This window comes from Dermacentor variabilis, chromosome 8 (genome assembly GCF_050947875.1).
Source record: "Dermacentor variabilis isolate Ectoservices chromosome 8, ASM5094787v1, whole genome shotgun sequence".
NCBI classification, from domain to species: domain Eukaryota; kingdom Metazoa; phylum Arthropoda; class Arachnida; order Ixodida; family Ixodidae; genus Dermacentor; species Dermacentor variabilis.
This window is the reverse complement of record NC_134575.1, coordinates 88,853,441-88,997,619: the sequence shown is the minus strand read 5'-3', so window position 1 is coordinate 88,997,619 and position 144,179 is coordinate 88,853,441. Positions and strand designations below refer to the sequence as shown.

The 144,179-nt window shown below is 46.2% G+C and overlaps 2 protein-coding genes and 1 long non-coding RNA gene across 4 annotated transcripts in view; all 3 read right to left on the bottom strand.

Annotated features, from left to right (window-relative positions):
• Positions 1-23,830, bottom strand: part of LOC142590392 (manganese-dependent ADP-ribose/CDP-alcohol diphosphatase-like) — a 24,705-nt gene extending 875 nt beyond the window's left edge. The window contains exons 1-7 of one of the 2 annotated variants that reach the window (XM_075702477.1): positions 23,649-23,830; positions 19,621-20,209; positions 18,744-18,806; positions 15,612-15,747; positions 8,760-9,037; positions 6,575-6,855; positions 1-1,443 (exon numbers count right to left, since the gene is read on the bottom strand). The exon at positions 1-1,443 is cut by the window's left edge and continues 875 nt beyond it. In XM_075702477.1, the coding sequence (XP_075558592.1) occupies positions 1,064-1,443; positions 6,575-6,855; positions 8,760-9,037; positions 15,612-15,747; positions 18,744-18,748 (1,080 nt within the window). In that variant the 5' untranslated portion in view covers positions 18,749-18,806; positions 19,621-20,209; positions 23,649-23,830 and the 3' untranslated portion in view covers positions 1-1,063. The remainder of the gene's footprint in view (positions 1,444-6,574; positions 6,856-8,759; positions 9,038-15,611; positions 15,748-18,743; positions 18,807-19,620; positions 20,210-23,648) is intronic. The other variant, XM_075702476.1, reaches the window with a different exon arrangement.
• Positions 23,831-31,783: 7,953 nt separating this feature from the next.
• On the bottom strand, positions 31,784-33,190 carry LOC142591167 (uncharacterized). Its single transcript, XR_012830372.1, has 3 exons — positions 32,927-33,190; positions 32,735-32,853; positions 31,784-31,895 (listed from the first exon to the last, which is right to left on the bottom strand). It is a non-coding gene; the product is annotated as an uncharacterized LOC142591167 (long non-coding RNA).
• Positions 33,191-38,786: 5,596 nt separating this feature from the next.
• Positions 38,787-132,104, bottom strand: LOC142590391 (uncharacterized). The gene is made up of 16 exons (XM_075702475.1): positions 131,537-132,104; positions 114,923-115,160; positions 111,906-112,060; positions 110,979-111,160; positions 104,998-105,192; positions 94,747-94,837; positions 90,172-90,328; positions 79,392-79,655; positions 78,824-78,870; positions 76,323-76,428; positions 70,453-70,665; positions 68,683-68,848; positions 66,166-66,281; positions 54,090-54,257; positions 53,277-53,369; positions 38,787-50,498 (listed from the first exon to the last, which is right to left on the bottom strand). Exons 1-16 carry the CDS (start codon positions 131,614-131,616, stop codon positions 50,385-50,387), a joined length of 2,385 nt encoding a protein of 794 aa, XP_075558590.1. The 5' UTR covers positions 131,617-132,104; the 3' UTR covers positions 38,787-50,384.
• Between the last annotated feature and the right edge of the window lie 12,075 nt (positions 132,105-144,179).

The window sequence follows — 144,179 nt, the reverse complement described above, 5'->3', positions numbered from 1 at the left end:
ACAGCTAATTAGGATTAAGTTAGCTAACCTGTGAAAAAACTAATATAGTCTAGAATGAAAAACTAAAATAAGGGACTGTGTTATTATGATGAAGTTAGTTAAAAAATATGGCAAGATAATCCACGACTAGTGCTACAGAAGCAATTTCGAGCTAACACAACCGGGTTAAACAAACAAGTAAAAAGAAAATATACCAGAATGTACTTAAGGGCAAGAAATATTTCTCATAAATATGTGTCGTACATTCCCAGTTCCAAGGTCTTTGCAATGAATGTCGTCTATGCTAAACATCCCAGAATTGTGGTGGTAATACTACGACCATACTAAAAATGGGCTGAGAGAAGTCGAGGAATGTTGAATCGATCGGTTGTAGTACTGAAGTGACCCATCAACGACTGTGTTGATTTTGATTTCTTGAGAACATACAGGCTTGCAAGTAGTGGCATAGGGATACTAAGAAGGCATGTGCAACGTACCACATTCAATGAATGATGAATATGAACGTGCACAGCAAGCTTACGTGTGAACTCTCTACAGAATGCTTCCAACTAGTTATAAGCATACACATAGATAGAATACTGCCACTGCCTTGCATCATTCAGAACCTTACGATTGCACGGATGCTCAGGGTATGTTTCCTTGGGAGGAAAACTAAAAAGAAAAAAATGGGCAGAAGGTGATAAACGATAATGAACCCAATTGGCTAAAATGAACATAAGAAAGTAGCTCTTCTCCTTCCTGCACGATACAGTACTGGCTGTAAGGGGGACAGGTATGCTTATTTACTTGGCTTTCTAGAAAAATGAAACATGGATGAAAACTGTGCAGCCAGGACACAAGAAAATTTTTGTACAAAGAAGAGGAAGGTGAAGCTAGCACCGGCTCCCTTAAACACTACAGGTGAAAGTCTTGCACAAAGAGCATGGTTGCTAGTCAATGAAAGCCCTGCCTCACCCTTCCTCAACCATACGATTTCTTGAGAGTCCCTCGTGGCAAGCCAAGCTGATTTAATATACAAGTGCCCAAGCCAACAGCTCTGCAGAGAGGCACACTGACGCAGACTTCACACCGCGACACGAACAGCGAGTGGAGACGCAACAGCAGGCGCAGCCAGAAGTTCTTCCTCTGCATCGACCTCAGCCGCAGGTTGGGGGGAACGGATCGCGAGGGTTCGGCTTTCCTCACGACCAGAGCCAACGACTTCTATCCGGTCAGAAAAGACAGACACCGTTGAGAAAGCTACACTTTCGGGTTCGGTCTCTATGATCCCCGCCAGCGCCATGTAGTGGGTGCCGCGGGCGTCTGTGGCATAGCCACAGCGGTGGGTGTGCCCGCACAGGTAGAGCGCCACGCACGGGTGCGCCTCAAACAGGTCCATCACATCCCTGTAGTTCCACAGGAGGCAGTCGGCATTGGCGCTTGCGGGCGAGATGGCCAGATGGCCTGGATGGACAATGACAGCAAATAGGTACACTGAACTTCCGTTAATTCAATCTTGACAGAACTGGCAAAATGGAACGAATTAATTACCTGGCAGGCAAAATCAAATGAAGTGGTATTGTAAAATGACTGAACAAGCCACTGCCTCATCAGCTAGTATCTGCCCAATTCTAACATGCCCCAGAATCAAATGTGCCTGCAGTTTTTCATGGTTTCATAGTACTACTATGTGCACCCAAATAAAATGTGCACCAGATCTAATGACGGTAAAAAAAAATGTAGCTTGCTTGCAATCTGGAAATCATAAATAAGATGAAAACCGAAGGGTTCGCCTTCACAGAATGGAGGTTTGTTCACAATTGATGTCTGTCGTCATCCATCTCGAACAGCTTTTTATCACTGTATATGGACTACAACACGTTGTCCTCCATGCCGTTTACTGTGTTTGGTTCTGCATTTCTTGAGAGACTTCACGACCATCCCAAACAAGATGGTGGCATACACTAGACATTAACAACTTTACTCACTTGTCCTGCAATGCACGCAAGTCTTTTAACTGCCAGAAACATGTGGCACAGCTCTGTTGCTGCTACTTAATGGGGGATGCGGGACTGAAGAGTCAACTTTTGAAGTGCAGCACCAATTTTGATAAAAATTTCAGGGATGGTTCATCTTCTTGTCGTTAGAAGATGTTCTAAATTTCAGCACCCTAGCATGAATAGAAAACAGAAAATTATAGCTATCACACTGAACCACCAGGTATGTCAGCTTAGGAAAACTATCATTTAAAAAATAACGAAGATATACTAATTGTCTGTAATCACATACTTTCTAGACAGTTCATAGTGGAGGATAAGGCTAGTCGGAAATTTTTTGTCTCTGTAAAAATGTCATCACTCTAAAAACAAAGTTCATTTTTTGTTTTTGCCATTATGTGTGTGATTGTGTGTGTGTGTGTGTCAAACATCTGATCATTATTTTTGTTGTAAAATATTTAGAGATCTAAAAAGTATCTCATCTTGTTTCTGACAAAATTTCATTCTAGAAACCACCTTGTAAGCAGCTTTTGGCAAAGCAGTTTGGAAATTATAGTTTTCCAGAAATGTTTTGTTTGGCCAAAAAGTGCAAACAGGGCTAAATGAGCTCAATGATTTCAAAACACGCTATATTATCCCAAGACCAAAAATAATTTAAAATCATTAATAAAAGTGCCTTGCTTCATAGGTTTGATGCTCCTCTTCAATTCGAACCTGCTCTGTGGCAATTACTACAAGTCATCTTTGCTATTTTTTTAGCTTTAGAGCAGCACAGCACCACTGTCTGTGTTTGTAGACAAGGGTGTTGCAGCCAGGGTGTTGCAGCCAGAATTATGCCTTTATGTTTTTCTTTTTACTTTGGGGTCTGCTGTACTGTGGATGGAAGGTCTCCCACAATTGAAAAGCACAAAAAAGAAACATCCTAACGTGGGCATTCACTTCGCGTTTGGTTTCTTGCCTACTCTGCAGTCGCATATTGAATACAGTGTTCATGGGTGCTTTCGATGGTGAGCGGACACTGCCGTCTTAAGAAGAGAACTAATTTTCTTCTATTCTATGGCACAGATTTCAACCAAACTTGGCAATGAGCTTCTTTATACGTCTAGGAATGCAAAACAAATAAAATTCGAAAATGCATTTTTGTGGTAAAAATCGTGATTTTTGCCCCCATACCCCTTTAAGCATGTAAGGTGAAAGTACTCCTGTAATATATCAAAACCTATAGATTACAAAAGTGTGAGCACACATGAAAACATCATGTCAATCTACAATCTACAGGATGTCCCAGGTAATGTAAGGCAAATTGTTAAAAAAAAAAAAACAAAGCTGGTACAATACAGTAGAACCTCGTTGAGGCAATCCAGTTTCGTACAGTTTCCCTGCACCAACATTTGCGATCGAGAATGCAAAAATACAAAAAAAACAATACATTTGGTATTTCCAGGAAACACAATCTTTTGGCATACACATTCAGTATCAGTTGAACACACTTATAACAATATTCAAATGCCACAAAAATTTCATTGTTATGACTGATAACTGTTAAAACCTGGTTGTAAAAAAAATCAAAATAGGGGGATGGCAGACCTGATCTTAGCAAACTATAATGGCAGGGAGGCCAGTGCCCCTCCCCACCACCTTCCTCCATTCGGCTGCCGATTGTGCTCACTCGTTTAACCGCTTCCTTGGCGCTCCCTGATTATGTGTAACAAGCCACAGCTGTTGGCGTTAAAGAACGGCACTGTTATAACTGCAAAGAGGGGTCACAGGTGGCAAGCCATATGCGAGCACCGTCAAGGCAGCGTATTGATGGGCCCAAAAGGGGCCTATTAAAAAATGCGAGGAGGTTGCTGCAGCAACCTGTCAGCTTGAGAAATCCAGAACAAATGCTGAGGTGAGATCACCACAAGTGTCTCGCCACGTACGTCACACTGCATTGTACGAGAAAGGCCTATGTCCGTCAGCCCTGCCAACGTCCTTCTGCAAGGTATGCAGGTGCTCCACGTAGTGCAGCGGAAGGTTCCTCATGAAAATGAACCCCGGAGGGGGACTGAATCATGTGCTGGGCCTCCTGTGAGGACAACGTTGAGGCAGCCTGCCCTATCGCGTCATCGCTGCCACCGTCACCGTCGCTATCTGATGCAAGCACGTTTGCGACGATCGCCTCATTGTTTAGACGCCATTAGTTTCCAAATCTATAGCCGTGCACTTTCTTTTCACCGGCAACGTCGTGCATTGCCGATTATCAGCGGGCGGCTCAGTCACTTTCCGTTTAGGCAGCGAGTCAAAAGAGGCTGAGAAACAACGTCGCCAGGAACGATTTCGATCCAACCAGAAAAGACGAACACAAGCGATTACGCTGTTTGCAGAACAGCACTGAATGAGGAGCCAGTGAGCAAGATGCAAGCAGCACAGTTGGCGCGGTCCATTCGTGTTTCGGGGAGTGGTGCGGAGTAGAGATATGGATGCAGCCCATTCGTGTTTGGAGGGGTGGAGGAGTGACGGGAGAGAGGCGCACAAAGAAGGCTGGAAAATGAGCGCACGGCAACCGTTCGAGCAGCGGGTCATCGTGCAGCGGCTCAAATTTCTCGTTTTCTTTCTTCCTTTTCAAGGATTTTGCATTTCACGACCTTTCAGCTCGGACAACGAGCAGCCAGACTTCATCGTTATAACCGATAATGCGGCATCGGGGCATTGCAGTATGCGGGTTATTTCACCATGCAAAACATACAAAAGTTGACGGTGCAGCAGCTTCTCATTGTTATAACGGATATATTGTTAAAACTGGTATCGTTATAAGCGGGTTCGACTGTATTGCCAAACTGTGATCATATGATACAATTTCTCGCCACTAGATCCCGTATGAACAAGAAAAGGCGCGAGACCCACACGGCTGAGAGCAGTAGGCACACAAAGGGCAGCTTCTCTGCAGTACTTGCTTACTCGTGTCAAGTGAAAAATGCCGCCATTTGCTCGGTTTCCTGTTTCGGTACCAGCAAATCTCTTCGCGGGTTGTTGCTCATCGCATTCACAGCTATCGCCACTAAACCCACTGCGATAATCATCTTCACCTGTCTGTTCTACAGCGCATGCGAAGCGTACCACACACTTTAATAGGCAGTAAGCCAAACACACCACTGTTCCCTGCTGCAGGAGGCGCAAAGCGTCATATTTCGCTCTGACAACATCGTGGCATCGTAATCTGGCGTTTCGCACCAGCGTGATTTCGTTTCAGTTCCCCATTGCCATCTTAAAATGACAATACACATCAGGCACCATTCACGCTCCACCAGCTACACGCGCATCAGCACCTCATGCTGCGATTCTTGCCAAGTGGGCTTGTCATTCCACCAAATTGCTTCGCCAGAAACAGCTGCTGACCCAGGCCTAACACAAGGAGCGGGAATGTAAGCTTTCCAGTTGCAAAAACGAAAATGTGCGTCTAGGGCCGCTTGGGCCCCACCAGATTGCCATGTGTCGGCATCTCGTGCTGCAACAATTCGTGCAACACTTTGCATTACCTAGATGTCAACTAAAGTTGAGTATATCTTTTTATTGGCTTCGAATTGCATGTTTTCTCGGTTAGCATGTTCTATCACATTTTTCCAAAACATATTAACGATGTTCTACTGCAGACAACTACGAGGCCTGCGGTATTTGTTCATCTGCCTTCTTTGGCCATCAAGATAACTTTTGCATCATTTAGTCAGCTAATAAAGAGAATATTAATGAAACAAACTTCTAATATTTGAATTCAGGGCACGGTTTCTGATGGGGAAGGTTACTGTACAACAAAATAAATGATACAGTGCATTTCATCGTACTATGTCCTGCAAATTATTTTTTCCACACTTCACTTGTGGCATGCAAAATCTGAAAAGTTGCATGTGATTGCATGCCACCACACCAGCAGCCCCAAAAGTGATTTTAATGACCTAACTTCACTAATCCCCTGAAAGTGGCAAGCTGTTCATGTTAGCGTTCGCTGATAGCGAACTGCATGTTCCGCATGCCGTTCGCAGCCTACGTAATGACCAGGCGGTTGCCAAGCAGTATTAGTTCCTTCAAATTCTGTTTGGTACCACATGTGTAATGGCGTGCTAATTATGCGGCACTTTTCGCATTTCGTGCATTGTGAAAACTGCCAAGTGGCATGCTATGACAGTTTTCCTACTAGAAGCACACAAAAATTATGCAGGTGGTGGAAGAGGACGGATGTTCGGAACAAAGTAGGTCTTGTAATCGTATATTGTGCCAGTCCTTTTTAAGAGCTTGGGCTAAAGTTAGCCGGGACATCCTGCATAAGTGTGAATGTTACTTATGATTGCTGGTAAGAATTTACTAGAGAATGTCCTGTTATTATTACATGGGCCTTACCACCACATGTAGTAATTGACGAGCATTCACGTATTTGTACAGTCAAACCTCCTTAGAAAAAAGTCGCATATGACATAAAGATGCAGTCATTTTATCCGGCATTCATTATAAGCATATATTCTTTACATGCCGATATCGGCGAGACGTATTTTTACACTGCTGCGTTTCCGTTATGTTATATCCATGTTCGACTTAAACAGAAGGGCATTGGCCATACTCACCAAAGACAATGACCACGTCGCCTGCAGCGTCCGACTCCGTCAACTCCGCACTGAGCCATTGCAATTGTGCCTCGCTCAGTGCTCCGTTAGAGTCGACGAACCTCTTGTCCAGTCCCACCAGTGCATCCGGCCACTCCCACGCCTGCGAGTCCGACGTGCCATGCACCCTGCTCAGCAGCTCCGCTGCCTGCTGCCACCGCGGCTCCGACGGATCCCGGCCCAGTACACTCTCCTCAAAGCAGTCCAGGGAAATGAGCTTCACGCCTGGCACGGGGCTGAAGCTGCAGGCAGAAACGAGGCCAAAGATGCGAAAAGTGAAAGTTCTTGCTCACCGAAGCTCGCATGGCAACGCACAATTGAGCACAAAGTGCGCAGGAGCAACAGCTTCGTCACGTCCTCGGACGATGAAAATTGCTTGCCATAAGGCGAAATCAACCATGCAAGGCCCACTTTCTTGTAAAGCCCTCACTTTCCACTTTGGAGTATACCACACACACACACACACACACACACAAAAGCGAAGTTTATTGACAGCAACCAAAAAAGCAACAAAGAACACTGAAATAGCTTTCCTAGTACGTGCTCACTAGTCGTACATTCATGGGATTCCGTGCAACAGACATGTTGCAGTATTGGATGCCAGTAGGTAGCCACACGACTGAGTCACAAGATGCGCACCCCGTCCAGTGGAACCTTTTGAGGGCCATACATTACTACATGTAATTTTCTATGGAATACAATGTTACTGTAGTACAGTGCAATCTACTTATAACAATATCAAGAAGAATGAAAAATCCGTTCGTTATAACTGATCATCACTATATCTGGACTGCCATTTAAAAAAAAAAAAAAAAAAAAAGCTGCTGAACGTATTTTTGTAGCTCCGAAAGCGAATTTTCCACCTATGATAAAAAAAGTGATGTTGTAGAAAGAAGGCTGTGAAAAATGAAACGTTTATTTATGTCTCTAAACAGCGCGTCAAGCATTAGGCGCGCTGAAATAGTCAGAAATCCGCACATGCTTTCCCACACTGGCGGGATGCCCTGTGTGGTAATGGCGGCAGATACAAACTCGCGTAGGCTAACTTTTCGCCCCTTCTCGGTTAAGGGGAACTTGGCAAAGCAAATTTCTCGATTATTCTGCATAGAAAACGCCACCCAAAAAGCAGAATTTCCATCGTTATATTCGACATGTGGTGAATAAAATATCATTATATGTTTTTTTTTTTCTCATAGCCCTAATGCATAAGTCGATGCTCTGAAGTCAACCCACCATCATAACCGATATATTGTTATATGCAGTATCCTTATAAGTTTAAACTTAGAAACCTTCACGCATTTCGCTCTGGTAGCATTGCACTACTAGATAGCTTGCCACCCCATCTACAGCACAGCCACTGCGTCACGTTCTCCTTCGTGGCAAAAGCGGCATTCAGTTCCTGCTGACAACGTTTGTGGCATTGTGTAAGAAAGGCTTTCTTTCATCTACCTCAATATGTCCGACGTAGAGATGGGCAAAATGTCTCGAAGATGATTATACACAACGCAGTCTTTGCAACAAGATGTATTTGTACTGTCATTGATGTCATTGATGTAAAGGTTGCATAAATGCACACCCTTTGAAATCGGATTCCGAGAGAGCTGTCAGTGCTGCAATTTGGACAGGCATGAACTCTCTAGCTCAAAGTAATTGCAGGAGCAGGAAATGTGTCATGAAAGATATATTTCTGACAGTGCCCCCAAGATATGCAAAGCCGGAAGCGCGTGGCAGCATGCAAGGCCAGAACTGAGAACAGTGCCCGGGTCGATGCGCACAGGCTTTCCAAATTATCCGATATAAAGGTAAATCTCAATATAACAAAGTTGGTAAAATCAGCACTTTACTTTGCTAAAGCAAAGTTTCCATCTATTGAAATTCGACTTTTTAAGCCAATAGGTACAGTCGCCAATGAATTTTTCTTACGCAAAAGGGGCTGCAAAAATTTTCCAAATTATTGGGATATCGGAAAAATCAAATCTGAATGAGAACAGTTTCGTTTGCAGAACTTAAGAGTCAAAAACTTGCAGAAATCACAGCTGCGAAAAATGCAGTTCCAAATTCCTGTGCGTAAAACAGGCTTTTACCTAACTTGCCCAGTGGTTCAAACCTGGCCACAATCCAAATGGCCTGCCAACCGGCACCTCACCTGTAGTAAAAGACCGGGTCGTCCGTGGCCGGAGGCGTCCAGTTGGGCAGCAGGCGTGGGCAAACGTAGCGTCGCACCAGGTCGCGCCGGGTGCAGTTGTAGAGCTCGTGGTTGCCCAGCGTGTGGTAGGTGGGTAGCGACCCGTCGTTGGCCAGGGTGGCCAGGACACGGTCCAAGCCACGCCCGCAGCCCGCATTGTGGTAGTCTATCAGGTCGCCCAGCTGAAGCACCAGGCTCAAGCCTGGCACGCGGCTCCAGTGGGCATACGCGCGCTCCACCTGCCCCACACGTCACGACACAAATGATGTCAAGTGACCGACGCAAGACAAATGATCAGCACCAAGTAGAGGTTAATTATTCCATGTGCACTGCACAACAAGAAGAGTGACAAAATAAGGCTGCTTTTAGACAGCTTGGCAAAAGCTCTCACCCCTTGCAACTTGGGACAGGGATCAGCATTAGAGCACTAACAGATCGCTTAATACTTCACATGGCAAACTACATGCAATTCACTCACGAGCAAGATATATCATTTAAGACTGCAACAAGAAACTTGATGTATAAAAATTGAAGGTGTATTCTACTAGTACTAACACGTAGGGCAGAAATTTTGAGGATAACAAAGAAGCTTGAGAAGCAGTCAATACCATCCAATGAGTAACGTAATGGAAAACAATAGCTGTAACGCTGTGAAACAGCAAGGAAATGTTGTGGATAAAGGAGCCAAATGGGGATAGCTGATATCTAGTTGGCCTTAAGAGGAGGAGTTGGGCAGACTATGTACAGTAAAACTTTGTTAAACCGTACTTGCTTAAACAGTAGTTTCATTTTAAAAGTAGTGAAGTCAAACCCCCGACTCAGCGGCCATTCAACATAATGTCTGTTGTATCCACATAAACCGCACCAGCTTATTGCATACGCATTGGTTAATACGTAGTGTTTCCAATTTTCATCGCGCAAACACGGCGGTGCGTCGTCTCCATCAGGCAGCCTGGCAGAACAACAAGCCTCAGAGATCAGAACAATGGCTTCCAAGTTCCCTGTGCGTTTGCGCGTGAAGCCACACCAACATCAAGATCATTTTGGCGCCATGCCAGAGCGCTGTGGCGTCGTGCAAGCGAGGACTCACATCATGCCGAAGCTCGAATAAAAAAGATGCTGGGTGCTCAGCATAGAAGAAAAATTAGACATTGTTCGTGCTAGTGAACGTTATACGAAAAAGTCGGCGCTAGCACGCTACATGGGTCTACTGTTGACTACGGTGTGTGGAATTTGGAATACGAAGCAGTTGCTTAACAGCGCTGCTGCGATTGCGAAGAGATGTTGGCTACAAGGTTCAACTTTTTGCCATCGTTGCCTCTGTTGTTGCTGAAGTGTCACCTAGCGACAGTGATAAGGATGACACGGAAAGCAACAGCACGGGTGATTCAGGCCCTACAGTGGCAGAAGCTGCGCGTTATGTCAGCCTCATGAATGCAATCGTCGCGACGAGAACAGCACCCCACAATGAAAAAGTGCCCAGCGACTTCTGCAATGGTACCACGCCTGTGCACGGAGAATATGCAATGCCAACGAGGAATCTGCCATGCGAGTGCTTGCCAAGAAGAGGGGGCTGGCTGAAAAGGTGGCTCACAGCTTCAGCAAGTTTGAGGCCGCTGTCGTCGCTGCTAGGCCATGGTGGCACCAAACAAAAATACCACTTTTGTCGCACAAAGTAAATAAATAGAGCATGTTTCTTTCCCCTTTCATCGCACTCTCTTTGAGTTCCGTTTTTGACAGGTAAGTGGGCGATCTCATGCTATTTCGGTTAAGGAGTACTACCATTTAGTACATACTTTTTCCAGGCTCCGGCCAACTACGGTTTAACGAGGCTTCACTGTAATGTGCACAGGAGATAACCGATGGTCTAATGATACGATAAAATTTGCAGGCATGAGATGGATTCAGCTTGCGCAATACGGAAGTAACTGAAGACTGCTGGGAGAAGCCTTTGTCTTGCAGTGGAAATCAGCAAGACTCGCCAGCGATGACAGATGCAAGTCAATTGCTTGATGCACATTCTGGAGCAGACAGCACTCCTACTTAGAGGGGCATTGTAACTTAGCTTCAGAATTAGAGTGAGTGCAGTGCCTTCCTATTCATCATTTATAATTTCTGCAGTCAGCCATGGTATCATGTAAGTGGGAGGGAATTTACAGTAAACAACGAAAAACAAGGACATGATTTCAAGTTTCACACAAACACTCAAACTGTGGATTCCTTTGAAAACATAACCAAGCACAGTGAATACAACTCAAAAGCAAATCAGTACGAAAAAACAATATAAGTCATGAATACAAAAAGTGCACAGTAAGGTAACATATAAAGGTTAAATTGTGAGATGGTCGAGAAGCAGCTGTTTGAACTTCAAAGGGTTACGCATGCGCAATGGTTCGAGTCACACACCAGGACGAATTTTTCTTCAACTGCAAGGCTTTCCTTTTGAAAAACCCATATGGGTTTCCTTTGAGGCGTTTGATACGAACGGGTGGATGTCCGATTTCCTTTTATTAAGAGAACAAAGTGCCGCATCGACAGCTGGCGAAGAACAGTTGTGAAACATGTCAGAAAGTGGCATTTACTAGGTTGCATTTTTTTATAAAGTTTTTAATATGACTTAAATTCTTAGGGCACTTCCTGCACTTCTATTGGACGATCGGGCTGTCATGCTGGGTCACTACCCTTTCTCCCGCCAACTTGAATCACGGTGTGTTACATAGTTCATGGTCAAAAGGGTAGCCGATCAGGCCGCTATGCTTAGGGAATCGGGTTCGAAACCAACCACCGGACCAACTTTGTTCGGTGGGTACACGCAGTCGTCAATCAACCTCTCTGACGCCAACTTGGGTCGCAAGTATGTGTCACAAGGTGTGTGTCGCTCTTCAATGAACCTGTATGACGCCAACTTGGGTCACCGAGTTTGTGCCACTCTTCGACGAACCCCTCCGATGTCAATTTGAGCCACTGGGCATGGGCCTCTGGATATGGCCCCATTTTTCAATGACAAAAAAAAATCCTTTAAAAATTTTCCGGTGTTCAGCGGAATCACACCTGCGTCACATACATTTAGACAATGTCACGTGAATATGTATATTGGCAACCATGCCACGTGCGGGCTTTGTGGCAGTGCCAGTTGACGGCACAGCATGCCCAGAGAAGAAACGCGAGGGGCTCCAGGCTGCATAGACACCTGGTGTACGAAGCGTTTCAGCGGTGGCTATACGAAGCGTTGCTACATAGCTTCAACGCTAGTCGCACTAACTTCGACATTCATCGTGAGGTGGGTTCTGCAGTTCGTTTTCTTTTTCCTGCGTTAGCGTAGGGATTAGCTAAAGTTTCGAGGTTGACTGCAGTCGTCAACCAATTTTTCAGACATGGTTGCGATTCTGCCACAAGCCCCCACAAGTATATAAGCGATAACCGCAATTTTAGACACCACAGAGCGAGCCATTCGATCTCTCGGATTACACTTGTACAGCGGCGCAAGAAATCTGGCATCACTATGACCAGAATGAGCAAAATTGTTGTTTTGCTACACTGCCAGTGCCTCCGCAAAACCAGAGGTTTAGTCCTTCAGCTTCTTAGTTCGTAGCCTAGTCAATCCAGTAGTCAGCGGCCAAGCCAAGGGGACAAGCAAAGCCAAGCTGGGGAAGGCAAGCTGCACGTTTCATGCATCCCATTTCTAGCTTAACGTACCTAATATAAATAGCAACAGAGTCTCTGGGGACTTTGTCTTTTTTTTTCTTTTACAAGTTTTTGTCAGTCAGAGTCACTAGCCACCTCCACTCTTGCCATCTGTGCTGATGCAGGCCCAGTGAAAAATTTACCCAAGCTCTGAGTGCACTTTCCCGCGTCTATAGGGACAGCATGACAATGGCTGAAATACGTTGACGTGGTCATATGTAAACATATGTGAATATGTAAACATATTCACATCCCACAACCTGAAACACCGCATTCACAAGCCAGTTGCAAAATAAAGATTTTTTTTTTCGTGGTAAATTCATTGTGGGTTTATGGACTTCCGATTATTTGAGGTTTCATGCAATGCAGTCGCCGACGGATTTTTCGGACATGCTCGATTATTCGGTCTGCTTCGCGGCACCGCCATTCTCCTCGTAGACCATAATGTATAATAACTGCCGAAAATTTGAACACCTTGCAACCTGTCGTCTGATTTTTCGGACACTCCTTGAGCCAATTCGATTGAGAACACCATGCACTGACTCTGACCGGTGCATGGTTCGACTTGCTGAACGCCATTTTTGCTTTGAACGGAGCCTCCTTGCTGCTCCACGAAGTAGCGCCACTGCAAATCCCTGCTCATCATCATCGTTTCTGCCTGGTTCGATAGAGTGGCTACAGCAGTTGCGGTCTCAGCTTAGTAAGCCATGTCAAGACAATCCAGCAGCTGACTTGCTTTTTTCTTTGTGCCCGACACTGCGAGTAGGCCACGTTTTTCACATTTGTGCGACTGGTGTCGGCAGGATGGCGTGGTGATGTTGGCTTTGTATGCTGTGTCGAGGTTGCAGTGATTTAACGCGGCATACGGAAACATCCCGTCAAGTGTCTAATGGTGCCGACAGTTCCCATGCAGACTGCGCTGGGGAATGCCAGCAAGCAGGTGCCGGGAAGCCTAGGATTTGTCGCCTTCCAATGTGCTCCCTACTGACGCCAAAAATGTTCTGCCGTGACCTGCGCAGTGGTTGCATTGCGATTCTGGACACCGTCTCACAGGTGCTGATACTGCTGTACTGACATGCGCAGGAACTCGACGACGGCGAGATCATTCGTCAGGTTTCTGCTGCACCACCGGATGATGACTCAGACTCGGAAGATGACGCATCATGGGCTACGCTGCCATCGCATGCGGAGCATGTTCAAGCAGTGACTGTGCTTGCAGCCATCTATAGTGACCGTACGACCCTCTCCAAGATTCAAGCTTATCTGAATGCGCGTAAACGGAACAGCGTGCAACGGCACATTCACGATTTCTCAAGCTTACTGCCGAGCCTGGATAAGTGCGTGGAAATAAAGGATTTCTTTTTTTTCCTTCTTAATCTGTTTAATCTTGACACCTGTTTATTCGGACATTTCAGCAGGCCCTGTGAGGTCCGAATGAATGGTCGGCGACTGTACCTGCAAGGTCTGAGGAATCTGTTGGCTACTGTACGTCATCTCATATTGGCGTGCATACTTGAGCTCTGTTCCTTGGGCACCCTAACTGAAGCCTCGCCTTATATTTGAATAAATATGGTACTTCCAATCTGGCTTGTGCTGCAATATAGCTCCTCTGCTACAACAATAGTTTTAGGCGTGAAGCTCACATTTATGCACTTGGCAGAACTCACCGTAAGACATGCACTGAGCATGCCTTGCAGCGGTCTGTAACTGAAGCTGCTAACATGAGAAATCAGTTAACAGCAAAATTTAACAGGCTAACCAGCCCAAGAAACAAAGTATGCAAAAGCCCAGTAGCCATGTAAGTGCTTCCAGAGAATGCTTTACAAGCTTTCTTTTTTAGTGGTTTCATTCTTCAATGTCAGAAACAAAATAAGAAGAAAACAGACGTGAGCCTCATATGTTTTCCAGACACCCCAAACAAAGACTAGAGAACAACGAGTGCCTGTTTGCAGGAAGCCACAGCGAGTGGTGCATGCTCGCCTGGCACGTGCGACAATCAACAACGCACTTCTGCAAAAGGAGTTTGATATCCCTTATCAGTGTTGTTTTTGGCACGCTCACAGTCACGCCATGTGGGGAGCTAGGAGGACAGCTGCGTTCTGTTATCACACCTCTTTCAGCGGCAGCAAAAGGAAACTGGGCGATCGCAGACACACCCACGAACACGATACGAGAGGCAGCAGTGTGTGCAAACAGCCATGACGCTCGGCCAATAAAACAGATAACAAGGTGTGCAGTTTGGCCTGGTGTTCGGTGTGAATTGGCTCAAATGCCAGAAGCATCCTGGCCACAAGTCACCCGGGTAGAGTTTCAATATGGACAATTTGGCTGGTTGTCACGGTGGTCCAGGCAATGAGGAACAAATTTCGGCGCTTTAAGCAGCAAAACCACGATCTGATTTTGAAGCATGCCCTAATGGGTGGGTGGGTGGATGGGTGAGTGAGGAGGGGGGCCTCCGGATTAATTCTGTTTACCTGGGGTTCTAGAACATGCACCTAAATATAAGTACACGAGCATTTTTGCAATTCACCCACATCCAGTTCGACCGTCATGGCAAAGATTGATCCCACTACATTGACTGATCCCACCTCTTTCTACAAGGAATTCAAGGAGCACATTTATTTTCAAGGAGTTTCAAAGGCCCTTGAATCTCATTCTCCAAATTCAAGGGTTTACAAGTATTTCAAGGTGATGTGCGAGGCTTTGCTATAAACTTCACATTTACGTATCTGCATCTAACCCCCCTTTCGTTGTTTAGTGCATGGTTTATTTTCCAAGGCAACCATAGACACTGCAAGAGACTGTGGATTATCTTTTTTTTTTTATGCATCGCATATTCTGCCTAACTCCACTGGTCCCTCTTCACCAGCGTATGATTTAAAGTCAATGCCGCTTTCTTCCCATTTCTATGCCTATTATATTTCATTCCATAGCTTAGTGTTCTGTCCTTAGCTTTAATTCAGGTACGTTATTCTCCAAGCTTCAGCTTTATACTTGTAAAATACTTCACGTCGCTTTATTTTTAGCGATAGTGATTAGCTGCTGCTAGCAACTTGGGTGAACCTGCCAAAAAGTGATCAAACCAATTCTGAACCAATAGAGCCAGCCAAAAAATAAAAGGTGCAATACCTGGTTCAGGGCATTCCTGTAGTAGCGTATGAGCGACGGATCATAGCCTGCTGGCTTGTCATCGCAGTCTGCATACTGGACGTCAGTCAAGACGCCAAAGGTCAGGAGAGGCTTCTCACTTGATGCAGCAACGTTACTGCAACAGAGTTGTTAGAGAGTTTTAGGTAGTCCACTCCCTACAAAAATACCGGGTTACTGTAAGCGTGGACGGCAGTAATGATGCTGGAAAAAAAATTCGTAGCAACTAACCAAATGAAGATATTGCTGACGTCTATATCAAGAACAGCGCAACAATTCTTGCAACAAATGAAGATACACTAAAGTTTGTATGAAAAACATAATGCAATAATTCTTGCAAAGTAACCCTATTAGCAATAATATTTAAGAAGCAGCATTCCAACTCTATCCGTCATTTAGCCTCTGAAGAAGTTTGAGCAAGGAGCCAAGTCTAGCCCAATATGTGGATCTTTTTTTTGTAATTTTTTGCAGTTTTAAATTTTCACACACAATACTAGAAACAGAACTTAGTGTAGTGAGAAAAAAATTTTTTTTCAGTATGCTGCTCTCTTTGGTGCTTTCCTCAATATTCAGAACTGAAGGGTGCAAAATAAAAAAGTAGTTCTGTTTAAGACAAGTGATATGTCAGTATGGGGTTACTTCCTTGAACACTGAGTGCAGAATGACTTGGCAGACTCATAATGCAGCTATTAGCTCAATAAGTTAAAAAATCTTTCAGAGCTGCCTTCTAACACAGCAGGGAATTAATTGAACATGGTACCTGTCTGATAGCCTATCCTATCGTGGCATTCTATGCAATCCACAAGGGAAAGAAATGTTTTTATCCTTTCACATGTGCTTGGAGCGATCATGTCTTGTTATCACATTACCTTTCGTATGAAAGAGTTAAGGTGAAGCACCTGCCCTCAGCCAGAGCTGCAATGTAAGTCTGGGCTCCATTACAACAACGGCCAGACAAATATTCAACCAGATTTATTTAGATGGCAGAAAAATTGAAATGCGGGCGAGTTGGAACCTATTCATTCTTGAACAGCGCACATAAAAAGAAAACACGAGAAAAAATACAGGACGAGCGGCGATACATAATAAGTGCGCTGATTGTTCCTTTGGAGTACTGTATAGGATTCCTTGCACACGTGGTAGTGTCTACATCGGACAGACTGGTCAGTATGCAATCAGGCTATGCGAACATGCCGATTCCTTAGAGGGAGTGGTGTTTTCGCATCTTGCCAGCCATTGTCACAATTGCAGCTGCCTGCCTTCGTTTGAGGATACCTCAATCATCACGAAACACCATGATCAGCGCACACATGAAATTGCCGAAGCATATAAAATAGTGAAGAACAAGAACATGCACATAAGTCAGTCATCAGTTTCCCTATCAAGCGAAGAGATCATATTCATTGATTGCTCGCAAATATGTGATTATTTTTTACACGTCATGCACAATCACTGTCCATATAATCTTTTTCTTCTAATAAAAACTTGCGGTTGTTAGATCAGCGCTGGTCCTATATTTTTTATGTGCACTGCCCAAGAATGGTTATTTAGACAGCTGGGTTTAACGTCCTCAAACTGAACAGCAAGTAATGAGTAATGCCATAGTGGTGGGCTGCAGACTAATGTGACAACCTGGGGTTCAACATGCACCCGAGTTTAAGCAGGCAAGTATTTTTGCACTCCATTCCCATTGTAACAGCAATACAAAAAGTGCTAAAAATGTTCAAGCCCATTTCGCTTGCAATAATGTACAATCACATGCCTATTCTATTAGCATCGCATTTAACTGAAACATACTACCAAACTGTCTTCTGTCCCAACACTGATATAACGTCTTTGTTCCAATGTTGAGGCAATTTCTAGAGATGTCACTATTCTTTCAGGGAAGCTGCTCAGGGGAGTTTCACAATGACTCTCGTGTGGCGGCACCGGTGCGGTCGGTGTCAAATGTCAACGAAACAATGGCCAGCAACGTCGCAGCTCCGAAGCAGCCAAATGACTACGGCATCTATGAGAACGCGCAACCAGACGCCGGCGTCGGTGGAGGGCTTTAACCAAGCCACCAATGCAACTTTCCCAGGCTATTGAAATGCGTAGCCCGACGTTTACATTGATACAGCACAGTAGTGCAATTGGAGAGAATTGCCCTGTATCCAATAAAGTGCTTGCAAAGTATCAGGTAGATTTTGTGCTGCGGCAAACCAGACTGCTAGGACTTCCAAAGGCTGCGAGCACCCCCTTACAGAGCTTCACTGTCTTAGACATACGAGTTGCTCAGATTGGCCTACTTTTGCAAAGTAGTTCACCTCTCCCTCCCTCGGTAATATATGAATATGGAATACGCTTTCTTATGCTTTGAAGGCAAACTAAAAACGGCAGCAAGAAGCAGCACAATAATTACGATAACTATAAGATGGCGAGATAAAACTAAGAGATGTCCCTCAGTGAGCAATCTCATGAAAGGAGGACAAGTGCCAAAGGAACAGCCAAGGCATTAAGTGCTATGTATATTGTGGCAATTTACATCAGATAAATTTTCCCCGAGTTAGTACTTGGCAAGAATTAAAAATTACATTATGGGGTTTTAGGTGCCAAAACCACTTTCTGATTACGAGGCACACCCCAGTGGAGGACTCTGGAAATTTCAACCACCTGGTGTTCCTTAAGGTGCACCTAAATCTAAGTGCACAGGAGTTTTCATATTTCGCCCCCATCGAAATGCGGCCGCCATGGCCGGGTTTCGATCCCGCGACCTCGTGCTCAGCAGCCCAACACCATAGCCACTGAGCAACCACGGCGGGTAGCAAGAATAAATGAGCAATGTTTTTCATGTGGAACTTACGCAGTTATCAGCACAGATTAAATGCACAAACCTATTTTTTTTTTTCTTTCAAGCATGAATATTCTGCACGCAGGTTACGTGCCTGACTCATATTAATTGACAACAGGGAGATAGTTTTTATAGAAGATAACAATTTGTCACATAGAAGTTTTGCCTTTACAAAAAGTGTTGTAAAATAATTCAGAGACATGCAATCTCTCCCCCTTACACCATTTATAAGCGTGCTAAAAAAATGAAAATGAACTGTAGCCAAGTGCTCCAGGTTTGCTCACCTCATCGTGAATCTTACACTCTGGACTGATGGCAGGAGTCCAAGGAAGCGTAGAATGTAGGCCCTAGAAAACAATTGAGCCACTATATTACAAATGTCAGGCTCTTATTACTGCCACCCCTAGTACAGTTAAAGAGAACCTTGGAACAAACTCCTTAAAAGAACAAGACAGCAATATCTGCACACAGCAAAACTGCTTTCACAGAAATTCCGAAATGAGTGTGGGACTAATTAGGAGCCCCAATGCAAGAGCGCTGCTGACACAGCAAGAATTCAAAGATACCTGACATGGCAAGCACGTGAATGAATACTAAGCTGTTTTTAAAGTACAGCTGCACTGAACTGCAGGCAAGAATAGCATACTAAGCAATTTGAACAAAGTACGGTAACAACAACAAAGCCAAAACGCACAGCTTTGTAATTCGTCCCAATTGAAGTACTGGTACTAAGTGAAATAATAATTAAAGGTTAACCCATAAATGGACAATACATCAACAACGTGGACACTCACAAATGCATTTTTGAACAGTTGCTAAAATTGCCATCTCATTCCTTAAAAAGCTTTGTTTCAAGGTCCCTTTAAGAAAGGGAATCAGAAGGTAGCTCTGGTCCTCTGCAGAGTAAATACAGTCAAACCTCGTTATAATGAAGCCGCGTACAACACCATAACCTTGTTATATCCGATATATGGTTATAAGCATATACTTACTACATGCTTTAACTTGCAAGTGGCATTTTAGATTTGCTTCACTATATCCAATATTTCGGTGTATTCGTGTTCATTATATCGAGGTCTTAAGAGGGCAGTTGGAAAAGGGGGTTGTCAAAAGGTGGCAGCATCTGCCAGGCATGCCAGATGCCACCAGACACATATTTACCTTTCTCAACAAGCCTCCAATGTCTTCTGGCCCATGCCCCACACATTACTAGGCTATCTACCCCTTGCCTCAAACTAGGACACCCAAGCAAACACTCCTCAGCTCCACCACTGAGAGCACTTATCCTTTCTCACTTCTGAAACATGTCCGCCAGGGACGAGACAAGATTGCAGGAGGAGGCAGTGTTATCGGGCAGCTGGAAGAAGTGAAGGAGAGGGGAACCACATCCTCTTTGTTCCACCGATACTGCTCTAGCCAACAGCTGCTGTCCGAGGACGTCTTGACGGGTTCGGCGAGCAGACGTGCCGCTCTCCTCGGCTCATCGGTTGCATCACGCATCTTGGGATGTTGCTGCGTGACGAACACGTGACGGAGGTGTGATGCCGTGTGTGCAGCTAGAGCCCTACGAATCGTGGGCTCGACGACGATAGGGGGGAGGCGAGAGCTTCTAAAAATGAACAACCAGCTGCAGCCTCAAGAGATAGGCAATGGCCGCGGAGCATCCATTTTTCTTGGCAGAAGTGTGATGCAATGAGATGATCTGCTGAAACTTTTGTTGTGTGCTCGGGAGGGAGAAGGTGCTGGTACTCTGGAAATGCCAAAAAAAGAAAAGTTCCCACCTGGGCTATGACAGGAGTTTTCGTTCCTCTCGTGCTATGGAGCACAGAAAGCTGAGCATGACTGCGCACAGAAAGCGTAGCAGGCAACGCTCTTCATGCAACTCAAGCCGCAACCACACAACGCTTATCTTACTCAGCATCTGCAGCTGGTTTTAGGCACAGCACACACTACAATACTAATCAAGAAGATTTATTAGCATAAATAATTGCTTTGTAAAAACAAGTGAAATTCGAGTGAGCTTGCACAATTGTGTGAAGAGACTTGGGACAAAAGACAAAGCTGCAGTCAGATTTTCACTGAGCCAAGTCGCATCACGTAGCTGCATAAACATAGAAACAGTTTTTAACAAAAAGATATCTTGTAACTAAGTAAGCATTTACAACTATGAAGCAGTGTTTGCAACTTGGCAAAGAAGTTGCTAAATTTCGCGAAGCTTTTAGTCTCCTTAATGACAACCTTGCTCTTTTGAAGTTATGGCAACCTTTTTGGCGACTCTTCAACGGTGCGTGTAGCCGGCAAATTGCCCCGATAGAAAAGACTGACCGAGTGCGATGACTCATGTCCATTTTAGCCACAGGGGATACATGCGCCTCCCTTTGCTGCTACTTCTGAAGACATGGCAAGTAGCTTATTAGCGAGCCACATGAATGCATCAAAGCTGCTTTTCTAGGCAAAGCACAATCTCGAGAAGCGATACCGTTTTGAAAGACCAAGCGTTGTTTCGCCTTATCACTCTCCGACCGCTGCCTTGCCCCCGCAAGAGGTTAAGTAGAGCTACAGGCTAAAAAATGTCACAGACGACGCCTAGGAACAATTAAAACATTGCAAAGACATTTCTGAGCAAGTCTTCATCATCGTCACTTAGCGACGCTTCACAAAAAAATAGAGTGTTTTTGGCTGCGACCTGGCAACTTAGTCTGAAAAAGCTTCTCTTGCCTTTGCACTTCAGACTCACTGCAGGTGCCAGTATGAACTACAGCTTATAAACACAACAAAGAAAAGCAATCCACTGTTCCTTCAACGCACAAAAAATATTGCTGCAATGTTAACTGGTGCAAGCTTTCAGTTGGTGTCACCAGATAGCAGAGTCTTAGTCTTTCCTCACTTGCTTCAGATGCGAGTTTACTTTGGTGCCGGGCCAGTGCCTAATCTAAAGAACAGTAGCGTACTATACGACTGCTTTTCTAATTGGCTTCAATAGACGCCAAGAACCTGGATTGAAACCCTACACCAAGAACATGAACTCAGTCTCCAAATTTACTGACTGCATTGGTAAGAAGAAGTGTAGATTAGCATTAGCATAATAGCAGGTAGTAACATTAATGAAATTTTGCCAGGCCTACCTACAAGCAAAACAGTGCATCCAATATTTTCAAGCTATACATGAAACCAGCTGCATATGCTTTACACACTTCAGCACAGCTTGAAACCATTACAGTTGTAAGAAGCACGCAATGAAGCTCAAGAATATATTTTATTGTGCATACACAGGAAGGCGGGCACACTAAATGCAAGACGCTTCATTCCTAATTCATTCACACAGCATCTGCGAGTCAGGAATCAAAAGTTTATTCCCACCTTTTGCTTCGCACCCAAAATGGCGCACTGCCTTTCGCATGCATGCGCAAACCATGAACTTACCTGCTGTGTGAATCAGTGGCAATTGCTGTACGTTAATGCCCCCAAAAAATCCTCAAGCAATGGCATGTATGCTAGTTTGCAACAAAAAATGGCTATGCGGATTCAAGAATTAAATGTGCTCAGAAGCGTTTTATTAGTTTCAGGTATTTTTCTAAACATATAGGTCAAGGCCATCTAAATGCGAAGCAAATTTTTTTTTTCTATTTCTGGCCTTGTCATACCACATGGTTAGCCAGTGATTGAGCATGCAAACACAAAGGCCTGGTTTTGCATAATGGACGCAGCATGACAATACAAAACACGTGCACGGAAACTTCCATTGTCAGCGACCATGGAAACTCATGACAGCATGACGCACTCAGCAAAACATACATGCAGAATGGCTTGCACATGAAGGTTAAATATGGCTTTGCTATCGATTGGCTAAGTCAAATGATGACTGTGAATGCCTAATATGTACAGTCATGGACAAATGAAATACAAACAAGTCATGGATAACTATAGAACACATTTTTCGTTCCCACTTTTACTATTACATGTAATATCAGCATGATTTCAGTTTGTATGCTTAATGTCAGGTGTATAAGTTCCCTGATGGCCAGATAATTGTAGCAATTCAAGATCATGCTCTCTAGTTATTGCCTGCAAAAGTTGTCCTAGTTCTTAATTTTTTTGTTTGCATTTCATTTTTCCAATACTGTACAAGCCTTCTCTAGCAGAAAATTACCTTACAGAAGACAATGAGTGCAAACAGCTAGCTGCTCCTTGCAGGGTTACGACATCCTCGGCTGCACTTCATTTTAAGCTGAATGCCAATGTGACTCAATGTGTGGAGAGCAATTAAGCCCCAAAAAGAACCAGTGCACTAAGAACAGACGAATCGTCTCGTTTTCCCCAGCAAAGTATTTGTGTCACATTATCACCATACCATTTCTTTTTTCTCTTGTGTCTAATAAGCTTTGTAGACTCTCATCTCACCATTCCTTTCTTTTCTTTTAATACATAATTAGTCAAAGTTATTAGCATTTGCTACGGCACAAACAGAAAATTAACAGCTATCTAGAGCTGTGCTTAGTAAGCTGTGCTTTAAGCTCGTGTTGTGTTACAAAAAATCAAGATATCGCAAGATCTGCTGCTGTGCGACGCACCCTTTGACAAAAACTCCTGTGTTCCCTCACACGTTAGCACAGTCCGCTAACTGCGCTTTTCATCGCGACTGGTCCGGACACCGCGGGTAATTAGCTATGAACTTTATCAAAGCCGCATCTCCCGAATCAAAACGAGCCGCACCGGCAGCCATTCACCGTTTCCGCTACGCTGCCAAGGCGCCTAGTAACAAGAGCGTGTGTGTTTATTAATAACCTCTTTATCCGAAGACACATACATGCCAGCGAAACATCACGATACGAGTCAGAACGGGCCAGCAGCAAGTTCAAGGTCACACGTGCCGAAGCGGCGCGCAGTAGTCGAGCCGGTTATTATATATGCTAATTGCACGAGGCATCCTTGCCTTCTTTGGCCCCGGGCCAAAGAGATCCCGCGCGATGCCGGATCGAACCACACAAACCAGCACTTTAACTAGTACAACGGGAACTCGACTAAAAAAAAAAAATGCAGCTGCAATCATCAGACAACACGAATGGGTTTACACGGCCTCACGGCGTGCCACGGCGTCACGCAAATCAGATAAGAATCGAGAACACAGTAGTCATGCCCTGGTGCGCGACGAATGAATGAACAGCGTCCAGCAGCGGCCGGCAACTCACCTCAGCCTCGATGAGCTTGCGTGACGAAGGGCTTGCGCGAATTTTTTTTCGTGCGCTGCGGCGGGGTGGCTGAGCACTCGGCCACGACAAGGAGACTCTTGTCACCGTTCTTCAAATATTCGTGTCAGCTTCTATCTGATCAGCGCCAATGCCCCCGTCGCTATCTCTCTCCCCGCTGACCTCGCCGCATAGCCCGACGGGATTACAGTCGATCGAAACCGTTACCTCCTCTCGACCAGTTTTGGTTTCGGTTCGTCCGTTGAACAAGGAACCGAAATTACGGTCGTCTGTTGGATCCGACAGCAACAGTTTAGCCTCTAGAGCAGCGTTTCGCAGCAAGGAACCAAAGGCTGTACAAGTGACAACCGAAGCTATGGTTCAAAATGGAATTAAAACGTTCACCGAGCGCCAAAAAAATTCTAAAGTACTCAATGCGAACAGGATACGTGCCGCTGAAGAAGGGTCTGCACCCTTACACACGCGAACACACAAAAAATAATTTGGAATTTAGCTTGTCTTGGAACAATAACCCTATATATTGCATGTGTTTTTGTGCGCACTGATTTACTGTCATATGCATCGTTTTTCAATATGACAAATGAAGTAAGAAAAGGGCGGAAGCAGATAGAATTGCGAGGTTTTTCCCAAGTTTCTTTGATATGCGAGCAGTTTTCTTTGAACCTTCGCGTGTTCTTGTATATATCACATTTAAGTTGAGTATGTATTCTTCTTAAATTTCATTCATTATTTTGTTTGAGAATTGTTGGTGCCAGCTGCCTGGTATGTCCAGCCCCCCTTTTGGTGGTCCGGCTATTCGCAAGCACTAACATGCTTTGGTGGACACGAAATGCAATGAACACTCAATAACGATACTAAAGCATTATTATTGATGAGAATACACGTGTACTTCTGATCTGTAATTATTTCTTGAATGCACAAAATCTCATTTCATCCATTAAATGCAATTTGCAAGACACGTACCCAGTTTGTCCTTGTACACTATATATAAATCACTTTCATTGCCCCGAACGAAATGTTTTCGACCTTAATTCTGTGTGTATACAATCACGAGCATTTGCAAACGAAGGAAATGCTGAACACCGTTTATCTTGAGCAATACCAGGTATCTACAGTGTATATGGTGGAAATTTGCTGCTGCCATCGGCCCAGCAGAGAGTGGTGCTAGACCAAGAAGAACGCGGCCTTGACGTCAGAGTAGTGCTGCGCAGTCGGCTCACAAAAGCGATCGATATTTTCAAGCGAAGCTTGTATTGGCTCATAAACGGTGGTGTCGTGGTCACGCGAAAACCCAGTTGCTCCCAGGTGGTTGGTGATGGTAAACTTTATCGAAAGGAGGCCGGGGAAAGGGCGATGTGGCTGAGGGATCGGGCTCAAGTAAGGCCCTGGGCTGCTTGGCCTTCTCCGCCCAGTGCACCAGTTCAAGCTGTCGGTCGACGTCCCCGGACCTGAGCCAGGCTGTCCAGTCAGTCTCGCTGCTGACGGGGGGATGAGAAAACGGGAGCGAGGTCCATTCCCAGATTATGTGTGTGAGTGTACCTGTTCGTGAACAGAGCCTACATAGGTCGCTTTCCTTGACCCTTATGATTTTGTTAACGTAGTTTGGGTGTGGGTATGCGTTTGTCTGGAGTCGCCTAAACGCGACCGCTTGCGTTTTATGAGTTGCTTGGCAGGTGGTAGGAGCGCGCGACCCCTCAAGCGATGCCTATAGGCTATTTCGTTATAAGTCTCGCAGGGTTCCTCGTGTCTCTCCTCCTCGTTCACACCATCCGCCTCACCGGACGAGGATCGGCTCACGAGATCTCGAGCCAAACTGTGAGCCGACGCGCTGCCGGGCACAGCCTCGTGAGCGGGGGTCCACGCGAGGGTTTTCCAGCCGCATAGGGGGCGCCGTGTGAGCACACGGTACTAACACGGTACGCCTGTACGGAAATTCTACCGCGGACGAAATTGCCAATAGCCTGCTTGCTTTCGCTGATGACGGTATATTCGCTTCCGCATGCAAATCGCGGTTTCCTCCGCTTCCAGTGCTCGGCCAGCCGTGATTATTGTGTGTTCTATCAATCGTCCGTTATTGTGATCCGCTACCACCGCGGTCATGAGGTCGCCGCGAGGGTGTCTCGCTGCGTCTGTGTAAACCACTCCATCTTGCGAGCCGCATAGCGTCGCCAAATGGCTTCACTACGGGCCTGCCGGTGGCCCTTATGGAACTCGGGGTCCATATGTTGCCGGGTAGGTGCGGGAATAAATATACCCCCTGACCTTTCGAGGAATCGTCAAGTGTATACTTTGCAACCTCGTGGATGCATGGCCTCGAGACTGAGCTTCCGGAGGGCTGTGCGGCCAGCCGGGGTAGCGAGAGACGACGGACTTGGGCTGTGTGATGAGCGTCTAAGAGCTCCTCGATCGTGTTGTGCATGCCTAAGGCCTCTAGCCTTGCGGTGGCCGCGTGGTCCGGAAGGCCCAGGGCTGCCCTTGTGGTTCTTCTGATCATTGTGTTTAATTTAGCTAAGTCTGTGGCTCATTCGCCGGGTGGTTAATCGGTACCACGGCATGGGCGAGCTTCTTCGACTTGTGCAGGCATACATAACCAGCAGAATCATGTACTCGACACCATATGTCAAACTCGCAGCCGCAGTTGCTCCCAGAGCACAGCAGCTGCGGGAAAGGGCGATTTAGTGAGAGAAAAAAAAATTTTTGCGCCAGCGTCCGGCGCTCACCTCTGGTCGGTCAGCTACCGGTTCTCACCCTACACGTCTCTGACGTGCTGGATAAGCACCGGCAGGAGAATGTTAGTTGCATGGAGTGGTGGAGTGAGCCAGGTCGTCCATGACCATGGCTGGATGTTAGTGGGAATGGTGGAGAGGGCTGACTGCAGTTTGCGTCGAGTGTGAGGGCAATGCCATAGGCAATGCTCTAGGCACCGATATTCCATGCAGTTCGGGCATTTTGGTTGCCCAGGTAGGCCTTGAATATAGTGACGGAAAAAGAGGAGTCACTATTGAGTTTGTTTGAAGTCTTCGGAGAATAGCGCTGTCTTCTCGCGAGAGGTTAGCAGGAGAGGTAATAAAGGCGATAGCATTGGCGTGAAGTTCCTTTAGAAGTGATGTGCGCTCCTTGTGCAAAGTCTTTTGGTGAGTCATTAGCAAGGATTCCAGCTGCATAGGCGCGCTCACGCCAGGCGCGCAACCAATGAGAGCCGTTTCGCTTCCGCCAGTGAGGGAAAGGGTGTCGCGCGCGCTGCGCCGCCTTTGTTTCCGTTCAGTTCAGCCATAGGTTCAGCCTCGGGAAAACGGATGGGACGACCACGTGTTGTGCGTTCACCCGAGGAACTGGCAGCCTTCGACGAGCGGCGGTGAGAACTCGCCCGTGAACGGGCTCGCCGGTCCAGTCGTTAGAGCCACGCGAGCCCAGGCAATCCGACAGTAACGAGAAGATGTCGAGCTGAGGGAGCGGGAGGCCGAATCAGTCCAATACGTACGGCACCGGTACCTTGGGCGGGGGGGGGGGAGTATTCTACAAGAGTCCACCTAGTAGGCTGTGCATTTCGGCCGCTGCTGATTGGCTAGGGCCACTCGTCTCCTCTTCGCTCGTACAGCTGCATCCAATCAGCAGCGGCGGAAAGACAGTCCACTAGGTGGACTCTTACAGAATACCCCCCTGTGGTTACTTAATCGTGACGAAGGTCAGATGCACGCAGGACAAGCTTCGCTTACCCCTATCTTCCGGTATTGAAGGCGAGGACTTACGGAGCAGTCATCTGTCGGAAGCGCCTCCTTTGCGTAGCATGAGGGATCACGCGGCGCGCTCCTCATAGGTTTCGCTTACGGCGCTCAATAAAAACACCACGCGGCAGCCATCCTGGACATTTATGTAAGTACTCTCAATACGAGGGAAGTTCTTGACTGTCGATATAATAATCTTGTGCAAACTGAAAGCACATAATCGTTTACAGACGTTATCTCTTTACCGAATACGTACAGTGAACGCCACTGCGCGCGGTCGCCGCCATGGAGTCTCCCGAACCGGCTTCTTGCGTGAACCGTAGGTAAACACTGAGAGTAAACTATGTGAAATATGTTCTTGTAGTGGACTGTCTGTATAACCGAATGGAGCATAACAGAATGAAGCCTCAATGCAGTTATCACACGGGTTCGCCGCGACCGACTGCGCGTCTGTATGCATGTCCGCCACAATATGGTTTGCTTTCGCTATGAACGCGTTTTCGCACCGTGCCGTGAGCTTTAGGCCGCAGCAGATGAGCATTTAACTGTATACTAGCAACCATTGTTGCGTGGACGCTATCAGAACTGTTAAAAAATGTTTTCGTTATAGAGACTTCGACGCCTACGGCGACTGCGATGTGCCGTCGCGACAGACAGACAGACAGACAGACAGACAGACAGACAGACAGACAGACAGACAGACAGACAGACAGACAGACAGACAGACAGACAGACAGACAGACAGACAGACAGACAGACAGACAGACAGACAGACAGACAGACAGACAGACAAGAAACTTTAATTGGTCCTAAGGGACTACGTACGTTGTCGTAGTCGAGGGCCGCACCCGCGCCGGGGGCGGAAGACCGTGATCTTCAGCCCTGTCGCAGGCCCTTTGGACAGCCCGAAGCTGGACTTGAAGGTCGTCGCTCTTGGCGGATTCATCCTAGTCTTCTTGCCTGTTGAAAGGCGAGTGGCGCAACGCAGAACATTGCCACAGCATGTGGTTCAAGGTGGATCATTCCTCGCCGCAGTCTGGGCAGCGGGGATCCACACCCGTAGTGTAGTGGCTCAGCCTTGAGCGAGACGGAAAGGAGCCCGTCTGCAGCATTCTCAGCACCGAGGCCTGGGGTCTGCCTAGCTTCGGGTGAGGAGCCGGAAACTGCCTGCGTCCCAGCTGGTTGTCAGCAGTGATCTCGTGGAAAGTAAGCAGCGGGTCCGTGGTTCGGTCGATTCCCTGCGAAGCCAGGCCCCTCGGACCGGCGCGGTTGATGAGACCTCTGCCGCCGCTACGATCCAATCTTTTTTGTCTTTTAAATTCTTGGACATTTCAATATCATTTGTCAAGGTGCGTCGCACTGTATGTTTATCGGACTTCTCAGCGTGCGATCTCCCTCTGCTTCTTTTTCGTAATCCAGTGCATTAATTCATAACACAAACATGACCATATGCCATGCCTTATTTAATTGTGCGTGTTACCGCTCCATTTCAGTTCCAGTGAACTTGCCAGTATCTAGCATCAACAAGTTCATAGACCAAACCGTAGTGACATTAGCCCGGCAGCGGGCGCGGGCGAGCGTCTCAGTGCGCGTTTTCTGCTACTCACCGAACATCGCGCAGTCCCGGCGCCGTAACAGAAATCTTCCTCGCGTCTGTGCTTGCTGCATACCCAAGTTGCAACCGATGGCTATCTGCTGGTTTTAAAGGGACCCTGAAACGCTTTTGACGATTTTCTACAAACGTACTGAGTCGTTAGAGTAGGTCCTTCTGATAATTAATTGACACATCTAAGTGCCCCGCGTAAAGCGTGTAATTTATTATAAGGTTTTAAACATGCACATCGCTGCCGATCGCAGCACACTGTTCGGTGGAATTTTAAGCCGCCCCTACCCATATGACCGAAATCACCCAAACGACGTCAGTGGGGCGAGCTATCCGATTGGCTGACAAGGGCGGGTGATCGATAATTTTTCCAACTTTATGGTAAACAAATGATCTTCGTAATAGTTGGAATGTTAGTTAATTTGTTTTTATGAAAAGCAAGTAACATAAAGAGAATGCACAAGAATAATTTTTCGGTACACTTAAGCACTTCCGGCACACAGCAAGTGTCGTCTGCTTGCGTTACAACGTACTCCATTTTGACGAGAGCTCCGCGGTCAGGGTCGGTCTCAAGTCTTTTCGCGAGCACTATGATTCGACTTTGCTACCTTGTGAACTGCAAACGTAGCGACTGGCAATATGTCAAGCTGCGACATCGTGTCCCTCTGCAAGGCAGCGTACGAGCGAACTGGCTGCTGCGCATCGGACTGCTGCTATCCGATCGGCGCCAGGATTTGCGCGTTTGTGGCCGTCACTTTACACCGGAAGATTACTAACGCAATAGCGTTTCGCGAGTCCGGTATTTTAGGGCAAACGCAAGCGGACAGAGTCTGGCCGCTTGACTGTGCCGTAACGGGATGAGCCATGAGATGAGCAGCAGAGCAAATGTGAATGGTCTGCACGGTGCAGCCACCTGGTGGCACAGAGCTCAACCATACAGAGTAGCAGCAACGAACTGTGTGCTGCTGGTGTGTATATTTCGCAGGAGTGTAATCATCAACACGTTGTTTTTATAAATGTTTAAAATGGTTTACACTTGGTTAGAGCAATATTAGCGCTTTGTTTGGCTGGTTAAGCGCTGTGCCAACAAGTGTATAGACCGTGCAGACCGATCAGGCCGCTCAAGTACGTCTACGCTAAAGTTCCTTCATCAGCTTGAGTTTATGCCTCCAGTCATTTGCCGAAATGACCAGCTTGCCTGTGGTTACAGGACTACAAGACACGTTCGGCGCTACGACAGAATGCTCGCAACGCACGCTGCTTCGATAGCTCTCGCTTGGGGTCGACCGCCAAGCGGCTAGCGGAGAGGTCTCGCGCGGGCGGGGGCGGGCTCCAAAACAACCGGAAGTGGACGATGTGACGTCGCATCGTGACGCTGAACCAGTGAAGGCGGAGCTTAGCCCCGCTCTCTCGGCGAAAGAGTTGAGGAGGAAAAGCATGGCTAGGGAGGAGGGTAACTTCTAATCGCTTGTAGCTCCATTAATACGTAACGCTTCACTTAAACTGTGGTGCGAATGTTCTACTTAAGCTGTACCCTACGCGTCTACAAAATTTGTCCGAACCGTTTCAGGGGCCCTTTAAGGCTGACACCGGGCTCCGTTCCGTACGTCCGGCACTGCGGCACCAAGCAGTAGCCTACCATGCTGCACGCCTCCAAAGGCATGCAGCCACTACCTATTATAGTACTTTCAAATGTTGTCAAGCAGACACCCAAGGCTGTAAAGCCTCACCGCTTAATCAGAGACGCAGCGCGCGCTGGTGAGACTTTAAACTTTCGTTTTCAGCTCGCTTCGGCGCTTCCGAAGCAGCCGACGCGGCCGCTGTGTACACGTAATCCCTCATGCTACGTCACGCCGACGGTGTCGCCAGCTTTCCCAGTGGTGTAGCTCGGCCCCAATGGAAAGGATTGGTCACTTTTTAAATGTTCTTTTTTGCGCAGCGGAGGTAATAAATAGGATTTGTGTGAACACAAATAAGTATGCGTGGACGCAAATCCTGAAGAAGCAGTCCTATAGACAACAACGGCACCGCCTAGCTGCGCTGTCGCGCCTAGTGTCCCTGTATATGCTCCCGCAGGGAGCATATAGTTGCGCATAGGTCCGCCGTTGTGTTCCAGCTCCGCAGTGAAGCAACTCCTCGCGCGCGCAGGAGGCAAATAGGCCGCGCGGTGTTCCATTTGCTTTCTTCTCTACTGGTCGCGAGCTACATGCGGCAATTGTTCGCAAGCGCTGGGCAAGATGGCACTTCTTAATGCAGGCTACGCTCGAACGAATGGCGTAGCCGGAGGGTTGCCAATTTCCCTAAATTCCTTTTTTTTTTACATACACGCCCATTACAGGCACACGCACAAATGTACATATATAGGAGTAGCGCCCACCTCGATCCCTCGAAATAAATTCCTGACTACGGCCGTGGCTCGAACAGCTGAAAAGTTCGCATGCATATGAAGTTTTCTTGGGGAGGCCGGAAGGCAAGAAATGTTTTAAAGGGTGTTAAAAGAAAACTTCACACACGTGTGGTGCGCAATTATGTGAGCACATTTGGGCTGCCGAAACCAGACGAATAATGATCGTCGGCAAGAGACATATCATGCATTCAGTTATGTCAGTGACCGTTGAGCTGCTGCACGTTTTTCGATATATGCGGTACAGATACGTAGATTTAAATGCATTTAAAATGTTCACATGCGCACATTTTATGCAAAACTTTACTTTTACGATTCGTACCGCAAGCTTAACAGCTGCTTAATAGCAGCAAATCTGGAAGTGGAAAAAGATTCAAGATGCACGAGCGTCTATATATCAAATTTATTTCGTACAAGGGAATAGATGAGCAATGGCATGGTGGCAGCAGGGCATAAGTGCTGGTCTTTGGAGCCTTGGGGGGCAGAATTCAAATCCACTGGAAAGGCAACAAGTTATTAAGAGTAACAGCAGGTTATTTTTGTTGCACTATTTCACATAAAAATGGTAAACCTGCAAAGTAATTATTCACACTTTGCAGACTGTAATTTGACAACACATTTTTTGAGAGCAGCATTCCGGGCAAGTTGGTAACCCGGCCATTACTGAAGTATTATTGCGCAACAAAAAAGACACGGACGTTAATTAAGTAGAAGCGCTTCTTCTCTTACGTCCGTGTCCTTTTAATTTTGTTGCGCAATAATACTTGAGTAACACACTTTTATTTATCTCTTCATACTACTCAGGTTAATTTACTATAACATAGCTCTTATTAAACGTACAAATATAATTTCACAGTCCTCACGTCGACTAAGGCTGATCGAACAAGCAACATATTGTGGAAGCTATCACACTGCAGCTGTCTCATCAGCGGGAGCACACGATGTTTTCGCTTACTACAAAACAATGAACACCAGTACATCAATCGGCCTTACACGAAAAATCAAAGCGCCGACAAAAAAAAAAAAGCAGTAAAGAAAATCTGCAGGGTGCAGCGGGCAAATTGTACCTGCTAGTATTTACTCTGTTTTGAACACACTATTCTGGAGCCGCATAGTCACAATCGTACAAGCAACATTCTTGGCGCGACACAGACGTGTCTTCCTTTTTTGTACCGCGTCTGTGTCGCGCTGCACATATACACAAAAAATTGCACAAGTGAGCAGCCTCTCATGCCAGGCGTACGCATTTCAGCGTGTACAGGAGTGTTACTCGAGGTATACGCTGCTTTATAGTGTAAACAAGCCGAACTCATCTCTGTAAACAAGGCGAACGCACCTCGCATATCCTGGTCCTTCTCGGAGCAGGTCGGTTTCGTCCGTCCGCACGGCACCGCGTAAAAAGCTTTGCCACCTTCCGTGCGATTTGTGCAGTTTGGTGCGCTGCAACCCGTCATACTGGAATACAATAATGTCAAAATGATGTGCTTCGTAGCACTTCACCAAAGCTTTATATCGTCGAATATCGTACCTACAACCCAGAGCCGATCGTTGCTACGCACGCTCGACGGTCCGCTGATTGCAATTTCATTGGCACTGACGGAAACCAGCCGGCGCCGCATACGTAAAGTTGGCTTCGCAGCGTCGCAGTTGATCATTTTTCACCACATGATAGCGCTCGGCGAATAGCGGTGCGAGCGGCGCCGGAAAAATTATGCGCAACTCTGCTCCCTGTGGGAGCATAAACAGGAACACTAGTCGTGCCTAATGCTCTTAGTCGGATGGATGTTATGAGCATCCCCTTTGGAACGGGCCGGTGGGTTGCGCCACCAAGCTCTTGCTATTATACTGTTTAATTTCCTACCCAGGTTAAACAATAAAAAAGAAAGAAAAAGCACCATGAACTACCACGCCCAAATTTTCTGATCGTCTATTGCGAACTGTGCTTTTGTACGTCTCCGTTTTTTGTTGTTTCTCTACTTTTCTTCCACCAATCCTCCAATCGCCTCTTACTATTGTATTGTATGCCTATTGCATACATGTTTATTTTTCCCCTGCTCCTGCTGAACCCAAGGGCTTCAAGGAGGCCAGTGGTGCCTAAATCGACCGCTGGGTAGACCGCTTCACATTCTAATAAAACATGCTCCATAGTTTCCCTAGCTTTACTGCAGCAAGCACATGCTTCTTCTTCCTTCTTATATATCGCTTCATAGGTGCGTGTTATAAGGTATCCCGATCTCGCTTCGAAAAGTAATGAGCTTCCCTTTGAGTTATCATAAATTATTTCTTTCCTGATTTCGTTTTTTCCTCTTAATAGTTACTCGTGGCAGGTTTCTTTTCCATTGCTGCCACCCATGAGATTATTTCAGCCTCTCCGACTTTCTGCTTGACCTTCTTTGTTGCTGTGTTGCCCACCCTACAGGTCGCACTGGCGTGAGAGCGCCGCATGTGGGGTAAAATTCAACTAGCGGGTGTACATCTCTCCCATCTCTCGTTCACACCACCTTGATTGCTTCTTGCACTGCGCGTTTGGGCACATTTCGTACCGTGCGCAGTGTGTGCCTGTGTCAACGTTTTATTCCAAGGACGACGTACACGCTTCTATTCACCTTTAAGGTCGGTGCGCTTGACGATTATTTTCATGGCTGCAATGCAGCGTCTGCTTAGCCATGTAAGTGATGCAGAGCAGGTAATCGGAAACGATATCACATGTGCCGGCAGAAAAATTGTCGGCACATACGACGAATGTTAGCTAAGGTCATTTTTGCAGTTTCCCACAAAATGTTTGCTATAAAATCCGTGTTGTCTCTGTTGGCGACAATGCACTTCCATCGACACTGTGCGGAAATATACAAAATATGTCGCTGCATAGCACAAATACGGCATATGCACACAACTTTAACTAGTACGTCTCCTACAATATAGAATAGAGGCAGCAGCGTAAATAACTTGGCAATTTTTTAATGGTGGTCAAGAGACGGAAGTTGAAAGCGTTAGTGATCTGCTTCAGCAATGCCGGCACAACTAAGACCAGTAACTTGATCAATCGGTGCAGTGGTGACGCAGGAATGAACTTTGGTCATGTTCAGTGCAACGTGCACATATTCAATTTCTCAGCACGCGTGAACTCCGGCCACTGCTAGCGCATGCAACAGAAGTGGTTTCCATTCTTGGGCAGCGCACACACAAACGACACACGAGAAAGAAGACAGGACAAGCGCTGGTCTAACAAGTGAAAGTTTTTATTTGAATAAAATGACTATACACCCAGCAATCATGAAATTCATGTGGATTACATGTAAAAACTGTCGTACACTCACGAGTGACCAATGAACGAGATCGCTTCATTTGCCAGTTGTTTACTTACTTTCTTCAATGCACCGCATTAATCCATGTCTGTCGTGTGCTTTTTTCGTACCATTTTTTTGTGAATCAGCAGAATTTCACTGGTGGCATCAACCCTTTCGTGTTTACATTGCTGTTGTGGCAGTTAACAACACAATAGTAATTTCCAGTCATCCGAAGAGGCGCCGTCGCAGACAAGAGACGTTTCGTGAGCTAAGCGCGGGCGCCACCTTGAAGGGAAGCGGTGGAAACGTACACCCGTGGGAGGCGAAATCTTTCAGCCAGGGGAGAAATGAACGCTGGCGTCTAGGATGAAACTTGGTGTGCGGGCGTCTACGCCGATCCTGATGGTTCGTGGAAAGAGGTGACAGCCGCAGAGATGAAGTTCATTGGCCATGCTGATCTATCATCAAGCTACTATGGCCACATCTCTACCGGAGCAGTGTTTCCTTGTGTCATTACTCCCAAATAACGTTGAGAACACAAGGCTTTCGGTGGATGAAAGGATGTAAAGTGCAATCAGGAAAAGCTGTGAAATTGGGTTACGAGTTGTGAGCGCTTGCTGACCCCAAGAAAGGCATGCTACATCAAGGAATATTTTGAGTACTACATGGGCAAGCACGAGAAACCAAGTACTAATGGCTTAGCGTTTGACGTTATAAAGCTGTGAGAGCCATATCTGGACTAGGCGTACCATATATATATATATGGACAATCTTTATCTGTCCACAGCTCTGTTCCTGCATTTTCTGAATAGGTGTACGCTGGCTTGTGGTACAAGAAGGAAGGATCTCCATGGATTTCCGAAAGATGAAAGGCAGCAGCTGGGAGAAAAAGGCTGAAAGAGGAAACGTTCCTTGGTTGAGAGAAAGTGGCATTTTGTACCTGCAATGGCAGGAGCGGTGAACATGACGAACGCCATTCATGCAGCCAACAACCACGTGCTCACAAAGCGACGAGTGAAAAAAAAAAGATGGGAAGTGGCAGGAAATACCAGTCAAAAAGCCAAAGCTCGTTGGTGACTACAATGCTGGTCTCTCGGTGTTGACAAGTCCGATGAAATGATTGCATCATATAATATGCGCTCATCACTCAATTGACAATGCCTGAGCTGCATCATTCTCAAAGCGCATTGCAAACAACATGCCGGAGCACCTGAGCTACTAAGACCATCAAACTTCGACCAGCTGGCTTTTCGTATGGAACTCGTCCAGCAACTTCAGCATCTAGAGAGGCCATATCTGTTCGCACACCTACTCAGACAAATTAAGTACATCAAGCACAAGCCATATATATTGGAGAAGCGGAGAAGATGCAAAAAGTGCTGCGAGGACAAGAAACGTTAACGTGGCCATAAAACAACTGTCATCTGTAAAACCAGCAAAGTGCGTTTATGCTTCACCAACCTTAGGGATTTATTTTATTTTTTCCCATCATGAAGCTTTATGGCTCTAGATCTTTTTGCTACTGTTAGACATTGTAATGTGAAGATTTATTTCTGTAAGCATACCATACGGTGTTTTGGTGGCGTGTTATGTTTTGTATTTGAGATTTTTGTTTCGAGCTGCTATTTACCATAATTTCCTAAAAAACCTATGGTTCTACAGCTCATTTATTTCTCTCTTCACTGATCTCCATTGTATTATTGTGTTTGACGAATCTGTAGAGGGAGAAATATAACTGTGGCACTTGATGGAACAAGGTTGTTCCCACTAGGCAGAAAAAAAATTGTAACTCGTACGCTTTATGAGCAAGACAATTCAAGCTATCTTCTTTTATTGCAATATCAATTATATGGACACTTCAGGCGCATTTCTGCCATCGGTGTCGCCGTGAGGTTCTGTATAAAGTCAAAGTGCGGTAAAATCATTGCCGCGTGCCATATGCGCAATCGCAATTGGTGCTTTGCCTTTAGAACGAAACTGCGACTTTTGGTAGTCAGTTGATTTGCACGCATATTGTGTATTTCAATTTTATTTATTTTCTCCATTTATGTTATGAGCACCACATCGGAAATGTTCTATAAAATTTTTAACAAGTCCCATTCTTCATAAATATTACTCGTTACACCCTAATATTTGTTTTTAAGAAGCAAGATCTTTGGCAAGCACATTTATTTATGTTTGTATTGATACATAGCGTGTCCCTGTAACCATACTTATTACAAGAAATAATTATGAAAACATACAAAAAGTGGCACATTTTCGTACGGCAACAAAATAACTAGTTAAGTGTGATTAAGCTTAAAAATATTGATGTCTCCAAGTATCAAATTGCCTCTCGAAAAAATCAATACTACAAGTACACTTTCACTAATTATGCCTGCAGACCTGCCAAATGTAAAACATACTATAGCTGAAGCATGAAAATACTAAAATTTGGTAAAAAATACTAAAAGCTGTTTTCTACGCACGATGCGCACTGTTCATTAAAAAACATGAGCTGAATTTCCTGTGTAGAGACGCTGCAAAAAGGCACGCTGCTCTATATTACCAGCAAAAAAGATCTGTGACCAAAAGACCGAAATTTTCATATTTATCCAAGAAATGTTTTGTAATGGTGGCAAAAATTTCACTTTCCGTTTTACTCGTGGTGCTGCTGCCAGGAGGTTGGAATAATCGAGTGGGTCCAAAAAGCCATATGTGAAAATTCGCTTGAGTATATTTGCATTCTGTTGAAATCAATTTTGCCCTAAACAGGATATGAATGAAAATTAAAATTATTGGCATCAATACAATTGTAATCGATCTCTGGAAATTGGGCATCTTATAATAAGACTGCAAAAGTTGGTAGGTATGCATGCTCATGGACATCAACACATAAAGGTCACATTTCCTGTGCAAGTGCACGACAAAATGACAGCAGCAACATTGCACCTCTTGTCTCCCAATTTGGAGCTTGCCTGCAGAAGCGGCATTACAATTTGCTTGGATAGTGCACAAGCTAACAGCCAAGTACTTTAGTAAAAATCGGCATATCCCACACACGTGGGAATCAGTTGTAAGTGAACCTTTCTTTGGTGTTTATTGAAATGTGTTCCCCTTTTGCTTTCGCGACGATGAGCAAAACGAGAACGAGATGAAAGCAGGAGCCAACGTTTCGACAAGTGGACTTGCTTCTTTCAGACAAGTCCACCTGACGCTACGGTGGCTCTCGCTTCTTGATCTCATTTTGCTCATCCTCTTGTATTTCCATCTCCTGCATTCCCCATGTCTTTGCTTCCATGTAACTCGACGCTACTTGCATGCTCCGGTTCCATTTTGTTCACCTAACTTTTGTCCACCGTAGGCTGGTTCTGTTACAGACCTGTTTGCCTTTTGGCAGTTCTGCTTGTCAATTTGGCCACCCACTTGTTCTAGTGGTTTGGCCAACAATGTTCATGTACCAAATGCTACATGCCCAGTCAGTGGCACAATTAGGTTGTCTAGTCAGGCATATATCCAGCGGCATGTACCCAGTGGCTTAAGTTGCATGACCGGCAAGATAGCCACAGCAAGCAACACAAAGACAGATGAAGGTGCAAAGGACATAATAGTGCAAACTGACTGATGCATAGAAATCTACAAGTTGGCCTACATATGTTCAAATGCTTACAGAAGCATACAAGCTCACACGTATGTACAAATGCATGCATAAGCATACGAACTTGCATATGTGAGCCATGTTTAGAGATTAGGATTCTGGGTGAAGTGATGATACAATCTTGTGCAAATTATTCAAAGCGTTATAAGACAGAGGCAATGGCAATATTAGCAATGCAGCTCATTCTTCACTAGTGAATCCAGGTTTTTATCGTTGCGATTCCTCGCCAAGATGCACCTGTAACCTGTTTCCGTGTTATAGAGTGTGCATATGTTCTTGGTTACAGGTGATGAATTAATTGTGAGCAGCAATTGTCCTTGCATTGATCAATGTGATCACCTTAATTGTGCTTTCTTTGCCACATGTGGACCAACATGCACAGCCAAAAGCTTTGCTCAAATGGTAGTCATGCTTAATACTACTACAATGTTCATGCATTTGCATATTGTGAAAAAGTGCACCAGTATCAGCAAAAACAATCTTTATTAATCCTTTCAACATCAACATCAGTTATGGCTCTGCAACTGCACTGAGACTTAAATTAAGGAAGAACTGCACAACACACACACACACAAATAAAGAAATAACTCCTGCTGAAGAAAAGTATAAAAATCAGGTCAACAAAAAACAACCATACAAGCACTTGTGCGTGTTTTTGATGTATCTTAAAATAAATTAAGACGCTTTATGACAACTCACACCTTACCCACTCTCAAGTAACAACTATTCACAGCAGACGAAACAAACTGGATGGTCACTCCTCAAAATTGTGAAAGGCATTTATGAGAGACAGTGGAAAACATGAAAAAGAAGTAATGCAGATCATTTTGCTAAAAAATGCCGCATGCAGCAGAAGTGTAGTGTGTTTTACACAAAGAAACCTAGAGGCACGCTGATGCAAGGCAGTGTATATCCTCTCTTAAAGTAGCCCAAGCCGACCAGTTAAAATTAAACCCTTTAGAAGCTACAATTTAGGTATTACACCCTTTGGAGTACTTCACCCAAGTATAACTGAATCATTATACCATTCCAAACCAGGAATAACACCCTTTTACACCTAAAATATGTCACTCCAGACACTCTTTAGGGTGCAAGTTTTTCCCTTAACACTACCTTATTCTTGCTGGTGTTTCTTTCCTCTGACACTGTGTGCTAAACACACCCAGCCACAAAAGTTTATGGACTAAGGGATCTCAGAAAACGTTCAACTGCCAAGCAGCCTGTAGCAGTAGCCACTAAAACTGTATACGACAATGTTAGCATATTCTAGTGGAAGCCTAAAATGCAAATACCAGGCTGCGGAGATGTCCAGCTTTTTCTCAGATTTCATGGTCTGTAACATTTTGTGGCCGTGTGTACTCCCCTATATCGTAAGCTATGGATTCGCAGTGTTCCTGACAAGGCAGTACTACCTGGTACACAGCGTTGCGGTACAAAATTACACCCTAGAGGGTGCACACATTTTGAAGCGAGTGTGATGCACGCATCAACGTAAGCCCAAGCAAACTGGAGATGAACAAAATTCCCTTCCAGAGAATTTAATTAGTGCGCGCTGTGCTGAAAAACATCTCTGGGAGTTGTGCGCCACGGATGGCCTACCACCAAACAAACTTTTAAGGTGTGCCCAATAACCGACCGTCGGGATAAAAATAAAGGATATTATGCTATGTCACCATGTTTTTGAGAGAACAGCACCTGGACACATGCTGCCTGCCAGCCCAATCATACCACTTCACTTTTTGACTAGTCCACTGGTCGGAGAATGTTTGCATAGCTATTCCTCTGTAGAGCAATGCTGTGAACATTGTCAAGCAGAGATACAAAAAAGGCTTGCGTGTCGTCCCTCACAGATGCATTAACTTTACTGCTACTGTCAGACACTGTCATCATTACGAGCGTCTTTTTTTAAAAAGGTATGGCGTTATAACAAGAGACATAGCGTGTAATTATGTTTGACCCTGTCGCATGTCAACTGAACTAAACACTTGCCTATCGCACACTTCTGTTTGTAGAAAAGTTTCACCCTCTTTTGTTGGCAATTGCCAAGTCACGGTCACTGTTATTTGCTTGATGTTGGACAATGCCGCAAGCCTCCAAAGCGGCAGGCACTGCTGCGAAATGGAAAACAGCAGCCTCGTTAGATGAGAGCTGCTTTGCGTGCTACAGGTTCGTTTCGCTCCTGTACTCCATCAAAAGACACTAGAGAACTAGTCAATTGTCTCACTACATTACTGAAAGGCTGAAGGGTGGTACATTACACAAGTAATGAAAAGGACATGCCAGCTACATGCAAGTGCTCACGTTTGTCTTAATGCAGGCAATTTCCAAGAAAACAGTGCAGAAACTACGACACGAAGAAAATATGCGATGTGAGAGTCTTAATACAACCTTTCAGGCAGCTGTGGAGAAGTTGCACTCGTTTTATACTTGCTCACACAACCATGGCAGTGCTCTATCATCAGTGATGCCCACTACTACTACACGCACTCGACAAAGCACAACTATTCACAGAACTGCTGTTTTATGTGTGCATCATTTAAACTGGGTTAGTATAGAAGAGAAGCACTGGCTTGAGGCAGACAACTGCCTCGATTGCAACTTGCACTACACTTTGAAAGCCATGAGCAGCGTGAACAAGATGTAGAGAAATCGCAAGACAAGGAAGCAGGAAAGAAACACTTGAGTACAGTCATTAACGTTGCATTTGCATTTCTAACTCCACTGTCCACTCTATGCTACCTTTTGATAACGTTGCCATGACTCTTGCTACCTCTCTACTAATATATTGACTAGAGTTACTTTCGCATTTACAATCCAAGACATTCTGGTTCCAGCCTAACTAGCTGCATTTGTGTCAAGATGTGTGTCAATAAAATGAACTAGTATATTTTTAAAAGTCTTTTTCTTCGTTATTAAAATATCTGAAACAGCTGTATGGATGCCTTCATTCGTCAGCAGTTTCTACTGCACAAGCTCTGTGCGTGTCTCTGAAACTGGTAGTTAAGGATGGTAAGGCCACTTGCGATTGTAATGGTCTCTGCTTCTCAGAAAGGCTGCTCAGAGAACTGCCACTGCGACATTCTCTCGACAGTTGACAACGGCAACATGTCACTTCGAGCTGATGGCTTTTTTTTTGCTGTCGATGACCCCCAGACACACGCACACAAAACCCTACTCTGATGTGTGCACTATATAAGTGTGCACCTATAAGTGCAATCTCTGGGCACTGGGCAAAATTTTTCAAATGTGCATTCGAAAACTGCAGCAGCTTGCAGTGCTTCAATCAAATAAGACATCTGCTTCAAATGAGATACACTCAATCAATGCAGCATATAGCCTTTTTTTGAATGATAGTAAATGATAGGACAGACAGTGCATCGAAGTAGTGAGTGCAGTTGATAAGATTTCGAGAACCGTTCTATTATGCAGTACATGCATGAAAAAAAAAAAATAATGTGTACTAAACTGAGCACTTCGTTCCTGATGTCACAAGACCACAGTGCATATTGAAATGGAGCACCGAACAGACAAAGCATAACTGCGAGAAAAGGCTACTGCATATTAAGAGGTCCGCCACAGTGGCAGACAACTGATATCTGAATTTCATTTTACGCTTTCAACACCCACAGATCCAGAGAGGCCGCACAGGTGATTCTCGCTATACACAACTGGCAACTGGAAGGCACTCCTATTTCTCGTCCGCTAGCCCAGAAGAACAGAGCACTCTTGTAGATTTGACAACTTTGTTGACCTTTACATGACAACAGAAAACTCCCCACGTTTACAGAAAAGCTAAGTATGCCACATAAACACAAAGACAGATGTCTAGATCGTGCAGTTTTGCAAAAAGATCATTGGAAGGATATCTTGGCACCAAAATGCGCTGCCCCTATGGTGATTAAACCAGGGAAGGGGGGGGGGGGAATATTCTGTTAGTGACCACCCAGTGGATATGACCAACTTGTCTGCTGCTGAAGTTCTGGTTGGCTCGGCAGGGGTAAACATCGGAAGGAGACAGGTGCCCCCAGCAAATCGGCACTTTGGCAGCAGACGAAGTGGTCCACTGTACTTCATCTCACGGCTACCTTGCAGCCCTACCAAAGGTACGAGGCGTACACAGGCAATATCCTTGCGCGGTAGTGTATAGTCCCGGGCGTGACTGGCTGATTATTGGCTGTACTAGAGAGTTATTTTTGCTCGCTACATCATATGGTACAGCGATACGCGACATGTTATTGCCTTTGCGCAGACCTGTCGTATACCAAGAATTACTGCGGCAGTTCATGCCGGTAACCACAATAGCCACGCTAACCGTGATCAACTATAGCAATATGGCGGCGCCCTTACAGCGCAGACTACCCACTTCGATCTGAATTCATGCTTGTGACTGGCCCTCCGCCCTGTCAACAAGAAACAAGGGGCGAAACCTGTCGTTGCTAAGTCTCATCTCAAGCTGAGGTCAAAGCATTAGGTGTTTTGCCGTAATTACTGCGACTGGCTGTTTGTTTTCACACTACTAGGACTACAGAGATGGTGCCGAACTGTATAACTGGTATGATTTCTAGTTAGCAGATGACGTCGCACCACTAACACTGGTGATGCTTTGACGATGCGGAATGCTATAAAGGCCTAACTGTTCACTGCACCATTAATTTACTACCCCACTCTAGCATGCTAAGTGATGACGGTAGTGAGCGAACTCCAAGCAGACGCCGAGCAGACGCTGTGCTGCAGGTGAACATTTATGAGGGCGTTCACCCTTACTACTTGCTAAGGAGGCTGCAACGTAACTGCAGGGAAGGCGTAAAGCTGAAGCGAAGTCCCGCTGTCGCATCCATGTAAACGGAGCTTACGGTTATGGCATCAAAACATTTTCTCGTCAACCCACCAACCATGAAGCATGTACCAACACGATGATAAGCAGATGCTGAACAGATGACGTAGTGCAGGTGAGCACATCTCAAGGGGCATTCGTTCTTTCTACTGGATAAGAATTCGCATAAGCTTCCACAGTGCTGCGAGGAACTACTGAAGACAGAGTATAGGTGGACACTTACAGAATAAGCCCCCCCCCCCCCCCAATTTAACAATGATGGCCAATACAAGGACCTGTATGCTGTCTTTCTGGCTTCTTGTGTCAGCTTTCTTGAAGCTAATTTGCCGTTAAAAATTTACTGTGCAGTGACAGTTAGCCTCCTTTGCTTCCAGCTGCTACTAATGGATAATTTCTGCAACAGTACAGAGGGAAAGAAATTGCACAAAATGTATCGCATACAAAAAATTATCTGTTGATATAAGATGTACTAGCACACACTTTAACATTTATATTCCTTTGATGAAAATTAAGCAACTGAATACGTTAGCTGCAAACCGAAAATATTAAAACTGCGTAGAGCAATGTTGGAATCCAGGCGTTCAACTAAACAGAACGTCAAAGAGCCAATAACACGAGCCACAATTAACTTACTCAATGAAGGCGTGCTAACCAACAGATTGAACTGTGTAGTGGTGATGGTTCCAACACTGACTGAACAATTATAGCAACCTTGGCAAGAAAGTGCGGTCCACCTAACGAGATGCAAAGAAGGCCAGCCTCGGTAATTTTGGTACCATTAACGGGAGCCTCAACATGCACTCATACTGACTTTCCCACCTCATGCTCATACACATAGGTTCAGTTGGCCCGAGTGATTTCACTCAATGCATTCTAAAGTAATGCTGTGTGTACTGCAGAGTGAGAGATTGTGCACATTACGTACGTACATCAATGAGGTTCAAGACAGCAGACGTGGCAGAGTATAACAGCTTAAAATGCCGCACCAGCATATGAACACGCAAGCTTTCACACCTGCCTGAGCTTGGCTTTTCTTACAATCATCCATCGTGCATGCTTGGAAATGAGAGTATCATTGCGAGGATGACATGTGCATGAGAACCACATACTGTTCAACATGACGCTCTAAACATGGCATCATAAATGCTAGCAGAATATGAGGCACGACCTGTTAAAATGTCATTCAGAAGTATATGTTAGAGAACCAAGTTGAGGAAATGTAACATGATTGAAATAAGAAAAAAAGAAAGTGCAGAGATGCAATACAAATATGTTGTCATACCTAAAATATAGTTTATGCGCAACTTGAAGTGTGATTGCATGTCCCTGTCATAACATTGAAAACTTTGTTTTCTTGCTGAAGTTGATTGAATTCTTTCAGTTGCCAACAAATTATACAAGCTGAAAATTCAGTACTGCCCTTTTTTGCATTTTAGGATTATACAGACAGCAGCTGAACATTTTTTTGTTTGTTTTACCATACTCTACAAAATATTTTGGGTATAGGAACAAAATCGACTATTTGGTGTGTGGCATGCTTGAAAAACAGCGCCACTATATAAATTTATCCCATATAAGCCATTACTGTGAAAAGCGAACGAATATATTTTCTCTTTCCCTGACCAGACGGCAGTTATGCAGGCTACTGCCAAGACTTCTAGCTTCCACGTTCTTTTTTGATACACTTTGAAGATATATTCACCAATTTTGGCACCCAACTAACCAGGTCTAGCCCTATTATTATGTTGAATAGTCTTTGTCTTCGCTGTACAATTGTGGATGCAGCACATGAAAGTTGTGCAAACTCTTGGTATGCGAACCGTGCACAATCTGTGGCCACCAATACAATCTTGTGTATGGCAAACTCATTTTAACACCAGTGTTGACTGTTTCTACGGCATTATTGCGATGTAGTAGGTATTTGGGTGAGATGCTGGCTCCTGAGGTATGCTTGTTTTTTAGCACTTTCTGATGATCACATCGATCAAGCCAATTTAAAAAGGGGTTAAAAAAAAAGGCATGTCGAGGAAGAGGGTGGGGGGGGGGGGGGGGCATACAATGTATGAGGCACATCAGTGAAATTCTGGAACCACTGGACAGTGAGCCAGTGCTTTGAGTGTTTCCTTTTGTGCTATCTGCCCATTGAACACACACATACACTATATCTTTGCTAAACTGAACAGGCACTTTCTTATACTCTCATTTCAATACACGTTCGATGGATCTTTCTTGCCCACCAGACACGCATTAGCATACAAGTTATGAACAAGCAGAACAGAAGGAGTGACATCTTCAAACGCGCACACGCACTAGAAGCCGGAATGCCCTAAGCACCGCTACATGGCTCGATCTCGCAAGAGGCTGCCTTACAGCTTTCTTAGTGAGCAATTTGCACTACTTTCAAATAAGGCAAGAAGCAAGGCTACTTGGTGAGAAATAGTGACTGCGAGTACAAGTGGCAACAGAAATAGATTAGCTTGTGCAAGTGACCGCCAATATAATCGGCAAAATTGCGATATAGTGAAGACATGGTGACAGCAAAGAGTGCCAAGCTGTTCCATTTTCTTGCGCTTGAGAATAGCTTGATAGACAGTTGCGGCTTGCCAACAATGCCACATACCTGCCCAACCTTTGAAATTTCGAATTTGTAAAACTAATGCAGACATAACATGGGGGAGGGGGGGGATAATAGTAGCATATTTAACATTTTTCCCCGAGTACACAGCTTCCGTGGGATACACACATGCACATGGTTTACCGTTAGATGCAAAACACCAGCAGCAGCCAACTTGGAATGGCAGACACCAACAAGCAGAGCACAGTTTTCTAGATTACAGCGACTTGGAAAATACATGAGAGCTGGCAGGTATATGGTGTGGTCGTTCAGCATATAAGCACGAGGTGGATAGATCGTGATCGATTCATGATCGATTGAACACCGTTGTAGAAAAGTGCCAACGTCCCCCCCCCCCCAGACTGAAAACGTCGAACAATCGCAACACCCTCGCTATCAGCCTACTCCCACACACCGCAGCATAATTTTGTCACTCTGATCCCTTGCGCTAATCTTCCTGTGGCCACTGTACCCTGACTTTGTGCGATTTTGTGTGCGACGGCTTTGAGCAACAAAACGGGCCGACATGCAAACAGATCAGTCGTTCACATCACTCATTGACTGGAAGCGTTGTGAGCAACTAGCCAATAGAGCATAGCTAGAACAAGATGGGCATCAGTGATACCACTGGTTGTCGCACGAAATGAGCAAACGACCAAATTTTGATACGTGCGAGCATAAAAACTCACAGCAAGACTTTCAGAAACACTTTATGATGCTCTGTACAGTAAAAAAAAAAAGATCAACCTTTCGGCGCGTATTCACTGCCGTCATACCAGCAAGATATCGCTCAAGGTCATCGCTCGTATGGGGGCTCGACTTGCAGGCAACGAGTGGACGCTACAGCTACCTCCGTTGTGTTACTTGTTGCTGTAGTGCACAAGATCACTTACATGGAGTTTAGAGAAAACATGAGAAAGGCGGGAGATGGAAATTCAAGACGATGAGCAAAACGAGAACAAGGTGTAAGCCAGAGCCGGCTCCGACTGTCACCTTGTTCTCGTTTTGCTTGTCTTGCATATGGGGGTTTATACTTTACAGAAATGTCCCAATGAGTAAGAATGCCACCCGAGAGAACGCACGCGCAACACAACACAAGACTCTTAAGAGACTGTTCCAAGAGAGGGAAGTTCTCCAAAAATCAAGGTTCTGTAAATACTGAACTGTGAATAAATGGTTTCAGGTTCTCTGCTCATGCTCTTTATGTATGCATCTGCCATCTTTAGTCTGTGTGGTTTACCTAAAAGAACAAAGAACAGTTAACTGATACAAGTTTCTAGCACTGGCAAAGTTACTGTGCCTCAATGGTGCAACAAAAACGATGCAGCAGTAGGTCAAAGCTGAGGGAACAATGGCCTCCCGAATCTTGAACGATATGGCAGCGTCATACAATCTACGCAAATGTTAGTAAGAAAGAACAAGCTCGCATAGCACCAGCAGTATTAACCCAAGCTACAGGAACTCTGAATATAGGATTTTTTTTACTTTTATTTTTCTAGTTCATGGCACTTTAAAATGGGGCTTCTAGCCCTATTTTTTAGACGTAGTGACAGCACTTTGGTATGGAAGCTTCAATAGGGAGCACAACACTGCAGCATACACATGGCTGCTATTTAAATAAATAAATTAAAGGAAGAAGATATTCATAGTTGGTACTACTATTGGTGTGGCCAATTACAGGTACAAGAATTCCATTCAAGTGACCAGCACAAATATGAAAAAAGCTAGCTCGACATGAGTAACTGGAATGCTAACAAGCATCTGCTGCACCAAACAGAAAACAGCCCTGTTCACTGTAACCAATGCCACGGCTTTCAAAACATGGAGCTAAGATTTTTCACTTTGATCCCCATTAGGGCTGTCTCTTCATGTACCAATGCTACTAAATTAGTGCACATATTTAAAGACACAAGGCCCATGAAAACTTGATACCCTTTCCACTGCCCCTTGCACACACCCATGCCTTGGAGATGATAGAAAGCCATGTCGGGAATGGCCACCAAGATTCAGTACCTGCTGTTGGATCTACTTGGCCGCATTTGTGCCCACAAGGCAAGCTAAAGATTATTTCATCTGGTCAACTTGGAGAAGGCTTTCTTTGCCCTGCAGCCAAGAATTTGTTTTCCATTAGTTAATTTGGAGCAGGTACGCAATTTTGCAGCGGTTGTTTCGAACAGACCAGCTTTACGATGGATTGCACCTCTCGTTCTGTTGCTGAAGCACAAAAATTACACCAGTTCTGCAGTGTGCAAGCAACGCTTCTGCAGGCCACAGGTGCAACATGTTCTTCTGTTGAAGGTTCGTATCTGTGAAATTCGAGTGTGACCCAAGCACTTGCTTGCAGGCAGTCACGTGCAGCTTGGCCTCCGAGATCAACGTTCTCCCAATCTCAAAGGCCAAACTGTGCGTGACTTCTCTGTTGCCTGCTATGTGGTTGCGCAGGTAATGAAGTTACCTTGGCAGGTGCAGCGGTTAAGCAGCTAACAGTAGCCGATGCAGTGCACCTGCAACATGTAATGCTGCAGGCAAAGCGAGAGTCTGAAAACTGTTGGGGTGTTGCCGAGGCGACACTTTTTTAACAGCATCGCGCTCGGCGGCGTATCTCGCCGCGTTTCAATTATACGCTATGGTTGCTGTCTTGCTTCTGCTGTAACCATTCTACCCACCTAAACTTCTTGCAATGTATCTGACATGTTCACTTTTGCTGCTTGAACAAATCGGTGCAGGCTGCACATAAAAATGATCAAGCGATGAATGTAAGCAGCAAAATTTGGCTTGATATTCCTAGTTAGGCATAGAAGCAAAGTTAGGCTTGGTGCTTGACAGAGCTAATATATTTTTTGATTGGGTTTTGAGGCTCACCGGGCAAGAAATGACAATGCCATAACAGCTAGAAGAAGTTCCTATGTACAAAGATTTGTGCAAAACGTGCCTGCTTGTTTCAGAACACAAACAGAAAAAAAAAAAAAAAAAACTCTCTTAGTGTGCTGTTCCAGCTGTCCTCCTGGCAGCCCAATGACATACCACAAGTTAATGTGAACAGTTCTGTGACCTGCTGTGGCAGTTTCAGGGCTTGCACCCTAAAAGTTATGACACAAACAAACACACAAACAAACACACAAACAAAAGGCCCACATTTCTTGTTCAAGCATTCCGTGCCACAAGAAGCACTCTTAAATGTCACCTTTGTGAGCGCAGACAAACTTTGTGCACCTCAGCAACAACCTAGCTTGGCCACGTGCTGGCTTTTAGGAAAACAAGATATGGCATCGCTTTCAAACCTATGCTTTAAAAATAGAGAAGACATCTTCTAGTTAAAGCACAACCATAACAAATGCATATGGAAAGAGTTGCCTAAAATAACTGTCACAGCAGCTCTCTGCTCACTTACCAGCATAAAAATTTCAAAGTAGAGAGTAATGAACAACAGGCACTGCCGTGTATAATTTTGAAAAAGAAATCTTCAAGCTCCCAGTTCTTATTCAGTTGAAAAATGTGTTGATGCCAATAAGCCCAGTAATTATGTCATACCAGAAGTAAAAAATAGAAGCCCATGTGCCTTGAACTAAACAAAAGTGAAGAGCCTTTGCATTTTGGGTTCGCCAAAGCCTGCCCACACCTGCACACTCAGAAGTGGCCACAAAACAGGCGCACTGGTTTCCATGGGTACGAAGACTCTTGCATCCATCAAAAGGGTATTGTGCGCCTTCTGTTGCAAATGGCACATGACACCTGGCTCCTAGCCCAACATCTGTACAAATCTTCGGCTGTTCACAGCAATGAACTTAAATACAAACTTAAAAATGCTTGAACATAAAAAATCATTGAACTTAAAAATACTTGCTTTAAAAATGGAAGAAGTAGAAGAAAAATGGGCACACAGAAATTTTTGAAAGAAAGAAAATATGCCACTTTTTAGCAACACTGAGGAATTGTGCAAAAGCGGTGTCACCATACCCGACGAGAGCTGCTAAATGCCCATTAAGACTCCACAGTGCTCACACCCCCGCCTCGCTTACGGTAAAGTAGTCACGCACCCACCACACAAAACAAGCTGCAAAACATCAAGCTGCGCAGTGCAACTTGTTCTGCAAGATAGTCAGATCTACAAAAATTCTGGGCCAGTGCTAGCACATCTTGTCAATTCTAAATGCCATGCACAGCTTACAGCTACGCGACGGTTCCAGAAGAAACACTGCAGGACAGGCAGCGTTCCAGACCGCAGTGTACGTCTGCAGAGTGGGCCTGCAGCTCGCAACAGTGTTCGTCGTCTGCTGCTGCCAGGAGCGCGACGGCACAAGTCTCCGAGGCCCTCGCCGTCGACTGCGAGGCAGGTGCTTTCGCACAGGTGGCACTTGGTGAGGAAGGGGAGCACCGAGTGCTGCTGCATGGCACACGGGGCTTCACGCCAATGCTTTTGATTTTACATTAAGTATGTCACGCACCATTGCACGCATCGTCTGGTGAGTGGCGCACGATAGTCAGAGGCAAAGTAACGCCGCCAACCACCACGAACACAATGGTGCAGAGAGTCTAGAAGGCACCGCTGCACCACAGTCAGCGAAGGATGCGAAGCTTGGTGCCACCTGCGGCTTGGGTGCCGGTGCCGGCACCTCACGACACAGGTTCCCCGTGGATGCGCACCCGATACAGGCACGTGTACTCCAAGTTGCCGTGGTTACTCAGTATCTTCATCTCCACGTACTCGTACACGGCTGCCTCTGGATCCTAAACGTGTGGAGGTCAGATAGACAGGGAACAATCAGGAAGACCGAGGGGCTCGATTTTCTTAGAAGGAAAACGGCGCAAGGAAACCGGACCAGAAAGAGACACAGACCAGTTTTTTTGGGCTGCTTTTGTTCTAGATATCACGTACCAAACTAGCCCAACACTCTTGAAGCTCGATTTATTGTTAGAAACAATCGAATCAAACCAACAGGCAGTGATGACAAGAAAAGTATAGGGGAAATTAAGTGCACTATTAAATATGCGATGTAGAAATAATGAAAAGTGGAAGAAAAGAGGATTTGCAGCAGGTGTGAGCCAAACCCACAACATCTGCATGAAATGTGTGCCATGCTCTATCAATCAAGCTATGGTAGTATAATTTCCCGTCAACTTTCCTCAGAAGCTCAGCTAAGGAAGCAGTGGGCCTCTTCGATTTTCCACTTCTGGCTACTTGTGGGCTGCCAGCCAGAGCATCGTCATTTTTCCTGGGTGGCTCCACCCACCGCGCCGCGCACTTCTACTGGGCGTTTGTTTTACTCGGGCTGGACGGTTCTGGCTACTCGCGATTCTGGCAACCTGTGGGTTGCCACAACCAGCCAGGATGATTTTTGTCTGGTCGCACTCTGGATGTTCTCTGATTAGCAGACGACTAAAAGAAGCAGTGAGTACTCGCCGCCATCTTTGGTGGACTTGGCAGATTGAAATGCGGGCGCTTGAGGACTTTACCTCGCTCAGCCAACTGGCTACGGTCATCTTTGTATTTCCTTACTTCTAGAGTTACCTCTTTAGATTCTAATGCATCGTTCCGCATTGCAAGGCGGTGTGATACGAGCGACGGTGAACCATTGAAGCTTTTGTGTGGGTGTGTGTGTATCCCGTGAAGGCTTCTTCCAGGCCATGCACAGCACGTCGTGCTCTCATGCGTGCATGTTATCTGCATCGTGTCCCGCGCAAGTTGCGAACACTCATTCACACAGGTTGCAGTGCATTTCCAGTTCATCTTTCTCTGGTGGTGTTCCTTTTCGCATATCTCACGTATATACGCAGTGATATCTCCTTTTTCTGCAGTTAGCCAAGGTGTCGCAGTTAGCCACAGCTTAGCCAGAGTTTACCTCGTCTCATGTTTGCATGGCAGTTCGAAACCAATGTATTCTAACTAGGCCGTCGATGTTAAGAATGCACTGGTTGAGTAATAGGCACACATACATTAGCTTATTGCTCTCATGATCGTGACTGATATTGCTTTTCAAGCGAAACTTTTCGCTGGACAGAGGTGGCATGCATTTTCAAGTGCCAGCTGCATTCCCGGCTTCTTAGGGTCAGAAGAGAAGTACCATCAGACAAAACAAATTTTCTGAAATCGAAGCCCGAGCAGGTTGGCACACAATTTTGCGCGTGTAAGACGTATCAAACATCCTGCTTTTTCATGTCTTGTCAAGTGGCGACACGATGCCAATTGATCAATGTTGCGCAGTGGACGACGTGATCGCTGCGAGCAGGCATCATCGAGCAATCGTTTTCGGGGATACAATCACTTACGTGTGATTTCACATCTTGGCATCGGACGTGTCGAAGGCTGTCTGTTGTGGTGTGCAAAGTGAGGCTGGCCCGGTGCACGTCCTGTGCCGAGTCGCATGAAATCTCGCGAAAGTGATCGTATCCCTGAATGAAACTACATATTTTAACGCGACAGCGTTAAGCAGCTAGTGTCGCAGAAAAGCCGGTGTCGTCGGCGTCGGTGGCGTTGGCTGTGAGCGATAAATCCCAGCAGGCACTTCATGAATAAAAAACAACTTGCAAGATGGGCTGGGTGGGAATCGAACCAGGGTCTCCGGAGTGTGAGACGGAGACGTTACCACTGAGCCACGAGTTCGATGCTTCAAAGCGGTACAAAAGCGCCTCTAGTGACCGCGGTGTTGCCTTAGAAACGAGCTGTTTCTAAGGCTCAGGCGTGCGTCGCTTGCTCAGGCGCACATTTCGTTGTCGCGCCGAACGCTGCGTTGCTCGACGCTCACCGCGTCCGATGCGGGGCGCATAGTCGCTGCGCTGTAGCCCAGTCTTACACCCCTTGGCGGGTCGACGGGAACGCTGTCGCGTTCCACTCTTGAAGGCGAAGCTTAAGCGTCCTCCAATTTTTTTTCAAGCTGGCAATGCATAAATGGGCCGACCATGCGCACCGGGCCTTGCCGGGCACCGGCCTCGCTGTGTGCACCGGCCTCGCCGGGCACCAACATGCTGGCAGTGCGTTTACATTCATCCCATGGCCAGCTGTCCCGGCGTTTGATTTTGTAACTTTGGGCAGCTTCAGGTTGGCTTGGCATCCCAGCACACGTGACTTTTTGTGAGGACTGGAACTAGCTGGCTGCCAGAACTCCAAAAATCGAAGAGGCCCAGTGCAAGAAGCGTCAGTTAGCACAAGATGTTTATTCACTATTTATTTCGTTCAAGATCTCTCTCGTGGAGTGCAATTCAGCTAAAGGGATACTAAACAAGTTGACATAATTAGTGGATTACTTCAAGACTGCTTCGGCATTTATTTTGCTGCAAAGAAGTTCATTGCAAAATGGCAAAAGAGGATGATTGCAAAAGAGGTCGACTGAGATGATTGCAAAAGACCTTGACTCTGGCTATAAATGATGAGTGCCCTTGAGAGGAAGGGCACCTGCGCGTTTGTTTGAAATATCAGCTGTTTTCGCACCATGCAGCCGTTTGATACTAAGCAGACAGGACTGACTCTTGTGGGGATCGCAGTAGAGACATCGCTGCCTTCAGGCTCACCTGAACGATGAAGTGCTGGAGTGCGTCACCGTCTGCGTCGTACGCATAGCTGCCCAGCAGTCGACCTGGTGAGTCTGTTTCAGAGTCGAGACCCTGGAAGGTACGCAAATGTTCTCTATTAATTCTGAAATCAAGCTAAAGAACTTGAGTAAAGATACTGCAGGCCAAATTTCTGTGGTCAAAGGTCATCACCCCGAACCTGTGAACACAGCATACATAATGGTTGATGCGTCCACACAATGCATCTTAAAATGGCCCTTCTGATATCAGCACTGCACAGATAGACCTGACTGAAAGACCACAATTCCCAATGCAGTAATGCAGCTCAATACTTGCAATAAAAATGGAACATTCAATGCTTTCAAGGAGTAGACAAAAGGGAAATGATAAACAAAAAAAGTTAGGCAACTAGAAAGCCTCTAGCTGTCTATAAAAGAAGCGCTTTCATAGTTCCATCCAAGATTGCTTAGAGGTAAAACGTTGTTTTTTTTACCCAACATTTGGAACCACATTGATCAGGGCCAGTCGCAAACAACAGCAAGACCACTGCTTAGCGGTGGTGCTTTGTTAAGAAGCTAGCTGCATGTGTGCAAAGTGCACGTTTTGAATCTGGTAAGTTTGATATTACCGCTGCACGCTCAAACATATTCAGCATGCAAAGTTTAAAATGCGTGCCCCCGCTACAAAGTTTAGGCAGGAGTTTAAGGCAGGCAGTAATTCGACATGTCCTCGTTTCCAATGACAAAGTTCAACGGCAAGCAGGCAAGCCCACGTGAACCAGGGAACTCGTGGGCGACTGATCTGGCAACGCACCCACATCTGGAAGTCCTTTGGAGCACTGCTGGTGTGGCCAGAGCTGACCAGCGACCGGGGGATGTGCTCAACGCTGAAGGCCGTCACCTTGATGCGCTGGGCAAGCTTCACCACCAGATGTCCCTGGGAGCCCCGGAAGGCCCAGCACTCCCCGGGGTGCATGCCGGGCTGCAGACGGGCAAAGGCGTGCATCAGAAGAAGGGATTGATAACTGCCGAAAAGTGTGAACACTTGAATGATGAAAGAAATGAGAATGCTGCCACCTTCAGACTGGTTCATTCCTTTCAAAATGAAAGCATATATTTTGAACTAGTATATGCAAGTAGCAGAAAACAGTGCACGAAATAAAACTAAAACATGTGTCATGCCCCTGTTTAGGCTATGGGATTAATCCATGCCATGTTCAGAAAGTTCCAATTACTTACTAGACAAATGAAGCTAGCAACCAATCCCAGTCTTCTGTAATGCTCTAATCGTGGTCTGCTAATTAGCCCAACCATTTGTGCTAGGAGAGCACGGTTTGACAAGTCACTAACAAGTGGTGTTGGGTGCAGACCTACAACGCGAGCGCTTGGACAAGAGAAAGGAAGAACTATGGCACTGGTCATACATAGGGCAAACAGGCTGGTAGAGCACTACACCTTGCTCAAGGAAACCAACTGTTTTTACCTTGTGCTTCACTGCTGTGAATGCGGGTGTGAACCAATTTTATCAGACGCCTAGGCTGTCATTAAGCCCAGCAATCAACTAACCCGAGAGATAGTGGAAGCTTTCCTAATCCAGAGTAACAGCAACAAATGCATTAGCCAACTATCTCTGATCATGGTTCAAGAGAGATGTGAATCTACATTAAAATTTCGGGGTTTCACCACGAAGATCACACACAGTAGAACCTTGTTAGTACGTTTTGGAAAAAATGAGAAAAAAATATCCACCTCCATTCCACCCTATGAGAGAAGACGTACAGCGAAGCTGTTGCTGACATTACATACCACCACCAGAAGCAACCTATGTCGCAGCAGCATGCACATGACCGGAAGTGCAGCATGCATCCTCATTCTTCTAGACCCTTTGCCAAGTGCAAGTGCATTACTGAACTAAACGAATGTTTAAAAGTAAAATGTGTCAGCAGAGTACGACTTACACACAAGCTTCAGACGTGATAGCTTCAGATTGCTATTCGAATAGGTGGCAGAGCAGTTACACAACGACAGCATATGGCTTCTGAGATCTGAAGATCTTGCAGGCCAACTAAAACTGCAAAATATGTGTGCTGCTTAGCATACACTACACTATAGCGTCTACCAAGTTGACATTTCCAAATTCCCAGAGTTTTCCAGGTTTTCCCTGAGTGTCTTTGCAATATTCCCTGGGTGACGCAGGACTATGTTTTACGTCAAGACGGGCTGAAACCATGTCACCCGATGCTGTCACTCTCTTGTAAGCACATGAAATAAATTTACAAGGAGATGCATACACAAGCAAACATTTTTGAATATGAGCTATTTCTATCAACAGGTAGTAAGCTCAGTAGTATAAAGCCCGAACTTTGTCACAATTGACATTCTCTATCAGCTCGCAAGTCAAACCTCAACTGTCCTGACATACTTTCAGCCCGTGCACAACGCCTCACTGTTGTGTTTCACCTCTTTAAAGAGATTATTTTGGTTTGGATGAGGGACCCCTGCATCTCAGCATCGGCCAACGCTGTTTTTTGAGCTCAAGCTTCAAAATGGCGGCAGCACATTTTCTTTCCAGTTCATTCCTCAATGTGTAGGTCCTTTCTGTTCTCGTCCTCCTTCCGCCGCTTGTTCGCCCCACGGACCATTTTAAGCATCTTGGTCAGTTGTACAGTCAATGTCCGTGCCTAGGGACCGGGAAAACATAAGAAAAATCGGCCAGTTGGAAAGAATGAGTGCATGTCTTTTACTGCCCTTAAGGGCTCAAACCGCCGCAGGCACATTCGGAAAAGCTCTGAAGGCTTGTCGGTACACGTATTAGGCATATAGGCACTTGTACTGTGACCGGAGATAACGGGTGCACACGTGTATAATTAAGGAATACATACTGTGTCCTGTGGCAACAGTCGCTTCCCACGCTTGTTATGCTTCACTGCAATACTTTTGCGTACACTTCACCAAGTAACTTCTGTACAGAGGCGAAGCTCACTTTCGGCAATTGGCATAATGTAATGCCCCAAACTTTCTGAGCTTCAAAGCCAATTGTGAGGACCACAAAGGCGTAATCAGTGCCATTGCCGACAGCGGAGAATTCTTTCAAGGAAAAACACAGCACCTAATGGCAAGAAGCTTAACAGACAGTTTTAGTTTAGCGTACGCTAAACCATTGCATACGCTAAAAATCGTGGGTCGTCAATGCGCATGCACAGAATGCTAAACGACCCATAGCGTATAGCGTATGCATGCTATTCCTCAGATTTAGCGCGAGCGTCTTTGCGTGGTTTGCATGAAACACGGCGGCAGCCCCGGCTGCCCGCTTTGAATTGAATTTGGTGTTGCTTTTGTAAAATGCACTTCGTTCGTAGCAAATGACTGTGTGAACGACTTTCGCTTAGTCTCAGACCGCTTCGATGACAGTACTATGGATAACCTTGTGTTGTTTTCAAGATCATTTCTCGTTTCAAACGAGTCGAAGCCTAACGAAAGAAACATTCAAGATGTCAGCGCCACCTATCACTACAGTCGGGAGATAGCAGCAATGACAGCATATGGCCTCTGAGATCCGTAGATCTCGCAGGCCAACTAAAACTGTAATAAATGTGCGTTGCTTAGCATACGCTATGCTATAGCGCATAGCGTACGCTAAACTAAAGCTAATAGCGAACGTCGAAGCAGCTTGGCCTAGCGTTGCCGCAGTTGTGGCTACGGCTGCCAGTGGATCTGTGTGCGAGAGTGCCGGTTCGAGGCGGCGTGGTAATCAAAATGGTAGTGGTGGTGGCTGGCTTTGATTAATGCCGTTTCAGACCTGCGGTCACGGCAAAAAGTCCGGAAAACTGCAGGGCGAAGGATTCTTGCATCCAAAATTTCAGATGTTCTGATCCACTGACTCTATGGGGTACATGATGGTGCGGCAAAGCCGTCTGAATTATCGGACATTATCGGAATTATTGGGAAGGTCCGTTGCTGACTGCACACTGGCAACTCCTCCAGCCAATGGCAGGGCGTCAAAGACGATTCGTTACGATTCCCGCCTGTTACCCGAGCCAGAATTATCGCGACTTTCGTTCCCTTTCAATAAAATTGCAGCTAATTTTCCCTGATAGAAGCACAAATTTGCCGAGTTTTCGCTGAGTTTTTCCAGACTACTCAAAATCCCCAAGAATTCCCAGGTTTCCCGGTTGGTAGACACCCTGAGTTAGCACAGCATACATCCTCATTCATTTAGACCTCCGTCAAGCATGAGTGCATTATTGAACTAAATTTTAAAAATTATGGAGTTTTTACGTGCCAAAACCACTTTCTGATTATGAGGCACGCCGTAGTGGAAGACTCCGGAAATTTCGACCACCTGGGGTTCTTTAACGTGCAACTAAATCTAAGAACACGGGTGTTTTCACATTTCGCCTCCATCGAAATGCGGCCGCCGTGGCCGGGATTGGATCCCGCGACCTCGCGCTCAGCAGCCCAACACAATAGCCACTGAGCAACCATGGCAGGTTGCATTATTGAACTAAATGTTTAAAAGTAAAATGCATAAGCAAAATAAGACTTATACGCAAGCTGCAGACATGATAGCTTCAGATTGTTATTCGAATAAGTGGCAGAGCAGTTAGCACAGCATACATTCTCATAGGCCCTCCGCGAAGCGCAAGTGCGCTATTCAACTAATGTTTAAGAGCAAAATGCATCAGAAAATACGACTTACGCATAAGCTGCAGACATGATAGCATCGGATTCTAAATGGAATATATGAAAAACATAATTCTGTTATTTGGAAACTCAAACACAAAGCCTCCAGCTGTCGTTTGCTTTTGTGTGAGTAAAACCACGGATGCGGACACGAAAAATCCCGACCAACTAGAGGCTAACAGCTTCGCTGTAAAGAACTTTACTAAATGAGAAAATGTACAATCAAAAGTCACTAAAAGATTTGGCAGACTCAACTGTATTTGACATCTATGTATTGTGAAGTGTTGTGAGAATCATTACAGCAAGAGATGCCGACATGCGTTGGACTGGTGAAACCTGAGCGTCTCTGGACGTGCACTGTCATTATCGCAGTTTTCGCAAGATACCGTAAAAACCCGTGTATAGCACGAGGTTTTTTTCCTGTTATTAGCGTCCCAAATTTCCGCCTCGTACTATATGCGGATCCGGACAAAAATTTCAAAGTTCGGCTCGAAGTTTTGGTTTCATTATTGCTCTGTGGCTACGGCTTGGCTTCGTGATATCTGCATGGCTACGACTTGGCTTTGTTATTGCTGCCTGGCTACGGCTTGCCTTCGCTATTGCAGCGTGGCTACGGCATTGTTTCTTTGTTGAGTGCGGACCTTGGCAGTTCACGTGTTAACCGCGCTTCGCGAAGTGCATCGTTTTTAGTGAAGGAGCACGATGTCGGGGCACGGAAGCAGTACTCGGCAGCTTTCAAGTGAAATGTGATTTTAGCGGCAGAGGAAATCGGCAACAGTGCAGCCGGGAGGCAGTTTGGCGTCACCGAGGGAAGCATCCGCGGATGGCGACGGCAAAAAGAAGCACTTTTCGAGTGCAGCGGAACGCGAAGAAGCTTTCGCGGCCCGAAGAATGGGACATTCCCGGAAATTGAACTCAAACTGACGGAATTCGTCCGAGAACAGCGAGCCGCGCATCTTGCTGTGAGCGTGGAGCTCATGCAGGCAAAAGCTAGGGAGCTTGCGAGAGAAAAAGGCCTAACAAGCTCCACCTTCAAAGCAAGCAAGCATTGGATTTATCGGTATATGTGCCGTGCAGGATTTTCATTGCGCCGGAGAACTTCAATTTCGCAAAAGCTGCTGGAATCGTTTGAAGAGTTACTGGTGGCTTTCCAGCGCCACGTTATTTCGTTGCGCAAGTTGAAGAACTTTCAGCTAGGGCAAATCGGCAATGCTGACCAAACACCAGTTTATCTGGACATGCCATCGCCCCTCACCGTGCACGAAAAGGGCTCGAAAAAGTTTGTGTCCGGTCCACTGGGAACGAGAAGACGCGTGTTACCGTCATGTTGTCATGCACGGCAGACGGCCGCAAGCTCCCGCCCTATGTAGTCTTCAAGCGCAAGACAATGCCGAAAGGTGAGCTGCCGAAAAATGTCATCGTTAAATGCCATGAGAAATGGTGGATGAATGAGAGTCTTGTGCTCGACTGGATAAAGTCCGTTTGGTGTAGGCGGCCCGGTGCACTGCTGTCGTTCCCGTCCATCCTCGTGCTGGACGCGTTTCGTGGCCATTTGGCCGACCCTGTGAAGAAGCTGTTGCGTGATTGTAATACTGAACTCGTCGTTATCCAGGGTGGGATGACGTCTCAGCTGCAGCCTCTAGATGTTTGCGTCAACAAGCCTTTCAAGGATGCGGTGAAGCGGTGCTACGCAGAGTGGATGCGGTCAGGTGAACCTGCAGTGACGCCGACTGGGCGGCTGAAGCGGGCATCGCCAGCCACGCTGTGCAAGTGGATCGTGGACGCATGGGCGAGCATCCCAGAAGACCTTGTGCGTCGCGCTTTCAAGAAGTGCGGGATCTCGAACGCGCTCGATGGCACCGAGGACGAGTACCTCTGGGAGGATATGTCAGACCAGAAATTGTCCGATGAAAGCGCAGCGGAGGACGACAGTGAATGAAGTGCTGAGTCCGATTTAAATAAATGTTTTCCCCGAGTTTCTCTCACTCTTATTATACGCGGGTAAAACTTTTTTTTCCATTTCTCATCCCAGAAATTTCACCTCGTATTATATTCGGGTTCGTATTACAGTAAAAGCTCGTTAATTCGCACCTCGTTAATTCGAATTTTCGGATAATTCGAACTAATTGGCACGGTCCGGCCATGCTCCATAGAGCCCCATGTATTGAAAAGCTCGTTAATTCGAATGCTAATCCGGTCCTCCACGGATAATTCGAACTGCGCACCGCCGTAGCCAGCTTGCAGTCTCTGCTGTTACGCGACAGATGGCGCGACATACACTATCATCATCGCGTGTTTTTAGGGGGCAGCACTTGCGTTTATTCGCAAATGCTCTGCCGCATCGTCATGGACAGCAGGATACGCAGTGCGTTCGGCGACAACCGCGAGACCGGCCATTCTCTCCATCGCCTATGCGATCAGAACATCGAAGCCTAAAAGTGCGCCGTTGCTCGCTTTTGTTCTGTACGCGTCCGTCGCAGATTGACACTGCTCGCGTGCCGCAATGTCGCCACGTGGAAAGTATCGTGCCAAAACGTTGAAGGATAAATTAGAAATTCTGCGGGAAGTTGATGCAGGGAAACTGAGCAAGAACGAAATTGCAAAGAAGCACGATATACCGAAAAGCACGCTGTCGACATACATCCGGAATAAGAGGACGATTGAGGACTCCTACGAGGCTGAAACTTTCGGCAAGGATCGGAAAAGGCTTCGGACAGCTAAGCACCTGGACCTGGAGGCAGCGTTGCTCACATGGATCAAGGAAAAACGGAGCCAGGATATCCCATTGAGTGGCCCCATCATCGTAGCGAAAGCGGCTGATTTCGCGCAACGTCTGAACGTCTCCGACTTCGCCGCTTCGGACGGATGGTTTCACCGCTTCAGAGACAGGCATGACCTCGTTTTCCGCAGTGTGTGCGGCGAAGACAAAGCCGTAGACGCAGAAACCTGCACCGTGTGGCGGAATGGTGCGCTACTAGACCACCTGAACAGGTACGCACCATCCGATATTTTCAATGCCGACGAGACCGCCTTGTTTTTTAAACTCTTACCGGACAAAACGATCACGTACAAGGGGGACGTGTGCGCAGGCGGCAAGCGCAGCAAAGAGCGCGTGACAGTGTTGCTCGGGGCGAACATGACTGGAACAGAGAAGCTCCCCCTGTTTGTGATAGGGAAGTCACAGAAACCTCGATGTTTTAAGAACATCCGCACGCTGCCGGCCGACTACGCAGCAAATAAGAAGGCCTGGATGACGGGCGAGTTTTTCAAGCAGTGGCTGAGGAAACTCGACCGAAAATTTGAGCTTGCCAAGAGGCAGATTCTCCTCCTCGTCGACAACTGCTCGGCGCACAAGGTGGAAATAGAATTGAGAGCCATTGAGCTCGTTTTTCTTCCGGCTAACACCACCGCGGCTCTTCAGCCTATGGATCAGGGCGTTATAAAGAATTTGAAAAGTTTTTATAGACGTCACATTCTTGAGAAGTTGCTCCTGTGCTCCGATAATGAGAAAAGCTATACCGTGACTCTGCTCACAGCCCTGCACATGCTTGTGCGTGCCTGGAATCAGGTAACCACAAAAACCATTGCAAATTGTTTCCGCCACTGTGGTTTCGGAGCCCTTAACGCAGACGCTAATGAAGTTGAAGAAGACGTCCGCGCTCCGCTTCATGTACGGGAGGTGCTCTGCGATACGGACTTCAGCGACTACGTGAATGTCGACAGCTGCGCCGTGGTCTGCGGTGCCGTGACCGATGATGAAATCATCGCCCAAGTCATCGGCGAAGACGAAGAACCGGCCGTGGACGATGATGACGCGAATCATGAAGATGATGATGTTGGTGAAACACCGGTACGACCTTCGTTGGCACAGGTGATAGACGGACTGAATCACGCCCGGCTTTTCTTCAGTTTCGAAGAAGGCGAAGACGATGCTTTTCGGCTCATTCGAGCTCTGGAAGATAAAGTGACAGTGATCGCTTTCAGAGGAAAAAAGCAAAAAACCATTACGGACTTTTTTTCCAAATAAAAGTACCCAGAGTTGCTGTACTTTTTTTTTTGTCATCAGATGTGGCCTTTTCTTAATCACTTTCGTTAGTTCGAATTTCGGTTAATTCGAACTCGTTAAGAGTCCCCGTGAAATTCGAATTAACGAGCTTTTACTGTATACACGGGTTTTTACGGTACATCTGTGCTCCCCTATGGCTCGAGCCAGCACCTTCGTTGAGTGGATGGGCCATTTCGGTGGGAAGTTTTGATGTACCAACACGGCAAGAATCGTTGCGGCACGAAGCGCCGATGCATGTCAAGCTCGTGAGGCCCAATCACCCATGAGACGACGTCTGCCATTTTCTTATTGCATAGTGTTTTAAAACTGTGATGGAAAACCGAAACGAAACCGAGCTGGGAGGCGACGGCAGAACACAGTGCCACCAGGGGGAAACAAGACTCACTTTGAGCTGTATGCAGCAGGAGACAGCAGCGCGTTTGGTTTATCGCCTATTAAAAAGCATGCGATAACGCTTCCAACCACACTGTGCTGCGTGTGCTGTGAAAGAGATAGGCAAAGATGCTTATCACAATGGGCTTGGTGGCGATAGCTGTGAACGTGACGACCCTGCAATGAGATGGGCTTCTAGTGGAAGAGAAAACCGAGTCAATACCAACGCTTTCACGTGACACATACGGGCGAGTACTGTGGGGGAAGCTACAGTGGGAGGGGCCTACTGCTCTCGATTGCGAGTGCCTCACGCCTTTTCCCGTTCCTATGGGATCTAGCAGCCAGAAAATGTATCGTAACATTGGTACCAAAAGACAGCGCTTTCCGGGAATGCTTTAACTAGTAAAAAAGAAGTCCAATTGTTCTGGGCTATTGTGCTCTTGATCATGAATACTTGCGCCGAGAAATATTCCAAAATGTGATCTTATCAACAAGGTTTGACTGTACTAACTTTACATTCCCATATTGCTTTCTATACTGCTGCATGCAATGTCTCCAAGTTCCTGCTATACTCTGATTTCAGAAGGCAGCACTGAGGAAGCTAAATAAGCGAAGTGGAGTTGCAAAAGCTTCTCTCCACCCATTTCCCAGTGCACATGCAGACCTGCCAACTTTCAAGTTAAGGATCAAGTTATTTATGCATTATTTAATGGGGCCAAACTCTCCTTAATTCGGACATATTTCACCACACACCGGTTACTTCAGACAACTCTCGGGGCTTCGAAAATGCAGAGCACTGTAAACATGTGACCTAAACGGGCAAAAGCATTGCCAGCGTCCAACCGAAATGAAGCAGCGGAGTCTGCATTGCCACAGTTATCAGCAGAACGCTTTTCGTGTCTATCAGTGCCTTTATAGCTTTTATCATTGTGTTTACCACCTTGCATTGTTATGTTTTCATAACTGTGTAGTCTACATCTACAATCGCATCAGTAGCGACCACAGTTATGTCCGCAGTGGTTGCGGCAAACAGTAGTTCTGTCTAACTCTGTGCATGCGTCAGCTGCGTGCCTTCCAAACAGCGTGGTTGCCATCCGTGATTGTGTCAACAGGGCCTGTGGTTTCCTCCACAGCAGTTGCGGCAAAATGTCGTAGTTTTGTTTTGACTCTGTCCATGCTCTGGCCATGATCACACCGATGGCAACCGCAGTTTCGTTCGCAGCGCTTGTGGAAAACAGTTTCGTTTTCACTGGTGCATGCAATGTCACAAACACGGTTGAAGCTCTTGAGGATGAAGGACGCCGGCTGTATGATGGATGAATGATATGGTGGCAACCAGCCAATTGATGAAAAAAGTAATCGGGGTGTGCGCATGATTGTGAAAAGCGTATCTCGGATGAAGATGTGTGCTACGGCGATGCTGCAAAGGAAGTCGCGAGGCCTTCGCTGCTGCAACCGCTAGTCACTCATGAAATGACAAGAATTGCCGCTTTTGCACTGCTTTTGTGCAAAATAGGAACCGAATTTGCAGATTCATTCAGTAAACAAGAGCGTGTTGACATAGTAAGCATTTGTTCAGTGTTTTCTTGCTACCCTTGACAATTTGACATTTGGTTAATTCGGACATTTTTTTTAAGCCCTGTGAAATCTGAAGTAGCAAGGTTTTACTGTGTATATATGAAATGGAGTCTGATGATTTTCGGCGGTCCCATAATATTTGTGACATCAATTTATCAATTATTACAGTCAGTTTCCAATGAAATTGACTGAATTATCTTGCGAGTCAAATTAAACAAGACGGAGAAAAATGCCTTAACAAACCATCGATTCATTTGGCAGTATTTTCTCGATTCTAACATGCTGCCGAACCAAACGTGCCCACTTTCTAGGTGTCCAAAGCAGCAAACTAATGTAGAAATGACATTAAAGCTTTTAAAATATGTAGAAATCTAATGCGCACCCGAATTTTTAGCAAACAAAATTGTTGTACAATGGTGGCTGGTTTCCTAAAGCCGTAATGGTGGGCTAGTTGGTTAACCATGAAGAAATATGGCCGTGCTCTTTGCAACAACGACGACGACGTAAGACAATAAACAAACATGTGCATTGTCATATTAACACAGCAAGGGCCCTATACTGCAAAACTATTCCAATGTTTTTATTACAATTTCCTCACGTCAGATTTACGTAACCAACGATGCAAGCATCAGGTGCTGACCTGCAACATTGTCTGAACAGACCAATAAAACGATCTCGTTTGTAAGAGGTCACTTTTGTTTGCTTTCAAACTGAATAAAATTGCCTACATTGAGCGTTTATTTTTGTCTAATTGGCTGACAAGAAGCGATGCGCCCGCTCAATTGGAGAGGTTTTTGATGGGGCCGAGCCAGCGCAGTGAAAATAGATAACCGGATGAAGAGGTTGGTGCTATCGTGTGCGATCGGTGAGCTTTCCCTTACTTAGCTGGCAGTGGCTGCTCGAAAATCGCGATGGCATGCAATGGAAAGCTAAAAATGTGGCTAAAAAGAATCTCAGCAAAGAAGAGTTGGCAGAGCGATGTCGTATATGTGCAAAAAGGGCTCAATAACGTTGTAATGCCACACAAAAAGTTTTATTATACGCAAATAAGTCCATGCATTCTGCCAAGTGCGAGTAGACAGTGCCCAAGTGGTCAGTGGGCAGCCATCTACTATTCCTGCCAGAAAAGGGCAGTATCCGGCTATTCAGAAAAAAAAAGGTAGTTTTGTTCGACATATTAATGCATCTTCAACGCGTACACGTGACTTTGATGTGGTTGGTTTTCGTAGTTTTGTGACGTGACGTCACAAAACTACGTCGTGTGACGTCGTGAGAGAGTCGAAGTGGCCGCAGCCCAAGAACTTCTTGCTAATTGCAGAGAGCTAACGGTGAAAAGGCGTCGAACCAGAAATAATTATTTTTCTTTCATTCGGTCTAATCATGCATAATCAGTGTGTACATGTCGTATCAGGTGGGAAGCTATCGCGGTTTTCGTGACGTCGCATGACAGACGGGCGAAGCAGGGGTAGTCCAAAAAAAGTTTTTGACCAATCACAGATTATTATTACAGATTATCACAGATTAAGGGCTGATTGCAGAATTGGAATAGAAATGTTTGGAACAGCTTTACATTATAGCGCCCCATGTGTCTGAACACTGCGCTCATGTTTGTTCATTTTGTGTTACGTCGTTTTGAAGTGTGCTGCCGTATTCCATCATTCCTAAAGTCAACTTCGCCTCACGGTTTTTTTGATGTCAGCTTCGCCGCAATACATCCGTGTTATGCGGCAAAGCATGCGAACGTGTCAAAGGCGGTATTGTGTCTGATTTCACCGTGCAGGCAACTTTTGGCCAAATATTCTTTAAAGACAAGTAATAAAAAAAGGGGGTGCACATTGTAATCTGGTAACTACTATAATCAAACATTGCGAGCTATGGTTATCCTTCGAAAATCTTTCTAGGTTAGGCCAAAAATAAGCATTTTTCGATCAGTGCATTCATTGTCCCCTAACTCTACCTAAACAGATGCTGCTACTAAAGGGGTCACTATCGAGGTCACCATAGGGGTCAGGCTGACAGGTCAAGTTCCAATTATCTGGCAAAGGCTAATTCTAGGATCGACATGATGAATGTTAGCCTCACAGAAAAGCACGGGTGCCAGAGGGGATCGAATGAACTGAAAAACTGAATCAACTGGAGTCGAATTAACGGAAGTCTGCCGTAACGGAAACTGTGCATCCCAGAGGCTCACCATTATGGCTTCCCTCGCTGTGCGGGAGAAAGTCCAGAGGGGCAGGCCGAACATGTAGTACTTGGGTGCTCGCTCGCTGTAGGTGTCTGTGCAGCGAGTGTTGACCACACTCCCACCTGTGCGGCACGGGACAATACAGACAAAAGTGAGAATGCCCTTCAGCATTCCGGAGCAGGAAACATTTATTACTTTTGGAGCATCTGCTCCCATGTGTGGGACAGGCGTAAAGTTTTCACGAAAGCACACACTGTGAAACAAAATTAGGTTTACTGCTTTCTTTAGTTTCATTATTTCATCATAAGAACTAGGAACATACACACACACACAAAAAAAGATACATTTCACTATGGTACCAATATCTGCAGTGACCTGAGAAGCTGGTGAGCCTGCTTTAAAACTTTTTTTTAAAGTTTGTAGTGATAAATGGATTATTAGAAACAAGAATGGTTACAGTTACATTTATTAAATCTTGCACTGACCTAGGTCATGAATCAGTTGCATAGTATGAATTGAGATGCACAGCACACTCTGCTCTTGTTAAAGGAAACACCAAATTGGTATGCCAGCGCTGATAACAACTCCGTTCACATACAAAGGTCTGGAACATATTTTTTTTACCATTGTAATACAATAGAACCTTGTGTTTTGTAAAAGAAAAGAACACAAGAAAAGATGGCCTAACCGGGAAAATGTACGATCCGAAGTAAAAAAAAATTTGACAGACTCAACTATACTTGACATCTACGTAATTAATGCAAAGCGTCACACGGATTGTTGCAGTACAAGATGTGCGTTGCTAGTGGTGCACCGGCAGCTCGACACAAGTTTTGTTGTTTTACTGTTGCATGTTAAAGAGAACGAAGGGGAACAAACGAAATTGAGCTGGTGGGTGACATTGGATGCCTCCGAAGCGAAACGTGGCGCCCACATCCCGACACCAGCAGCAAGGAACGGCGACGCGTTAGATTGTCGCCTACTAAAAGCGTGCAGCACACTACTGATGCCACTACACACCATGTGCTGTGAAACAGATAGGTGAAGATGCTTATCGCAGTAGGGTTGGTGGCGATTGCTGTGAATGCCGCGTGCGACGACCCGGGCAGAGATTTTCAGGCACCGGAACAAGAAACTGGGCGGGCGCAGTCATTTTCACACAAGACAGGCGGCTATGTACTGTTCTCGATTGCGCACGCCTCGCGCCTTTTCTTGTTTACATGGGATCTAGCGGCCAGAAAACGTATATGATCGATCGCTGTCTGCAGCAGGGAATGGCGGTGCTTTTTGGTTATTGCCTATTAAAAGCGTGCGCTACGCTTCCGACGGCACACCGCGCTGTGAAACAGATAGGCGAAGGTGCTTATCGTAATGGGATTGGTGGTGATAGAATGCCGCGTGCGACGATCCCGGAGAAGATTTGCTGGCACCGAAATGAGAAATTGAGCGTGCGCCGGTGTTCTCCCGTGAGGGGGGTGGGTGACTACTGCGGTGAAGCTGTTACAGCGGGCAGCTACATACTGTTCTCGATCACGTATGCTTCGCGTATTTTATTGTTTACATAGGATCTAGCGGCCAGAAAACGTATCATGCGATTGCAGTTTGGCAACGTACTGAGCGTTGGTGCCAAAGATTGTGTTTTCCGAGAACTTATGAACCGGCAAAAATTGAACGTAACTTTACTGGGTCATTTTTTGTGTTCTCAATTGCGAATGTTGGCGCCGGAAAAACGTGCATAGCAAGAACGTATTAACGAGGTTCTACTGTATCTGTCAAATAGAATTATGTGCTTGCTTCCCTCAGAAGCTGAAGAGATAGCAAAATTGCCCAAAATACCAAAGGGATTTTGATTAATAGGAGGCCATACATGGCCAGAATTAGTACATGACCGGGGTAGTTGGAGAAGTATGGGAGAGGCCTTTGCCCTGCAGTGGGCGTAGCCCGGCTGATGATGATACTGTGCTTATGACAATCTTCTATTGCCTAGAAAATATTGCTTTCTACTTTTATTCCAGTCAACAGGAGGATTTTTCCATCTTTATGGCTGGTGATTTTTGTGGATTACCATCAGCTCGTTAAGGCCAATCTGCGCGACAGACAAAAGCGGGGAATGCTCGTCGTGTCTCTCAGCACTGCTCCGTGCACTCATCAGCGCCGCACGTGCAGAGTGTGGTCTGCGCTGAGGGTAATGGGCAGGTAAGGGTTCAAATCGGGAGGCCCACGACAAGTTCTTAAGCACTGCAGCAGGAACAAAGGACAGCTTGCTGGAATGTGCGTGCAAGTAGGCCTCCTCAGGCCGATGGATAAGTGCCCTTCAAATGACACTACACCACACAGGTTACTTTGGCCGGCATACAAACCTCTCCATAGAACTTTCATTGGGAAAAAAGAGAGATAGAGAGAGAAGATGAAGAAGAAGAGGATTAAAGGGCTCTGGCTGTGCCTTTAAGTACAGTGGATCTGTGCAAAGGGTATTCGTTTTCAGCAGGCTCTTTAACAGACCAAGAGGAAGGGCTCACTAACCGGCGCTCTCCAAGGCGTAGTCTGGCAGACCGGTCTTGTCTGCGTCGTACTTCGCCAACATGTTTTTCACTACCCGAGTGACTTCGTTCACATCAGCCGTGCCAGTGGTCAATGGTGCGACGACCTGGGGCACACGTCGAGCTTCTTCTGCCGCTTCTTGTGCCACCTGCAAAAAATGCCGCAAGATTCAACCATCGACCTGCCAATCTTAAAATGTAAATACAAGAGAACCTCTTTCATACATTCTGGAAATAATAAAGAAAGACCATGAGAAAAAATGCACTAACCAGGAAAACGTACGATTCAAAGTCGCTCAAAAGTTTGGCATATCTAACTACAGTTTACATCTACGCAATGTGAAGCCTTGCGCGAATCCTTGCAGCGAAAGAGACGTTGACGTGCGGCGAGCTTGTGTGGGCCAGGTGGCCCAAGACGTGCATTGTTGTTTTAGTGGCTTGGGGCAAGCTTACATTTGCGCTCCTCCAATTCGACATGGGTCTGCAGCTTCTTGGAGCGGGGCGTATTGGCGGGTAGTTTTATGTGCCCGCTCGTCACGAATTGTTGCAGCACGAGGCAACGATGGATGTGGACTGTTTTTTTCCTTTGCGAAACCAAAACGAAAATCGAGCTGGCGGGCAACGAGGGAATACAATGCCCAAGACACCGCCCGAACGAAACATGGTGCTCACTTGCCACCCGAAGCAGGAAACAGCGGCACGATTGGGTTGTAGCCTGTTAAAAGCGTGTAGTACGCTTCCAACACCACTACGTCACACGTGCTGTGGAATAAATAGGTGAAGATGCTTAATGCAATATCTTGGTGGCAATAGCTGTGAATGTGGCGTACGATGGCCTCGGAGAAGATTTGGTGGTGCCGGAATAAGAAACTTAGTGCGCGCCGGTGGTGCCAGCATTCTCATGCAAGATGGGCAAGCGAATATAGAGGGGAAGCCACTGAGGCGGGCCGCTACCGTTCCCAATCGTGCAGGCCTTGCACCTTTCCTTGTTTAGGTGGGATCTAGTGACCAGAAAAAGTCTCACCCGGTCGCGGTTTGGCGACGTACTGAACGTGGGTGCCTGAAGTGCGTTTTCCAGGAACACATTAACTAGCAAACGAAAAAGTAACTGCGTTGGGTAATTCTTTAGAGTCTCGATCGAGAACATTGGGTGCTGAGAAATCGTTCAAAACAGGATCGTATCAATGAGGTTCTATTGAATCTACGAATTTCTGAAGATAAAAGTTCTTTCCTCCTTTTGCGAAGCTTTCCGAGAAACTTGTACAGCTTTTCTTTGTAGCATCATGCTACTTATCAGGTGGACGACAATTGTTCCCTTTCATTAAAACTTGTAGATATTGTAACCAACAGTTACAACAGCCGTTTCTACGAAAACTAATTTATTCTGGGCGAACCTGTGCCCATCAACAAAAACCGACTGAACAATCAACAACAAAAAGCATCCCCCGAGCTTCGCTCTTTCGAACGTCGTTCTCCTCTATGTCGCCTGCTGTCGCGTGCCAATCGTCCGATTCTCGCGCACGAGCCGCCGGCCTGTCAGCACCGGCCGAGCGTTGCCTTGCGGTGCTTTGCTTGACGCTCGCGGTGTGGCGGCTACGCAGTTGGGATATGTTGGTAGACTTTTTCTTCTCGCAATTCTGGCGGCAATATTTTGCAGAATTGATTTTCCGTGATCAGGGTTGCGATTTGCTGGAGGCCACCCGGTTCCTAGCGCGCTACAGAAAGGAAAGGGCCAAGCAACCTTCGCCCTCACCTTGCGTGCTTCTAGTGCCGCCTCTCGTGCTTCAGAAGCCTGGCGAGCGGCCGCTGCCACCTCTGCCTGGAGGCTGCTGCGATGCTCGTCCAGGCGAGTGCGAAGACGGGTGTCCAGGTCAGCTCCGAAACTGCCCTCCCGCCGGTCCATTTCTTCGGTCAGCCACCGCTGCAGCCGGCTACTAGGTGCTGCCGCTGAAGTGTCGTTCATCACCTGCGTCAGAGACAGAGGATTAAGCAAAGGCAGAGACATTAACCAGGCGGCGGTCTGGTTAAATACCCTGCATGGAAAATATGGAGTCACGGTCTGGAAGAATAAAGGAGAAGGCAGAAAACGAAGCAAGAAAAGAGAAAGAGAGAGACATGCACAGCAGCAGACACATGGTGTCTATAAGCGTCTTTTCGGATCTGTTGATTTTAGAAAAGCCATTAGAGCATGTGCGACTTTCTGGGTCGATGACAGACAATGCTGAGCACGCAGGATCTTTGCCTCTGTCAAGGGTGGACCGTGTGGTTGGCTGAGCATTCTCTGAAGAGCCCGATGTTGGGTGTCAGATCGGATGCAATGGCAGAGGAGGTGCTCAAAGGTGTCCTCAGAGTTGCAGTGGTTGCATATGGGCGAGTTAGCCGTTCCAATGAGGAAAAGTATGAAATTGTGAAGGCCACACCCAGTCGCAGGCAGCACGGCCGCGTAGTGTCAGCGTTGGCGAACAACCCTTGCTACTTGAGGAGCAAGATGCCTGGGAGGCATCTTTGAATGCAATGCATTCACAATGCCCTTAAAGCAACGCAATCTCTCTGAATCCTCACTGCAACAATGAGCCGAGAGTGTGAAGAAGGATTTACTGTAGTGGTGTGTGAATATAGAGTAGCAGATTTCGATTCGTTATTTCTCGAATCAAACAGCGAATCAAATCAAGGAAAAAAGGCCAAATATTGATTATGAGAAAACTTTTAAAACAGTTAATGCTTACAAATTTTGGCCAAGAAAACACGGTGCTGCATATGCTCAGATAGCTCCAAGCATTGCATAACAAGAATGTAGCAAGTTATCAGAAACTTATAGGTACACAGAAATCAACATACTATACCGTACGGTGTACTCTTATTAATGGGACCCTGAACCATTTTTTCATCAAAGTCGAGAAATGTAGTTGAAGTGAAAATAGACTGTTTCTGAAATACTTAGCCACAAAAAGTACTTCATTACATTCAGATGTAGTGGAGCGATTGGCAATCGAAGGTCGCATATCCCATTGGCTGTGGTCCTGTGCCTTCTTCAATGCCTTGCACTGCAAAGGCCACGGCAGAGTGGGGCGTGCCCACAATGTTCTGCCTACCGAACATCACCGTGGTGAGCAGTTCAAATTTGATTTTGGATGTTCACGTAGGCGCCGCTACTTCCAATTTTGGCACCTACGATGTGCTAAATGTAGCCAAACGTGGTTGTCCTCAGCGAGCCGCAGTGTGCTCGGCCAGCAGACTCGTCGTGGCACCCCACGGCGTCCATGGTATCGACGCTACGCAGCAGACTGCAGCTGCATGCAGCTGCGGTGCTTATGCGCGACGTTTGCTTTGTGCATGACACGGCTTGAGTGTGCGCTCGTGCCCAAATGCTCCAGTCTGGCTGTGCTACGTGGTGCAGACCGGCTTTGTCCTGCGCCAGCTCGACCGACGTATAGTAGCCACATCCAACTTGTGCATCTTGAAGCGCAATCAACGGCTCGATATGAAGTGAAGTCCGCCATGGCGTGGCTGGGAGTGAGGGTGCGCTGGCAAGCGTGCGTGTGGTGTGACCTCACACCACAGCCTTGTATGGTTCGAGGCTAGTTGAACATTCAAAACTAGTAGAAATTAGCAAGGCCCAGTGGCTACGACACCGATAAGCAGGGTGGCCAAAGTTTAATTCCTAAGCTGGCAGCTGCACCTGAGCGTGAGCAGGTGATAGTCTGCTTCTTCCGGAAGTACGTAATTATTATCAAAATTCAAAAGCAGATTTTCTCTCACTTCAGCCCTGCTTATTAAACTGCATCAATAAATATACACAGTAACAGCAGGAAGAAGTGCACTGATCTAAACACCCTTCTTGACTGATGTCGGCGATTGGCCAATAGCAGCAGCGTATGGGAACATGCCATATTACGAAATAAAGTGTCTAGAGAAGAGTGAGAAGCAGGGTTCTGTTTGAGAAAAAGGTGACTTTGCACTCTGCTTGTGAGATCCACGCGCTACGCACGACTGAGAAATTTTGCTGAGATGTTCACAGCAGCGTATACTATCTGCAGGCTGTGTTCTTTTCACCGAGCCTGAGGGGTGGTTCAGGACCCTTTTAAAGGGAACTCCAAATTAGTATGTCAGCACTAAATTATGGAGTTTTATGTGCCAAAACCTCTTTGTGATAATGAGGCACGCCGTAGAGGAGGACTCCGGAAATTTCGACCACCCGGGGTTCTTTAACGTGCACCTAAATCTAAGTACACGGGTGTTTTCGCATTTCGCCCCCATCGAAATGCGGCCGCCGTGGCCGGGATTCAATTCCGCGACCTCGTACTCAGCAGCCCAACACCATAGCCACTGAGCAACCATGGTGGGTAGTATGTCAGCACTGATTACAGCTCAGTTCTAGTATATGAAGGTCTCTATAATATTTTTTAACAATAGAATATCTGCTGAATAGAATCAATTTTTTCTCCTCCTATGAAGCTAAAAAATTACTGACGTTATGTTGCACCGAGTACCATTGCGGTTCTCAGTTTAATGGTGGACCTGTTTTATGGCAGTCTTCTACTGCATGTATTGCTTTCCACCTTTCCTTTAAATACAGAAGGGCTTTCCCATCATTACGGCAGGTGAGATATCGTAAGGCCAATCTGCGTGACAGACGTAAGCGCAAACAGTGGTCATGTGACCAAACCACCGCTTCGTGCTAAGCCATTGTTTGCACTGCGCAGGTATACCGCAATCAAGGGTCCCGGCTAGTGACTTCTGAAAATATAGAATAGAAAGAAATTCTGAGGCTTTACTCAAAATAATCTCAAACTTCTCGCTGCCATGGGAGACGCAAATTGGGGTGCGATCTTGTACGCGTTCCAAAATCGAACAGAGGCTGTCCGTTCTTTACGCCACGAAATAGGCGGTCCGTTCCGTTGCATTCGTCCGATAGCAGACGACACGGACTGATTGATAGCAGATATCGCGTCACAACTGACGTCATGGCGTTCGTCACGGTTCAAATTGACCAATCATGTACGGCTCAGTGGAACGGACCGCCTCCGTTCTATTTTGGAATGCGTACAAGATCGCACCCTTGAGGAGGGCAATCATGAGGGGCATGCAGCTCTCTTAGATAGGGCCCAGGGAGTAGCCCATGCCAGTCGAGATCTGGACCAAGGGCCCCACCCTTAGGCAGCCTTTTCCTTTCCGTTATTTTTTTTCTCTTCTTCGATAATGTTTTCCATGAACACAAGCATGTGCCAAAACCCTGATTTGATTATGAAGCACACTGTGGTGAGGGACTCTGGATTAATTCTGACCACCTGGGGTTCTTCAATGTGCACCCAATGTGTGGTACCCGGGTGTTTTTACATTTCACCCCCACCGAAATGCGGTGGCCGCTGGGCTGGGATTCGATCCCGTGCCCTCGTGCTTAGTAGCACAACTACATAGCCACTGCGCCACCACAGCAGGCTATCGAATATTCAAAAAATAGAATAATAGTAGACATTCGATTTGCAAATCAAATTGTCTGAACGTTCCCTGTTCGATTCGTGATATCCAAGTATTCGCACACCCCTACTTTAATGAGAGGGAAAGAAGAGAGTTTGGCTGGAGTAGCGTGCCTCTGGCTGGCTACTCTGTGTCGGCCCTTCTCCAATGTCCCCATGTTTCTGATGGAGACAAGCAAAGCTGATCCAGAAATTGCCCTGCTCACCAAGTGAGAGCAAAGCACAAGGGTGTTGTAAGGTTCGCATGCGTTCCCCGCTGGTGTTCCATTTGGCTGACGGGGTTAATTAAGCACTCCAATGTAACATAAGGGCTATTTGAGAGGTGCTGTAGCGGTTAGAGGAGTTGCTTTGAAATAATTTTAAAATTAACTTGAATTTGTCTGCTTCAATGTCACAAAGCTGTGCATTCATTGGCTACGAGGGATGCTGTACCGGAGGTCTACAAATTGATTCTGACCACCTGGGGTTCTTAGACCTTTTGATGGACACAAGCAGAGAACCAATCAGTGTCCAAAAGCTCTAAATCATTAGAAGTGTGTTCTTGATCAGGTATCGTTCATAAAGTCACATCTGAAAAAGACCACCATTGATGAAGTTAAATTGAATAACAACGCAGGAGATGGGACACAGAGAAGGATATGGACAAAGCACCACATGTCTTGCCTATTTTGCAGTTACTCAATTTAACTTCATGTACAAACAAGCCCATGTCTGCATTCTGTTGCAGACTAGGAGAAAAAAGGAGAAAAAGGTTACAGGAGAAAAAAGTTGGATCATATGTCCCACTATCCACTTGGTCGAGTCATGAGAGAGAACACGTGCTGGCTTCGTGGTGCGTTTTTGAACCCCTCATGGATGCCTGTAAAATGACCAGAAGTAGCCTGCGGACCCCCCCATACACTATACAAGCAACATGTGCATGCCTTGCATGTTTACATTGTATTTATTGAGCATACTCGGCCCTAGCGTCCCCCTTCAGTGCTTCCCAGCACCACAAGGGCTTTCAGAAAACGGATGATTCTTGAAAAATCTCAAAGGCGATGCATTCCTCCCATGTAGTGCTGTAATGTAATCTATTTTGGTCGTGCAGGCATGACAAATTGAGGTGCCTGATCACAATGAAGCAATAAAAGCATGGAGCAGTCATGAAAACATGTCTCCAGGCATTTCTGATAACCAGATGCGAGAGAAAATTGGCTTGGGAAAATTTTTACTGTCTTTATTCAAATGCAAGTTTTAAGTGCAATTTTGATCGAGAGAGTTGCTGCGTCACTGTGGTAGGTTGAGGAAGAGAGACAGAAATAACTAAACATGGTGGAAAAGAAGTAAATAGTCATCACAATCGTTCCGCCTTGTTGACTGATATGGAAATAAAAGTATTCTGATGAAGTTCAGAAACATCTGCAAACAGGAAAGTTAAATTGTAGTTGTTATATTTCACTGCTACAGAGTTGCCCTGAAAAGTTGCACGATGTGTATTTCTGTCCAAAAAAGGGTTAACGGGCACTCGAAGCCCACTACACAAGTGTTTGTGCATTCTGCCCCATCGAAGCGCAGCTGCCAGAGGCGGCAATCAAACCTCCAACCTTGGTCTCTACAGTACAATGCTGTAGTCAGAGATGCCCCCAGCAGCTCTCCTAAGCAGGAGCTTGAACATTAACTTCTAGCAGTTTGTTGGGATTTCATAACATAGAAGCTCCAAGTTATCGAAAGTCCCCTGTTGCAATAAGACATTAAATTAAGGAAGAAGCACTTGCTGAAATGTAAAAAAGAGGCATTTTGTTATGATGAAACAAAGACAAAGAAAAAGAAAGCACTATTGTCTTCCTTTTTTTCTACCTCTCTTTTTGGTTTGCTTGTGCCACTTAGAATGTTTGAAACGGCCTCTACATGGGTGTCATAGGAGGTGCTTTCGATCCCGATCGAGGCCCGACCAGGATTGAATTTATTCATTGTGATTGATTCCGTTCCGCAGTTTGCGCAACGAGCCAATCAAGATTGAGAAATTCAATCCTGATCGGGGTGTTGGCCAAGTTGCCACATCTTGCCTCAGAAGGGGCAACTGTTAAGCATGCCCCTACACTAGCATGTTTTGGTTTTGAGAAATCCATCCACAGGTACAGACACGCCCCCACAAGGCCCTCACCTCGAGCACCTTGTCGATGATCTTGGTGTCGATACCGGCGAGCAGGGCTGCCACATCCTGGCAGCAATCCTTTCGGTCCTCCAACCTGTGTACAAGGCGCTCAACCCTGAAACCGGCAGAGATTAATCGATTAGGTTAAATTTCCCAGAGCAACTGAGGACACTCGCACAAGCCTGATGAAAGTGGGTCGCGTGAGCTAGTTGGACTTTCCTATCATGCTCGTGCAAATGCTAGACAAGTGGGATGTTTGCAGAATGCACGTAAACACAGGTTGGTAGCTCAGTGGTTCAGAACCAGCAGCAATGACCCAGACACACTACTTCTGTGTGCTTTTACATCAATACAGGCTGTTTCAGTGATCTCGACCGAACAGTTGCAAGTTCATTCAAATTTTGTTGGGTCAGACTGAGCCAGCCAGTATTTTTGCTAAAGCTGCTTGAGCCGGGTTCAAAAAGATAAAAGCTGTGAGAGACATTACAGCGGAGAACTTTGAATAAACTTGGGCTGCCCTGAAATTCCTTCGTATGCAACGTAACACATAGCACACAACAAAGGCAAATCGATCCAAGACGTCCGAAAATTTCTGGGAATGTGCATCGGTCACCGTAGAATGCAAAAGTAGCATTAAAAAAAATTTTTTTTTACGAGATTTTTTTCGGTTCAAGACCCATGTCTCACCCCCTTAAGCGCAAGCGTGCACTGCTAGCGCGAGGCGCTGGCTGTTGTGAGCTGAACGGCTGTGCCAATGTGCCGGTAGCATTCTTGTTGCCAGGGCAACCTTTGTCACTCCGCCATTATATCTCTTGCATTCACAACCCCGGTGGCAGAACAGCAAATTTGACCTTTTGGCCCAGATCTTGGCGCAGGTAGAAAACAGACTTGCTGCAAGGATAAACACTTTTGGTACACAGTTGAATGTACTATAGGGGACAGAACTGCCCAGGATGTGGCTCCAAGGGCCAGAGCAGGGGAAAAACTGCATCGTTGCGCTGCCTAGTGATGGTTCACCTGGTTCCGAGATAAAGCTTGTGCCCTAGCTTGCGTGCAAGTCTGTATAGTACTCGCTGGGTCTTTCATATGAGCTGCTCTTCACCCAGAAATCTTCTGTGAGATGCCGCTACGTGGGCATCGGCTGGGAGCATGACTTGCTTGCAATCCAGTTTATAAACGCGCGGCACATGCGGCGTTATTGGCAGCGTCATTGTTTGTACTGCTTTCACATTCCGCAAAAGCAATGTTTGATTGTCTGGGCACAGACTGCAAAATGAGATGCAGTTATCAACAAGAAAATGCAAAATAAAATAAATAATAAAATGTAGCCATTCGATGCATGCTTGCTTAAGAGGGCATCGCTCCTGCTTGGTGAAAAGTGCTCCAGCACGTGCAGCAGACGCTTTGAACTGATGCCATTATAGTGGCCTCTGGCCTTGGGTTCGTGGGCAAAGAGCAACTTGCGTGAAGGCGCCAGCCAGTACACGCTTGCTGGTAAGCTAGGCTGTGCATTCGCTCATTCTTGATCTCGAATCAGGTGAATCGTAACTAGATAGCGCAGCAATGCAGTTCTCCCCTGCGGCGGCCATTGGAGCCGCGTCCTGGGTAGTTCTGTCCCTGATAGTACATTCGTATACCATGTGATCACAATATTAACTGAAATATTCAATAAATATAACAGAGCCAGCTTGATGCATAACATTGCGACACTCGGGATAAAAACTGACAGGTTAGTTTTATTATTTTTAATAGAATACCTTTCTTTGTGCACATATAACACAATTTCTACTTGCAACAAGCGTTAGCACTTTCTCCACGCTTTGGGCAAACAAAATCCAGATTGCTCTACAAGCTATAAGGAATATCATGCCACATAAGATGTTTTATGGCGGAAGGGCACATGCCACATAAGGTGTGCAAGACTAAAGCAACATTACATTGAATACAACTAGATCAAGGTTTTTTTTCCTTCTAATGTGCGAAATTTCTCCCGCATAACTGTGTGCTGGGTCATCTGAAAGCTGTTCAAATTCCAACCACGCAATCTGCTCTTCCGATCGTGTGGGGTTGCAAGCAAGATCCCCACTAACAGCAAATTATTGTCCAGCGGTTACTAACCTCCCTGCCTTTCCTTCTTTTTGCCTCCTCCTTCTAGCCAGCACATGTGTATGTGCATCACAAGCTAAAGTTAAACCCTGATATAACGAAATTCTCGATTTAACAAAGTATTAAACTGTTTATAACTTCTTGCCCATTGAGCACCATGTATTTTTAACCTCGCCATAAGTAAGTGAGTTTATACACGATTTCAATATAAAGAATATCACTGCTGCTGCGGAGGAATACCGAGACAATAAATGGAAACTTCCGCGGACGCACCTTTCAAATCGCGTACCACGCAACCGAGAGCAACCGCCGAAGCGGAGCAGCATTGTGTTCTGTACGAATTCGAAGTGCGATAAGATCGAATTGTACCAGTGTGCCCAGAAGGACAAGGACAGGCCACTCACGTGATTCTGTGCGCATCCAGTTGAAGCTTGAGCCGCTCCATTTCTTCCTGCAAATTACACGCCGCCGGTTCTTAGGGCCACTGCAGCTCCTGACACAAAGGCCAAATAACGCTCTCTATGAAATAAGAGATTATGCATCAGACACTGCAATCGAAATGTTGAAGTTTATTTTATGGCAGTAGCTGTTATCAGTACCTTTCAGGTTAGATTTTTTCACATGCCCATCTTACACAACCACTGTAGTTGCTTCCGAAACCTGCATAGAGGTTCCTTAACCAAGGGCTTGACAAAAGCTCATCTGGTCGGTTACTTGACGTTTTGCAACCCATACAGGTTCCTGTGCATGAAACCCATATTGGTTCCAAAATGTCAAAGGAAGGCCAGATGTTCCTAGCTTCCTATGTATTTAACTGCCCCACGAATCTTTCTTGCAAATAAATGCAAGAAGCTTGTTATTTAACTATGACCTGACCGTGTCATCGTTAATGCTAGTCTCAGAGCAGAAAACAACAAACACCACTCGTGTCAAGAGTGTGGCCACCAGACTGTAGCAGATGTCCGCACTCACGCGGCTCCTGGCGGTGGCCCCTTCGTCATCCCGATGGCTGGTGGGAAACTGCAGCGCCAAGCGTTTCAGTGCCTTCTCCACGTGGGCCGCGATGCGCTCGTCTGACAGTAGCTCGTGCTCCGCTGGTTGCTTCTTCAACTCCACTGGCACTGCTGGAGGTGGAGGAGGAGACAGACCACTGGTCGAACCCCACGACAGCCAGGTTGGTGGGAAACTGAATGAAGCCATGGTGGCGCCCACAGCCTTTGATGCTCCTGCTGTCACCTGGATAAAATCAGAGTCCTGATTACGCACACGGAGTCCATCAATGGACATGTGATAGCTGCTCTAATGAACGCACTGCAGGCTGAATTACCTCCGTAAACGTTATTGTCATTGTGGAGTGCCAGCGAAGAAGCAGAGAACACTACAATTGTGAATTATGAATCTAACTATTTATCTTGTGCAAAGCTTGAACTGTGTGCCCACTGTTGGAATCGCGCCGCTGGCACGAGTTGTTGGGAACTCGGCGCTGACGCCCGTTGTTGCACCTGGGTCGCAAGCCCCAAGGGTAGCGTTGGCCTGGCGGCCTGGGGTACAACTGGAAGCATCCAAAGGTCCCGGCAAAGCATGAGTCGACTGGTAACAACAAAACAACTTGTTTATTCTAACATCGCAAAGAGTTGGCGGTCAGGTTGACCGAAGTAGAGAGACGGGAGTGCACTTTACTCAACAGAAGAAATCGGAGCCCCCCTTTGGCGTCCGGGGGCAGCTGCTTTTATACTCTCGCAGTTGAAGGCAAGAAGGAACCCCTCTATAGACGAGCACGTGACGGTGCCGCTCGGGCACAATGGGATAAGGTGGCGCAGCCGTCGTGCCGGCGCCGTTCGGGCACAATGGGGAGGAGAAGGTGGCTCACACGTCGTGTCGGCGCCTGTCGGGCACAATGGGGAGGAGAAGGTGGCTCACACGTCGTGTCGGCGCCTGTCGGGCACAATGGGGAGGAGAAGGTGGCTCACACGTCGTGTCGGCGCCTGTCAGACCCCCTCGCTTCACAGTTGTTGGGAGCTCCTCTCCCCGGCTGCCGCGCTTCAACAAGCGTGGGCACCAATATGCACATACACTCACACACGCACATGAAGACACGTGGCATCGGAACATGCCTGGACGCGCTTGGCGGGGAGGCGTAGCGGCGGCGCCGAACGGGCCAAAATGTCTGCCGCTTTGAACGAAGCCCCGGCGTCCGTTGCATCCGCGCCGGCTAAACCGCGCGTCGTAGGCGAAACGTAACAGACCGCCCCGCCGGGGGAAGGAGATCCCGATGGTCAGGGGACTGCATCCGCTGTCCGGAGGGATGTCGCTCGATGATGCTCATAACCGAAGTCGGGCGTCCCTCGACGTTTCTTGAGCGCAGCGCACAGAGAAGGCCTCGTTCTCTCGTTCAGGTTCGCACAGGACACTGCAAAGTGACTTCGGGAGAGTTCACACTTTTGTTCTCGTTCCCGGCCAGCGTTAGAACTACGCTGAAACTCAACCGCTCAGTCAGCAAGCACGGCACAACCCTCACTAAGCCCTGCCAGGCTCTTTCCCCTTTTATACCACTGCCTAGTTCCTTACAGTAGTCTAGCAGCACTCAGAACGCGTCCACAAATTGGAAGATTGCACTAGAAAGCATGTCATCACTTTGAAACACTAAACAAAAGCAATATGTTAATAATCCTGCCTCAGGAAGAAAAACATCAGTAACAAACAATTTTGAGGCTGATTCCTACGTTAGGGGCTTCGACTCAAGCCATCGGCGTTACCGTTGAGACTCCCCTTTTTGTAACGCACCTCAAAGGAATATTGTTGCAAAGCGAGGCTCCAGCACAGGAGGCGGCCATTTTTGGGAGAGATGGTCTGCAGCCATTGGAGAGGGCAGTGATCCGTCTCAATGATAAACCTCGAGCCGGCTAGATAGCATGACAATTTCTGAACGGCCCACACGAGACACGCACACTCTTTCTCGGTGGCGCTATACGCCTGCTCACGACTGGTCAGCTTACGACTAGCATACAGGACGGGGTGTTCTACTTCTCCATTTTCCCGTTGGCACAGTACAACGCCCATGCCTCGCTCACTAGCATCGCACTGAACAACGAACCCTTTTGTATAGTCTGGCGATCGTAGCACAGGCTGGCTTGTTAGGGCACTCTTTAGGGCGCTAAAAGCTCTTTCCTTTGTCTCGTCCCAGACGACTCTTTGGGGCTCTGTTTTTCTTAGAGCATCCGTCAGGGGAGCCGCGATATCAGAGTACCTGGGGATGTACCTCTGATAGTAGCCGGCGACACCTAAGAACGACCGAATATCGGTCTTCGTGCGCGGTTGCGGGAAGTCTCGCACAGCGGCCACCTTTATTTCAGAGGGGCGGCGACGACCCTGACCAATCACGTGACCGAGGTAGACAACCTCGGCCTGTGCTAACTGGCACTTGGGAGCCTTGACTGTCAAGCCCGCTTCGCGCAGGCGGGTTAATACTGCCCGCAAGTGTGCCATATGCTCAGACCAGGATGCGGAGAATATCGCTACGTCGTCTAAATACGGTAAAGCGAATTCTTGCTGTCCCCGCAACACTTTATCCATGAGGCTTGAAAAACAGTATGGCGCGTTCTTCAAACCAAAACTCAACACTTTAGGACGGAATGTTCCCATTGGTGAAATGAACGCCGCATACCTACTAGCCTCTTCTGTAAGTGGAACCTGCCAATAACCCCTGACAAGATCTAGGGTGGAAATAAACTGAGCGCTACTAACTTTCTCAAGGCGCTCCTCGATGTTAGGGATCGGATAAATTTGATCCTTAGTGATGGAATTAAGCCTGCGGTAGTCGACGCAAGGACGAGGTTCCTTGCCCGGTACCTCAACTAAAATCAAAGGGGAGGTATAATCACTCTCACCTGCCTCAATAACACCGAGCTGTAGCATTTTCTTTACCTCAGCCTCCATAATATCGTTCTGGCGGGGTGACACCCGATACGCCTTGGATCGTACTGGCTCTGGGGAGGTAAGTTCTATATCATGAGTAAGTACAGAAGTCCTACCAGGCCTCTCAGAGAACAGACCTTGAAACTCTTGTAAGAGCTGGTGTAGTTCGGTTTTCTGCTCAGGCGACAGCGGTGCTTTACTGATAAGGTCACTAATGACTTGACCGGTGTCTTCCCTGTTCGTCACTGAGCCTAGTCCCGGAAGCTCGACCGGAAGCTCTTCAGGAACGTTTACCATCATGCACACTACTGCTTCCCTTTGTCTATAAGGTTTGAGCAGATTACAGTGGTAAACTTGCTGTGCTTTCCGCTTTCCTGGCAGACTCACCACGTAGTTAACGTCCGACAGTTTCTGAACAATTCGTGCTGGGCCCTCCCACTGCACGTCTAGTTTGTTGTTTAGCGATGTGTGCAATATCATGACCTCATCGCCCACCTCAATACGACTGGCCCTGGCTGTCTGATCATAATAAACCTTGGCCCTCTGCTGGGCCTTTGCCATTGCTTCACCTGACAACTCCTGTGCCCTTCTTAAGCGTTCGAGGAGCTTAAGCACGTACTCCACCACGACTGGGTCGTCGCCCCTGCCTTCCCATGATTCTCGAAGCATGCGAAGCGGAGATCGCAGCGAGCGACCGTACACCAGCTCAGCTGGCGAAAACCCCGTAGCCGCATGCGGAGCGGTCCGTAAAGCAAACATCACCCCAGGCAGACACAGCTCCCAGTCAGTTTGATGTTCAAAACACAAGGCTCTCAACACGCGCTTCATGACGGAGTGGAGCTTCTCAACGGAATTCGATTGTGGGTGGTACACTGAGCTGTGTAACAGCTTTACCCCACACCTTTCGAGAAAAGTTGTCGTCAAAGCGCTAGTAAACACTGTGCCCTGATCTGATTGGATTTCCGCAGGAAAACCAACTCGCGCAAATATGGACAGTAGTGCATTGACTATCTCAACTGAGCTGAGTTCTTTAAGCGGCACTGCTTCAGGGAACTTTGTCGCTGGGCAGATCACAGTCAAAATGTGTCTGTACCCCGTGGCTGTTACCGGCAGAGGTCCCACTGTATCAATAACGAGCCGTCTAAAAGGCTCCGTAATGATAGGTACCAATCTCAACGGCGCCCTCGATTTGTCCCCTGGTTTGCCCACCCGCTGACAGGTGTCACATGACCTCACGAAGTGGTCTGCGTCCCGAAAACACCCTGGCCAATAGTACTCTTGCAAGAGACGGTCCTTAGTTTTCTTAACTCCTAGGTGTCCGGACCACGAACCCCCGTGCGACAAGCGCAACAGATCCTGACGATAGCATTGAGGCACGATCAGCTGATCGAACTCCACTCCCCTGCGGTCTAGATACTTCCGGTACGGGACTCCACCTCTTTCCACAAAACGCGCATTTTTCCTGGCGATACCTTCCTTGACATTGCAGCGCACGTTTTCTAGGCTGCCATCCTTCTTTTGCTCGGCTATCAAAGCCGACCGGCTGACTTTTAGCAACCTATTAAGTCCGTCTGACGTAGGCGCGATGAGCAAATCTGCAGATAGCTCTTCTAACTTTCCCGCATCGGGAATTTCCTCTCCAGTATCTGGTGCCTTTAACGTTACAGACACAATTTTATTCAGTTCGGGCGTGCTCTGAATATCGGCTTGCTGCGCCTCTGACCCTTTTTCATTGTTTGACAACGTCGGCCCCGCAACTACCGCCTTTGCAGCGAGCTCCTGAACCTTCGATCTGGTTAAGGCCTGAACGCTAGCCTCACCAAACAAAAGCCCCTTCTCGCGCAGGAGGTGATCGGACCTGTTCGAAAATAGGTACGGGTACTGGGGAGGCAGCATAGATGACACTGCGGCCTCCGTCTCAAGCGCTCCGAAAGGTCCTTCAATAAGCACTTTTGCTACGGGCAGACACACGCTATGAGCTTCCACGGCTTGCTTGATCCATGCGCACTCGCCCGTGAACATATCGGGTTCTACGTAAGACGGGTGAACTACATCCATCGTAGCTGCGGAATCGCGAAGCACTCGGCACTCTTTCCCGTTCACGAGGAGGTCTCGCATGTAAGGCTCGAGAAGCTTCATGTTCTCGTCAGTACTGCATATTGACAAAAACACAACTTTTGGTTTTGTTTCCGGACACTGCGCCGAAAAGTGACCCGGCTTCTGGCACGTATAACAAACGCGCGCTTGCCTCGTCTCGAACCGCTTTCTGCGTTCGGCTTCGGCTGCCGCCGTCTTCTTAGGTTCGGTCGCACTGCTTTCACTCATCCGCACTACGTGTGTTCCCCTTTGCTCTCATGGGTGTGAACTTCGGCCTCTCAAACTTCGAGCCAAATTCACCCTTTTGACCGTCCTTAGCTCCGCGAGCCCGACGTGTCACAAACTCCTCGGCTAGCTCGGCGGCTTTAGCCACCGTACAAACGTCTGGCCTATCCAAGACCCAGTACCGCACGTTCTCAGGTAACCGACTATAAAACTGTTCTAGCCCGAAACACTGCAGAACTTTCTCGTGGTCACCAAACGCTTTCTCTTATTTGAGCCACTCCTGCATGTTTGACATAAGCCTGTACGCAAACTCTGTATATGACTCACTTTTGCCTTTCTCCTTTTCCCGAAACTTCCGACGGAACGCCTCCGCTGACAGCCTGTACTTTTTTAGCAGACTCGATTTCACTTTGTCGAAATCCTCTGCCTCCTCTCTATCCAAGCGAGCGACTACGTCGGCCGCCTCGCCGGGTAAGAAAGTGAGCAAGCGCTGTGGCCACGTTTCCCGAGAGAACCCCTGCTTCTCGCACGTTCACTCAAAGTTAACCAGGAACAAACCAATGTCCTCTCCAAGCTTAAACGGCCGCATCAGGTCAGTCATTTTGAACAATACGCGTTCTCCTGCACCGTGTGCCTGACTTCCATTACGAGCGCGTTCCATCTCTATCTCGAGACGCTTCATTTCCAAAGCGTGTTGACGGTCACGCTCTTGTTGCTCTCGCTCTTTCTGTTCTTTACGTTCACGCTCTTCTTTTTCTTTCTGTTCTTTAATTTCGCGCTCCTGTCTTTTTGCCGTCTTCCTTTCCTCAATGGTCTCAAGGCATTCCGACAGCTCGTCATCCTCAGCTTCTAACTCAAGAATAGCCCTTAGCAGTTCTGGTTTTCTGAGTTTGTCCGAGACATCCAGACCCAACTCTCTTGCAAGCTCCAGCAATTTCGGTTTGCTCAACGACTTCAAATCCATGGCTGCTCTGAATGCTGCTTTCTCTACTGCCTAATATTGTCTTGCCGCAAACTAACCCGGCAGCAACGACAACCACAATTGCCAGCTCCGTTTCTGACACTAACAAAAGCCTGGCAAAGCTCAGAAGAAGAAAGTCCCGCACTCACCAAACCTCGCAGCCAAGAATTCAGCGCAGTCGTTCCGCTGCAGGCAACCAGTCATCACACAGGGCTCGTTGCACTGCTCCCGGATGGTCGTTGAGCTGCTCAGCATACAGTCAACTGCATCTCTTCGCTGCTGGCCTCAGTTGTCGCGATCTCACCGCTGGCAGACAGTTGTTTGAATCGCGCCGCTGGCACGAGTTGTTGGGAACTCGGCGCTGACGCCCGTTGTTGCACCTGGGTCGCAAGCCCCAAGGGTAGCGTTGGCCTGGCGGCCTGGGGTACAACTGGAAGCATCCGAAGGTCCCGGCAAAGCATGAGTCGACTGGTAACAACAAAACAACTTGTTTATTCTAACATCGCAAAGAGTTGGCGGTCAGGTTGACCGAAGTAGAGAGACGGGAGTGCACTTTACTCAACAGAAGAAATCGGAGCCCCCCTTTGGCGTCCGGGGGCAGCTGCTTTTATACTCTCGCAGTTGAGGGCAAGAAGGAACCCCTCTATAGACGAGCACGTGACGGTGCCGCTCGGGCACAATGGGATAAGGTGGCGCAGCCGTCGTGCCGGCGCCGTTCGGGCACAATGGGGAGGAGAAGGTGGCTCACACGTCGTGTCGGCGCCTGTCGGGCACAATGGGGAGGAGAAGGTGGCTCACACGTCGTGTCGGCGCCTGTCGGGCACAATGGGGAGGAGAAGGTGGCTCACACGTCGTGTCGGCGCCTGTCAGACCCCCTCGCTTCACAGTTGTTGGGAGCTCCTCTCCCCGGCTGCCGCGCTTCAACAAGCGTGGGCACCAATATGCACATACACTCACACACGCACATGAAGACACGTGGCATCGGAACATGCCTGGACGCGCTTGGCGGGAAGGCGTAGCGGCGGCGCCGAACGGGCCAAAATGTCTGCCGCTTTGAACGAAGCCCCGGCGTCCGTTGCATCCGCGCCGGCTAAACCGCGCGTCGTAGGCGAAACGTAACACCACTTGAAGGGGGGACATGGGTTGAAACACCCAACCTTTGACCCACTGGTTTCATTTCAATGAAAATCAGACACATTCTTTATCGCAGCAAAGCAAGGCCCCAAGCTAAATGTTACTGCTCTACCCTGACTTCTAAACCAGTCATGGCTCTTCCAGTCCATAAATGGCTATGGTTGTTAACAAAACCAACTTTTGCAAAAATAAACAAATTTCGTGTGCCCTTGAGTTACAGCGTTTGAGGAGGGATTACAGTGTTCAATCATGAAGCTTTTTTTAACATTATAGTTTTTTTATTAGATATATTTATACACTAGCACCATCACAACTGCTTGCACAGCTCTGCCGACGCCTTCGCCGCGTCATCGCTTTGTCCGGTAAGGCACACTTTCCATGCCTGCGCACATCACGAGCCTTGATAACAGAAACAGGTAAAAACAGGCCAAGTGCCACGGAAAAGCCACTGCTCTCCAGATGAACCACTCGACGAGACTTGCTGCACGGTTCAGATTGCCGGGCCACAGCTACGGCTGCTACTTCCCTAATACTGTTTGTGCACGATTCTAATGCACACTTTGTTAAAAATAAAAGGTGCGTTCAAATTGGCATGCGCATTACAATCGTAACTGCTTTTACTCAAGCTAGAAAATAAAGCCAATTAATGAAGTCTTAAGAAAGCGATGCTCGGAGCCATCGCAAGGCGGGTCAATGGTGCGTGGAATGCCCTCCCGCAGACGATGGCTGCGTGCATCTGCAGAAGTGCGACATTTCTAGTGCATTAAACTCAACTGAAGATGATTTTCTGTGGTCGGTAGATGGCGAAAAGAAGGTGTCGTCGGACTCTGATAGCCACCAGCTCCTAAGATTCTGCTGTGTGTGTGTCTGCATGTCTTTGTATGTTCCATAATACTGTTTCAACACGGTATGCGTCTATTCAGGTTTCGTTACTTGATGTCCGCAGTAGAATCGGCAACAGGTTATTTTTTTAATTTTTTGGTGGTAATAACTGCGTTTCGGTCGGTTGGTCAGGTCGTTCGGGCCCGTCGGTGTTCAAAACCAGCCGTTGGACCAACCCGAGTCATTAAACCAACTTGGTTGACCGAATATACGTATGTGCTGCTGTGCCACTGTTTAATTAAACTATTTCACGCCAACTGGGGACTATGTATGTGCTCTTCGGTATGTGTCGGTCTTCAATGAGCCTCTTTGATGCCAACTTGGATCACTGGGCAAGTGCCAATAGGTGTATGTCGCTCATCAATGAGCGTCTTTGACGTGAACTTGGGTAAGTGCGTGCCAATGGGAATGTTCCGCTCTACAATGATGAAAAAATGACGAAAAACGTAACCTTAAATTTCTCCTATGCTGACCGGAATTAAGCCTACTTCACACAGGTTCCTCAAGGATAGCAACCCCACACTTTATCAGGCTGCGCCACAAATGCACTAGGTATGCTCTGCTTTTCAATGAAGCTTGCCAGCTTGGGTCACTGAGTGTGTGCCACTGAGTGCGTGGAAAGTGATGGAGCACTTCTCTGCGTTCGCAGGCACCGGCGCGCCACGCTTTTAGTCTCGGAGGACACACGCGGACTTCTTGGCAGTACCACTAAATGATGCAGCATGTCCAGAAAGAAGTGCGAGGGAGGAGCCCGGTTGCTGCATGATGCGTTTCTCCACGTTCGCACGCGGAGGCCACTTGCCAGCTTCGTGGCAGCACCGAGAGTTCCAAGGCAAGCGTGAAAAAGAAGTCCCAGTGCAGTACATGCCTCACGCATAACTGGTTTTGACGGTGGCGATACGTTGTGTGGCTGTACTGATTCAATGCACTGTCGTTGACAGTCATTTTGAGATGGGTTCTGCAGAAGTACAGCAGAACCTCGTTCATATATTCTGGAGAAAAAAATTTGAGAAAAAACTTACTAGCCAGGAAAACGCACGATCCGAAGTAACTAAAAAAATCTGACAACTATTGTTGGCATCTACGTAATGCAAAGCATCGTGCAGATCGTAGCGGCAAGAGACGCTGACGCGTGTCGAGCTGGTGGTGCTCCGGTGGCCCGAGATGCTCTCTAAACCTCTGTAGCAGGCTTATCTGTTTTGCATTGGGCTGAAGATACGCATTTTCATGTTTTAATTGTCTATGGAATCCTTACCGTAGAAAGTTCTTAGTTTCCTAGCATTTAGAACAGTGCTTCCTTGACCTTAGATCAGAAAAATATGCATCACACAAAGGAACATAAATAAAGTTACTTCACTCACTCACTCACACAAAGGAACATACCAGCTCCATTCAAAAGCTTTGAAGGCTCCAGTATTGCTTACCTTCTGCCTGTCATTCTACGTGTTGCAGGAATCTCCGCTATTTCTTCCTGAAAATACACTCTACAGTCAAAGTACATCATGTATATTTAGTGGCAAATTTCCAAGTATCGGAAGGCGATTGCAAGGCTCTGAAGACAGCGGGTAAGACCCCCAACACAGTCGAAGTGCTTAATTGACCGAGATGTCAATATCTTGCAGCTGTTTGATAAGGAACGCACTGGATTACACATTCAAGACAAGGATGTTCGTGCGTGCCCAATTATTTTTGTAGTTAGTGCGCATCTCGGTCGTGGCTGTGCATTACGGCTGAGCGTAGCCGCGCACCCTGCTTTAGGCGTAATCTGCCGCATATGCAAAGAGGAGGCGTGCCGAGACGGCGTGGCACCATGTAAGCCGTCTTACTGTGCATTCAGTATTGGAGTATTGGAGGTTGCGTAATCTGGAGTTCTGTTGACTCGTCGGAGCGAGAGGAAGATGAAGAATACGCACCCCGCTGCCGGCGCTTTTCCCGACAGCGCCGTCCCAGCGTGAGCCATGCTATCCATTACGGGGGCGGAGTGCACGTGAAAGTGTGGCTGGCTTTGCTTAATTCATACCACCGACATACGCAGCATGTGATACCATATCATTCATCGCCAGCTCCCAAATTATTCAAAATGAATTGTTTTCTCATTCAAATTTGCCTTTTGCGATTGCTTGATAATTTGGAAAATTCTGTGGCCCCTTCCCAGATAAGAAAAATTGATCGGCAACAGTATTTATTTGCCTAAAGGATCAAATTTGTATAGAATGAAATTTTAATCTAACAACGCAAATTGCTGATTTTACTGACTTAGTTATATAGAGGTTTACCTGTATATCAAATATCAGAAAAATCGAACAGTAGATAACCAATTTGTGAATCCAATTATTTGAGCGTTCACTGTTTGATTTGATGACGCTTGAGTATTCAACCCCCCCCCCCCCCAGCCCCCCTGATCAAGAAGGTTTGAATTAACGAGATTGCACTATACTACCTGTTACTCCCATGGCAAGTTAAGTGATCACAGCATCTGGGTTTTTCTAACAATGTTGTCGTAGAAAACTTTTGTGCTTGGAAGAACCGGAAGCTCACCTCATAGATGTGGCTGCCTGCAGATGCAAGCATAGGCGGCACCGAGGCCAGGAGGGAAGATCTGTCACTCTCTTCGTACAGCAGCCAGGCCAACAGCGGCAGCATCACCAGCGCAAAGAGCAACACGGCCAGGCGTTTACGTCGCTCCGGGGTCATCCTGAGAAACATGGGTAGAACACGCCGTAGGGGTTCTTACAATATTGCGTAGACGGAAATCTGGCAGCACTGTCTATACGAGTTTTAGAGCGCAGCTCTTTGGCGTCCGTTCCTGGGTTTCGCGTCGTCGTCGGCGTCGGCCTCGTAACCAGCTCCGCCCCCCTTTCATCCCCCCAGCGCTAGCAGCGACCGACTGATACCGCTGGATGCCGCTGACGCCGCTAGAGAGTCAAGATAACGTGACTGCATAGAACACCGTCGCCGCCATGCAGAAAGAGGAGGAAAGGGTCCCCCCCCCCCCTGTTCTTGTGTGGCGGATAGGGTGCTCTTCAGTTGCCGACGCGCCGGTTATTTCACGTAGGCCCCGGCACGTCGACGAATACGTGACCACCTTCCCGCGGCTAGACCTGGTTCTTAGCGCTGCGGAAGCGAGGGTATCATATTGTTTGTGTCGGCATCGGCGGCGTTGTCCCTGAAACCAACTCCGCAGCTGGGGTTGACTCACTATCGGCGTCAGCGGCATCAGTCAGTCGCTGCTATCTCTTCCCTCCTCCCTTTATCGTGTTGTCCGCTTGCTGCGCGCGCTTCTGCCCCCATCGTTTGCCGCTGGGTGTACACGCCGCCCCCCTCCCCCCTCTTCCTGCGAGTCTCCGGTTGTCAAAGCGCCGGCTCGAACTTAATTCCTTTCTTCGCTCCTCCTCCAATGCAACCCCTGTGCGGTGGCAATCAGAGAGCCAGATCGGTGGCGGCGGATCTGTATATGTGCACCGCCCGAGCCGAAATTGCCGCTGCCGTTCGCCCTGTGCGGTGGCAATCAGAAAGCCAGATCGGTGGCGGCGGATCTGTATATGTGCACCGCCCGAGCCGAAATTGCCGCTGCTGTTCGCCACTGCGAAATTATCTGCCAGTTCTTTCTGAGCCATGAGCGAGACGACCGATGGAAGTCGTCCGTCTGCTGCTGCTGCTGCTGCTGCTAAACGAGCTGCCAGAGCAGAGGCCCAGCGCCGTCGCCGTCAGAATCCAGAGGTGCGTGCCGCCGAAGCAGAAGCTTACCTAGTGGAGTCTTTGTTAAAGGAATACGTGTGAAAAATAAAAAAAAAATTCTGTGATAGCGCATACATGTGTTGCTCGATTTCTTTGCCTCAATCTATCGAAAAGGTGAAACAGCTTATTTGCTGCGCTCAAATTTCGCATTAGGAAGTAACGTAATCGTCGGTAATTTTTTTGTACAGTAGAACCCCGCTGTTACGTTCCTCACTGCTGCGTTTTCCCGGCTGCTACGTCGTTTTCATCCGGTCCCGGCATAGCTTCCATAGGATCCAATGTATAAGGAACCCCGCTGTTACGTCGTAGCTGTGAAAACGTTCCCGCATGATACGTCGCAACTTAGCCCCCCGAACCCGCCTGGGCTAAAGTAGGCAACGCGCTCCAACCGCCATTTTGGATTTTGACGAGTTTTGGCCGGGCTTGGCTATGGAACTGGCTGCAAGAAGCCGCACGCCAGTTCGAGAGGCCACCATCGAATTGGCGTGCGGCTTCTTGCAGCCAGCTCCATAGCCAAGCCCGGCCAAAACTCGCCAAAAGCCAAAATGGCGGTCACATACGACGACTACGTCGCCGTGGATGTTGTTGTCGGGACGTCAGAGTGTCAGAGCATCGCCGAGATCGTTGGGATCTCGGTCGCGAGTGAAGTCGCAGACTGCGATGCACGAGCCGCATGATGCCGGGGAGTTGCCAAATCGTAGCTTTCGAAAAGCCGTTGCGGCTCTGGACCTCCTCCGCAGGTACGTCGCACCTCACAGCGACGCTGACAGCAATGCGGCCTTCCAGGCTATTGAGAAACGTGTGGTGATTTCTAGCGAGCGAAAGAAACGGCAAGCCACAATTCTGGACTTTTTTTTAGGTCCTAAGCGCACTCTGTGGAAATAAATTGTCTATAGTTGAAGCTGCACTTTTTTTCATTCATTTTCGGAGCTTTCCTCACTGTTGCGTTTTCCCGGCTGTTACGTTTTTTTTCCCCGGTCCGGTGAAAAACGTATGAACGGGGTTCCACTGTACAAGTGTTGTGTTGCCATGGGAATCTTCGGATATGGGTGTGCAAGGCTTGGCTTAACTGCGAGTCAACAGCGTAAAGGCAAAATGATAGTGTAAACAAGACCAGACTAGCAGAACACTAACACATGTGCAATGTGTGTAATGGTGAATATGTTGTTCTGGCTCGGCACACCAGCACATGTGGTAGCACCCTTTGGTTTGATCAAAGCCTTAGCTTTCCTTATACAAAGAGGTGATCCTAACCGTATTATACTTGAAGGAACACAAAAGGCCTGAGAACAGAGTGCATGCGTCAGCAAGTCATCCACAGCACTATCAGAAACAGCTATATTTTTTGGAAAGCCACACACATGGACAATGATTGTGACATATGCATTTTCTTGTTTGTGTCCTGGTTTTACAGTTCATTGTTTTTTTTCTAATACTCGCTTGTCTTTGTTTAACCTTGCTTCAGTCATGGTTAGTATAGGATTTTTCTATTTCACTCCTCTGTATAAACTTGAACTTGCCCTTGTCCTGTATACATCCTCATTGTGCCTTCACGCTGTAACCTCACGATAATGGACCACCCACCGACCTAAACAGTCCCCCTGCATGTTGGCCTAACCCTTTACGAGTGAGAGTGTGCCTAGAGGCAACCAACCAAAATAACCTTTTCTTTTCTAGCAGAGTTTTGGCTTTTGAGGACGAAGCTGCTGGCTAAATGTATTTGGCCAGCACTGAATGACAGGCAGCAAGTGTCACATGTTGGACTAGAGCAAGAACAGAGGATGAGCAAGTAGTCTGGGAAGGCACTTGCTTCTTTTTCTTTGGAAAGCGCGGTTGAAGAAGGAAGACCAATGCAAGATAACGGGGCTGCAGTGGGATCACATAGGTAATCTAGAGCAGATGCAATGTGTAGGTTCGTCCACTGTTAAAGGCAATGAGCGAGCATGTGGCTCATCATGCCTGCAGCACCAGGAAGTGGTGAAAACCAAGCAAATGCGTGAAACCGATTTCGTCGACCCAGTTGAACCTTGTACCAAAAGAGATTGTGCACTATGGGAACCTGCGCGCATCAAGGTACACTCCATGGCTTGGTCTTTCATTGAATATTCGAAATACCGAATGTTAGAAGAATCCAATAGTTGATATTCAATTCGCGAATCGAACATTCGAGTATTCACACACCCTTACTTATGTGATTTCTACGTCTCACAGATGGTGGTGTTCGAAATGACACGTTTCTCCTGCAAGCTGCACATTATGAAGGGTGATGTGAAGGGGGTGATTTGCTAACAGATGATGTGTGGCAAGTGCCACCTTTTTGGTGTTTTGCGCGCATGTGCATGCTTTTTGCTGCTTCCTACGGCTGGCGCTCTGCCGAGCATGATCCACGCACTCGCACGTTCACGCTAACAGTGGGCCAAGCTTGAGCATCTTTTTCGTGTCGGACAAGAACTCTTAGTTCAAGTTTCCCATGGCTTTGAGGAAGCTTCCTCCCAGTGTTCTGCCTGGTGTTGCACACAGGCGACAAACTTATAGTAGAAAATGTTTCTTCAAAATATTTCTTTTTCTTTTCATTAAATATACTTAGTCTCTGTGTATATTGCCCACTGCGGAAAAAAATAAGAGCGTTTACTTGAGGTATTTTTACATCTTGTCCTTAAAAAATTAAAGCATGCCTTTCGCACAAATAATACCTCCTTATCATGCAGTAGACTTTTGTTAATTCAACTCCACTTATTCGATCCCGACCAAAGGTCCTGGCCAGCAGCTATGCAACAATTTTCAATTATAATGATTGTGTTCATGGGTTTAGAAGAATAATATTGCTTCAACATTTCTAAAACTATAGCGCAACAAAACCACGATTTGGTTATGAGGCACGCTGTACTGGGGGACTCCAAATTAATTTTGACTACCTGAGGATCTTTAATGTGCCTTCAATGCACGAGATATGGGGGTTATTGCATTTCGCCCCCATCGAAATGCAGCTGCCGCGCCCAGGGATTTGATCCCACAATCTCGTGCTTGGCAGCGCAACACCATAGCTGCTAAGCCACCATGGTGGGTTAGCATAATAAAGCAACAAGAAAAACATATGAAGCCCCAAAACGAAGACTAGACTAATTCATGTACTACCCCCCATTTGCATAGTCGATGAGTGACTTGCAGCAGCAGATTAGTTTGCTGTATAGAAGTCTTAGTAAGAGACTATTGTCAGGCCATCCCCCAGTGTTTGTGTATTGAGAATCAATCGAGCACGTGCTTTATAGTTTTGACTTTGTAGCCTGAAAGTATTGTCCGTGAGTGTTGCCCAACCCTGCATGCTCCTCAGTGGCCCTACACGGACTCAGAGATAAACTCCTCCTTGCTGCTCACCTTGAAAGCAACCAGAGGTCCGTGACTATCACACCTGTTGCCGTCACGTACACACACTTCCAGAAATTGAAGAAGAGACTGCGAACAGTGCCTGCGCATAAAACAAGCAAAATGCTCATTACTGAAGCATATGCACATTAAAAAAATATAGTCTATGCTCGTTACAACGGACCCATGTACAACAGACTTCCGGATATATCGGATTATATTTCAGCCTTAGTTTGTTCTACCTATTTTGTTAATGCAACGAACTTCACATTTAACGGACCGTGATACAATGAATTATCAGCTACAGCGGACAAAATCAGTGGCAATTTTTTTCAAAGTCGGGCGTGTAAAACATACTTTTGCTGTGTTGACATAGGCTGACAACAGACTTGCGACAGTCAGTCGACGATTGCAGCTCAATATGGCACGCGCGAGAGGAGGAGGAAGGTGGTGTGGAAATGCACCGTCTTCTTTGGCGTGCGAGGCATGAGGGGGGGGGGAGGGCAAGGAGGTGAGAGAGGGGGTTCTACTGCGGTGGCTGCTGCTTACGGCGCAGCTGTCTTATCTTGAAAGCCGTATCTGCCATGTGCACAAAGTGTGTTCCATGCTGGTAGCTTCATATGTGCTGTGCTTCTGACGTTTAGTTTGCATTGAAACGAGAGAGCACGAAGATCGATTCGCTTTCTTCTGCTGCCACGCTTCTCTTGCTTAATTTGCTACTGCAATCGATCCTTCGCCTTTTGGGCAAAACTGCAACTTTTTTTTTCTTTTTTACTTTGGAGGTTCGTCACTCACTCTTTGCAATAGAGTTCTTAGACATCCTGGCGAAAGTTTCGGAAGGGAGGCATTTTGGATAATACAGACTTAGGATAAAACAGATGCCTTTTGTTGTATTATCAAGATCTGTTGTAACGAGAGTCGATTGTACATATATTTGCAAGCAAGGCCTTCACCAAATATAAGATGTGCGAGCGCAAAGCAGGGCTTCAAGCTCAAGCGCACTTATGCTCAGTTTCATACATAGCAACTAACATTAAATCCTGCGACATTAAGACTTCTCTCATTGCTCGCATTCATGACCGAAAGCTAGTGCATTGCACAGAAAGATATAGGTATGCACCATGTATACAAGGTAATATTTTGGTAGAACCAAATCTTTTAATTCCTCAGTGTTGCCACAAGCCATTGCACCCTGGAATAATCTTCCTGATAGCTTTGTCTCCATCACTAAGCGTGAAACGTTCCGCGAGAATTTGTACACTCACTTCTAGTAAAGCTGTGTGTTAAGTATTGCACAGAATTTTGCAGTCATTAACAACATTCATTTGTTCCTGCTTATGCTTGATGTATTTTGTAGTACTTCCTGCCCCATCACTCAATGTTCCTACTGCAACATGTGGTGTATTTATATACACATAAATTGGTGGTCAGTTTCCTAGAGTCATCTTCGTTTCACATTTTTTTTAACGTCAGGTTCGCCTAGGTGCACTCGTGTTATGTGGGAAAGCATAAAAATGCCTAGAAGGCCGTTTTGATTTCGTATCTGACTACACTGTACAGACAATTTATGACCAAATTTTCAAAAGAAGACGCTGCCCCTTTAGAAGTGGGTAATGCTGTAATCAGACAATTGTGAGCGCCGATTATTGCTTGCAAATCTTCCTAGGTCAGGCAGAAAATAGGCTTTTTCCACAGGAACTGATATGTGTTAAACACGTTCACTGTCCCCTAGTCTCTGCCAAGACAAACATTGAGGTCACCGTCGTTATTGAGGTCACCATTGTGGTTGGCCATGTGCGTGCACACCATTTGCATAAGGTGGGTTTCGAATGATCCGGCAAAGGCCAATTTTAGGATCAAACTAGCAAAGGTTAAGCCCCATAGAATTGCATGGGCACTGGCCAGGACCCTCAAATCAAAGTAGAATAAACCAGAGCCGGGTTAACAGAAGTCTACTGCACTAGAGGGAGGCAAACATCCGCTTTCTCAAATATGAATAAAACAAGCATAGCAAATATACAATACTGAATCGAATATTGAACTGTAAAATGCAGACTCATTTATTTATAGCAGGAATAGAGTCGAACCCCCTTACAACAATATTCAAGTGCCACAAAAATTCCATTGTTATAACCAATAATTGTTATAATCAGGTTGCATGAAGAAACAATCAAAACGGGGGATGGCGCAGCTGTTCTGAGAAAACTACAATGGTGGGAGGCCAGTTCTCTGCACCACCTTTCTCCATCCTACTTATGATTGTGTTGACTCGCTTAACTGTTTAACTCTGCTTCCTGCGTGCTCCGATCGCATGTTGTTAACAAGCCGTGGCTGTCGGCATTCAACAATGCCACTGCTATAACAACTGAAAAGAAGGGTCACGGGCGGCGAGTGACATACGAGTTCCGCCGAGGCATCGCTTCGGTGGCCCCAAAAGGTGCCTTTTAAAAAATGTGGGAAGGTTGCCGCAGAAGCAACTCAGCTTGATATATCCAGAAGAAACGGAGCGAGATCGCCACAAGCATCCTCCCATGTACTTCCCACTGCGTTACACGAGAAAACCGCATGTCTGTCAGCCTTGCTTGCTTTACGCGAAGCTTGCCGACATCCTTCTCCAAGGCATCCAGGTGCTCCACGTAGTGAAGCGGAAGGTCCTTCGCGAAAACAAGCCCATGAGGGACTGAATCATCTACAGGACCTCCCGCAAGGACAATGTTGAGGCAGTCTTCCCTACCGTGTCAGCGCTGCTGCCGTGGCCGTCACTGTCGCTATTCGATGCAAGCATACTCGCGACAATCGCCTGATCAGTTAGAAGTACTTCGTTTCGAAGTATATAGCAGTGCGCTTTCTTTTTGCCGGTAACATTGTGCATTGGTCGATGATCAGCGGGTGGATCAGCCATTTTCTGTTTCTGCGGCAAGTCAAGCGAGGCTGAGAAACAATGTGGCCAGGAACGACTTCGATGCAACGAACAAAGAAACGCATGAGCGATTTAATCCGTTAGCAGAATGGCATAGAATGAGGGCCACAGAATAAAGAACCAACTGTGAGGGCCGTGCATGAAATTTGGGAGCAACGCCGCAGTGCTGGCATTGTTGTCAGCACAGTTGGTGCGGTCCATTCAAGTTTTGGAGGGGTGGAGGGGCGATGGGAGAGATGTGCGCAAGGCTTGCGTGCATCTCTCGTGGAGAGATGTGTGCGGCGGCAGTTGGGGTGGCGGGCGATCGTGCAGCAGATCGTGTTTAACTTCTTTCTTTTCAAGCATTTCGCATTCGATCACCCTTCGGCATGGACACCCAGCAGAGAGACTTCGTCGTTATAACCGATAATGCGGCATGGGGACATTGTAGTAGGCGGATTACTTCCCCATAGAAAACATACAAAAGTTGACGGTCCAGCAGCTTTTCATCGTCATAACCGATACATTGTTAAAACAAGTATCGTTATAAGTGGATTCGGCTGTATTTATTTCGGTATAATTAGATACCATGCCTGTACTGACTAGTGTAAAAAAAGACACCTTACTAATGGGACAAATGATAAGTTTTAAACACAAGATCACCCACTGTTAGAAGTGCATCCAAATCTTCCAAACAACATTAGAGTTTGGTTGCGAACAAGCACATAGAGAAAGAATTGCTGCTCTATGACTAGCTTGCATTACCCATCTTGTTTCTGCATTGCTTCGAAACCTTTCTTCATTGACAAGCTTATAAATTCAAGCAATACTCTGTTTAGAAGACTGAAAACAGTAAATAGATTTCAACAATCAGTTGTTGGGAGATATTTACTTAGTTTACAATATTCGAATCTACTTAGTTTCTTTTCGAATCTGAATCTAATTCTAAACACTAACTATTCGTATTCGAAACTTCAAGTATTTGAGCACCCGTAGTTAACACAAATGTCCCTTGAAATTCCTTTTACTGTGTTGCCATGGTTGCTGCTGCCGGAAATGCAATGTCAAGGCGTTTACTCTTGTGAGAAGCAACCTTTGCCAAGCCGTCTGCTCTAGCCATGACATAGCATCCATGTGAAGAGAGAGATGATGCAGTGGAAGCGAAATGTTTGTGTAGGTATAGTACTGCAGACACGGCAGTGTGGAGTATCAAAGGAATCAGTAAATAACCTTGTTTTTTACCTGGAGACATATAGGGAATTTCGTGCCTTGGCGTGCACAGTAGAACCTCGCTCATACATTCTAAAAAAAAAAAAAGAAAAAAAAAATATGCGAGAAAAAAACGTACCAGCCGGCAAAATGCATGATTTGAATAACTAAAAAATTTGGCAGACTTGAGTAGCACTGCATAGATCATTGCAAAATGAGATGCGGACGCATGCCGAGCTGGTGGGGCCCAGAAGCCCAAGAGTTAAATTGTCATTTCCCTATTGCACAGTGTTTTAAGACAGTCAGGGGAAACCAAAACAAAATCGAGCAGGTGGGCAAAGCCAAAATATGATGTCAGAGTGGAACATGGTGCTCACTTCATGTACTGCAGTAGGGAATGGTGACATGTCAGCGTTACTGCTATTAAAGTAGGCTTTCAATGACACTGCCACACATGCTATGAAACAGATAGGTGAAGATGCTTATCGTAACAGGCTTGGCAGCGATAGGAGGTATGCTGGTACCGGATGAAGAAACTGAATGCATGCCGCCCTCTCCACGCGATACGGATGGGTGAATACTGCAGGGAAGCTGCTGTGGTGGGCACCTACTGCTCTCGATTACGCGCTTCGCACCTTTCTTTCTTGCAGGGGTGGGACTGCCCAAAGTCATTTCGGAGCAATCTTTTGATGCAAATAAAATTGCATTATGGTGCAGTTTGGAGCAGGCAAAATTGCATTCTGGAGAAGCTTGGAGCAGGCTGAATTTCATTTTGGAACAATTTGGAGCAGATACAATTTTATTTTGAAGCAGTTTGGAGCAGGCCAATCTGAATTTTGGAGGAATAATGGAATATGGCAGCCCACTTCGAAACAACAACGAAACAGAATAAACCAACATGAGTGCCGTACTGTAACTGTCTTAAGCGTCTTAAGCTGAATTTCGAAGCAGATTACCCCAATACTGAAACTGCTTAGTGCACACAAATTTTGGTAGTAGTGCCTGTAGATATTCATTTAGCGGTAGCAACCACAAAAGATTATGCAGATTCCACGCACTGTGGGAATCGATGTAAGCGAATCTTTCCATGCTGGATGCTTTTATTCCCGATAATTAGCGGTGATGTTGACGGCTAAAGCTTAATTTCTTCAATGTTTAGGCTAACATGAGAGTGGTGAGTTGATGTTAAATGTTACCTTGCGTGCACCAGTGCAGTTTGTCTACGTTGCGCACAAAACACACAGGGAAAGGTGTTTGAGGCATTGTTGTGCACCATATTTTATAACCTCTGAGAGTTGAGCGTTGTCATTGCCTCACATGGCACATCACATTGTGGTGGAAGTATTAGACTTGAATTGGATTATGGGGCTGTACGTGCCAAAACCACACTCAGATTATGAGGCACGCCGTAGTAGCGGACTCCGGATTAATTTTGACACTGTGATGTCCTTTAATGTGTCTCAAAATCTAAGTGCATGTGCGTCTTCTATTTCGCCCCCGTCGAAATTCAGCTGCCGTGATTGGGGTCAAATCCACGACCTCTAGCAATGCCACAGCCGCAAAGCTAATGCGGTAGGCACAGAAGTGTTGATTTGATGGTTTACCGCTTCCGTAGTGTCTCCTGGACCCTGCAGTGCGGTTTAATGTGGCTCTGCTTCTGGGCACCCCGCGTGAGGGTTGCCCTCTTGACATGTTTGCATGGTGTTTATTTTTCAGAAATAGCAGTTACGTACTGTACCGTACCTTGAAATTAAGCTTATCCTGTGTCTCCGCAACCGCTATCGTATAGTAGTGGGGATTCCTTGCTTTTTCACGACACCTGCCCTGCTCTCTTGTATGGTAACTGCCTCCTCTCCCTTTCTTTCTCTACATTTCTATCTGCATCCCCTCTGGCCTCCTACGTTAGTAGAAAGGCAAGCGACGCAGTCTCTGCAATGCTTCTGAGGGGAGTCACGGGTAATTATAGCTGTCAAGCGACTAATGTGGCGATGGCCAGGGGGCTTCAGAGGGTATTGTGCACATTTGATGTGGTGGGGAGAAAACGAGTTTCTCCCGTCGCCTTTCCTCTCTTACTCGCGCTTTCCTCTCTTACCCGATGCGGTGTGCACGACAGCAGCCCACAGCAGCAGCAGTGGCGGTGGGAAAGTCGTCGAAGGAAGAGGCAAAAAAAGCTTCGCTTTAAGAACATGCATTCTGCAATAGTGATTTCGAAATTTCGAAAAGTAGCCCACAACATTTTTTTTATAAATATGTTTTTCTTTAATGTTTCGATGGTGTCGGTGAAGTGCATGGAAGTTCACTAACAGACCGTACAGAGAAGACAGAGTTATGAACTACTGTTTCATTATTGTGAAAGCAATTATATGGACACTTCATACACATCTACCGTTGGCGTTGGCACGATGTTCCGTATAAAGTTGAAGGGTGATAATGTTGCCGTGCGCGGCCTTCTGCCGTGCGCAAGGCACTGGGGGGAGGAGAGGAGGGGGGCGGGGCATTCTACTCCGGCGCCTGCTGCACATGGCACAGCTGCACGGGCCCTACTTGAAAGCTATGCGCTTATATATATATATATATATATATATATATATATATATATATATATATATATATATATTGCACGCTATGCGCGCCTATATATAGCTATGTGTGTGTCGTGTTCTCGCCGCTTAGATCACAGTGAAGCGAGAGGCAGCACGAAAGTTGATTCGCCTGCTGCTGCGCTTCCTCACTCCAGCGTTTTGATGGCGAGTGCGTATGGTGGTCGTGTGAGGTATGTTCCCATTTGCTTGTGTGGCGTGACACCAAGCTTGTTAATTTATAATAACTTTTTTATAGTTTGTAGCCGTACGCTTACAAGTTAATACGGCAGGTAAAAATAGTATGATTAATTCATATAGCTGTCAACTAATTTGCTATCGCGATCGATGCTTTGCCTTTCAGGCGAAACTGACTTTTTTCGAAAGCCATTTCTACATAATAGACCAGGGCGATTCCAAGGCACCTAATGCTTAACTTTGTGGTATAACATAAAACTATTACAATCTGTTCTCATTCCAAATCCACCATTAACTGTTTGTGATCGGTCAAAATGGCTCAGGCCTCGCCACATGGGCATAAAAACAGATTGAAATATTTTTACGTTACACAATCCCTGGGGTCAGAGACGCCCACCTACCGAACCAGTTGCAGCATGTGCCTCCCTAATACCTATAGTTCGTTCGCAGCGTCCTCAGCCTACTCTGAATACAGCTGCCCTGGTCGTTCTGACAGCAGCAACAACAGCCAGCTGCGGTCGCATGTGCACCGACCGCTTGCCGGAAACGCCAATAAGCCCAGTGTTATGAGCGCGAAAATTACGAGAAACTGTGTGGGAGGCGCCGTCGTGCAGTGTGCGGCATGTGAACGGCTGCACTCTCTCCCAGAGAACGAATCCGCTCTGGCGCAGCGCGCCAAATTTCGGTCAGTTTTCTGTGTTTGGCACAGTTTGGTGCAGGAATTGGCGTTTGTATCAATATGGTGCAATTGGTGCAGGAGTCCCACTTCTGTTCTTGTGTACATGGCACCAAGTGGCTGGAAAATGTGCAATATTGACACATGTACTTCTTTATCATTTAAATTATGGGGTTTTACGTGCCAAGACGACTTGCTGATTATGAGGCATGCTGTAGTGGGGGACTCTGGAAATTTCGACCACCTGGAGTTCTTTAACGTGCACCTAAATCTAAGTACACGGGTGTTTTCGCATTTCGCCCCAATCAAAATGCTGCCGCCGAGGCCCGAATTCAATCTCGCGACCTCGTGCTTCGCAGCCCAACACCATAGCCATTAAGCAACGATGGAGGGTTTCTTTATCATTTTCTTGGGGACTGCGCATTCGACCTGCTAACAACTTGACGTTATCACTCAGCGCAAGATGCACCTCCACTATTTAGAACTCACATGAAGGCTATCGTTGATCTATCAGTAGTGCATGTCCTCGCCGAACCTTGTGTAGTCGGATTGCATGCACAACATGAATTGTGTACTAGTTTTTGGAAGTCACACAGGCACCAGCGTTTACATTGGAAACTTCAACCAGCGATTTATTAAAGCTGACGTGCTCGATCAGCCGATCAGATTTTCAACTATTGCCAACTGTGTCCGCCACTTTCGTTATGCTTTGAATGTCACTTGCTTTTAGGGGCACAAGTTTGCCTAATGATGAGTTTCTTTTATTACTCACAGTCTTGATACTGTGTTCTTGACTGTCACTACAACGTGACAATAATATTGCAGTTTGGCAATACTGAATGTTGGCGCCAAGAGATCCCGTTTTCCAGGAATGCATAACTGGCAAGAAAGAAGGACAACTGTATTCAGTTATTTTTTTTGTATTCTTGGTCATAGACTTAGGTGTCGGGAAATCGTACAAAACGGGATTGTATCAATGAAGGTCTACTGTATTTCAGATAAATTTAACCATAAGTGCAAGTAGGAGCCATTTTGCCTAGTTGCTCCCAGCAATACAAAACACCACGAAAGAAGTTCTTTCAAATTAGAACGGATGAAAGGCACAATATCACGCATGTTAGAGTTGTTACTTAATGTGCACGAGAGCTACTAGCCTGTTGCAGCATCAGGTGAAGAACTTGAGTGTTTTATTTGAAAATCTAACCAGTTCAAGCTGCGCTTTCTATGAAGGTGGATAGATTGCATGATTCAGTTGAAGAATATGCTTGTTCTAATGCTTTATTCAAAGGCAGCTTAGCCAGCGAAACTTCATGGACCATAGCAGATGTTAGGGTGCAGTGCTTTATATTGTTGCAATGACAGGACGCTCAAAACAACTTTGAGTATAAACATATGGAGTTGTAATGTATCAGATCATGTCACTTGAGTTTTATAGATTTTGTTCTGTGACTACACATTTAATTTTTTTTTTCTTAGAAGTTATCAAAGTAGTTCTGCTTGATTCCATCAACTCCGTGGGAGGAGGGGAAAGCTACAAGATGAACTTGTGACAAACTATTCGCAAGCAGCAGGGATGATGTCCTGGCTTCTCTAAGGCCTGTTAACAATGGCAGTGGACAAGGAGGATGCTAGTTATGTATTGATACAATGTTCTGAAGGCTTTTTGGAGTTTCGAACTAAAAAAGCCGAGTAACTGAACCAACACATTGTTGCACAACACAATGCGTTATCTGCTTGTATCAAGTATCTTTTTCTCCCAACATGGGATGTCAGGAAATTATTACAAAGAGCCTTTGAAAACCTTGCAAAGGTTTACACATGTTGTGCTGCAAATGTTTCCTGTCACATTTTCTAAAACAAATAATTATTTGCATTTTACTTTACTCATTTCTGTATCTGCCTGCTGGTAGAGAGTGAAACCCAAGAGGTGAAATAAAGCGTTAACAGAATGGTGTCAACAAGCGACTTGAATTTGGCACTTGCTCCTGCATCTTCCCTCAGTCTTAAACAAGATAGTGTTGCACTATGGGTACAGCATGCCGCCATCTTTGCTTTAGTAGCGCCTCCAAACACCGGGGCACTCGTGTGGCACTGCAAATACCAATCTTGGGGACTGTGGGGGGATATTGAAGTTTTATCAGCCTGCTACTAGCCTGCTATCACCACCGAACTAGTGGAGCGAAACTTTTCTTTGACCAGCGGCCGCAATGTACTGCCGGTGTTCCCAAACTAAGACATGGTATCTGGCATACTGGACATACTATTTGGGCCACTGAGGCAGAGTAAATGGTCTCAAAACTTAGTAAACGCAGTCTCAGGCTCCTATACAATACCATGCATTCTGCCTTCACCATTACAACATTGATCGTGGCTGAGCAGACACCGTCAAACTGCACAATGTTACGGTGAGCTGATGCAGGAACTTCAAGCGGCGTCGCCACCACCCTTTCATTTTTTAGATCAGTTTTGGTTCACCAAGGGGAGACATTTACGGTATAGGTGGTGTCCAAATCTATGTCCCATAGGGTGGCACCCTCTGGATTTGAAATGCGAATTTTAAAGACTACGCTTTTGCTGGACGAATGCAGTGTATGCAATTTGGGAGCCGGAAGCATGTCACAGACGTCGGGTTATGGGCAAAGACCTACTGTAGGAAGGTAATGCAGTAATACAACCGACGTGAAGGCCACATGCAGACTTACGCGCCAGCGATGACTCTTGGTATCGTGTGGCTGCCACGGTAACGTCCTCCTCTCCTGCCGCAGTCGCCAGCCATGCTTCCCGGTGCTGCCGCAGTTGGTCAGCTCTGGGCAACGTGGGCGACGCCCCGCCGTCCCCGGCATTGACAATGTACACAGAACGTGGACGCGGCCAGCGACTCCTTGTGGTGGTGTTGCCTGCACAAGGATGGCAAGGTCATATTGGCCAGCTTTCACTGGCAAATAGACAGTTGTCAAATAGTATTCGGCGTCATACGTAAGTTAACAACAGTAGAACCTCGTTATTTCAACCTACAAGGGGATCGGTAATTTATTAAAATAAAACAGAGCTCCTGCTCGTAAGAGCCCCTTTAAACAGAGTGCCTGATCAATTGTGTAGCACAGTGCACAAAACTAAACCATCACTGAGCTTGCATAGAAAAAGTCTGATCAGTCCTTCATCACTGCATGGCATAAGTTTAAGTGCACACTGGAGGCACCTCACCAGGCCGTACAGCAAATTGGTTGTTAGTTTAAAAATTGTTACGTGCCCTCCAGAGAGCACTCTACCCCAAGAATTTTTTTATATTGGTGCATTAAGAGCACAGTTAGAAAAGTTTGAAGTGCCGCGAACCCATGATTTAGTAAGCAAGCTCCGCTGCCAACATATACACTCTCTCCACTAGCCCCCGTCTAGCCTCCGGAAGCGAAATTCGTTCCCTGCATTCTCTCATACTGGAGCCGGATGACTGCGTGAGACATACATCACGGGCCCCGCCTTCATTTCTTTTTCTCTCTCGTTTTTGCTGTGAGGTGCACATTCCGGCAATGCTGTCGCGTGCGAGCTGTTGCATTGATCTTGTTTTGCGCAGTGTGCAAATTTGCAAGCTGTGCGCGAGGACACCCGACTAGTGGTATAAGTTGGTGTCACACGGGCAAGTGGATCAAAGAGCACGATCGCATGCTCGGACCCGACAGAAAATGACAGATAGTTTCATCTCCTGCACGCATGTTTGCACAACGAGGTAACAAGCAGACGAAAAGGAAGTACGTACCTCTTGCTAGTGCATGTAGTAAAAAAGAGAGACATTCTGTTTGTAGGTTTTATTGTTTCTCTGAACTTTAAATTGTCTGGTGTAGCAACAGATCAAACAAATTACTGCTGTAGCCTCGAATAATTTTCGATGTGCCGCAGTGAGTGACGTTTCACCAATGGGAATTACGTAGGCACACTTCCGAGTCTCACCTCGACTCTCTGGCTGGGAGTGCAGCTGCATCTTAAGATGGGCGCGTGGCGGTGCAATACTTTGCAGACGCAATCATCAGTGCACATTGTATACACTGCACTAGTTTAATATGACCAAAGCTATTGTAGTATCACGAGAAGCCAACAAACACTGACATCAAGGACAACATAGGGGAAATTGCTTGTGCTTAATAAATGAAATAATGAAACAATAAGTTAATGGAAATGAAAGTGGATCAATAAACAACTTGCCGCAAGTAAGGAACGATCCCACAACCTTCGCATGCGAAGGTTGTGGGATCATTTCTCATCTGCAGCAATTTGTTTTTTCATCCACTTTCATTTTCATTAACTGATTGTGTCTATTTCATTAATTAAGCACAAGTAATTTACCCTATGTTGTGCTTGGTGTCAGTGTTTGTTGGCTTCTTATGATATAACTAATAAAAATGAGGCCCCTCAGTTAACCCTCTTTCTTCCTGTTTCAAACCTGGTGCAGGGCCCTTTAAGCCAGATGGGAAAGGAGGGTGTACACTGCTTTGCTTTCATCGGTTTGGTCTCTGCTTCCAGTGCATCTTTCGCCATTTTTATGGCACACAACATTACGGTGGCTAGCGACATGTCGGACCTTCACTTTTGACTCTGGTTTGAAAAGTGGTGATGGGAGTGAACGAGTTTGTTCAAAATAAGTGCTGCATAGTTTTGGAGTTCAAATTCGCAGGAGTTTTCTCCATTCAAATACATAGTACCTTGCCGGAACCAAGAGCAGTTCGAATTACCTGTCATCGCACAAGCACTCTGCAGGACTCCACAGCTTGCGGTGCATCCCTTGATGAGCTTTCATTACGTGTATGGAAATGCAAACATTACGAAAACGTTTGAAGGCAGGGTACCATCTGGACACTCATGTGAAAATTGTCCGAAGGCTACTATTCCGAAGTTCCTAAGCCAATGCTTAGAATGACAGAAAGCTGAGCTAGTTGGTAAGGATTCATAATGCAAAGAAGGGGTAAGGCGTGCAGACACGGACACAATAGAAGTGGACTTGTGTCTCTTGCGTCCGTATCTCCACGCCTTACCCCTTCTTTGCATTATAAGCCAATGCATCTGGTCAGGCTTATAGATGCCAGGATTGCTGAATGATCTTGAAAACTGGATGCGCTAAGCACTCATAACTAGCATTTCAGGGGAGTTTAAACTAAGCCAAAGGTTATGTCACAATTTATTGACTATCAACGACAGCGCTGAGCCACGGTTGCTGCCATGTTCATCACGTACATTAAATTCGCCAAATAATGTATGTTAACGAAGTGCACATAAACCACAGAAACCCAACAGCATGCATAAACTGTTTATATATGCTTGTAAGCACTATTCTAAATTTGTTTGACAAGAGTGCTAAACTAAGGAAAACTGAAAGACATCAAGCCACGTGTGTTTAAATTAAGTTCTGGGGCTTTAAGTGCCAAAACCACGATATCATTGTGAGGCATTCCGTAGTGGGGGACTCTGGATTAATTTTCACCACATGAGTTTCATTAACATGCACCGAATGCATGGTACACAGGCATTTTTGCATTATGCCCATATCGAAATGTTGCTGCTGTGGCCAGGATTTGATCCATTGCCTTCTGGTTTAGCCGTGCAACAATTAAGCCCCTATGCAAGAACGGCAGTTAAGCCACATGTGTTCATGAACTATGGTAAAAGAAAGCATAATTACTATGTGCCAAAAATATTCAAATGACCTCACTGTCGACTAACACAATGCCAGTATGAAATAGCATAAACAGCCACTTTTATTAACGATTCCGTTAAGCATCTGCTTTTTGGTGATACGTACACACCTTATTAAAGATGATTTACTTTAGATGCAGCACTAAAGCAGCAGCAAACTTAAAACAGCACTGAGTAGCAAGCAACACTTTTTTACAGATCGCAACAACTTTTTTTCCAACTTTGCTTTGTCTAATTTTGTCTGCTTAAGGAACTTGTCCGCAAACAATTGCTTCACAGAAGTCTTCCTCTGATGTCCTTTTGCTACTGCAGCAGAAGACCTAAAGACCTGACAGGGCGAAACGCTTTTGCACACAGTGTTTTTCGTAAAACATGATGCAACATTTCTAAAGTCGTGAAACGAGCCCAAATTCGTGAACATTACGAAAAATTCAGCCGGTATGCAGAATATACAGCCGAACCTTGTTAATATTATTCTGTTTCGTACAATTTCCAGGTGCCCACGTTTGCAATTGCGAACACAAAAAATGACCCCATCACGTTGCACTGTTGATACTGTTGCATTGAATGATAGGCTGCGCGAACGTTGTTACAATGCTAAGAATTGTATTACAGCTGGGGGGTTTCTTGCTAGGCACTACAAATTGTGTGGTTGCAAACCTGTTTTAGAAGAATGCGTCATTCTAGGTCGTAGTCACAATCAGCTTACAAGATAAATCATTGCAGCAAAAGCTATGGCCATGCACGTGTAAGCTCACCTTCATTATCATTATCAAGCAATGAAATGGCGCATCTCGGACTGCCGCCACAGGCTGTCTGAATGTTTTTTACATGGTTACTTTTGCTTTTGTTGCTTGGTTTTGTGTTGTCTCTTCATGCCACATGGTTCGTTGAGTGTATAAGTAGCCTTCTGAGTCACGAAATAAACTATCAGTTGGAAGTTAGCGCTCACCCTGTTTTCCATACCTTTTCATTACCCCTTCCACCTCCCTTTTCTGCTCGTTCTGAGCTGCGCTACAAGCCTAAAAAAGTCGCTGTCACACCAGTTAATACGTTCCCAGAAAACATGGTCTTTCAGGACCAACATTCTGTACATAAACCAAATTGATCGTATGACACGTTTTCGAGCTGCTAGATCCCATGTGAACAAGAAAAGGCGTGCAGCACACTAGAGTCGAGAGCTGTAGTCTCCTGCCAAGGAAGCTTCCCTGCAGTACTTGCCCGGAAATTGGTACTTTACAGTGCGTTTTGGAAGGGCATGCTGTGCACATGCACCGACCAGCCACATGTCGCCTTGCAACGGGGATGCGCCTCTTCTGTATATCATTTTTCCCTCTTTGGCTCGTGCAGTTGAATGCTCTTCTTTCTTTTTTTATTCTTCCCCACAAGGCCTGGCACGGAGGGTTCCTGCCAAGGAGAGTGGAGCTACCTGGTATGAGTCTCCCATTGGCAGTTAGGTAGATGCCGCTTTAGTGGCCACAGACCAATGAATAATGACACTAAGTGCAAATGTTCTTTTTTTCATTGTGACATACATGTATCTATTTGAAAGCTTACATCGAAGTTTACGTTCACGGCTGAGTGAGGCCTACACAGAGTGTAGCATTCTGGAATGCACTGCGAAAAAGCTCTCCCGCTTGCCTGCCATGTCACATGAACATGCTGGCCTGCACTTACCCCCGTATTCACAAATGCAACTTAAGTTGAAGCCCATGCTTGACTTGATCTAAGTGACGCCTATCGGGAACGTGCTGAAGGAAACGCAGTGAGCGTCTTTCGGCACGTTAACGCCAGGCGGCATTTACATCAAGTCAAGCATGGCCTTCGACTTAAGTTGCCTTTCTGATATGGGGGTTAGTTTTCTCCTCTGGTACCAGCAAATCTACTTGGCGGTCATCGCACATTGCATTCTCAGCTATCGCTGCCAACCCTATTCAGATAAGAATCTACACCTGTCTGTCCCACAGCACGAGGCGTAGTGCCATTCGAAGCGTACTGCACGCTTTTAATAGGCGATAAGGGAAACAACCCTTCCCTGGCACAGCTGGGGCAATATAAGAGCAGTGTTTTTGTTCTAGCGGTATCCTATTCCTGTGTTGCCTACCAGCTCAATTTCATTTCGGATTCCCGCCGCCGTCTTAAAACCCTACACAACAGGAAAATGACAAAGCGCATCTCAGACAGCTCTGCCTACAGCAAGTTGATGCTCGTTGGCATCTTGTGCTCCAATGATTTGTGCGACGCTTCACATTACATCTATGTCAACTACAGTTGAGTCTGCCAAATGTATTAAGCACATCTCGACAGCTCCGACCCCAGCAGCTTAATGCTCGTTGGCCTTTTCACCTGCAATGATTTGCGGAATACTTCACATTACATCTATGCCAACTACAGTTGAGTTTGCCAAATGTATTAAGCGCATCTCAGACAGCTCCGACCGCAGTAGCTTGATGCTCGTGGGCATCTTGTGCTCCAATGATTTGCGCAACGTTTCACTTACAACTGAGTCTACCAAATGTATTGGAGACTTCAGGCTATAGTTTTTTTTTTCTGGTTAGTAAGTTTTTCGTGCATTTTGTCCTAGACGCACAAATGAGGTTTTACTGTACTTCCTGAATTCCTCTCTGCACACCAACATTACTCCACATCCAGTACGTACATTTCATCATGCAATAATCACCATTACAATGTTGGAATTTCACAGTGTCTTGACGGAGGCTGGACTGAGTTTCATTCCCAGGACTTTAAAAAAATGGAACCACTGTTCCACGGCGTGATTGCTGTGATGAAAAACAGCAAACAAGTTTGTACGGCCATTGCTGACACCACACCAACCTTCAGATAATGCATTTTGCTGCGTTTTTGTGCTTTCTTTTGTTATTCATATGTTGCCCACTCCCCAGTGTAGTACCATTAGTCTCAAGGGTACAATAATATCAATAAAGTAAATAGAAGCAAAAGTTGGAAAAAACAAAAAAGGATAGAGGGAGAAAAAACTCACGGATGCGCTGCCTTGCAAGTTCCTCGTCGTCTTCACTGTCCGAGTACAACTCTGTCCCTGGCATGTCGGTCAGAGAGGTGACTGTGGTGGTGACTGTGGTGGTGCTCGAGACTGACCTCAGTGAATCTTGACTTCGCTTGAGGTTGAGCAAGTCTGGTGCCTCAGAGAAGCCGTTGGGCACCCTGCACATGGCAATGAGTGATGGGCACAGGTCCGACTATCTTTCGAGTAACTGGCCGAGCTAAAGGACTTGTCACCAGGGCTGGTAGGAGCTTTTGCGGGAAAAGCTTCAGGATTTTCCAAGACTTCTAAGGCCATGACAAAGAATTTTCATTAAAGCACCATGACACCTGATGGCTTGAGAACAAAACACCATCTTTGACCATGAGCAAATGTTTTTTTGGTGGCACTGGTGTTGGAAGAGTTTTCTACTAAACTTACTAGAGGGAGCTCTGGCACTGCAATGGTTCAGCTATCATGGGAATGGTACATGGACTTTGTCTGATATTTGTGCTTGTGGCTTCACATGTTCTTTGTAGCTTTATTTAGCAGACACTTCATCTACCTTTATTAGCCTAAATCTCTAAGAAACCTTATTTGTCTTGTACATTTTTAAAGCATTTTTCTGAACACATAAGGCAATAAGGCTGTTTATGAACACAAGCATAGTGAATTGTTTCTGTTCTAATGCAACATCTCATTTAGAATGATCGATATGGCAAGTCACAAAGCCATTTGCCCCCAGAAGGATGAAGTTTAGGCCAATCTGTACTAAACCCATCATTCCCACGTTGGATGAACCCCCATGCTTACAGCTTCCGTAGACCCTCTAGCAATTTATGTATAAAACTATGGCCACAGGGGCTGTTTCTTTTTTTTGCTCGAAAGAGGGCCATATCTTTAAGCAGCTGCAGGTAGCCCACTCACCCTTGCAGAAAACGCCAGCTGCTGACTTCGCACTCCGAATCGTCAGTGTCACTGTACAGCCTTTGACGTGGACTGCCGTTCTGGATGATGCCCCCAAACCGCACCTGCTTCGCCTGTAGCTCAGTGGCATCCGAAGACCTGAGTATTCCTGGAGACTGCAAGAAGTGGAGGGGTCTTTGTGAGGAAGAGGGCACATGGAATCGCACAACTCTTGTGAATGACACTGCTCCCGCACATTTCAATGTTTTCCTTAAAGCACAAAGACTGACTGATAAGTTATCTGTGGGACAGACACATGGAGTGCAAGTTTCATTCACTTGCATGCAAAAGCAAAAGGAAGAAAAAAAAAGATAAAAGAATGAAAAAAGGAAGAGGTGTCACAGTAGCGGATAAAATTATGAAGGTGGAAAATGCTGACTGATTGATTAATGTTGTGCAAGATGACAGAGCAATGCAGGGGCTATGAGAAACGCAATAGTAGTGGATCAATTTTGACCATCTGCAATTTTTCCGTGTGCAGGAAAAGCTAAGCAAACAGACAAGGAGGTTAATATACTGTACGGGTATGCAAATATCGAATATCACCGAATCGAATTGAATGACGATCGTTCTAATAATTCAATTCGTGAATTGAGTATTTACTATTAGATTTTTCTAATATTTTTCTAATAATAATAGACCCACGCAGTGCCACACACTGCGTGCGACGCGGAGCCCCTTGTGCTCAATGTTACCCAAGCGAGCGTTTCACTTCATTTTTGGCGAAAAAGGACTGCCAAGCACGCCGTGGACGGGTTGCCCAGGCTGTCGCGGTCGCCCGATGTGGGGATGACCCACACAGCACTCGAATGCCGAATGGCACCGTTTCGCTTGGGTGGCAAATAACACCGAACCTGACACATGGACGGTGCCTGCTATTTATTGTCAGCACCATCTATGCGTAGAGCGGTGATGGAGTCAGGCAGTCCGTCGCACAGACTTAGCCTTGCGATAACCCCTCTGCCATAAAGTTGCGATCAATTCGGCATATTGGACAACAGCAGGAAAGCAAACCTTTCTATGGAATAAATAAAATACTGTCAGGTGGCAGTGACTGTTGAGGACACAGCAACAAAACTGTGAATGGCAAAACTAACTTTATTGGGCGAACCTACGCCCAGAAAGAACTGGTTACACTCAATGCTCAACAAAAACGGCGAACACAGTCGGCGATCGTTGAAAATCTGATCAGCGGGTCAAGTGCGTCGGCTTTTATACACCAGTTGTCGAATGTTCCAGAGTAATTGCTGGGACCTGCGTGTCTTCCACAAAGTTCTACGCCATTCGCGTCGCGCATGCGTGCAATCAGATTACACAAGGTTCGGCGACAACAGACAGCAGACAGAAGCATCGATAACATTCTAGAAACTTCCGATACATGTAGACTCGTCCTGCGCTGAGCGATAACATTTCAAACGGTAAAAGCGCTCACCCGATAAATGAGTTCCCGTGTCAATACTGCCACAAAACAGGGGTCTACTACTAAACTGAGAACCTCACTCACTACAACAGAATGCCACTAATTCATTAGTTTCAGAGGAAAAGACACTTGATTCTGTTGAACATAAATTTTAATGATAAAAGAAATATTTCCAAGACCATCATATACTAGAACTGAGCTGTAATTAGTGCTGGCATACCAGTAATTTGGTGTTCCATTTAATAAGCATAGACCGCACTGTGTATCTCGATTTCTATGCATCTATGTTACTAATTGCTCGCTACATTCTTGTTATGCAATGCTAGGAGACTTCCGGGCATGTGCAGCAATGTATTTTCTTGCCCAAAATTTGTAAGCATTAAATTTTGTGAAAAGCTTTGTAATATTCGATTCAACATTTCGCTTTTTTTTTTCTTGATTCCATTCTAAATTTGATTTGAAATCTACTATTTGGTATTCACACACCCCTAGTATACTGGGCAAGTTGATACTTATTCAGGTTTGAAAGGTACTGCAAAGATCCATACACTCAATGAAAGAAAGACACAGTCGTTCTGTGTCCATCCTGTGTAGGTTTTCATGTTATATTTGAAAAATTAATAAGCCAGCCTTTCTGGCATTCCGCACCCACTGGAATGCGGCCCCCAACTTGTGCAATTTTGCCATCCACTTTCTCGGGTATTTATGTTTTAACTGTCCTGTTATCATGCCACGTGGAGGAGAGTGTCATTGCTAACAGAGACACTCTCTCCCGTTGCCGCTAGAAGTATTTGCAAGCAGTGTACCTTCCTTGCCTTCTCCCCATACTAGAGCCGAGGGTCAAAGTGTAGCGTCAAGCCCTGCCTCCTTTATTTCCATCTCTTGCTTTTTTTGCAGCATTCCGCCTTTCATATTGGACCGTTAGTCATGGTGAGTGATGATCATGCACTTGAACAGGCATTTGTGCATGTGACCATGAATCTCTAGCTAGCAGTGGGCTTCCAGAAGAGGGAAGGCAAGTGGCGTTTGCTGTGAAATCTTTGGGGTTTCTAGAGGAGCGCAGCACCACAATACTTTGCAGACAAGATCATCACGTCACGTACACACTACAGTTTTTTGTTTTAAGATTGCCATACCTAGCTAGGGGCTTTCTAAAAGAGTTGATGATCAAGTTTTAGGCAACATGGCAATGTACTGACGTTGTTTAATTTTTTTAAACGTAAACAGAAGAGGCGACTGAAACCAATGAAAGACAATTCTCAAAGTGAAGCAACAATTTCACAGTTGCAGCTGCTGAAGTATGCTGCAGGGGAGATTTACTGGTTAGCTCTGTTGGTTAAATGCTATCAAGCTTGTGTCTGCTGTCACGCTGCACTGCCTCCAAAATTGGCCTGCATAACAAACCCCATCAAAACTCTTGCACGGAAACGCATCAGACAGGGGTATCGCGATCGGCCACATCTCCAGAATCAGCCCAGTCTATTCAGCCAGACAATCATACACGTTAAGTGCGGAAGAGCAGAAGAAAGTTTCACTTTAGGAAGGGTAAATGGCGCACCTGTGTCGTCGATGTCTTGCTGCTTGCCGAGTACAGCAGGGACACGTCAGCAGACAGATCGGTGCCAGTCCCTGTGTTAACAGTCCCCGGTGAAGCTCCACGTTTGAGAGGTGTTGAGAATGCTGGAGGCGAAAACGTGAACGCACTGAGCCCGCTGCTCACATGGCACACAGTTCCATTGCCCTGGGACCGCTGCGATGGGTCATCAACGTCTGCCGTTTGGCGCGATCGTGACACTCTGCAGGAATGAAAAGGAGTAAGGAAGGAGTCAGCTGCACTGTAGTTCGATGAAGTCTGAAGCCAGGCATTCAAGCTGAATTTTAAAAATCAAATTGCGCATGAATACTTGAGAAATACTGCTGCCAAATATTGAACTAAAATGTTGAACACTTTATTCTTTCTGGAGTTGGGACAAATAAAAACGTGAGAAATAAAGAAATCAGAGAGGAAATAAGGCACAAGGAAAAGAAAAATTATATTTACCTTTATTATATGCAATGCTATTGCAACTTTGAGCAGCTCCAATTATTAAAAAGCAAAACTTTAGCACAATTCCCAGTTGCCTTCGAGTGAAAAAGTGGAGCCGGCAGTGGATCACACAGAATAAGCCTTTTTCCTTGGACAGCAGCTTGGAGTAATAGTAGTAAGCTTGGATATTTATCCATAACTGAATATCATAACAAAATAAATAGCAAATTATTCATTTGCAAAAAAAAAAGTCTTCAGTTTGTATGGGAAGTTTTGAGCATTTGCACGCGTCTAAGGGAAGGTTGCTATGCTTAAAGATGGACAGTCCCCATACAAATGGGGGCACTATTAGCCAGAAAAGCAAAGCTGACTCCAAGGGTATGAATGTTTACGCAACTATGACCAACACAGCAAAAGGATAGAAAAAAAAAAGAAAAAGAAAGCTATGCCCATCTTCACGCTACTTGCTTGTAACAGTGAAGTTACATTGTGAGGCACCATTTGGTGCCAAACGCAAACCAGTTGAGCTCAAAGATGCATGGGCTGTCTACCTATACTACCTCTAAAGATGTGCTGGTTAATGGCTCCATTTGCTTTGGAATCATGTAGCGAAACGACGAATGCTACCTTAGTATCCCGATTGCTACAAGTATACGTCGTCCAGCACACCCATTCCTTGAATAAAGCAAAGAGCTTTCTTGAACGATTTGGCTATTCGCTTGCACTGACAGTTATCGTCGAAGTCTTCAACAATTTCTTTCTGTCTCGGTATCAAAGCCATCTTTTTTTTTTGCGAGCTTCTTGTGACGCATCCAACAGATATTAAAAGCAAGATTTTGCACAGACGCTGTGCTATATCAACACTACCTGAAGGTACGCTCTTTACATCCAAAAATGCTGTTGCACACAGCCCTAAAAGCAGGCCTTCTACATCACTGCTTACACATGGACAACTTTCCATGCCCACACATACAGCCGATAAGAGTATTTTACTAATATAGAAGGAAGACCATGGGAACAAAGTTTAGTAGACAAACTTGTGTAAATTTCATCCTTGTGGCCTTGACATTCCTACGGCTTTATTCATTATACTTTATCTGCCTTAATTGGCCTCGATTTCCAAGCAGGCATTCTTTCTAAATGAATGAGGGCAATAAGACGTGTGCGCATGTGTAATCATTGCGAATTGTTGCACTTAAAATGCAACTGTTTCTTGAAAATGATGAAATTTCAAAGTCGCAGAGCTGTTTGAAGCCAGATTATGCAAATCCATGCACTGATCACCATTCCTGTGCTGCTTGAAGCCTCACGTCTACAGATCTGGTAGTAGAAACTAGTGCTAGCGTTCCCTCAGGCGATTATTGTAGGGAACCACGATGCCACCAAAGCTACAGTCAAAGCGCACAGGTGAGGCCTTTGTTGTATGCAGTGTTGAGTTCGACTGTCGCTCTTATAGTAATAGCTACAAAATGTCATTTTGTATGACTGATTTTAATCTTTACAGCAGGCACATACCCAGGATTTTTTACCGGGGGGGAGGCTACCCAAGGTAGCTTTTCTATGCAAATGACCAGGGGGAGGTACCTTTACTAGTACAAATGTGAACAATGTCCACAAGTTGCCATAAAGATGCGCAAACCAGCAAATGAAAACTGAAATAATGTGTATCTCACAGGTATGCCTGTGAGATACACCTCTCCTTTCCTTGGCAAACAAAAAAGCACATCAAATGGACTCGCACATGAAAGATGCGCAGGAAGAACACTGCCAAGAACAAGTAAACAAGCGGAAGTGTAAAATAAAGATTTCCAGTAGCATTTTCTGAATTAGCTCTGGAAGAATTATAGAGAAATGTATATTTGTGGAACAATCACAGTTCTTTCAGATCCCTCGTTTACTGCTCTACAAAGTGCCAAAATCAACTCGTGTTGTTATTGGGAAGTTGCGTAATGATGCATGGTCACCAGTCCCGTACAACCGCGTAGAGCACAGGATGCAGCGGTTCTAGACGTACTGCGCCCACCACGGAAGGTTAGAAAAACATCCACACAAGCACAGCCGAGAAGTGGCTACGTAAGGAGGCTTGATTGATCACTGTAGAAGCGTCATTCAAAACACACGGAATTATTCTCCGCTTCCAGCGACATTTTCTCTCCTTCCTTTTTAAATAAAAAGATGTTGATCCATAAATATTTTCACAAACAACACTTAAATTCGTTAATTTTCGCTTTTCCTTCCTGTTTGGCTGTTGTCTTGGCTCTCTCCCTTTGTAGATCACTTAATTTCTCAACTCTTGTTTCCAGTTGCCAATTTTGCACAAAATGTGCTGTACAATTAGGGAAATGCCAGACGAGGTAATGGGTGACAGTCATATTGCTTATGGGTTTAAAGGTTATTGCAGTGTCTGATGACAGACGCAGTCTCGCATTATTTCATTTTCCACCTTATCTAACCCATATTGTGGGTATATGGCTCCGAGGAACTGCCAGCATAGTGGCGAGCTGTAACTCAAGGAAATAATGAAGCAAAAGGAAAATTTAAACGCAACTGGTGTTTTCTCTGGTCACAACTTGTTCCACGAGCATACAGACCAGCTATAAACCGAATCCCTTTCCTGACCCCGGATCAGTCTAAACAAAGAAGGTTGAACTAACGAAGCAACAGCGATGTGTGTGATCGTTGAATAGATGGCGATATAAAAATTGTGTTGGGCATTATAAATGAAATAATATAATTAAAACAATAAACCATGCCCTGCCTGTTGCAATAGATGATGAGAACTGAACTCATCTCGAGTTAATCGCGCGGGCACCAAATCCATGAGAAAACTGGTCTTCACACCCCAGGAGCTGTCGATAACTATTGCCATCCAAAAGGAGTGAAAAGATTGACAACCATTCCATTCTGTGAAGATACAATGGCAGCGTAGCTGACGACAGTCAAAGCTCTCAAACGAAAAGCAAAGTGTCACCTCCGCCGCGGGTCGGCCTGAATATAACGCTACACCGGGCCGAACCCTGGCAGAGGTGAAGCATGCGTTAAGCACTTCCTATACATGGGCCCATCCCGAAGATTGCGAAGGGCGCGTTACATGTTCCCAAGTCCACAGGAGTATGTGCCATTGAGCTTGGACCCTTTCTGCACTATTTCCAGGATCGGCCCACACGATGATTTTTTCTGGTGACGGACGCCGCAAAAACTAAGGAAGCTAGTCATATACTGCTTTCGTTGTAGAATGCGACAAAATGTTGACTGCCAAGTAGACTGATTTGTTGGTGCTTTAGGAATGTGTGTGAGGAGTGGTGGCATCGGCGGATGGGGGGGGTGGGGGGAGGCCTTGGGTACGTGCCTGGTTTACAGAAAGGTTACACGGTACCAGTGTTCATGTTTGGCTTTGGCCAAAACATCAACATGCTAACAAGCAACAAGTGTTTCGTGGAACATAAGAGCCTCAATCTTGCCCACCTGACCAAGAACTTGCCATCCTTCAACGGCCATGCATTACATTGACTACATGTGAATGGCACCACATTTCTTTTCTCTGACCATCTAACCACAACTGTGAAACTCAAGCGATCAAACATTTAAGGTTGTGTTGAAATTTCCAGCATTTAAAAATCTGGTGGGAGTCTGTAGGACTCGTTGCCATGCAAACATCATATAAAGGAAAAAGCCCATTAACATGTAGTACTTCCTTTTTTTTTTGCCTAAAAGCAAATAATATCAAAGGAACAATGCATGATTATATAGCTCCATGTCTCGTGTTATTTTGCTTGTTACAGTACGAAACGGTCAAAACTATCCTGACAATTCTTGACAAGAGCTTTGCCTTGAAGCCATGGTGGCTCAGTTCATTGGCAAAGCTAAACTGAAAGCAATATTTAGGCAATCAGTCCGAACTACACAGTGTTTCAATACAAATGGCAAAGCTTCGTCTATCGCTTTGCCTGCGTAAGTTGTCTAGGAATACAGAAAGCCCCATTATTGAGGTGTCCTGTACTGACTGTGAACTGGGGAATATTCGTAATTGGCGGTTGGTAATATGGTAGAGATTATATAGGAGTGAAAATAAAATGTGTAAAGATGTGCCAAGAAGTACAAAACAATTGTTGATAATTCCAAGCTATGAATTAAGGAAACACCATACTGCCTATTCAGAGTAACAAAAATGCAACAACGTGAGAGTGAAGCACAAAGAGCAATTACGCTCTGCTGCGACCTCACTTACACTTGAGATAAGTAAGCTAGCCAGCTATCTCGAATGGAATGTCCCAACAGAGATATGCAGAGCTCTCTGCAACAATAAATAGTATGCTAAAAAAAAGGACATGTGCATCTGGGAGTGTACAGCAATATAGCTGGTCACACGGGTGACCATTGTGAAAGATGTGGGTGTAAGCCAGTACTGGAAAAAAAGTTCCTGATGTGAGCCACAGATAAAACAGAGGGGGATTATTGAGGCTTACTACACAAATAAAGCAAAGCAAAAATGCATCAGTATGTCATCACTGTCCTTGCTTGATAAAGAGATAAAATTTCTAGATGGTTTCCCTTAGCCTATATAATGTGGTAATATTGTAGAGATTGTATGATTTCAGGTTTTTTTGTTAAAGTTATGGTATAAATACTGTTTGGACGCTCAAAATAAACAGGTGGAAGTCAGTGCTCGTGTGTGTTTCTTCGTGTTCCTCGCCCTTCATCTTGTTTTTTAAAATTTTTTTGTAGTGGTAAAAGTTTGCTTCTAGAAGAAGAAAAAAGGTAACAATGAAAAATTACAATGTTAGTGTGCCGAAGGAATGAGGAACCATAAGCTAAATGCCATTTAAATAACCCATTTGGCTTTCTTCAAGTTTTGTAAACAGTTTGAACAAAGAGAAAATGTGCATTAAAAATGAAGCGTTTCTTTTCTTCGCACCTCAACTGCAAGATCTGCTAAGTGATATGCGCTAAACAGGTTGCACACTTAAAAAACAACCACAACAAAACCCCAACAACTAGGTTATGACATCAAAGAACATTAGTCAGATTCCAGACATCATTTTCACATTTCAACCTTACACTTTACTATGCATTCATTCACAGCCACATTAACTACCCTATCAGCACATCAGGCAATGCTTAACTCACACACTTAACTCCTCTACAGCACTTACAAAACCAAGCTATTGGAAAACTAATGCACAGTTCATATTGCTGCAGTACCTCCTTGTTGCTTCACAGCTTTAATGTACTGTCAGTTACTTGGTTGCTGAAACATCTTGCCACTATCCTGTTAAACAGTTCGCAAATCCCTTCACCATCAAGTGTATTTTGCAGTGTTCTTGGCCTAACATGAATTCTAATTCGCTGTAGTTTTTTTCCCACCTTTAATATGCAATTATGGTCGACACACCGCATATTTCTTGACTTCAACTGGACTGCTCTGCCATCTTACATTTGACACCCTTGCCTACATTCAAATCGGAGCTGTCACTGGATTATTTTCATGTCTCTTTGCAATACTGTTCACTGTTTATAGCTTTGGCATTTTGTTGGCCATTTCTGCATTAAACTTCCCCTACTATAACAGTCTAGTGCCATTTTAATACTGTTAGAATCACTGTGTAAACTCACAAGGGACCCTGCGAGGCATCAACTGATAAAAAAGAAAACCTGTGAAGGTCAACTGTCAACATCAGTACAATGAAAAGATGCCCAACAAGCTGTGTGAACATGCCTGAAGAGGACAAGGCAATCATTAACAAATTGAACTTTGCGATAGAGCAAACTGAATAGGGCCCCTATTGCACTTACAGAATAAATAATGCTGTCATAGTGAAATATATATATGCATGTGGATGAGGAACACATTCCATTGGCTACATCAGACAGTGCATGGAAAAAAGAAACAAAGAAAAGACAGCCTTGTCACTCGTATTTTGTTCTTGCATATTTTCTGATCGACCTAGCGTGCTCTCGCAGGAACAGTCGCTGTTTTTGCTGTCACAGAAGCCCAGTTAACTAGTACAGCTAGAAAGGACACCAAAGAGAGACACCTGATTAATCTATACTGTTAACCTATTTCTTCAAAACTATATTTCCATTAATTTCATGGTAATAAGTTCATTATTAGGAGAGTAAACGATGATGAAAGTTCTATTTGTTTGAACTTGACACAGAAAACGCGGTGGCGGGACGTCAAATATGACGTTACAGACTTCCCATAGTATTTTCTCTTACTCCGGATGCCGTGGCTCATTAATTATTCTTGCAAACTGGCAAGTTCTGTCTACGGCTCTTTTAGAACACAATGTAGTCCATCTTTGTCGATGACGAAGTTAAGGCTCGAGCAGTCGCCTTCAAAGTCTATGACATCACTGCAAGCGGTTGCGGGAACTTGAAGGTGCCGTTGCCACCCGCATTTCACTCTTCCCTATTTTCCAGGCTTATCAAGCCTCCTCTTGCCAATGGTAGAATCAAATTTAACAGTACAGCTTAAACTATGTTTTTTTTTAGTGTCCCTCTAACAGGCTTAACAAGAAGTTGCCCCCCCCCCTCCCCGAGAACACACAAAGTGATTTCAGCGTGTTCGTTGTGAGTGGCCCCTCCCCGTGAAGTGGTATTCCTATTGTGGTATGGAAAGTTAAAGCCTGAAGGAAAAAGGATGCCAAAGGCAAGCTGTTAGCTGAGTAATGGTAACATCTGTTTTCACTTTTGACTCTAGGATGACTTCTCTCTTGGTGATGAGAACAAGCCCCACCACATTATTCAAACTGCCTCAATCATGATCTTGGCAATGTGAATCCGAGCTGCTCCCCTACGATGGTACTTCATAATGAGACTAGTTCGTACCACTGCTCTTCTGGGCAAATACCATCACCTTGTTGCGTTTCGCCTGCGACACGTGGTTTTGCCGGCGCGACTGCGGCGGGGCGGCAGACATTTTGGCCCGATCGTCGTCGCCGCAACACTCATCGGCAGGTGTTTCCAGGCGCGACTGCGGCGATGCGACCGCAAAGGATCACCCTCTCATTCCAGTCATTGTGCCCGAAACAGGCGATGCCAAAGCAGGGATCATCCTCTCATTCCAGTCATTGTGCCCGAAACAGGCGATGCCAAAGCAGGGATCATCCCCTCATTACAGTCATTGTGCCCGACCGGCAGCGCTACAACAGGGTGCTACGAGATCGTGCTCGACATGGTGCTACGGCATCGCTACAACAGGGTGCTACGAGATCGTGCTCGACATGGTGCTACGGCAGCGCTACGACAGTGTGCGTCACCATTAGCCCATTGTACATTCACGTGCTCGTCTTTTGAGGGGTTCCTTCTTGCCCTCAACTGCGAGAGTATAAAAACAGCTGCCCCGGACGCCAAGAAGGGGGCTCCGATTTCTTCTGTTGAGTGAAGTGCTCTCCCGTCTCTCTACTTCGGTCAAACCTGACCGCCAACTCTTTGCGATGTTAAAATAAACAAGTTGTTTCGTTGTTACCAGTCGACTCATGCTTTGCCGGGACCTTCGGATGCTTCCAGTTGTACCCCAGGCCGCCAGGCCAACGCTACCCTTGGGGCTTGCGACCCAGGTACAACCACGGGCGTCAGCGCCGAGTTCCCAACAGATCGTACCAGCGGTAGGATCCAAACATCTGGTTGGCAGCGGTGAGATCGCCTACGACTTCAAACAACTGTCTGCCAGCGGTGAGATCGCGACAACGGAGGCCAGCAGCAAAGAGATGCAGTTGACTGTATGCTGAGCAGCTCAACGACGATCCGGGAGCAGTGCAACGAGCCCTGTGTGACGACTGGTTGCCTGCAGCGGAACGACTGCGCGGAATTCCTGCCTGCGAGGTTTGGTGAGTGCGGGACTTTCTTCTTCTGAGCTTTGCCAGGCTTTTGTTAGTGTCAGAAACAGAGCTGGTAATTGTGGTTGTCGTTGCTGCCGGGTTAGTTTGCGGCAAGACAATAGTAAGCAGTAGAGAAAGCAGCATTCAGAGCAGCCATGGATTTGAAGTCGTTGCGCAAACCGAAATTGTTGGAGCTTGCAAGAGAGTTGGGTCTGGATGTCTCGGACAAACTCAGAAAACCTGAACTGCTAAAGGCTATTCTTGAGTTAGAGGCTGAGGATGACGAGCTGTCGGAATGCCTTGAGACTATTGAGGAGAGGTCAAAAAGACAGGAGCGCGAACTTAAAGAACAGAAAGAAAAAGAAGAGCGTGAACTTAAAGAACAGAAAGAAAAAGAAGAGCGTGAACGTAAAGAACAGAAAGAGCGAGAGCAACAAGAGAAAAAAGAAGAGCGCGAACACGCTTTGGAAATGAAGCGTCTCGAGGTAGAGATGGAACGCGCTCGTAATGGAAGTCAGGCACACGGTGCAGGAGAACGAGTATTGTTCAAAATGACTGACCTGATGCGGCCGTTTAAGCTTGGAGAGGACATTGGTTTGTTCCTGGTTAACTTCGAGCGAACGTGCGAGAAGCAGGGGTTCTCTCGGGAAACGTGGCCACAGCGCTTGCTCACTTTGTTACCCGGCGAGGCGGCCGACGTAGTCGCTCGCTTGGATAGAGAGGAGGCAGAGGATTTCGACAAAGTAAAATCGAGTCTGCTAAAAAAGTACCGGCTGTCTGCGGAAGCGTTCCGTCGGAAGTTTCGGGAAAATGAGAAAGGCAAAAGTGAGTCATATACAGAGTTTGCGTATAGGCTTATGTCGAACATGCAGGAGTGGCTCAAAGAAGAGAAAGCGTTTGGTGACCACGATAAAGTTCTGCAGTGTTTCGGGCTAGAACAGTTTTATAGTCGGTTACCGGAGAACGTGCGATACTGGGTCTTGGATAGGCCAGACGTTTGTACGGTGGCTAAAGCCGCTGAGCTAGCCGAGGAGTTTGTGACGCGTCGAGCTCGCGGAGCTAAGGATGGTCAAAAGGGTGAATTTGGCTCGAAGTTCGAGAGGCCGAAGTTCACACCCATGAGAGCAAAGGGGAACACGCGTAGTGCGGATGCGAGTGGAAGCAGTGCGACCGAACCTAAGGAGACGGCAGCAGCCGAAGCCGAACGCAGAAAGCGGTTCGAGATGAGGCGAGCGGGCGTTTGTTATACGTGCCAGAAGCCGGGTCACTTTTCGGCGCAGTGTCCGGAAACAACACCAAAAGTTGTGTTTTTTTCAATAGGCAGCACTGACGAGAACATGAAGCTTCTCGAGCCTTACATGCGAGACCTCCTCGTGAACGGGAAAGAGTGCCGAGTGCTTCGCGATTCCGCAGCTACGATGGATGTAGTTCACCCATCTTACGTAGAACCCCATATGTTCACGGGCGAGTGCGCGTGGATCAAGCAAGCCGTGGAAGCTCATAGCGTGTGTCTGCCAGTAGCAAAGGTGCTTATTGAAGGACCTTTCGGAGCGCTTGAGACAGAGGCGGCAGTGTCATCTATGCTGCCACCCCAGTACCCGTACCTATTTTCAAACAGGTCCGATCACCTCCTGCGCGAGAAGGGGCTTTTGTTTGGTGAAGCTAGTGTTCTGGCCTTAACCAGATCGAAGGTTCGGGAGCTCGCTGCAAAGGCGGTAGTTGCGGGGCCGACGTTATCAAACAACGAAAAAGGGTCAGAGGCGCAGCAAGCTGATATTCCGAGCACGCCCGAACTGAATAAACTTGAGTCTGTAACGTTAAAGGCGCCAGATACTGGAGAGGAAACGCCCGACGCGGGAAAGTTAGAAGAGCTATCTACTGATTTGCTCATCGCGCCTACGTCAGACGGACTTGATAGGTTGCTAAAAGTCAGCCGGTCGGCTTTGATAGCCGAGCAAAAAAAGGATGGCAGCCTGGAAAACGTGCGCTGCAATGTCAAAGAAGGTATCGCCAGGAAAACTGCGCGTTTTGTGGAAAGAGGTGGAGTCCTGTACCGGAAGTATCTAGACCGCAGAGGAGTGGAGTTCGATCAGCTGGTCGTGCCTCAATGCTATCGTCAGGATCTGTTGCGCTTGTCACACGGGGGTTCGTGGTCCGGACACCTAGGAGTTAAGAAAACTAAGGACCGTCTCTTGCAAGAGTACTATTGGCCAGGGTGTTTTCGGGACGCAGACCATTTCGTGAGGACATGTGACACTTGTCAGCGGGTGGGCAAACCAGGGGACAAATCGAGGGCGCCGTTGAAATTGGTACCTATCATAACGGAGCCTTTTAGACGGCTCGTTATTGATACAGTGGGACCTCTGCCGGTAACAGCCACGGGGTACAGACACATTTTGACTGTGATCTGCCCAGCGACAAAGTTCCCTGAAGCAGTGCCGCTTAAAGAACTCAGCTCAGTTGAGATAGTTAATGCACTACTGTCCATATTTGCGCGAGTTGGTTTTCCTGCAGAAATTCAATCAGATCAGGGCACAGTGTTTACTAGCGCTTTGACGACAACTTTTCTCGAAAGGTGTGGGGTAAAGCTGTTACACAGCTCAGTGTACCACCCACAGTCGAATTCCGTTGAGAAGCTCCACTCCGTCATGGAGCGCGTGTTGAGAGCGTTGTGTTTTGAACATCGAACTGACTGGGAGCTGTGTCTGCCTGGGGTGATGTTTGCTTTAAGGACCGCGCCGCATGCGGCTACGGGGTTTTCGCCAGCTGAACTGGTGTACGGTCGCTCGCTTCGATCTCCGCTTCGCATGCTTCGAGAATCATGGGAAGGTAGGGGCGACGACCCAGTCGTGGTGGAGTACGTGCTTAAGCTCCTCGAACGCTTAAGAAGGGCACAGGAGTTGTCAGGTGAAGCAATGACAAAGGCCCAGCAGAGGGCCAAGGTTTATTATGATCGGACAGCCAGGGCCCGTCGTTTTGAGGTTGGCGATGAGGTCATGATATTGCGCACATCGCTAAACAACAAACTAGACGTGCAGTGGGAGGGCCCAGCACGAATTGTTCAGAAACTGTCGGACGTTAACTACGTGGTAAGTCTGCCAGGAAAGCGGAAAGCACAGCAAGTTTACCACTGTAATCTGCTCAAACCTTATAGACAAAGGGAAGCAGTGGTGTGCATGATGGTAAACGTTCCTGAAGAGCTTCCGGTCGAGCTTCCGGGACTAGGCTCAGTGACGAACAGGGAAGACACCGGTCAAGTCATTAGTGACCTTATCAGTAAAGCACCGCTGTCGCCTGAGCAGAAAACCGAACTACACCAGCTATTACAAGAGTTTCAAGGTCTGTTCTCTGAGAGGCCTGGTAGGACTTCTGTACTTACTCATGATATAGAACTTACCTCCCCAGAGCCAGTACGATCCAAGGCGTATCGGGTGTCACCCCGCCAGAGCGATATTATGGAGGCTGAGGTAAAGAAAATGCTACAGCTCGGTGTTATTGAGGCAGGTGAGAGTTATTATACCTCCCCTTTGATTTTAGTTGAGGTACCGGGCAAGGAACCTCGTCCTTGCGTCGACTACCGCAGGCTTAATTCCATCACTAAGGATCAAATTTATCCGATCCCTAACATCGAGGAGCGCCTTGAGAAAGTTAGTAGCGCTCAGTTTATTTCCACCCTAGATCTTGTCAGGGGTTATTGGCAGGTTCCACTTACAGAAGAGGCTAGTAGGTATGCGGCGTTCATTTCACCAATGGGAACATTCCGTCCTAAAGTGTTGAGTTTTGGTTTGAAGAACGCGCCATACTGTTTTTCAAGCCTCATGGATAAAGTGTTGCAGGGACAGCAAGAATTCGCTTTACCGTATCTAGACGACGTAGCGATATTCTCCGCATCCTGGTCTGAGCATATGACACACTTGCGGGCAGTGCTAACCCGCCTGCGCGAAGCAGGCTTGACAGTAAAGGCTCCTAAGTGCCAGTTAGCACAGGCCGAGGTTGTCTACCTCGGTCACGTGATTGGTCAGGGTCGTCGCCGCCCCTCTGAAATAAAAGTGGCCGCTGTGCGAGACTTTCCGCAACCGCGCACCAAGACCGATATTCGGTCGTTCTTGGGTGTCGCCGGCTACTATCAGAGGTACATCCCTAGGTACTCTGATGTCGCGGCTCCCCTGACGGATGCTCTAAGAAAAACAGAGCCTCAAACAGTCGTCTGGGACGAGACAAAGGAAAGAGCTTTTAGCGCCCTAAAGAGTGCCCTAACAAGCCAGCCTGTGCTACGATCGCCAGACTATACAAAAGGGTTCATTGTTCAGTGCGATGCTAGTGAGCGAGGCATGGGCGTTGTACTGTGCCAACGGGAAAATGGAGAAGTAGAACACCCCGTCCTGTATGCTAGTCGTAAGCTGTCCAGTCGTGAGCAGGCGTATAGCGCCACCGAGAAAGAGTGTGCGTGTCTCGTGTGGGCCGTTCAGAAATTGTCATGCTATCTAGCCGGCTCGAGGTTTATCATTGAGACGGATCACTGCCCTCTCCAATGGCTGCAGACCATCTCTCCCAAAAATGGCCGCCTCCTGCGCTGGAGCCTCGCTTTACAACAATATTCCTTTGAGGTGCGTTACAAAAAGGGGAGTCTCAACGGTAACGCCGATGGCTTAAGTCGAAGCCCCTAACGTAAGAATCAGCCTCAAAATTGTTTGTTACTGATGTTTTTCTTCCTGAGGCAGGATTTTTTTTAACATATTGCTTTTGTTTAGTGTCTCAAAGTGATGATATGCTTTCTAGTGCAATTTTTCAATTTGTGGACGCGTTCTGAGTGATGCTAGACTACTGTAAGGAACTAGGCAGTGGTATAAAAAGGGGAAAGAGCCTGGCAGGGCTTAGTGAGGGTTGTGCCGTGCTTGCTGACTGAGCGGTTGAGTTTCAGCGTAGTTCTAACGCTTGCCGGGAACGAGAACAAAAATGTGAACTCTCCCGAAGTCACTTTGCAGTGTCCCGTGCGAACCTGAACGAGAGAACGAGGCCTTCTCTGTGCGCTGCGCTCAAGAAACGTTGAGGGACGCCCGACTTCGGTTATGAGCATCATCGAGCGACATCCCTCCGGCCAGCGGATGCAGTCCCCTGTCCATCGGGATCTCCTTCCCCCGGCGGGGCGGTCTGTTGCGTTTCGCCTGCGACACGTGGTTTTGCCGGCGCGACTGCGGCGGGGCGGCAGACATTTTGGCCCGATCGTCGTCACCGCAACACTCATCGGCAGGTGTTTCCAGGCGCGACTGCGGCGATGCGACCGCAAAGGATCACCCTCTCATTCCAGTCATTGTGCCCGAAACAGGCGATGCCAAAGCAGGGATCATCCTCTCATTCCAGTCATTGTGCCCGAAACAGGCGATGCCAAAGCAGGGATCATCCCCTCATTACAGTCATTGTGCCCGACCGGCAGCGCTACAACAGGGTGCTACGAGATCGTGCTCGACATGGTGCTACGGCATCGCTACAACAGGGTGCTACGAGATCGTGCTCGACATGGTGCTACGGCAGCGCTACGACAGTGTGCGTCACCATTAGCCCATTGTACATTCACGTGCTCGTCTTTTGAGGGGTTCCTTCTTGCCCTCAACTGCGAGAGTATAAAAACAGCTGCCCCGGACGCCAAGAAGGGGGCTCCGATTTCTTCTGTTGAGTGAAGTGCTCTCCCGTCTCTCTACTTCGGTCAAACCTGACCGCCAACTCTTTGCGATGTTAAAATAAACAAGTTGTTTCGTTGTTACCAGTCGACTCATGCTTTGCCGGGACCTTCGGATGCTTCCAGTTGTACCCCAGGCCGCCAGGCCAACGCTACCCTTGGGGCTTGCGACCCAGGTACAACCACGGGCGTCAGCGCCGAGTTCCCAACAGATCGTACCAGCGGTAGGATCCAAACAACCTTTAAACAGTGTGATTTTTGGTTGCAAAAAGTTTTGGGTCTCAATGACAACAAATATGCAAATTTCAAGTTAGTAGGTTGTAGGCTGGGCAAGTATACATGAAAACAAGAATTGACTCATGGGGCCCTCCAATACTGTCAGTAGGTCACAGCAAAACAGTACCTAATAACAAAACACATAACAGCTGTGGGAGTCCAAAAGTGCAATTAATAAACAATTATAACTGCTGTGAATTTTTTTTTTCGGTCCTTTAGAATTCAGTTGACAGGCATTGGACCATTCTTGTCAATACCAGCCAGTCTTGGGGGTTAAAGAGCAGGCAGCCTTTTCTTTAGTGGAGTGAAAGAACAAAAAGAAAAGAAAATTGGAAACAAAATCTTGCAGAACAGGTTCCATGGGTGTGCCCTACATGCAGAAGATAGCATCTAAGACTGAATTCAAATGCTGAAACCGGATCATTTGCAGGCATTATGTGGGTTGTGTGCCCTTACATTTTGAATACTAACCAGACATATAACTGGAAATCTTAGATGAGGGGAAGAACAACCTGCTTTGTCTGTATGCTGTGGCTCCTTTACACACGTCCGTGCTGCGCATATGTGCTTTTCCTCAAAACCACCACAACACATGCAAACACATAATGGCGATTGCCATACATACTCGTATCAGCATAATGTGTGCAAAGGAAAGGATAGCATACCTAGCAAACTGTGAACACTAAAATTCGTACAAAATAATACCACTGACGTGGCAACGAAGGAAATGGCATGCAGTACCATTTTTAAAGCTTGACCCTAGGCGCACACATATTGAGGGTTACATACACACTTTATTAAAGATCTTAAAGATCATCAATCACACTTGACATAACAGTAGCAGTTGAGTTAATTACATGCCAGAAGCTAAACAAATAAAGGTGATTTCTAATTAACTCAAACTCGAAATGTGGTCCACGTGTAGGGATAGATAAATAGCATCAGAACAGCTGATGATGCCATATAAGACGGATCTCCGACATCAAGGTTGAATCTGGAATCTTTTGTAAGTGGCTACGAAATGCCCTTCTGAATTGAACCACGTGCTCTTGAATCCGCACAGTTATCACTCCTAAATGTAGCCATGCTGAATATAGGGAGTGCATCCTCAATTTCAGTAATGTCATTGTTGCTAACAGCTGTGTCACTATGTGCCACTGTGTCCCTGGACCATGGAAACCTGGTCGCAGCGACTTCGTGTCATAAGATGACGTGCTATAATGAGGTTTTATAATTTGGTTTAACGGTGTCAAGGTAAACCGAGCTTGTTAATGCAAGTTTACCATGAGTACATATGCTTCACTACTAGCAGCAATTGAGGTTCAGGTTCGAACACATTCAGGTACAAACACACGTACACAAACAAGTGCAGAGCAATCATTGCAGTTCTGAGGGAAAATAATTTTGAAAGAACTACGTCTGCGATCGGACTGCACACGCACACACAATGCCTCGCCAGTCGCCGTTAAGCAGCACGGTTTCGGCATGGTTTCGCTTCCCCCCTTTTTTTTTTTCATCCCACGTGCAGACCACATGCGTGCGAGCGGCCTCCCGCAGAGCTATCGAGAGCAAACGCAAGAGGCCTTCACCGCAGCGTGAGAGGCGGACAGACTGCATGGCCTGTCAAGCGTGCCAGCCTACATGTTTCCCGCCTCTCGAGAACGACTTCAATCGGGCGACAGGACAGCGCGACCGCGCGCGTTTTTTGAGCAACCGTTTCAAACTGGCAGCCGTTGGTGCGGCGATAAGACGCGTGTCTACGCGGCTCGACCGATGCCCGTCGTTTCTCGCCGACCGGCCGGCGCAAGATCGAAAGTGAGAAAAGAAAAACCGCACGCAAGACGCAAACGGGCGATTGCAAACTGCAAACAGAAACGCCTAGTAGTTGAGAGATAACCAAGACAACACGAAGCGGGGCTGCATCGGGAAGGTCGAGATGTCATAAAACACGACATGACAGGCCGAGCAAAGTTCTTTTCGGGGTTCGCTCGTTGCAGAGTCGGCGCCGGACGCGGATGCGGCAGGCAGACTTGCGCAACGGGCGCTTATTTGGAGGGAACCGAGCGCGGCGTCTCGCTCGAACACCTGGCGCACATAGGTGCTCGTCTCGGCAGCGCCTCGCGACGTACGGCTTCCGTTGCAAACAAACAGCACGTGAATCAGCGTAACCGACAGCTGCTTTCGCTTCGCAGGGCCGATCGGTTTGCGTAGACAGTACCAAAGCGACCGCAGCCCGTGCTCAGAAGCGGTAGATTGTTCTCACTGCATCGATGGTATAACATAAAGCGAAACGAAAACAATCACGTTTACATGTTGCTGCTGCTGCTTGTGGTCCTTTTTACGTGACTGTGAACACACGCGTCCACTCACCGACGTTTGCTGCTTCGATGGTGCTCGTGCGCCTTCTCGCAGCGGCAGTTCTCGCTGCTGCAGCGACTTCGGAGCAACATCGTCTGGCCGTTTGACGGCGGGCAGCAGAAGATCAGGGGCGGAACTCCCTTTGACACCGTTTCAGCGGGCCACTTTCAGATCCATCCCGGGCGTTGCCGACGGTGCAGCGAACGTAGCGCACGCACGCACGACACTACGCCGCGTTCATCGGTACCGTAGTCGTAACGTGGTGACGAGCTTGGCGACGCGACGACGTCTGCAAGTTTCTGGACGGTAGGCCTAGAGGAGGAGCGCTACCGAGCGACGCGACAAGGTTCGCTCCCTAGAGGTGCGAGACGACGACCCACGCCAGCGGTCCTCAAAATAAGCCGCGCTGGTACAACGGCAACGGCTTCAGCTGTTCACCATGGCGACGAGGACACGCTGCTTCTTTTTCGTCATTTCCCGGCCGCAAAGCGAAAGCCATAGATAAAAAATAAGATACGTTTGTCGGGGCGGCGTCGCTTCCGCGTCCATGCAAGAAGCACCTCCCACCAGCAGCTGAGAGTGTGGTCGACACGGCGAGGAGAAACGCTTTCGACATGCCGTGTGGTACTTACTCGTTTTACCGCTTCTCCTGGGGTGGGCGAGTCAGAGCCGGCCGTCACGTGCGAGCGAGCAGGTTACTTTCAAACAAGTAACGACGAAAGAAGCGCGCGGATTTCCCAGAATTCCCTCTCATTGTATAACACTTAATAGAGTAGTGTCAACTATTTTTGTCTACTGTGTCATCTATCTCTTGGTCGTGCCATGCGAGTGCCCCGTAGTCTACAAAATAAATGATAACATATTATAATTTAGTTTTTATTGTTATCAAGCAGCTGATTGCTAAGTTAATAAATTGAAAGTTTCTTCCTTCTCGCTCAACAATTGTTGAAATTGAATAATTTTAGAAGCATTCTATTCCGTTGTCCAAACTGCGCGTTCCACAATTGTAACGATTTTGTCAAGGCAACCGTCAACAGAAGTTTGTGATTATTGTTAGGTTAGTCGGGCATTTTTTGAGCGTCCGAACGTCGGTTCTTTTGTTTGTTGTCATGTTTTATGGTCACCTCGAGAGCTCGGTAGTTTGAAGACGTCAGTTTACAATCCCAGCTCATGGTTACTATGAAGATTATGTGCTATACTGTATCACGTTTCTGTAAATAATTACAAGCCACTTTCGAGGAACCTAGGGCTACGATGTGATCTGAATCAAGATCAGAACGACTACCACAGGTAAATAAAAAACAGTCATTCACTAGCGCCACCACAGCGTGGGACCCCGAGATTAATGATTTGTGTCGCCAATAGGTGGTGTCCAAAACCCGATGTCCGCGCTAAACGAGAAATTCTATGAGCCTACGACGTTATTCCGGCTTCCGAAATCGTTTCTGTCACATTCAACCATCAAAAAGAAAGCCTTTAATGTCTGCATTTTATATCTAAAGGGCGTCATGATAGAGTGAGAAACTCTATCGGCATGGAGGAAAACGCAAAATAGAAGAGGGCATGACGTCACGTTTTTGAAGCCGGAAACGCAGCCATGTTGGTGAGCCATTTTTCTTTGCGCCTCCAGTCAGCTCGCCAGAGAAGATAGGCGCGAGCTTTTGAACTTGAATTGCTACGAGCCGCCGGAAGTGTGTGCTGCCGACGCGCGTCAGAACAAAATCTACAAAACTCTTACAGTTTTAGTGAAGCAGCCGCGCTCCTATGTTTTTCCGTGGCACGTTGAAGACGGCGTAGACACGCGCCGTGATTGCTTCAGTGTGTCTTCGTTGCCGGTTGACAATCACACCAAAGGAGGCATCGCTAACAGACACAGACCAAAAACACAACTGTCAAGCTGACACACCACGCTCCAAAGTCAGTTTGTCTCGTGAACATAATGTGCTGCGAGAAAGACACGGGCCGAAAAAACTTCTCACTTTTCAGGGGCCTAAAGCAACTGAAAGAGCTTGTGTAGTGATTTTGAGACGAAATGGAAGAGACAAGTGCAGCACCCTAGGACACCTTCAGGAGCGAGGTTGCTATGACAACGTTGGCGCTTGGAGAACCAGTCCCAGTGCTCCTTTGCGAAAAACAGCACGCGACTTCCGCAACACTTTTCCAACACGTCCGTTACGGCTTTTAGCCACCGTGCCGTCCGTGCTTTCCTTCGTCCGCGTTAGAGTGTACTAGAATACAGTTGAGTGGGTCGAGCGGCTGGGGCGGCGCATGCTTTGCAGTGAGGCACGCGACGACGATAAATACTGCGGCGGCGCTGCGATCGAAGTGGATTGAGCCACGTCTAGGTCGCGCCGTTGGAAACTGCTGGCAATTCTGCTCTGCGGGGTCGTTCGTACTGCTTCGTGCGCTACTGTTTGCGATCAGACGGCTCAAATGATGTTTTTAATTGGATATGACATGCATTCATATTTTAGGAATAGGTGCCTTTCTTTCTTTTTGATTTCATTTTATTGATTTTTAATGCCGCAGTGTCGGCTTTAAATTAATAATAATGTTTATTTTTCATCATCACGCTGATAGAGGAAGCTGCAGGTAAAAGCTGCTCTCCATAGAGGCAGCTTGAAAAAGGCCCACAGCTACCTTTGTACAAAACAGTCAGCAGCGGCAATTGCAATAACTTGCAACTTACAGGAAGATGAAAAAAGAAATACAGATATCTTAGTTTCATAAACATACAAAGCACAAGAACAAGTATAAGGGTGACCAGAGAAGCAATGCAATTTAAAAACCTAGCATGTGCAGTTTTCGCAATTCGACCGGTGTGTACACAGCAGAAAATCTATACCGGCTTTCACATATTTATTAAGCAGTGTAGGCATTATAACTTATCTTTGGACTAATTTGTTTTCGGTGTTATCACTTTCCACATTTCTTTATATCGTGTATTAAGCGATCTAATGTTTTGTTGTAGATGACAAAGGTCATGTAGAAAATGTCGATTTTCGTTCACATCTCACCCAGTCGATCGCTACGGTTAATTTATATGTGTAGAGGTTGCGTACACCTGAAATTCCAACCTGCTGAAACAATTCACCCGTGTAGACGTCATACGGTAAGTTAAAAAGTATTCTGATATATTTCTTTTGCATCAGGTGTCGTTTCTGCAAGTTCGCAGAAGTTGTGGAGCCCCATACCAAAAAAAAAGAAAGAAACAATATGTGAGGAGTGAATAAAAAAGTGATTTATAAAGTAAAAGCTTTACTTTAAATGGCAACACTGCTTTATAGTGATGTGTCCTAGCGACAACGCGCGATAACTGGTTCAGCACCCTGTCGATAAGTTCGTTCTAAAGAATATTGCTGGAAAACGTAACGTCCAGAATTTTTATCTGATTTACCAGATCAATTTCTGTATCACGTACCATACGTAAGTTGCAAATGATCGTTGATTGGCTTATTTACTTGTCTAAATAATACCGCCTTCATTTTACTTGTGTTAACGCTTAAATTATTAAAACATGAGCAACGTTTTAGTTTCGCAAGAATCTGGTCCATTCTTTCCTGAACTGTTATACTGTCTTTAGCCGAAACAAATATGCTGACATCGTCGGCATATAGAACGTACGTCCCGTCAGGATAAATGCGAATTAAGTCATTTATGTAGGCTATAAAAAGAAGGTGCCTAAGGATGCTTCCCTGTGGTACTCCTTTAGAAACAGACTTCAGCTCCGGGCAGTTCCTGTCGACCTCGACTACCTGTTTGCGATGCTTTAAATAACTTTTGATTAAGTCTAGCGGATGACAACGAATTCCATAGCAACGTAATTTCTGAAACAACGTAAATGCTGAATATTATCGAACGTTTTGGTAAAGTAAAGATACATACCTAGCACGTCATGTTTGTTTTCAAACTGGGATAAAATAAACTCTTCTTGTTCCCTTAATTCCATTTCTGTAGATCGGTGCTTTCAGAAACCAAACTGTATGTGTGAAATCACACTATGTTTTTCGAGGAATTGGCACAGTTGACGGTGCATAACTTTTTCTAACCCTTTCGAAAAAACTGGCAACATAGATATGGGTCTATAGTCTCTAACATAATTTTTATCACCATTTTTGAATAAAACACTGACTTTTGCTGCCTGAATTCTTTCAGGAAAAACTGCACTCGACAAACATAGATTAAAAATATGAGTAATAAAAGGGAGAAGAATATCCAGCTTATACTTAATGGGACTAATCTGCATGCCATCAAGATTAGGAGAGGAACTGTTCTAAAGTTGCGAAAAACGGAAAAGACATCTTGTTCCACTACAGGCTCAAAAAATATGGAAAATAAATTTCGATCAGGAAGAAATTAAGTAAACTCACTAGACATCACGTCATCTGTAATATTCACCAAGTAGTCATCAAATATAGTTGCAAGTTCGACTCCTGATATTTCCTTCCCGTTGATTGTAAGGTTTTGCACACTTTACCGTGATGTATCCGGTTTAAAAATTATTCAGTTTTTTTCCACAGGACATAAGTCTTATCTGCACCGGATTATATTTCTGCGTCTATATAGTGCGATCTGGGTTTTTTGATTTCCTTGTTCAATAAATTTTTGTACGTCCTGTATACTTTAAGAGTGGTAGAATTTCTACTTACCACGAACTTGTGATAGAGTTCGTTCTTATGTTTAATTTTGCTTAGCATATAAGGGGAGATCCATGGCTTATGGGTTTCTTTATTCAAATGACCTTGTTTTACCGGGAAGTGGCATTTATAAATGTCTGGAATTATGTCCAGAAATTTATTCTAGGCTTGTTCAGCGTTTTTTTTGTCCGAATAATCTCGTCCAACTAGGTTACTTCCAAGCAATTCATTTCTAAATGCCTCTAGGCTAGACCCAGGTATATCTTGAATGCAAAATGCCTTGCTCTTACGTTCTCGCGAACGGTGTTTTTTATGAAGAGAAATGTAGGAAGATGGTCGCTGATAGCCTCTGACAAAACACCGGAAAAAGTATTATTACTGTTGATATTTGTAACAAACAAGTCCAACAAAGTTGCACTCTTTTCTGTAATTCTGGTTGGCGAAGCAATAGCCCTAATAAGACCATCTGATACAATCAGTGAATCCATATTCTGCTGTGACGTAAAATGACCTATCATATCTATCTTAAAGTCACCTGCAGATACCAAAATATACAGGTTGTCAGACAAAAAATGTAAGAGCTTTTTATAGAAGCCCCCAAAACTGCCAGGGTTTCCGTGGCCTATAACACATCGAAAACAGATGTTTGCCTGCGCGAGCAGTAAGTATTTCAAAATCATCACATTGTGATGTAAAAGCCAGGAAATAGTTCACATTGCATGCCTTACTTCAATAGTAACATAACACCGACCCCACGGCGCGTTGCGCGACTCAAATCGAAAGACTGATAAGAGATGAATGTGGGTGCATCATCCTTATCTTTGCCCCATGTTTCAGTAAGCAGTATGGCATCAAAGAAAAAGAAATTCGGAGATAAAAAAAATGAAGATCGGCTTGTTTGTTCCAAAGGGAACGAATGTTTAAATGCAAACATTTCAAGGAATTCTTATGATCAGTGGTACCGATAACATTTAGTTTTTGCGAAAGAAATACATTATTTTTTGGTTCAGCCATCGTAGATAGAATGACAGAGGTTTACAGTTGAGAAAAAAAAGTTTATACAGGAAAGTCATGTGCGTTTCATACAACAATAGCACGCTCGCCGTTTGCCCTGCGCAAGAAAACATTTCCGTTCCTGTTACTATTCTACTATGTTATTGTACGGTTCCCTTCGGAGAACAAATATTTTTCTTGTTCTTCAAGCAGTGTCTATCTCTGATGTGTATTTTCGCGCGTATAGTTTTTCATCAGTAGGTCTTGCGAAACGCAGACAGAAAAAAAAAAAAAAAACGTATGTAAACTTCCTGCCTGCCGCTTCAAACAAATAAAACATATCGGCCCCATGCGGCGACCTGTACTCAGATTTACGAGAAGTATTCTTATTAAAAAAAAAAAAACTGGCAGTGCAACATTCCATTCATGTTTCCGTCTTCCTTGCGTAACAGAACGCGGAGTAACTGGCACGGGTTCTTTTATTGCGGTCGGCACTCGGGCGCAGAAAACAGTTTTCGGTAGCTATTATATATGCTAATATTTGGCCCGTAAGCCGCGTAAAATTTTTTGTCCAGTCCGTGCTTAACAACAACAAAACTCAGTGCCCTTACACTCTGTGAAGAAGCATGACCAGCGAAGCTGTATATGTGGGCCCCTTAAAGGCGAACTGCACCTCCGCCGCGGGTCGGTCCGGTATTGTACTATTTTCGGGATCGGCCCACGTATGGGCAGTGCTTAACGCCTGCGTCACCTCCACCGCGGGTCGGCCTGGCATTGCACTATTTTCGCGATTTTTTTCTCTACACGCGGGCACGATAGTGACGAAACGTCCAATATAACGTCCAATAATGTTCTTGAGTGCTTTTCTCGGAAAGTCGTCTGGTTCACCTAGGGCTAGAGCAGCTTTTAAAAGAAACACACTTATTCCGGTAGGGAGTTCTCACTTTTTCAATCAGTGCATTTAGACTACTTGATTATTATTCGCTTGCATATATGTCGTGGATATATATGTCTATGTACCCCTAGATTTACCTAGAAGTTCATTGGTCATCTACATCTCTTCGCGACACGCAGTTAATGAACCTGGTTTTCACTATAATATTGTCTTCTTCGATCATTGTCCCTGATCAATATTCCACCAACAAGAAGCGCACGTCAAATGATACGATCTGAATAACATTTTCTTACGTAGCTTCATGTTGCAGATAGGCGGCCTCTGCATGTGGTAAAGGTTACGCGTTACATTTAGAAAACAACGCTAAAAACAGCCGTTCACCTGGCTAAAACTACAATTAGTACTGACCGATAAGAGACGCGGGCGTACTTATGAAAGTAAAACCACAAAAAATCGTACTGCACACACTTTCTGCGCGAAAACCTGAGCGTCCGCCAGCGTCCGTGCAACGAACGCGCGCTCGCTAGCAGACGACGCACTCGACAACGAGAGCAAAATTGACGACGTCATGCTGTATAACCCGTGCCTCAGGTATGTATACGCAGCAAAAAGGTGTCAATATAAATTTGCAGTGGAAATAAAGCACTAATGTAAGAGCGTACGCGCGCAATCGGTCTCAGGGCCCGCACCGAAATTAGCGCGCCTCAGCCCCAATCCAGTTCGCCCGCTGCGCCCTCGCAAAATTTTTCCACACGCGGCGCCTCAGCGAGAGATCGCCGTATAATTTATTGTATGAAACTCTATGGTTCGGTCCACTCGATCATAGTCTAGAACACTACTCCGCATCTGTGGGTGTCATCCCCGCCCAGTTTCAGAGACGCTCTGATGAGCGTCCTCTCTGAAACTGGGTGGTGGATTGTGCCACCAAGCCCTTGTTCTTATTTTGCCGATATTGTACCACTCATCTTGATAAAATAAGAAAAAGAAAGCAGGTGTGGATATTAAAATGAAGCATGGATTTGGACATCACTTATCTCACAGGTCAGAAACGACCAAGGCGGCAGTTTAATTGAAACGCAGAGTCACAAATTTTGTGTGAAGGTTTGCATGGTTGTGGTCTGCTCTGGGAGACGCTCAGAAGGCGCATATTTTAATGCATTGAGCACTACTATGAAGAACTTCATTTTCTGAAACCGCCACCATTTAAACATAACGAAAGGTCATGGCGTTTGCTGTGAGGCTCTCGGAGGCTATGCTGGGGGTGGCCTTGTTTCGCGATATGGCCGGCGCTGTTGACGTCAACGCACACCAGTGAAGCTGCGCAAGCTGCACTGTGCACGGTCTATGGAGCAGGTCACTGCCTCGAGAAGGTTTACAATCATCATGACCGCGTGCATCGGTGAAAGCTGTCAGGTCGGGGCCAACTGCGATTCAGATATACACGTGAACCACAGAAATGCTCTGACGAGACAAACCCCGGTACGATATGAAATAAATGCGTGGGGAAACGGCTGGGCGACACCTGACGGTGACACCCATGGCAAACGGGTGTCGCCGTCGCACGTCGTGGTTTTATGCTAGGTATCCTAGCCGCAGCATAGCAGAATTTTTGGGGTAGGACGGTCACGGGTCCAATGAGTGTGGTAGGTAGAGTGGGCGTGTCGTACAAAAATCCCTCACGTGACCTGATTCTAAGCGCATAGGGACAGGATCGTTTAGGGACTTTTGAGAAGGCGCGATGGCCACGTGGCGCCAAGTGACGTCGTGGTGCGTTCGCTCTCTGGTCCACGCCGACCGCATGGGGCGACCGCTGGTTGTGTGACCGTGTTATGTTTCCGCAGTGGGTTCAGTGTTTGTTGGCGAAAATTCGTGCAGCAGTGGTATTTCTGAAGAATTCCGTGGTGCTGATGATCGAAATATTCGAGTGGCGTAGCGCCTCGGCAAACCCAGTTTGCGAACCGACGCTCTGCAGCAACGTCGCCCTGTCCGCCCTTTTCGGCAGCGCCATCACATCAAACATGCACCTTGCCGCGCATCGAAGGTGGAAGTATTGTACATGTTACGGGCCACGATTTCAGTTACGTAAGTGGTATAATGCTTAAGGTGGGTACTTGCTCACAACTGTTCACGCGTCCTTAAATTGAGGCAGCATATGCATTCAATTTGTGTTCAGCGTTAGTGCGCTGTCCGTGACTTCATGTGATTTGCCGTTATCGCGGGCTTTACGGCAATTATACTGTAGCACTATGACTCTAAAGGAGCTCTAATGGCATCACATGGTCTGCCAGAATTCCACGAGCTGAAATGCAGAGTAGATGTTTGAAGATTTTTGGCACTAAGGGCGCGATAAACACAATGAAATGGAGTTGAATACCGCGCCCCGTGATGTTCAGCTGAATCTCTTCCCTTTTCTCACGCGTTTAGTTGTTTCAGTGGGACGCAGGGTTCTGTGCAAAGTTGCGATGAATGTATGTGTTTATGCGACCACAATATATTCACTGCAACGCATTTGTGTAATGCGGTGAAGCAAAGAGTGTGTTACGGTAACAGGTAGTAAGGCGGCCCTAGTTACAACTTTGATGTCCCTGTTGCCCTAAAGATACTGCGCCACTACTATGATATCAGGTGCTCTTGAACTCGCTATTTGCAAGCCTTTTTACTGTTACATACTAAATGTTCTCACCGCAATACATATCTGTAGTGAGGTGAAGCTTACTAATGTTGCCGAATGCTTTGACAGTGTCAGACCTAACAGTTTTAGGATGGCATGACAACTATACTACCCCAGACTTTCACTTTAGCAATTTTATTAGGACTCTCCAAATAATCTTACAGCAAAGAAAAACAACGTAAACACTTCAACAGTTGATCAGCGAGAAATGACAGGCATGAAAAGCACAAGTCTACCGGTAAAGAGTGTGGTCAAGTGCTTTAAGTGCTCTAAAGTGCTCTAAAATGCTTTAAGCATTTTTAAGCACTTTAAGTGCTTAAAAATGGCTAGATATTTCAGCATTGGTGTAGGGTGGTCAGACTAACTGTGATATTGTCTGATTTCCAACGAAGATAACAGTATTAGATACGTTTACGCAAGCGACTTGTGTTCTGCTTGGCTATGCAAGCCACATGGGTCCCAGCAATACTTAAACAGGTTTCTTGTTTACGCGTGATACTTGCGTCCTCTAATCTAAAGCTGTCTGATGTGAGCAGTATAAAGAGAGGCTGTAGCCATACGGCTTTGAACTTCACAAATACATTTTTTTTTCGTCTATAGACATTACGACCTTAACATCGCGCTGTCGTGACAGAATCTACCTAGGTCATTGCCACATTTTTGACGAAAGCAGTGCTCACTCAGTTAGAATTGCCTGTTATAACATTACTCCGATAATTCTTCAAACAGTTCATTCTTTAAGCATGAAGTCTGTCATGCCTTTCAAGTAAACTGCTTTGCACTGTGCCACATGATGCACAACTAGAAAATAACCAAGCAATGAGCTACTAGAAGTAGCTAAAAACAGTGAAGTCTTCCTAAGTTAGCTTGACTTGCCGCTCCTAAAGTTGGTTATTCTTCAACTAGGGCAAGAAAGGAACGTCTTGAATAAGCATATGTCTGAATTGTCTCCAAACAAAATTTTATTGTTGAGAAAATGCATGTAAATGGGCACAGTCTCACGTAATCAAAAAGCAAGGAATTGTGTTAAAGATACATAATAAGTTGCCCTTCTCCATGCATCCTTTCTTTAATGCACTATAAGGATTATCATGATCACACATGCAGATCCAACCCAGAGTTGAAATTTAAATGCCACAAAGCTTGACCGAGTTGTTGAGGTTGCAGCAGTAGCAAACCACACGAGCACAGCATCATTGCCTGTAGGTGTTAGCTCTCTGGGCCATAGATGAAGGCGATGTGTGATGCTTGTCGAGGGGAAAATTTTGAGAGGATGAGATGAGAGCTTTTGTAGAAGATAGCAGCTCTGTGCAGTGCTGCTGCGAAGCCTTCAACATGTGGCAATGGCTGGCGGTCAGGGTCGGTAGCATCAAACACTGGTAAGTCTTGTTCCAGTGCCAGTCACCTGGAGTCTTCTTGGGTACCACATGCAATGAACATGCTCATAAGCTGGAAAGTGGATGCACAATTCCTAGTACCAGCATGCGCTCAAACTCATGGCGGGCAATCTTGAGCAGGTCTGCAGCTAGGCAACGTGAGTGAGCATGTGTAGAAGGTCCAGTAGTGACAGGCGTATCCACAGACAAATATACAAATGTATTTAAGGCTTCATACCCCGTGTGTATCAGTAGCACATCCATTCTGGCGAATTAGCCAAGAATGAACATATACCTAGTTGCACATGCCCTGTGCCGAAGTTGTCTACTACGCCATACAATAATCAGCAGTAGACTGTCTATTTGTGTACATACCCAGTGACCCAAGTTGTCTCAACTATATGTGACAAGAGAACGATGATACATGTCATGCCGTGGGGAAGCAGCAAAGAAAGTGTTGCTTAAAAAACTGGAAACAATGAAAGAGGATGATGTGTTTCCAGTTTGGTGCAAGGTACTGTACATTCAAAAACATATTAAAAATGGAAAACAACAGAGTTGTGATAACTTCTGCATACCTTGAAAACCCACATTACTCACACTTTTTGTACAATCAGTGAGTTCTCTTGAACAGAGAACTTTTATGGTAATAGTGATCTCTAACTATCCTGCCTTGTGCAAACCAACTCCATACTATGCCTGCAGATTTCTTAATAGTACCATGCTACTATGGCCTCTGCTGCCCCTGACCATGTTTCCCTCCTCTTGGCAGACATTCTGTTAAAAGTACCCATTGTCTGCTCTTCAATTTGCATGACCTGTGCAACTTCAGTTCTGTTACTCTCATCCAGTATATTGGCTGCACTCATTTGATGTCTAATGAGCACTGTACAGTTCTTGTCTCATAATTCTAAACCTCTAACAGTCTAATCCACCACGCATTGCAGAGTCCTGTTTCTTTTCAAGTTTCTTTATTATCCACAAAATTTCAGTCCTGCAGCTTAGTACTGGTGGAATGCACTGATTGTGTATTCTCTTCTAGGTTAACAATAGACTGAACTAGGCACTCCAATCCATTCTTATTTGGTGTTATCCTCATGGTCCAGGTCCTCTGCAACTACTTGGCCCAGGCACACATACTTCTGCAACAGGTTCAAGAGGCTGTTTTATCAACCAAGGTGCCATGACAAAGAAAAGGCCGATGAAGGATTACGGCACCAAACAGAGAAAGATGGCAATTTGCAAAAGCGCATGGCTCCACAAGAGACGCAAGCAGGTGGGATTCCGAACATAAGAACATCAGACGTGTCGGCACTGTGTCCAGCAACATCTACAGATGCTTCGATGTGCTCGTCTGGGTCCAACCCACCTCCACAGTTGATATCACCTGATGACATTGGTTGGCAAGGAGCCACCACTGTTGACAACCGGGACTAACACTGGGCTTCCCATCTCGCCTTGTCTATAGCAGACGGATAAGCAGCAGGGATTCACGAGAAATGTCAGCGAGGATGGCATGTTAAACATCGCAGACTCCTCCGGATGATTATGGTTAATTCACTTTGACAGCACTTATACTGCAACCATTTTCACAACAGCATTCTATTCCTGCTATCAATTTTGAAGATTCCTATAGTAGTGCTGTTGTAAGCATTTATAACACAATGTAAAAATAATTACTCTTCCGTTTCTTTTGTATTCATTGTACACACACTCTCTCTCTCACAGCCACTCGATGAAAGCATACATGAGCATGCCTCATGTGTCGCACAGAGCTTGGGTAAGGGTGTGAAGCAGAAGGTGACAGTGGCTGCCACCAATTTAGTGGGGATGCCACTGTTCCGAGACAGGCCTGTGGGAAGGTGCTGACCAACATTGTGGAATGGATTCTTCGAGTGTGTTCAGTTAAGTTTCTGTCATGCTTGCGCCTGGTTTTTATCATCATTCTTATTTTGGTGCAGTAAAAAAATTGTTGAGGCCTTCATAGGAATGTGTTATATGATGGTGCTATGCCATACAGCTGCTGTGTGGCACAAGTGCAACAAAAGGGTCATTTGTCTAGTGCCACCACTTTCCATGTGAT

Excerpts from the sequence above, each read along its gene's own strand:
- LOC142590391 (XM_075702475.1), bottom strand. The coding sequence starts at position 131,616 with ATGTTGCTCCGAAGTCGCTGCAGCAGCGAGAACTGCCGCTGCGAGAAG. Across the intron at positions 79,656-90,171 it reads CAGGCAGCCACATCTATGAG|GTGACAGCAGGAGCATCAAA; the intron begins GTGAGCTTCCGG and ends GATTTTATCCAG. Across the intron at positions 50,499-53,276 it reads TCCAGCACTTCATCGTTCAG|GATCCAGAGGCAGCCGTGTA; the intron begins GTGAGCCTGAAG and ends CCACACGTTTAG.